The following is a 115,361-nucleotide window of genomic DNA, read 5'->3' as shown; positions in this document are numbered from 1 at the left end:
TTTAAGCGTGAAGCTGAACTGCACTGCACTGCAATAACCTAAAAAAAAGGTAAGACAAAGTAGTTAAAATAAACTAAAGAGAGCTAAGTTGAACGGAAAATCTAGTCAAATAAAAAAATGATTTAAAAATAAATTGAACGAAATAAAGCCTAAGCCAATTTGACCACCAAGCCACCCTCTTAGTGACCAGTTTAAGCCGGGCTCTGGCCGAGTGTGAAGGTTGGTACCTATATTCCTCGCCTCATGAGTTTCGAATGGTCTTAATAATTTTATACCGTGTCCGTTGGCCGCCTGGACACCAAAAATTGAACAAGAAAGTGCTCTGTAAACGAGGAGATTACTTGCAGTTGTACATCCATCTACGTCTCTCTAGTAAACCAGTTTGTTTATAAAATTGAATAACAAATTTCATATTTAAACTGCTCCAATTACAAAAGCAAACAAGAAAAGCAGAAATTATGGGCAAATAGCACAAAGAGAGAGAACTCCAAACAATAAAGTTTAGTGAAAATGTAAAAGAGATAAACACTCAACTTCAAATGTAACTCCAATAATAGTAGTAATAGTAAGTATGGTTTATGCAACACTATCCTGAAAATTATAACCAAAACTATTACCACTAGAATAAAACCGCTCATGCCTAAGTTAATTAATCCCCTTCAGTCGAGCTTTATCATGGATAGGACTATAGATGAGAATATCATTATCATAAAAGAGGTAGCTCATATGTTTAATAAGGCTAAAAGGAATAAAAATATCATGGCCCTGAAAATTGACTTGTCTAAGGCTTTTGATAGCTTAGAGTGGTCTTTCATTAGAGAAACCCTCATGGGTTTCAAATTCCCTATGAAGCTAATTAATATTATAATGAACATTATTTCTACCCCCACCATGTCTGTGCTTTGGAACAGTGAGATTACCACGAATTTTATTCCCTCAAGGGGTATTCGTCAAGGAGATCCATTGTCGCCCTATATTTTTGTTTTGTGCATGGAACGATTATCCCTTCTCATTGAACAAAAAATTGGTTTAAAAATTTGGAAACCCCTAATGATCACAAAGGATATAGGTCTTTCTCATCTCTTTTATGCTGATGACGTCTTCCTTTTTGGGAAGGCGTCATGGGCTAACATTGAACTTATCCTTGAGGTTCTTAATGAGTTTGGTTTGAGGTCTGGCCTATTTCTTAACAAGGAAAAGTCAACTATAATAGTCCCTAAGAAGATGGATCATAATGTTAGAAATTCTATTGCATCTCTTTCAGGTTTGCGGGTGTCCTCAGATTTTGGGAAATACTTGGGTACACACATAACTCCAAACAAGCTTAAAAAAGGGGACTATTTGGACCTATTAGATAAAAGGGAAAATTGTTAGAAACTACCTATTAAAGACACTTTTTTTTAAAAAAACTACCTTATATCATGTTTATTTTACAAAACTACCTTATAAGTGAAAAAACTTTAAAAAGCACTACCAAATTTAGAATTTACTAACCATGGTTAACTATTTCATCCAATTATCACTCTAATATAAGATTAATAAAATACCCCTTAAATTACCCAACCCCTCTTTGTTAATTTCCCTCACAACAGCGTTTAACTATTGAATACCCCCTTAAATCGTTTGTGTAATTTCTTCTCCCAACCTTTTACTTCACCAATTAATTCTTCATTATTATGAGTAGCAAAAGCAGATAGAAATTGGGTTTTATTTGGGTCATGAATTGATGTCGTTGATGATGATGAAGAATATGGTTTGATGATGGTGCAAAGCTTACTCTATTAGACACTTTTACTACTGGTTTGTTTTTGGGAATGACTTTTGAGGAAGCAAAGGTTTGCTTGTGCTTGCCACATGTTTATTTGAGAGATAGAGTATCAAATGATCAAGAAAGTGATGATATCATAATTGTAACATACTGAATTTAGGGGGTATTTACATAATCTTAAATTAGAGGGATAATTGGAGGGAGTAGTTAACCATAGTTAGTAAATTCTGAATTTGGTAGTGCTTTTTAAAGTTTTTCCACTTATAAGGTAGTTTTGTAAAATAAACATGATATAAGGTAGTTTTTTTAAAAAAAGTGTTTTTAATAGGTAGTTTCTAACAATTTTTCCTAGATAACATTAGAGGGTGGCAGGCTAAACTCCTTAATATGGCGGGTAGATGCACTTTGATTAAGTCTGTTCTTAATACTTACCCCCTGTATGTCATGCAAACTAATCTTATTCCTAAAGGTGTTTTACATGATCTTGGAAAAAAATTTAAGCGTTTCCTTTGGAATAAAGTAGGGCAAAGACACTATATTTCTCGCACTTCATGGGATCATGTTTGTAAAAATCTTTTTAAAGGAGGTTTAGGTATCAGGATTTTACATCATTGGAACCTTTGTTTTATGGCAAAATTAGGATGGAAATTTCTAACTCAACCTTCTAAACTTTGGGTCCAAATTCTTAGAAGTAAGTATTGCAAAGGAACAAACTTAATGGATGTTATCCCGAACTCTTCCAATTCTGCCATTTGGCGAGACCTTCTCAAAGGGAGAGATTTGCTTCAAAAAGGCATGATTTTTAATGTGGGGAATGGGGAGGATATTTCTCTTTGGTATCATCATTGGGTGGGATTAGAACCTCTTTATAAAATTCAATGCATTCAGGTTCCGGATGCAATTGCTCACTGGAGGGTTTCTCACATCATTCATGATAGAAAATGGCACCTGGATCACGTTGCCTCCATCCTTCCAAACGAGATTATTGCCATGATCCGATCTATTCCTTTACCCCAATTGGCTGCTGTTAATGACAATTTCAGCTGGACCTTTTCTAATGATGGTGTATTCAATATTAAGTCTGCTTACCGGATTCAAAGTCAGGATCTTGATTACTCTCCTTCTAAACCTATTTCATGGAAAAAACTTTGGAAAATTGATGCCCCCTTTAAATATAAAATGTTGCTCTGGAATGTTATAAATGAGATTCTCCCTACAGCTACCATCTTGCAAAAAAAGATAAAGAACTTTGATCCCCAATGTCAGTGTTGCCTTTTGAATAATGAGTCCCATCTTCATCTTTTTCGAAACTGCTTTCATACAAGCATTCTTTGGAAAAGAATCTTTCAGTCTAACTATATTGCTCAGTCTGTAAATGTTCATTCTTTTTTTACTGCAAATTGGGAAAACTGGATCGAGTTTAATATGTCCCAATCATTAAAATGGCTAGAAGTCTTTGTGATAGCGTTATGGCATATCTGGAAGAATAATAGAAATAAAGCAGTGTTTGAAGGGGCCATGGCAAGATCCTCCTCTCAATTTAATCATTTTCTGTCAGACTACTTTCATAATAATAATGCTTTTCAGAATCAAGCGAAGAATGCTATTAAGCCGCATCAGAATATTGTTTGGAAGCCACCGGTTCATGGATACTTAAAGTTAAATACTGATGGATCATGGATGGCAAATGACAAAGCAAGTGGCAGAGGTGTGATTAGGTGAACAGATGGATCCTGGTTCATGGGTTTTTCGATCAAGTTTGCTGCGGCTAATCCGGCGGCTGCAGAGCTTATCACCATCAGAGAGGGTCTGTCGATTGCTAAAGATCATAATATCTCAAGGCTAGAAGTTGAAACAGATGCCCAGACGCTCAAAATCATGCTAGATAGGGCTGAGCAGCGTCCTCACCATCAACTCAATGCAGTAATTTGTGACATTGTAAAGCTTATCAAGACCAACTGGGTGGTTATCTTTCTCCACGCAAAACGGGATGCAAATGTAGTAGCGCATAAACTGGCAAAATTAGGAATGGACATGGAAGAAGATAAAATCACTCACACAGGTCCTCCACAATGTGTTATGCAAGAGTATATGCAGGAGTTGGTAAATCCGATGGCATAGATTGGCTTAGTACAGGCCCATGGGAGTTTGCCTTTTATTTCTATAATGTTTTGTATAATTTTGGTGAACTATATGTTAGGGCTGTAATCAGTATTATCTAATCTAATCCCTATTTTGTGTTTAAAAAAATAGTAAGTTAGTAAGTAGTGCAGTGCAGTAGAGAACAACACATGGTCCACGCAAGACGATTTCCAAGACTCTTCACCTCTTTCACGTGTCACTCCCTACTTTTGCATGGCGTTTATCCCTCTTCTTCCTCTATTTCTATCTCTATCTCTATCTCTATCTCTATCTCTATCTCTATCTCTATCTCTATCTCTATATCTATATTTTTCCTTCAAAATTTCAGTTAATCTCATAAAAACTTCACCTTCTTTCATTATTTTCTAGCTTAGCTAGCTTTCTTCTCTTCCCTGGCGACTTTAAAACTCTATTTGCTGTTAGTATTTGTATTTATACAGGTAGTATGGAGTTGTGAAGCATCGAGGTGGGACTCAAATATCCGCATGACTACTGAAAAAGAAGCAGATGCTGGTTTGGATGATGGTGGTACTAGGTGGGCACTTCTTGTTGCTGGTTCTCAAGGTTTTGGTAATTACAGGCACCAGGTATATTATGGGTGCGTTCTATTCAACTTATTGGACCTGAACTTATTGGAACTTATCTGAACTGAACTTATTGAACCTGAACTGAACTTATTGGAACTTATTAAACCTGATTGGACCTGATTCAACTTATTGGACCTGATTGAACCTGATTGGAACTTATTGGACCTATTGAACCTGATTGACCTTATTGGACCTTATTGGAACTTATTGACCCTGATTGAAACTTATTAGACCTTATTGGACCTGATTGAAACTTATTAGACCTTATTGAACCTGATTGAAACTTATTTGACCTTATTAGACAAAAATATTGACCATGAAAACATAAATATTACCACTAACGTAAATACTACCCCTCAAAATTTTTTATGGAATAATTATTATTATAATACGTCCTTTAAAAAATAATGATTATTAATTATCTCTTATGATAATTAATTTAACAAAAAAATTACTATTTATATATTTGCCTATACATAACTATAATTATAAAATTATTATTATTATTGTTAACCTTAATTATTTGACCATGATTATAATATTATTCAATAGCAATATGAATAATCAAATAATAGACAATAATACAAGTATAATACTATACATTGTGGACTTTAATAAAAAAATTCTAATAATAACATAATCAGCTAATAGTAATATGAATAATAAAATAATAGACATAATACAAATAAATAATAAAATAATAGACATAATACAAATAAATAATAAAATATAGACACTAATACAAGTATAATACTATATAATCATTGTGGTACTTTAATTAAAATTCTAATAATAACATAATCCGCTAATAGTGATATGAAATTATGAATAACAAAATAGTGGACAATAATACAAATGTTTATTAAACATTGACTATTTGGACCTTATTGGACCTTATTAGACCTGATTAGAACTTATTGGACCTTATTAGACCTGATTGGAACTTATTGCACCTGATTGGAACTTATTGGACCTTATTAGACCTTATTGAAACTTATTGCACTTATTAGACCTTATTGCAACTTATCTGAACTTATCTGAACTTATCTGAACTTATTGGACCTGAAACTTAATTTTTTAAGTTGAACAGAACGCACCCTATATGCGTACAAGTTAATTATAGTACTCCCTACGTTCTGAAATATTTTATTGTTTAGAAATAGTTGCACCATTTCAGGTTTTCACGTTTGACGATATATAATTTTCAAACGTTAAAATCTTTCATTATCAATTAATAAAAATTATAAAAAATTAATATTAAAAAATATATATATTGAGATGAGTATGCTTTTTTAAAAATAAATCATTTAAGATAATCAGAATGTAAAATGTGAATAATAAACACTATGTAAATGGTTTAATCTATATTAATATATTAAAAGGCGTGCATAAGCAAGGAATTGTGTTACGTGGCGTTTTTCTTGGGGAGTTTTAGTTCATGTAATCCATGTACATAAAAAATTTAGAAATTGTTTAGTATAGAGTTTAATTTCGAGATCTTAAGTACATATACTAAAGTCTTAACTACTAGACTAAATTATATTTAGTGATATTATCATAAAGTGTGATATTAATAAATGAAATTTTTTCTTACTCGGAATTTAGCGCGGGTCTAAAAACTAGTTATATCTCTACACGAAGTAAATGGATAAAACGTTAAGGTGTTTCATTTATTTTGCTAAAGTGTTCCGTTTATTTTAAAATGGAGGAAGTTTTTTTTTTTTTTTTTTGTCACACCATCAAGCAAGTTGTATTTAATTTGGGATTTATAATTGTGTACTACTGCAGGCAGATGTTTGCCATGCGTATCAGATATTAAAGAAAGGAGGATTGAAAGATGAGAATATAGTTGTGTTTATGTATGATGATATTGCTGATAATCCGCTTAATCCTAGGAAAGGTGTGATTATTAATCACCCTAAAGGCGAAGACGTATATGCTGGTGTTCCTAAGGTAAACTTCTCTTTTTTCTTTCAACATTTTCTATACAACATTTGCACCAACAGTGTCATATCTATGTTACTTGGACTCTTCATTTCAACTCAAGTATTTTTTCGGATTCTTGAATTCCAAGTTCCAACATGGTTAGAACATTTGGACACTCCATTTTGGACCAAAATCATGAAAAAGTTTCTCAAAATAGCGAGAGTCTGACACTTGGATAGGTACCCAAGTTTGAGCAATATAGCTTGTCTTAACCCCAGAATAGTAAGGGGTTATGGGAAATTGAAATTACACGAGAAAGGATTCTAAAAATATTTAGATTAGCTGATAGTAATTCGTTATGCAACAGTTGTATAAAAATTTTCTTTCCTAAAGTTATATCTTGCTAAATTTTGTGTTTTTTCCATCAATTTTTTTTATTTTATAAATTCATGTTTATATAAATTAAGAGGTACACATGCAAACTCTTGTAAATTCATTTCACACTTTTTTTTTTTTGCAATTTTGTCTTAATTAGCCTAATATATTTGAGTCTCTCCAGATTGAGGAAAGTCCCACATTAAGGAAAGTCCCACATTGGATAATCAAAACAAGTTTGCTCAATTAATATATCCCATTGAAAGTATTCCTTTCGCTGAGCTAAGTAACGTGAGCTTGTAACCCATGTGGGGGCAACAAGGTGATGGAACATGATCGTGGCCTTCTGGGTCGGGTCTATGGTTGGCTGAATGCTGTCTCGCCCTATCCAAGTTGGGAGTTGGCTCATGTGGCTTGGGCGAAGGCCTTAAGCTTCATGGGCCCTAAAGTGGAGGGTACTGCGTGAGGCTGGTTTCACAGAGCAACGAAAACCTCCCACTCTTGTCAGTGGAAGGATAACGGGCTAGTGCCTCCTTGGCCCATTAGTACCTAGTTGGCTGATATCTTAAATGGACCATCGCTTTTTCTTTTTTTGGCTCACATGATTATGTATGTGTCAAATTATACTTGCATTTTATGACCATCACTTTTTTCCCCTATACTAGATAACATATGCATGTCTAGGTTTAGGAAGCATTCAGGCAGTTAAGATGCTGATCTCATTTGTTATATTTCGTAGTCATAGATGTGTATAGCATTAGAAACAATTAAAGATCTTGTTCGCAAGGTGAAATGATTATGTATGTGTCGAATTATACTTGCATTTTATGACCGTCACTTTTTTTTTCCCTATACTAGATAACACATGCATGTCTAGGTTTAGGAAGCATTTAGGCAGTTAGGATGCTGATCTCATTTGTTATATTTCGTAGTCATAGATGTGTAGAGAATTAAAAACAAAGATCTTGTCTGCCCTGTTAAATGATTATCTGTCTGTCGAATTATACTTGCACTTTATGACCGAGTTGTTTGATGCTTAAGGCATTTCTGTTATATATTACAGGACTATACCGGGGAGCATGTCACAGCCGAGAACATGTATGCAGTGCTTCTTGGGAACAAGAGTGCTGTAAATGGTGGTAGTGGAAAGGTCATTGATAGCAAACCAAATGACAGGATCTTTTTATACTACTCTGATCATGGTGGTCCTGGTGTGCTGGGTTAGTACCTACATTATTCCTTTTCATAACCATTGTACAAGGCCTGAAAATTACTTCCCCTACTCGGTAAATGTGGACTGCCTAAGCAGACCGATTACCGAAACACATAATATTCTACAAAGTCCATTGGGGCCAGGCCACACCATAAAATGATGACCTGACTAATTGAGATGGGCCACAATCTAAGCCGGAATTCTGCTGCCAAACCCAGTATTTGTCATCTCTAGCTGCAATTTTTATTGAATAAATTTTGCAATAATGCCCCAGATTTTCAGTTAAGGTTTTTAATCAAACTAAAGGATTTGAAGTTGGTTGTAGGTATGCCAAATATGCCATTCCTTTATGGTAAGGACTTCATTGAGGTATTAAAGAAGAAACATGCATCCAAAAGCTACAAGGAAATGGTAAATGATCAAAGTATCTGATTATAAGTTGGAATCTTAGCTAGACTTTTGTTAGTTTGACTAACAGAAGTCTAATTTATACATGTATTCCAGGTAATATATATTGAAGCTTGTGAAAGTGGTAGTGTTTTCGAGGGCTTGATGCCCGAGGATCTTAACATTTATGTTACAACGGCATCAAATGCTGAGGAGAGTAGCTGGGGAACATACTGTCCTGGTATGAACCCTGCACCACCACCGGAATTCATGACATGCTTAGGCGATTTGTATAGTATTGCCTGGATGGAAGACAGGTTGTTTCCCTATCAACTCTGTACATCTTTCCTCTTACAGGGTATAGTAGTTTGATCACATTTTTTGAGAAATCGATATAATATGAAAAATTATTTTTATGTTACATCTTTTTAGCATTCATCTTAATCTATTATTTCAAGATATTGAATTTGATTAATATTACGGAACATAGTTACTAATTTCTTTGAAGGCCATGAAACGCTCCAACTAATGAAAAATCAAGAAGCTTGGCATCCTCTAAATTCGGTGTTAATCATGAATAAACTCGGATATAGTTGCTTCTCTGTCTATGAATTGATCATTCTAATGATTAGTACATGCTGCTCTATATACCGCCGTACTGGCCTTTTGTTTTCCTTAAGAAAGCAGCGTAAACTAAAAGTATTATAACTTTTGTCTGCAGTGAGACACACAATTTGAAGAAAGAAACAATCAATCAACAGTATGAGAAGGTGAACTCAGTTGAACTCAGTTGAACTCAGTTTAGTGGAATAGCATAGTTCATTCTCTGGCATACGAGTAAAATTGGTGGTGGTTGATAATGTATGCATGTACTTTGATCTGGCAGGTGAAGGAGAGAACTTCAAATTATAACACCTATACTGCTGGATCCCACGTGATGGAATACGGAAATAAAAGCCTTAAACCCGAAAAACTTTATCTGTACCAAGGCTTTGATCCAGCGACTGTGAACCTTCCTCCTAACAGATTGCCTCTTGATTTTAAGTTGGGTGTTGTTAATCAGCGAGATGCAGACATTCTATTTCTTTGGAAAAAGGTAAGCCTCCAATTCGGTCCTTTCAAACTGAATAGTTCGGTGGGTATTCGTCCCTGATGTTAGACTTGAATTGTTCATTTTATTCTGAAGTGCAGTTGTTGCAAAGAGTTAGGATGCGTTCTTTTGACCTTATTTTTTTTTATAAAAAAATTTATAGAGCTGATCTAGTCTAATAAGTACGTGATAAGTTCAAGCGAAGAGAAATTTTGATTGAAATGGCCAAATCTGTCTGTTGTACAGTCTGCCTGTTGTATACTTGTATGTGTATCGATGTCTGTCAGTACTTGCGAGTTCGTAGAAGTTACTGAGCTGAAATACTTTTGCCTGTCTCTTGTAGTATGAAAGATCAAGAGATAAACCAGAGGAGAAGCATAAAATCCTTCAAGAGATAACTGAGACCATGAAACACAGAATTCATCTAGACAGCAGCATTGAACTTATTGGAAAACTTCTATTTGGACCAAACAATGGCCAATCTGTCCTGAGCACAAAACCAAGACCGGGAATGCCGCTTGTGGATGATTGGGATTGCTTGAAATCAATGGTAAAAAAGAATCTATACTCTTTGCAAAGAGGGTTTCACCTACTTATCGCTCTCTTGATTTAGCTAAGTGCCTTTGTTAGATGATGGACGTTCTATTTTTTGTCTCCTCAGGTCCGCGTGTTTGAGAAGCAATGCGGGTCCTTAACTCAATACGGCATGAAACACATGCGAGTGTTTGCTAATATCTGCAACGAGGGGATCCTGCTTCAAGCGATGGAGGAAGTTTGTGTAGCAGCTTGCAGTGGGCACAACTCGGGCCTCTGGCATCCTTTGTTGCAAGGCTATAGTGCTTAAATGACCAGCCCCATTGCTGTTTACTGCCGTTGTATGTGCCTCAGTGCCATCATATGTCCTATCATACATAAATGATTGTATTATAGCCTTTATAGGTGGTGTTCGGGTAGTTTACGTATTTGTCGTATGTTGAATACTTGAGTGGCCACCTCTCTTCCCCTCCGGCCAAATAAACCATCCTTTAACATCTTTTAACCTCCCAACAATCTCCCATCCAAAACCATCTCATTCTCAATCTCCCTCTCTCACAAATTCACCACTTCACCATGAGAGAACAACTCCAACTGTGCGCCACAATGCGAGTCCACACTAACACGGTGAATCGCAACCCCAATTGAAAACTTTGACATGATCATAACCGCCTCACATGACAATTTCATCATCCTCAAGAAGTTCCTCAAGGAGGACACAACTTGCGGGGTGCCACAAACCGCCTCATGGGCCACTCCCATTTTGCCGAGGACATGGTGCTCTCCTCCGCCGTGGGGGGAGGGAAAGGTAAAAATATGTTGTATATTTTATTATACAATTAAAATTAATAGAAACGAATGAGACAGTGACACGTGGACATTTAATGTGTTAAAGAGGTTGATAATAGGTCAAGAGTTGTTAAAAATAGATAGGTATTAAATGTTAACTTATTCCAGGATAATAAATGGTTGACTTATTTTTAGAAGACCGTACAATGGTTGATTATTCTTGACAATTTTTCCAAATAAAAAGGCAAAAGTTACTTTAATTCTTTTGGCTTCTTTTGTATTTTACAATTTTTATTTTATAAGATTATAAAAATGTACGTAATTGACTTTGTGGAATGGATACACTGAGTCTAATTTTTCAGATTTAAATGATTCAATCATGAGAAAACATTGTGAATCTAAATAAGAAAAAAAAAATTATATAATAATCAAATTGGATTAGATTCAGACTCAAGAAAAAAAGTTCCGGACTAGACTGGTTTCAGAAAAAGTTTGGATCGGATTTGGACTCAATTTCTCGATTCCAAAAAACACTTTTGAAAAAAAACCATCCAGCAAGTGGGGGTTTCCAGGTAATGTGTTTTTTGACTTATGATTTAGCTTGATTAGTACCATCATCATACAAGCTATGTAGTGTCTCGTTAAATATTACTTGGAGGAAGGCCCCAATATCAACTGGTTTTTCATAGTTGTATTAAAAAACAAAGCAGTTTCTCTATCTCTAAATCCACCAAAGAGCTATCCCAAAATAAGTTGTTTTCAGTAACATGGATATTAGAAGTTAATTATCCAGTACTACTTCAAGAGAAGTTAATTTAACTGAGGATGAAGAGCTTGATTATCCAAAGTACTCCAAATCACTCTGGCCGGAGGACAATCACGACGTATGTGGAGCGATCTTTCCTCATTATCCCCACATATGTAACATTTGGGGAAATCGGTCATATGTAGTTTGATATGGTTAAAATGATATAAGATGCGGTCATGGCAGGCAAGCCAAAGGCTCGAATTATTTGTTGAACCGGTGCCTCCCAAATAGCAACTCAACAATGGTCCTCGATTAAGTCTTCTTCATGTAGCATAATTCGATCTCCAGACTTAATACTACCTCTGTTTTTATTTGTTGCAACAGTCACCTTTTTGCACAAACTTTAAGAAATGAGAAAAAAGAGTATAATTGACTCACTTGCCCTTGCTACTAGTACTGTAATTAAATGGGGAGAGTAGGTGAAGTAAGGGTAATATAGTCAAATTATCCCAAAAGCTTTTCTAAAAAGGGAAATGTTGCAACTAATAAAAAACACCTAAAAGTAGAAATTGTTGCAACTAAATAAAAACAGAGGTAGTATAAAACTTACCTTTAGCATTACCTTGCCAGGCCAGTAAAAAGGATCACTTGTATCCTGATTTTGCTTCACTTTGTAAGCTTGAATAAGGTTAAGCGTGTCTAACAGTACGAATGTCGTAAAGGTAAAATTATACTTCCTCCGTTTCAAAATAAGTGCAACATTTGCATAGTGTTTACTATTCACAGTTTAAACTTTAATTAGCTTTTGTGATTTACATTTTAGGAAAAACATAGTCATGTGGGATCTTGTTAGATTCGTCTGAATGTGAATTTTTTTAATATCAACTTTTTATAATTTATACTTATGGATAATTGAAGATATTAACGGTTAAAATAATGCATTGGCAAACGTGAAAACAAGAAGTGTTGCACTTATTTAGAAACAGAGGAAGTATAACATTATTCTTAACGTAATTCATATTTTCTTTTCCGGTTATACTCTTCCCGTTATTAAATTTAGTTTTTTCAAATTTAATATTTAAACTTAAGTAATATCTTTACATATATGCATATGATGAATGGTTTTTATTTTAACGTATAAATCGAGCTCTCTTGAGTTAATATAAATTATTTTGTGAATTATGTTGTGATAGCCCATGTTTTTAAGCATGTTTTAAATAAAGTAATTATGTTTATTAGTTTAAGTAAGCTTTAATATGAGTGAGAAATTACTTGAGAAATCGAATTTAACTACAATTATGCTATTGTGCGTTTTATTGAAATGAGGTATTTGAGTTAATTTTTTGAGTTTTTAATAAAAAAATAAAGAAGGAGAAAGCTTATTGTCTTGCATGTGGCTTAGGCTTTATTCTTTTGGACTGAATTAGTATGAAATGAACTGAAATGAATTTGTCTGAACTGAACTGAACTGATCCGAACTTAAATAAATGGAAATTGTGAGAGGAAACTAACTGAACTGAATTTATCTGAATTGAACTGAATTTTTATTAATTCAGTCCAAAAGAACAAAGCCTTAGTGTGAGAAAGCCACCATTTTGTTGTGATGTCAAAACTAAAAAGCCTAGCCATCTTCTAACTTTATTTGAAGGAAGAAAACCCAAAACTAGACCTGCGCATGGGCCGGGCCTGTTCACGGGCTCGGCCCGCGACGGGTTTTGGGATATGGCGGGCCGGGCTTGAAATTTCAAACTTTTGTCCACGACTCGGCCCAGGCCCACGGCCCGTGGGCTGGGCTCGTGCCTCCTGCGGGCCTAGCCCGTGTTTTATGTTGTTTTTTTGTATTTTTGATAGTTTTAGGCTAAAAAACAAAGAAAAGGAGCGTTCGGCCCGTGGGCTCGTGCCGGTGAGGGCGTAAAATTTTTTGATCGTGACAGGCCCGCGGCCCACGTAGCGGACAACGGGCTAGGCCGCGCCTCGAGCTGGCTCGTGTCGGGCTGGCCCGGCCCATGCCCATCTCTACCCAAAACCCTCATTCCACCTTCTCCATCTCTCGTACCACCCTCATTACCCTACTTTCTGATGCTGGTGTCGTGTTCTCGCTAGAGTCATATCTATCGCCGGCGTTCGAATGGTGCTGCTTGCAATTTCGTCTCTTCCCATTAGGGATGGGTAAGGGTCGGGTCCAACCGGACCCTAGACTCGGACCCTATAATTTTTTTGCAGACCCGGACCCTAAGGGTCTGAAAAAATTGGACCCTGACCCAGAGATCTGGTCTACTTGAATGGTGAGGTGGTTGCTGATATGGCTTTTGGTGATATGAAGCTTAATTCTTGGATGATATTCTCCTCCAAAGAACATTTTCTTGATGTGCTTAAGGACTATTGCATAGAAGAAGGTTTTTCAGTGAGGGTAGAGAAGGTTGATAACAGTAGGTTCACTGCATGTTGCATTGTTGAGGGTTGTGACTAGAGGATCCATGTATCCAAGTTGTTAGACAACCAACTGGTCAATCAAGACCCTCAAAGGAGAACACAAGTTATGTGCGAGGTTGGAGAATAATCCTATGATTTCCACTATATGGTTTACAAGACATTTGAGGGGTGATATTAAAGCTACACCAGACATCCCTATTAAATCATTACAAAAGCTATGCCAAGAAAAGTTCATGTTGAAGCTGAAGAAGAGGATTTTGTATAAGGGGAAGGAGATGACAAAGGAAGTATTGTATGGTGGTTTTGCTGAATCCTATGGGTTGTTGCTTGCCTATGTGGAGATGATTAAAGCAACAGACCCTGGAAGCTATGCTTTGGTGACCTGGGTCAAGTAGCATTGACAGTGAATTTCCTCACTTCAAGGCATGCTTCATCTCCTTTGCAACTCAAGTGAGGGGATTTCTTGGTTGTTGTAGACCTCTTATAAGGATTTATGGCACTCATTTGAGTGGGTACTACAAGGGGGTTCTCCTCACAACTGTTACAATTTATTGAAATAATGAAATATTTTCATTTGCATATGGGATAGTGAGTAAGGAAATCATTGAGAGTTGGGGGCACTTCTTCAGGTGCTTGAAACACCTATTCAGTAGTGAAGGAGTCTGGAGATCAAATTGGACCTTTATTAGTGATAAAATGAGGGTTATATATATAATTGTCTTTATTTGATCTTATTAGGTTTACAACACACCAAGGGATGAGTCATTTACTACTGTTGAGGAAATCAATGAAGTTCGAGACAAGTTTGCTTCCTTCGTTACCGATTGTTGTCTATGAATTTAATTTCTAAATACGTTGTAAACGCGTACTTTAAATCTACGGTAATGTTTTGTAACTCAATTCTACACTTTATACAATAATAGTACGTACTTTAATTTTGAATGTTTATTTGTTGGATTATGAAATTTCATAATGTGCACTTTTTTGTAACATTGTACATATTATGTTGGTGATATATGAGGGGCAAGAGGAGGTTAAGTATGGTGGTGAAAATGAGGCTGCAGACTACGTAAATGTGTTTTGTAAATGTTGCAGCTAGCGCTCTATTGCAATATATACTCTAGGAAGCTAATAATATAACTAGGGCGGTTTTTTTTTTTAATAAAAAAAAATACAAGTGCTTCGGTTGATATTAAACAATCGGAGCACATGATGCACAAGTGCTTCGGTTGTCTACTATCAACCGGAGCACTTGAAATACTCTTAAGCATATAAAAATCATCAAGTGCTCCGGTTGTTAATGCAACCGGAGCACTTGTAAAATTAAGTGCTCCGATTTTTAACCGCAACACTTGAAAAATGCTCAAGTGCTCGTATGGGGTCACTACTACATAATTAACCTTAAGTAACACCCAAAAAATGTTACTTAAAGTGCTTAAAGTGTTACTATAGTTAATAGGTAACACTTATTTGGGTGTTACATCTGCCCGTGTTACCTATGCTATTAGGTAACACTTTTAAATGCGTCTAGTAACACTTAAACAAGTGTTACTTTAAATTTTCTTATGTAACACTTTTAATGCATATTGTTACACTTTTAAAGTGTTACCCACAATTTCTTATGTAACACTTTTTATATCATTAGTAACATCTTATAGTGTTACAATTAGCCTATAGTAACACTTTATTCAACATTATGTATCACTTTTTGCCATCTCATGTAACATATTTTGCGTTATTAGATAACACTTTTTACCATCTCTTGTAGCACTATATAGGTAATTAGGTAACACTTTTCTTTAATATATATATTTATTTAAAATTACAATAAAAATACTAATCAGGCTATAAGAAATTAATATACATTATATTACAATAATGATTTAGTTTCATACACCGATTAGTGCTATATTTCCAAAAACAAACTAATGAAAAAAAAATTATGTACTATATAAAATCAAAACCTTCCAACAAGCAACATATTCATATGATAATCTGACATTAGACCTAATAGTCATATATCTAGTCTCCATCTTCTGTCATCTCGCCATTTGCGTGCACCTTCCTAATCCATATATGCCAATTTGTCAAGACTTCCAACCCAGAGTTTTGTTGTGAAGACTGATCATCTCTTGTTCGATCCATCTTTGGTCCATCCGCCATATGCATATATTTTTCTAACTACCTCGATGTCATGAGTTGATACTTCAATTCTTCATTTTGCTTATCTTGATCCTGTAATAAAACACATCAAAGATGAAATTTTCAACAACAATATTATTTATTCATAAGCAAAGAAAGTAAATATATTTGGAATTCAAAATAATATCATGAAATATGAATTTGGAGAAATGGCTACACTTAGATGATAGTATGTTGCTTGAAATTCTTCTATGCCACATGAAAGCCAGCCAGATTAACAAGAGAGGGGAGGGAAAAGAGATAGAAAAAATACATGTAGATGCTCATTAATAATGAACTTCTATACCACTTTTGAATAATGGCCGGAGTCTTAAATTTAGATCCTATTTTTCTAGATAAACTTTGAAAAAGTTGGTGGTATTAATCCTCTTCCTCATCCTAGCACTCCATTTAGGAACAAGTATACAAGCAATACTAATTGTAGCTACTTCTATCTTAAAATGAAACAACTTATTTTCTACATGCAATAAATAAAAAAATACATGTAATTATTATTTCCAAAGGATATGTACATACAAAAGTCCAGCAATGGATTAAGCTTCAAGCATGCAAGTCCAATCAATCAACTGCACATGTTTTATATATGGTTATAAAGCCTTCAACAACAGTAGATGGCTTACCGCTTGGATCCTTACATTATTGACTCCAGCCCAACTCTAATAATGGCATCTAAGTCAAGAAAATAAGTGGGGAAAGTTGTCATAAAACTTACTTTCGCCAGTCATAATCCAATCAGTTGCCCCAAGCCTATTGAAAATAATGTTCGCACATAGCAGACAAGCTGAAAAGATAGAAAATTTATAGAACGATATCAGATACACGTATCCATTAGGAGGAGCAAGAGAGTGGATAACAAGTTGGAAACTCGCATCAGTTGTTGTTTTTAATTAAAAGAATAGAACATGTGCCAATATAACTGCTACACAGGCAGCACGCAAGAGAGTTGATTTCCCTCCCATGCTTGGTCCAGGGATGATGGTCATTTTTATCCTCTCCCAAAATTGTGTCACTTGGCACAGAAACTCCATTTTCTCTTAGAGCGAATGGATGCCACAATCCTTTGAGCTTAAGAACAGGATCATTGTTGTTTGACTCTAGAATGACATAAATAGACACTAGTGGATTGATCACTCTCTATATAAATTAAGAAACTCTCAACACATATACCATCAAAATCTAGCTACAACATAATAAAGGCCAAGAGGGAATATTTATAGTTGAAAATTTCTTTCTGATTAGATAGTAGCATCTCTTTACAGTTCAATTAAGTAATAATAATGAAAATTAGTAATAATAGTATTACATTAGTAGCAACCTACAGAATTAGTTGCAGAATATAAAAAAAGAAGGGGAAAGTAGTAGATTAGTAATATTATGGGTTTGGATTCATGTGGCTTTCTATTTTTTTTCTACACATTCATACAATGCACATCTCTCAGCTATAGCCTACAACTTGAGATTGAGAGGAAACAAACAAATCTAAATGTCTAGCTAAAGCTAAATCATAAAGCAAGGTTGAATGAATAACTATCGAGTTCTTACTCTTCTGACATCGATACTCAAACCAAAGCATAAATATAACTCTATTCTAAAAAGGGCAGCGAGAAATTCAAAATTGCCCTAAAGTGGTATCAAGTTGAGTAAATTTTATGACAGCTACAGCTTCATTCCTAATCAACTTAAAAATTCAATCTTGACAGATCCATCGCATAAACCCATCAATATATCCAACAATTAAGAGCTTACCTGAATGTTTCCTAAGAATATAATTACTCAAGTTTAGAGATTCATTGATCCAATGATTTCCTAACAACCGAAGTCAGGCAACTAGTTGTAAAGCATATACTCTACTTATTATAGGACAATAAAAGATTGGATTCAAGTTGAGAAAGCATAATAGTTTTCTAAAAGGAAAAGGATCAAACAAATATAAAAAGTCAAGGGATAAAGGAATTAGAAAGGCTCATACCATCATCATGTACAAGCATTATGATGCTAAGGATTCAAGAAAGAACTCAACTTCAAATGAGAAAGAAACCTGAAAATTAGTTATATGGCATTACTATAGGAACTACAGATACAGTATTTCTCATAGTATATACTTATAGGAAAATTGGTGCTGATTACGGGTACATTCTTTAGAATATATGTCGCAGGGGGTTAGTCCTTTAGAATTTCTCGTTATGTTTGATTAGAAAATATGCTTCCTTTGAATCAATTAACAATGCATAAAAAACATGAAGACAAAAAATATTGTGGCAAATTTTGTCAATATCCATATCTTCCCAAAATTTTCATGGAAAACATTTTTTAAAATCGTAAACCTAAATGAAACCAGCTGTTTTGGTTTGCAAATAGATAAGGAAAAAGGATAGATAGAAAGAGCGCCTTCATAAGCCACCATTATGACTAATTAATTTCTTCTAGCTTTCTCTCATTTCTTCTAAAGTGAATTAATCCCAAAGAACAGATATATAAGTGCGAAACACTATATTATAATCTCGCATTCAAATTTAGAACGAAAAAAAATAAATTGGCAAAGCATATGACACAAAACCTGTAAGAGACGACAAGAAGTGTGAAGATTCCCCGGAAAACTCAACAACCTCGGGAAGATTAGTCGGTGGTTTACGAGTCAAAATGCAGACATATTCGTGTCGGAGATCTCAAAACCCTAGTTTCTCCGCTTCTGTGGGCCAATCTCAATCATAGATACCTAGATTAGTCGGGTGTAGCAGAGAGAAGAGTCGAGGTGGGTGAAATTGGAATGGATACATGGAGGGTGGTCAATATTTTCTAGCTTCTAAGGCGTTAATGGGAATTGAAGAAAAATGAAATTAGAAAGAGGAGGGAATCGAGGCACTTCTTTGCAATTTTAGTATTTATTTTTTCACGGAGGCAAAGAATTGTGCCAATAGTTAATGATATTTGAAATTAATATAGTATTGTTAACCTATTTCAAAGTGTAACACGAAAGTGTAACCTATTTCAAAGTTCCTAGTTTTACTCTTTTAGAAGTGTTACTTACTCTAAAGTTTCTAGTGTTACTATTTCACAAGTGTTACCTATTATAAAGTTCATAGTGTTACAATTTTAAAAGTTCTACTATACAGTGTTAAATTTTGTGAAAGTGTTACCTTAAATGTTACAAAAGGTAAAACTGTTACAAAAGTGTTACATATATATTTAGAAAATCAACAACTTAAAAAGTGTTACCTAAATGTGTTACTTAAGGTCAATTATGTTGTAGTGGGTCTGTTGCGGGTGAAATACGGAGCACTTGTAGAGTTTTTAACCGGAGCACTTGATGTTTTTCCACTAGTGTTAGTCATCTAATTTCTAATCTTTTTGTTTTTCTTACATTACTATTATTGGTGTTTGCTAATGTGTGGTACATAAATGTAGGGAGTTGAAACTGCCTTGCATGAAGTCTTCCCTGATGCTACAAGGAGGATATGCTGCCAGCATCTTTATGCAAACTGCAAAAATGTTAGGTTTAGTGGAAGTGCTTTCCACAAACTGTTTTGGGTTGCTGCTGATACACCTGACAAAGTTGGTCCTGATCCGAAAGTCCTGTCCGAAATATCCGATCTGGGTTCGAAACTTGGTCCGAATCTGAAACGATCCGATCCGGTTTGAATCCGGTCCGAAACAATCTTGATCCAGAACTCATCCGAAATTTGAATAATCCGATATAATCTTGACCGATCCGAAATTAATATGATCCAAAGGTAACCCGATCTCAATGCAATTGGAAATTATTGGCTTCCATTAGGCTTTGATCCGAACTACCCGCAATTGATCCGTTTAAAAAAAACGATTATCACAAGTGCACTTTGGCACAAGTTTTGACTATGCAAATTCGTTATGTATACCTTTAGAAATTAAAGCACGAAAAATGACAGTTTCATTTATATACATAACAAAAGCTCATAGTCAAAGAAACTATCAGACCAAAGGAGTAACAACTCCATACATAATAAAGATGAGACAATCCACCATCCGATCCACAACCGTCCGATCCTAAAGCATCGCAATCCGATGATGATCTGAAACATAATTTGAAATTCGGTTCGATCCGAAATGGTATGGTCCGAATATAACTTGATCTGAAACGGTCCGATCTGAATTGATCCGGTCCGAATCCGATCTGAGTGGTCCGATTAACAGGTCTAGTTGCTGATGCATACAACATGTATGTTTACAACAAGGCCATGAAGATAACCAAGCATGATGTGAACGCATCGGAGTATTTGAACAAGGTAGAGGAGCAATGGTCTAGACATGCATTTAAATTTGAAGTTGTTTGTGATCACAATACAACCAACTTTGTGAAGTCCTTTAATGCATGCACAAAATCATTTAGAGACCTCCTTGTCATGTCTTTATTGGAAGGTAATGTTCCCCACCCCATTGTGCCTAATTAATTCGCAAATATGATTAGTAGTTTTAGTCATTTAATTTCTATGATATTTCATTGCAGCTATAAGGTATTGGTGCATGGAAAGAATTGGGTCCAGGTTTTACAAAGCAATTGGCATGGACCCTGATGCCTTGACTGATTATGCCACATGGTACAAGCATGTAGGGGTGAGTTTGAGGTTAGGGATGACCATGTGCATTTCCCCATTAACATAGAGCATAGGAAATGTGGATGTGAGAAGTGGCAGGGGACTGGTATTCCTTGTAAACATGGGCTTAGGGTTATTTTTATCAAAGACTAGATCCTAAGAACTTTGTCTCTACCTACTACAAAGGGGTTGCCTACAAAAGAACCTACTCAAACCACATGCACCTAATGTCTGATTCAACCCAGTGGCCCTTGTTTGAACTTCCTAAAATTTTACCCTTCCATTTCCAAAGAAGTGCTGGGAGGCCAGCTAAGCAGAGGAAGAAAGGGAGATGTGTGAGAAGAAAAAAGGAAAAAGGAGCAACACTGTCAAGTGTGGTCACTGCAAAGAGGTTGGCCATAATTCTAGATCCATGCAAAGGAGCAGCCACTGCCAAACAAAAGAAAGAAGTTGTTGTTGCTGCTGCTAGTGGTCCTTCAACATCAGAACAACCCACAGATGTGCCTGGCAGCAGCTCACAAAAGGGAAAGAAAAGAGCTGCAGCAACATTTAACAGTGCAGCAACATTTAACAGTGCATCCAAGGCTAAGAAGACGAAAAATAACCCTTAAGTCTTGTACTCTCATTTCAGTCGATTTTTTTTATTTTAATTTCATATTTTGTAACTCTCTAAATGCAGTTGTTATGGGTTAATTAATAGTTGAAACAAAAGCTCAATTTTTCGAAAATGTTGTGAAGATCAATTTTTTTGGTGATAAGAAGCTACTGTTTTTTGGACAATGTACACCTACTGTTTTTGGTGAATCATACAATTCACATTTTATTTAATAAAATTCAGATGCATTTGATTACATTACTTCCCATTTCAGTTCTTCATTACAAACACTAGTAAAAGAAACATGATAATTCCTATTTTGATGGTCGCTTGCAAGCACTTGTGTTGTTGCTTGATTTTTTTTTCTTCAATTGCTTCATTTCCTCCACCAACTTTGCATTATTTCCACTTCTTCAAATATATCATCTTATTGCCTATCCCCATCATGTTGCTCAACATAACCACTACACCACCTAAATTTGTTACACACATCACACTTATAGTACAATCGTTGTGGATTCAATGATGATTCCGAGCTCCTAATTGCAAATATTCTCCTACATTTGCAAGTCTTATTTGGCACTCTAATGTAGGAGGATTGAAAATTTGAAGAGCACGAGTGGGAATGTGAGTTCATTATAGTGTAAGAGGCAAAGTAGGCATAAGAGTTTGAAGAGTGCATCAAACAACATCTGATGTTCTTTAAACAACTCCCAACGGCTAGTTTTGAATATTTTTTTAAAAAAAATTTCATACATTTATCTTATACTTCAAGGGTATATGGTGCATAAGAAACATGCACTAACGACACACTAACGCAGTTCATCATTAATGACATTTGGTGCAATTTAGTCAAACCTCGGGGGCATTTGGTGCATTTTTCAAACAACGAGGATATTTAGTGCATTTCGTTAAACCTTAGGGGTACCTCATGAAAAAACCGTTAAAGTAATCAAGAGGCGCTTCCAAATTAACTATTTTTGTTGGGGAGACACCCTCCTCCTCTAATTTTATAAGTATAACAAATACAATAATTTTTAAATAAATTCTCTATGCATATAAAGAAATACTTATAGTAAGTGTTACTACCATTTTTACATTCGGTGTGCATTGACTTGTTTGCAAAGTCATCCAACTGAATTTGCATCAACAGTAAGTGAAGAATGAAATCACCAATATTTTCTTCTTTAAAAAAACATAGTCATGATATTGTTATTAAGATTACCCATGATTATAGGCAAATAGCACATACCTCAATTGCTCGATTATTATTCTATGCAATATCTCAAGTATTGTAGCCAGATGACACATGATAAATTGAAAGACCGCGTAATATCAAATATGAAGATTGAAGAGTTGTACTCCAATATACCAATAAGCAAAAGTGATGGTTGATAGAAAGTGAAAACTCGAATATGGTAACATATTTGATCGGAAAATTCTAAAGTGATCATAGTGAAACTATGACCACCAAAAAAAACAGGTTTAGATACTCGAATAAAATTTTGTGCATATAAAGCCACAAAAACACTTCATCAAACTATACAAACTAATTTTTCTTTTAACTAAAGTTCAAGCCACCTGATAATTGAGATTTCTCCCCAAAAAAAAAAAAAATCAAACAAGCAGGTGGAGCAAATTAAAGTACAATAATCAAGCACCACTGAAATGGCACACCAATAAATATCCTAAGACACTAATTTATTGTCAGCCATAACCAAATTAGAACTACCAGTTCAAGTCTCAAAACTTCATTAACAACTAGATTTTTCTAATGGAATGTTTTAAAGAAATTGGAAGAAAGATTTAAGCTTTATATCAAAAAATGTTTTTCTGCATTCTCATTTCTTGCATAAGTTTTTCTCACTATTTTGTGAGTGTTTCTCTCTTGTCTATTACAATATATCAGCATCTATATAAAGCAAAAAACTTCCCTAGCTTTCTCTCCTAAAACCTAGGAAAGGAAAATATCAGGAAGGTGCTGCAGAATGCCAGCATCACAAAGAGACAAAAGCCTAAACAGCTGTAATCTGTCACATGACAGCAGCTGTAGTTTCTAGAAATATCTAGAAGAATCTTAGCAAATGATTAGCTGTGATCATCTCAATGATTGCCAATGATCACTTAATAGCACGTGAAACATTTGCAGCAATATAATAAACCCATCATATTTTCTTCACACCCCCTTCAAGTTGGAGCTTGGGGTATGTGACAAGACCCAACTTGAATGATAAAAAATGATGCTGCTGCTTAGGAAGACTTTTGGTCATCAAATCTGCAAGCTGCGACTGAGAAGAGACATGCTCAGTGCATAAGAAACCTGATTCAATGTTTTCTCTAACATAATGACAATCAATGTTCAAGTGTTTTGTTCTTTCGTGAAACACTGGATTGGCAGCAATGTGTTGAGCAGCTCGATTGTCACAGTATAAAGTGATAGGCTTAGGAATGGAGAATCCTAAATCTTGAAGAAGACCTTCAATCCAAACTACTTCACTTGTAGTCTTGGACATGCTTCTGTATTCAGATTCTGCAGAAGATTTAGAGACAGTTTGTTGTTTTTTTGTTTTCCAAGACACCAAACAATCGCCTAAGAAGATGCAAAAGCATGTGAGGGATCTTCTAGAGAAGATACAAGATCCCCAATCAGCATCACAATAGGTTTGTAGAGTCATGGAACTATCTGCTGGGTAGAAAAGACCCCAGTCAATGGTTCTTTTAAGATATCTCACTATGTGAAAGGCTGCATCAAGGTGAGGTTGTCTTGGACAATTCATGAATTGGCTCAATTATTGCACACTAAAAGAAATATCAGCTCTTGTGAGATTGAGATAGAGGAGTTTTCCAATCAACCTTCTATATATCTCAGGGTCAGCTAACACTTTTCCTTCTTCAGAAGACAGCTTGAGACCTTGAGGCAGAGGTGTCATAGCTTCTTTGCAATTCATCAACCCAGTGTTGTTGAGAATATCAAAGATGTATTTTCTTTGATTTAAGAGTGTCCCTGCTGTGTGTTTTGAAACTTCAATGCCTAGAAAATATCTAAGCTCCCCCAAATCCTTTATAGTGAAGGCTTGATCTAGGCTTTGCTTAATAGAGGCAATAGCAACATGGTCATCACCTGTGAGCAATAAATCATCAACATAGACAAGGATGAAAGATTTCTTGCCATTATTTGATTTAGAGAATAAAGAATAGTCCCTCTTGGATTGAATGTAACCATGTTGTAGTAGAAAAGCTTTGAGTTCAACATTCCAAGCCCTGGAAGCTTGTTTCAAGCCATACAAGCTTCTTTTGAGCTTGCATACCTTCCCTTCAGGAACAAAGTATCCTTGTGGGGGCTTCAAATAGACTTCCTCTTCAAGGTAACCGTGCAAAAAAAGCATTATTAATATCAACATGATGTAAATTCCAGTTTTGAAGAGTAGCAAGGGCTATTAACACTCTAACTGTTGTGAATTTTGCAACAGGAGAGAATGTATGTTTATAGTCCTTGCCTTTAATCTGTTTGTCTCCTCTTGCAACTAACCGTGCCTTTAGCCTTTCAATGCTTCCATCAGGCCTATGTTTCACTTTATATACCCATTTTGAGGCAAGTGGTTTATGTCCTGGTGGCCAATCTGTGATCTCCCAAGTGTCATTACTTTCAAGAGCCTCTAATTCCAGTTGCATTGCATCTTTCCATCCTTGATGCTGAGAAGCTTGATTATAAGTGTCTGGTTCTATTATCTGCATGACATTGTTCATGCTACTGATGTAATCATCAGAATAGTGCTGCACTTCTTTCACTCCATGCACACTAAAAGAGCTAGACAAGTCATGTCCTTCATCATTCTGGTTCACAACAGGAAGTTGATGAACAAAGTCATCAAACTTATGAGGAACAACTCTTGTTCTAGTCGTTCTTCTCAAAATAGGAGCACTGGTAGGAATAACAGCTTGTGAAGAGGGATCTTGAGTATGATCTGAAGTTTCACAAGGTCTAGGTGAACCACTCTGGTGAGGATGAGCTGTGTGAGAGAGAGGAAATTCATTGTTGGGACTGTGAGGTACTTCTGGAGAATCTTCAACTGTAGGATCATCAAAATCCATCATGTGCTCATTATCCAGTTCAGAGAAAGGATGAAAAGAAATCTGATGTTGAACTTGTTGAGTCAAATCATTTTCAGTTTTAAGGAAAGGGAAGATCTCCTCCTTAAACATACACTACATCTCTACTGAGATATATTTTTCTTTTTTGAAGATCAAAAGGCTTGTAACCCTTCTGATTACAAGGATATCCAAGCAAGACAGATCTTATTCCTTTCTCACCAAATTTATCTGTTTTCTTGGCAGATGGACTTCCATAACAAAGGCATCCAATGATCCTCAAATGATCATAGGTAGGTTTTGTTTTCATTAGTCTTTCATAAGGGGTTTGCCACCCTAAGACTGATGAAGGAAGAAGATTGATAATATGGGTGGCTGAAAGGATACATTCTCCCCATAAATAGCTTGGAAATCCAGCATGAATTTTCAAAGCTCTGGCTGTCTCCAATAAGAATCTATGTTTTCTTTCAACTCTTCCATTTTGTTGAGGAACCCCAGCTATACTCCTCCGATGAACTATTCCCTTTTCACTCAAAATTTTCCCACATTCTTCCTGGAAGATTTCAGTTCCATTATCACTCCATAATACCTTAACCTTTTTATGAAACTGATTTTCAGTATAAGCAAGAAAATTAACTAAAGTTCCTTTCACTTGCTCTTTGTTAGAAAGAAGGAAAGTCCATGTTGTTCTACTGTAATCATCAACAACAGTTAGAAAATAGCTAGCTCCTGTTTTTGTTTTTGTGTTATAAGGCCCCCAGAGATCAACATGGATCATATCAAAAATGGAATTTGCAATAGATTTGCTAAGATTGAAAGGAAGCCTATGATGTTTGGAGACACAAGTATCACAGAAATATTCTTTGATTCCTTTGCAATTACAGAAACTCAAATGTCTCATTTTAGAAAGAGATACATGACCTAGTCTGGCATGAATCAATCCTAAATTTTCTACAGCATTACAAGTATGCTTTGATTCTCCTAAAACAAAAGAAACTTCATTCTTCTTTTTGTATCTTTCACTCTTTTCTTCAAGGTTCAAAACATAGACTCCTTCTTCTTCCTTTCCTTTTCCCAAGATTTCTTCAGAGCAGTGGCCCTGTATCACACATCCATTTTGATCAAAAACTACCCTCATATTACTCCCTTGTATCAACTTACTTACTGATAACAAATTATGTTTAAAATCATGTACCAACAATGCACTGTTTAACATAATTTCATCAGTGAGATCAATATTTCCAGCTTCTTTTACCCATTTGATAGAACCATCAGGAAGACCAACTTTAATGGGCCTTTTTAGGGAATATGAAGATGAAAACAAGTTTCTATCATCTATCATGTGATCAGATGCTCCTGTATCTACAATCCATCTTTGATTACCCAAATTTTCACTATGGCAAGCAATTTTAGATGAATTTTCTTTACCTGCAAAGTTGCTGCTGTGTTGTTTGTCATTCAGAGCCTTCATCATCTCTTGAACCAGGTTATTGATGAGATTTGAATCAGGCTTGCTTCCACTTGAGTCTCCCACTTCATAAACTCTGTCAAGAGGAGTCTCATTGTTTCCTTCCTGTTGAACTTTGTTCACATTCATTGCATTCTTTACCTTAGGCTTCTTAAACCATTTCGGGTAGCCCACAATCTTGAAGCATTCTTCTTTCACATGTCCCTTCATGAAGCAATGCTCACATTTTTTCTTCATTTTTGCCTCCTTCATATCCTTCCTTTGTTGTCAGTTTGTTTGTTGTTGCATTCTTACATTTAATGCACTAGCCTCAGCAGCATTTGGCATCTGCCCTGAGATTTGCTTCTGCTTTTCTTGTTGTTGAACAAGATGAAAAGCTCTACTCACAGTAGGCAGAGGATCCATTGCCAAAATGTTACTCTTCATGTTTTCATACCCCTCATTGAGAGGCATGAGAAACTGAATTAGCTTATTCAAAGCATCAGCTTGATTCAGTTTCTTAAGGATATCACATTCGCATTTCAGCATAACACCACAAGTGCATTCAGGCACACCTTCAATGGATGATATCTCATCCCACAATTGCTTGAGTTTACAGTAAAACTCATCCACACTCCTATTGTCTTGATTAAGACCACTCAGATCTTTTTTCAGTTGGAAGAGAAGAGGAGCATTAGTTTGCTCATATCTCACTTTCAACTCATCCCACAGATCTTTAGCACTCTTAACATACATCATACTTGCTCCTATATCAGCATTCATAGAAGCAAACAGCCAACACCTTACCATAGCATCATTTCTCTCCCATTTATTGAAATTTGCATCGTCTTCTTTTGGTTTCACAATATCTCCATTAATGAAACCAAGTTTGTTCTTAGCCCCTAAGGCCATCCTTACACTTCTTGTCCAGTTTAAGTAGTTATCACCTGAAAAAGTGATACTACCCAGTTGGTTTGTAGAAAGATCAGAAGAGGCCAGGAAGAAAGGATCTGCATACCCAAGGTAGGCTAAAGATTTTTCTCTTTCCTTTTCTTTTTCTCCTCCTGACATTTTCTTTTAGGATTCTGAAGGGTTTTTTTTTAAAAAAAACGTTTTAGCAGATAATAACAACCTGCTCTGATACCATAAAGAAATTGGAAGAAAGATTTAAGCTTTATATCAAAAAATGTTTTTCTGCATTCTCATTTCTTGCATAAGTTTTTCTCACTATTTTGTGAGTGTTTCTCTCTTGTCTATTACAATATATCAGCATCTATATAAAGCAAAAAACTTCCCTAGCTTTCTCTCCTAAAACCTAGGAAAGGAAAATACCAGAAAGGTGTTGCAGAATGCCAGCATCACAAAGAGACAAAAGCCTAAACAGCTGTAATCTGTCACATGACAGCAGCTGTAGTTTCTAGAAATATCTAGAAGAATCTTAGCAAATGATTAGCTGTGATCATCTCAATGATTGCCAATATCACTTAATAGCACGTGAAACATTTGCAGCAATATAATAAACCCATCATATTTTCTTCATGTTTCAACCACATAAGAATTGAAAAGTATTAAAAACCAATTCAAACAAGCATATAGACGATTCTTATCAATCATGTCATCAAAACAATGATCGATTGACAGTTAAATGACATGCCATTCAAGATTAAGAATCTAGGGAAAGTGACCATTTACATCCAATCAGCTCAATTCAACACCAACTATCAGTTAGCCATGCTTACAAACCTACTTAGTTAATATTGCAAAACTTCTTTCAAGCCAAAACAGTCATTTTGATTAGCAAATAGAGTTTCTTCTTTGCTTTAAAAGCACAGCTCCCAGCTTTCCCTTGCATAGAGCGCGAGAACATTCCAGGTTTCAACACCACACTAACATTTAGGATCGACTTGGGCCTAGGAGGTTTGCCGCGTTTGGGAGGTTCATAGGAATGAATATTCGAAGGAGGTACCAAGCCCTTAAGATAGTCAATCTTTTGAGCCAAGAACCTTATGACTCCATCTCGAATGTCATGCTGAACTACCTCATACAGGCAGCATTCACAGTTTGTCCTCAGGGCTCCAATGTACCCACGCTGACCCTCGTCGAAGGGAGAGTCCATTTTACTAGTATCCACAGCAAACATGATACTCCTATCCTCTATCTCATTTATGCAGTACATTTTCCAATCAACCATCGGGACATCCAAGCGCACATAGATGACAGGCTGAGTGTTTGCCGCCACCACCACTAACGATTTTGTGCTCATATGCCCCCGCTTAGCAAAGATGGGTTGATATGAGTCTAGCCTTCCTCCTCTCAGTTTTATCCCTATGTAACATTCATTTCAAGGCTTTCAATAACATCGTGTAAAAAATGCACACAAGAACAAGCATCCCTACATAACACATTCATTTCAAGGCTTTCAATAGCATGATGTATATAAATGCACAAAAGAATAGGCATTATTTACAGCAATATAACCAGGAAATACAAGAAGCAAACATGGTTGGTGAATGATGTAATATCACCACATCCACATACAATAATTCAAAGGATCATCAAGTTGATTAGGATAGTCATTGTATATTATATTATGCTTGTCAACAAGTTAATTAGGAAAAAAGTTCATGAAATTTCTTTATAACTCAACGTAAAGCCAAGGAACTAACTGTTAAAATTACTCACACAAACTTCTTTAACTTCTTTCACACTTACTTTCTAAGAAACTCATCAATTTCATACAAAATAAAAATATAGTTTAAAATAAAGCACCAAATTAAAATGTATGATGTGCTGTGGAGTACTACCTCTGTTTCTTAAAGATCTTTCTTGTTACTGTTCCTACATATACCAAGGAGGATCCATTTGTGTGGGGTGGGTAAAGTAGGAGAGAGAAAAAGATTAAGATAAATAAACAAATAAAAAAGGCTTAAAATAGGAGAGAAAAAGGGAGTAAAATTGAATTAGTAATGTAATTGTGGAGCATATGATAGGGAGATAAGAAGGTAAAAAGAGAAAAAAAAATAAGAAATAAAGTAAAAGAGGGAAGATCTTTTAGAAACGCACTTATTAGGAAACGGAGAGAGTATTATATAGGGGGTGTTTGGCAATTAGAGTTTTGGAGCAAAAAGAGAGGTTTGAACCACTTTTAGAGTTTTGACTAGTCAAAAACTCTAAAAGGGGTGTTTGGTAAAAGAGAGTTTTAGAGAGAGTTTTGGAATGAAAACTCTCAAAATGAAAAAGCTCCTATTAGGAGCTTTTTATTTAGAGGATTAGGTAGAAATTATATTTAATGACTTTTTTACCCCTAATAATAAAAACTACACATATGTATTAAAATGTCTATAAATGTCATTTTACACAAATAAATGACAATAAGCTTTTAATAATCAGTTAATTTTTACCAAACACATTTATAAAAAAAGTTGTCAAATTAGCAGTCAAATCTGCAGAACAAAAAAGTTAAAACTCTAACAACAAACTCTAAACTCCAACCACTAAACTCTAAACTCTATTTGACAAACAGGGGCATAAACTTAAAAAATAAAGATACCATAACAAAAGAAGTTTTAGCACCCATTAAAAACAAAAAAGAAAGTAAGGAACTTACCAGAAGGTTCATCAGAATTCAGAAGCATGTTCAATGAAAGTATTGTGACACTCCCCTAATTTTCCACAATATCAACTACAAAAACCAAAAAAAAAAATCAAGTTCATTTTTTGTTTCTTTTTCTAGCATCAAACCAAAGAAAAACCAACTTTCTTGTAACAAGAAATAGATAAAACAGTAAAAATAACTCTACCCTTTACTCCAAATTCAACATTTAAAAAAATTCACCTTTATCTTCATCTTGATTATGTTGAGAGGTGAGTTCACTTGAATTATCAGTTTTATTATTAGTAGAGAGAAAATGGAGAGAGCCATCACAAAAAGTGAAGAACATACGAAGACAACCATTAATAACAAAATATTGCATATCAACTTCATTAGGGTCACTATCAAGAACAACATAACCAGCATAAATTCTTTTAGAGGTGTCTACGTTAGTCCACAGCACGGGGGCTCTACCCGTGAAGGTGACCGTGCGAGTGTCCGAGTATTTTGCTATCTTTACACCACCTTCTGGGACCCCTGGCATGTCTACTCGAACGTATAGTGCATTTATGGTTGCATCATTCACAATTTGGTAGACTTGTTTTGTCTCGTATGCTCCTTTTGGACCGTACCTTTGATATGGGTGCAGCTTTTTTTCTCCCTCTAAATAAATTGATGAAAATGAAAGGTTAGAATTTTAGTTCAAAGAAATGGAAGCAGTTGAAGCCATGGAGTTGTATTGTATAATTGTAGTGTGGTGGAAAGAGGTGAAATGTGGGGTGATAAATTGAGAAGAGTTTGGGTTTTGCGTGTTGAAAGAGAGAGAGGGTAAAAAAGAGGGAGGGTGAATTGGAACAATTTGTTGAAACAAACATTTGCTTATTGAAAATAGAATAATTTTACAATAACAACTCTAGAGTCAAAAGTTTTTCTCTCTCATCCGAAATTCTCTCAAAGAAATGAGAGTTATCTCACTTAAAGTGAGCCCACTTGTCACCTGAGTTATACTTCACTGAGGAGGTTCTTGCTTTCACACCTGGCAGGTTATGGACTTCACAACACAACAATTACATCCAGCTGTCCAGACGCATGGTAATTGCATCGCCAGTTCAATCGGTAAAATCATATCCCACCGGTAAATTCATCCTTACCACCTTTGTTGTTCTTGTTTAAATACTCTCTCACTGTAATTCTTGCGGACAAACTACCACCAAAAATCCTTCACCTTTCCTTTCACTTTCACTGTTAGTTTAATTGCTCTTTAATTTTGCCACTGTTTGTTACTGAATACCAACACGAAAAAAAAAAAAAAAATAAATAAATTTTTTCGCTTAGTTCCAACACCTTCACCGCCTGAAATTCTACGTTACTTTTAAACTTTCCACAACCTATATATTTGCGAAGAATGAGTTTCTCAGAACCTCAAACTAGTAATAGTGAAGGACTTCCTGTTCGTTCTATACACAAGCGCATGGGTATCCTTGTTAGCCACCCGCCATCGACTCTTCCTCCTCTGCCTAATATCGAGTGGAGTCATTCTGTAGTTGGCTGTTTTTTTGATCTTGTGCCTCCAAATACGAGCTTGGTTACTAATGTGGTCAATACTCAGTGGCTTACTCGAGGCTCCATTCGAGTTCTTCGCACTGGGATTTATTTTATCTTTGAGTGTCAAGACCCGCGTGATTGCGCGGCTCTTCTTCGCCAACACACTACGGTCATCGATGGTAAGATTATTACCTTTCGCGCTAGTTCAGCCAATCAAGTTCCTTCCACTATAGACTTTAGTTTGGCTACGCTATGGGTACGTATCCATAATTTACTTGGCGTTTTTGGAAAATGCATGGACTGCTCGTATATTATCTCACGTTGGGTTGGTTGATTTAGTGGAAGAAACTGGGCCGGGTCTCCCCAGGAGGCTTTTCTTCGTGCTCGTTTATCGTCGATTTAACACAACCACTAATCCCAGGTTGCTTCTTGCCCTTGGGAGATGGTCAAGTGGTGTGGGTTTATTTTCGATATGAAGGGGTTTTTAAGTTTTGCAAACAGTGCGGTTGTGTAGGCCATCACACTGGACGATGTCCAATGTCTGCATATGATGCACACCATCTTATTCATCGTCGATTCCAGCAGTTTGAACATGATGGTATGAATATCATGTTTGGTGCTATGGGTGTTCCTCTTTATACAAATATTATTCGTGGGTTACCAGATCGTTTTATTTACCGTAATGTTCGTGTGGATTTAACTCATGTGATTCCTGGCCATGACCCCTATATATTTGAGGAACGTCATGTTGATGTTCATATGGTGGATTCAAGCTCGGACGAGGAACCAATGGAGGTAGCAAGCTCGGAACCTTCGCTTGAGCCACCAAACTTGCCATCCCAAGCAAATAATCCTTCTCTTCATGAATCTGACTTTCATACTAATCCCCCTATGTCTTTTTCCCGGGGGTCACCTGCAAGCGTCACTCAGAATCTTTCTCCTGCTATCAGTGGCCACGAAGTGTTATCTCCACCTGGGCGCCGCTTTTCTACTGATGTTAACACTTCCGGCCACATCGAGGATTTTGTATCCCCAAGACCTCAACATGTGCCACCCGTATCTACTGCAATTTCTCATCCTTCATTAATCGTACCTACAGCCGCAGCACAAATACATCGAAGCAGGCCTTTTTATCGTCATCTGGGGATTACTACGCGACCTCCGAAATTATTTCGCGTGGCAGTCGAACATGAGGAGTGTTATGTGCCTCCAACTGATGATGCATCGGGGTTTATTCATCAGTCTCCTGGTTGGGATTCTCTTAGCAATGTGGGAACTCTTGAGGCACTAGTGGAACAAGGAAGGACTACGAGTGGTCCTCCGCATCCTGACGAACCTGGGCCTAGTACTTGGTTTTTCGACGGTCATAAGCGCAGGGCCGAGGATGGGTTGCATAGTCAATCTGCCAATGACATTGCTGGCTTGCCTTTGGAGGTGAGTTACAGATCTCATGCTGGAAAGCGACAACGTTTGGAACAATGGGAAGCTAAAGGAGGATTTAATTTAGGCTTCCTACGTGGTGATGTTCGTACTAAAGCTATTACTGATGTGTCTATGGCTCGAAATTTGGAAGTGGAACCTGGGGAAGAGATTATGTCTTCTTTGGCAAAGAAACGTCATGCAGCTACTTCACCACCTATGCCGGCTAAGAAATGGATTTTCAAACGTCAGCGTGGTAATGATGTCGGCTCCACTGCTACTGACATGGAGGGACATTTTTCTTTGTTGGTTAAGGTTGCAGATGACTCAACTAGGGTAGTGACTGACCCAGACCAGTCACCTCTAGTTCCATGAATATCCTTTCGTTAAATTGTCGGGGGTTGAATACCAGTGATGCCCCGATAATTCCGTACATACGCTGGTTGGTTGCGACGGTTAAGCCCATGTTTCTGTTTTTGCAAGAAACAAAATGTTCAGTTGCACATGTACAGTCTGTGTTACGAACTACTAATCCACACACTGTAGTTGGTGTAGATGCTCTAGGGTATAGTGGTGGGTTAGTTGTGGTTTCTTGGGCACCTTTTGCTGTTAACGTACTTAGGTCCACGTGTAATTTTATGTTTTGTAAAATATCAGCAAATAATGGAATGATCTGGTACGTTTTGTTTTTGTACGGAGAATCGCGCCAAGAATTTCGTAATTCCTTATGGGATCAATTGTTACACTTGTTAGAGGCGTATCCTGACTTTGTTATTATTGGTGACATAAATCAACTTGATCATTATGGGGATAAGTTGGGTGGGTCTACTATGATTAGGGGATGGGAAGAATTTACCACTTGGAAGCATGCTCTACAACTACAAGATATTCCCTTTGTTGGTCCTCGATTCACTTGGACAAATAACAGGGATGGTGTGGATTTAATTATGGAACGTCTTGATAGAGTGTATGCTTCCCCAAATTGGAATGACAGATATCCACTTGGCTTTATTAAAAACTTCCCTATTCTACATTCTGATCATGCAGCTATCTTTTACCAGACAGAACCACCAACCCAGATTCATCGTCGGCCATATCAGTTTGAAAATTGGTGCCTCCTACACCCTGATTTAACTAACATTATTTCGTCTGTATGGCGCATTCCCATAGTTGGGTCAACAATGTACCGGTTCACGAAACATCTATCCATCTTTCGCACTCAGATAAGGCGATGGTGTTTGGATCATAAAGTTGTATGGGGGATTGATTGGCAAGAACTTTCTACAAAGTTAATGGCCAATGCGACTGATATCTCTTCTCTTCCTCAGGGTAACGCTTTCATGTTCCAACGTCAGCAAGAGTTGAATAAGTCTGCTTTGGCACACTCTTATTGGTCGCAACGATCTAAAGATAAATTCGTTCAAATCGGGGACCTCCCAACCAAGTTCTTCTATAATAAGATGAGACAAAAACAACGCGCAGCATATATATATCTACTACGGATAGCAGACGACCAATGGACGGAGGATGGGCCTACCATAGTAAAAACTATTTTACATCATTTCAAGGTTGCATATGGGCCGTCTCAGGTGTCTACTGCCTCTGACCAGGTCCAGGATGAGGCCATTGATTTAGTACTTCGCGACTTAAATTTACCTCATCTTTCTCCTTCTCAACAACAACAGCTCATTCGACCTTCTCTAAGGATGAAGTGCATGAGGCCATGTTGGTATTGGTCAGGGCAAATCTCCTGGGATGGATGGATCAACGGCGGAGTTTTTCAAACTTCACTGGGTTGCCCTGGAAACGAGGTATTTCAAGCTGTTAATCATTTTTCACAACAGGTTCATACTTCATGAATGGAACCAGACGTTGATTGTTTTGTTGCCTAAAGGCCGAATCCTGAGGATGTGACACAATTTCGGCCAATTAGTTTATGTAATACCATTTACAAATGTGCTTCGAAATGCCTTGTCAATCGATTACGGCCGTTGCTCTCTGATCTTATCACAGAATATCAGAGTGCCTTCATTCCAGGAAGGCATATGGATGACAACATTTTGATCAGTCATGAGTTAACCCATGTTCTTAATAAACATCGAAGCGGTAATGTTCATCTAGCGGCTCTTAAATTGAATGAATAAGGCATATGACCGGGTTAACTGGAGGTTTCTCTTAAAGGTTCTTCAGGCCTATGGATTTCCTGCACAGTGGTACAGTTGATTAGTCAATGTATATCTACAGTACATATCGCATCCTGGTTAATGGACAGGTACAGAGTCCTTTCCTTCCCATTGTGGGCTCCGTCAGGGTGACCCACTTTCCCCTATCTATTCTTGTTCTGTATGGATATCTTCTCTCGCATGATAATACTGGCTACGGATATTCGACTATTTGATGGAATTCGAGCTCACAGGTACGCTCCTGCTATATCTCATCTGTTTTTTGCTGATGATGCTCTTCTTTTCTTTAAAGCGTCGACTACTTCTTGACGAACTGTCCAATCTACTTGTCGATTCTGCCATATTTCTGGTCAAATGCTCAGTTTACGAAAGTCTTTGTTAAATTAGTCCAAATGTTTCGAGCACTGGGTCAGGAATACAAACGTATCTTGCAATTAAATCCAACGTTTCCTGGGCACATATCTGGGTACTCCTGTGGATATCCAAGGGAAGAAAACTCAGCATTCACCTTCTTACTTGATAAAATTTCACAACGTATAACTGCGTGGAATCATATACCAATTTCGCAAGCTGGGAAATTGATTCTCATTAATTCAGTCCTCATTGCTTCCATAGCTCACATCCTATCAGTTTTCTTAGTTCCCACAACAATCACTAATAAGTTGGATGCAATGCTAGCACGATTCTTCTGGTCCAATTGCTCAGGTAAAGGAATTGCTTGGAAAAGAAGGAGCTCTTGCATTTGCAAAAAGGTGCTGGGGACTCGGATTACGTAGTATTGCGATGCACAATCGTCGCTTCTGATTAAGAAAGTATGGCGTATTCATAGGGATTCCATGGCCTTATCAGTAAAGTATTTGCTGATCAAACTTTGCGGCCGAGTTCATCAATACTACACTGCGTCCTATGCGGAATCAATGTTCTTGGGGTGCGCGCGGTTAATTCAAGCTGAGAAGGTGCTCTTGACAAATTATTTTGGAAAATTGGATCCAATCCAGATTACGAGCTGGCAACGAGCGCTGGGTTCATGGAAGGATTCCCCATTTCGGGATAATGTCTCTCTTCACACTGCCGCTATGCTTCCATTGCTTCCCTCTGTTGCCACACCAACAAGGATGGAATGTATCCCGGCTTCATTCACTTTTCATTCCAGCACAGTTCGTGATATACTTCTCTTGAAGTGCCACAACTCACAAACCAAAAGGATCTGTCTATTTGGCCTTTTACTACGTCGGGCCAATATACTACCAAATCTGGGTACTACTTCCTCTCTCGAAATACCGATATCTATCGCATGAACCCCCCTCTCAATTCGGAGTTCTTTCGAATTTTATGGGGATTGCGCATCATGCCAAAATGGAAACTTTTCCTCTGGAAACTGTTCCATAACGGGTTAGCAACAACATCTAACCTTTCGTACCGTGGTTTGACTGGTTCAGATGTTTGTCCAAATTGTAATTTGGAACCAGAGACATGCCAACACCTTTTTCGATTTTGTCATCTTTCCACGTTAGCATGGCAAACTAGCCAATTGAACTTAATTCCAATCTGAACTCCCCTTGTGAGCTTCAAAGACTGGCTCATTGCTGGATACACTATTTCTACCAGCAGGATGGATACAATGGCTCTCGTCTTCCTTTATTTGTGGCTATTTTATGGGCTATTTGGCAGGGACGGAATCAAAAGGTCTTCAACAGCACAACTCCTGATTGCCTCTCATCCGTTCACTTCAGGACAAAGGTATCCAACAACACTTCACCTTTATGGCTACTCCTCTTCCTCCCTCGGTTTTTGCATGAGGCACCAGGTCCGCCAGGGTTTCTTTTCGCACATTTTGGGTTCTCCTTCTCCGGGGTACCACAGTTACAGATACAAGTGGATGGGTCCTGGAAAAAGTCTTCTCCTTTGGCCGGTATTGCTTGGGTTGTTGATAACGTTAGTACTAACGCAAGGGAGGGACAAGGTAGCTGCATTTATGCTGAGTCAGCCCTGGTGGCTGAAGCACGGGCTTGTCTGGGGGCTTTGCTTTGGGCTCAAGCTCAGGGTTATTATCACCTTCTGATCTACACAGATTCCGAATTCTGGTCCGGAGTTTGCTTCATCAAGCCACACAACCTATTTCAATTGCCTGGACTCTCAACGACATTCGAAGCCTGGGACAACAACTTCAATGGTGTCGTATTCTAAAAGTCAATAGGCAACAGGTACAGCGGGCACATGACCTGGCCAATCATGTTCGCCTAGGACAGATTCCAATGGCCAACCTGTAGTTTGTTTATTTTATGATTCTGTATGTTTTACCGATGTCCAAAAAAAAAAAAAAAAAAAAAAAAAAAAAAAATAGAATAATTTTTAAAAATAGCATATATTTTTTTTTGTTGAAAAATATGCTTAAAATGAATATTTTTTGAAATAGAACATTTATTCATCGAAAATGGAACAAATTTACTGGGTACATGGTGTGCACCATACTCCTGGGAACACAATAGAATTTTCATACCAAATTACTGTACCAAAAGAGGTATTAGTAATACCAAAGTTAACTAAAGTAAGTATAATTGGTTCCAAAACTCAAAGTTGATACCAAAGTTTACTTACACTAGGTACCAAATTAAGAATTATTTTTGGTATTGGTAGCAATTTTACTGAACTTTAGTATAAGTTGGTCTCAAAATTCAGGTCTATTTTTCTGTCTTTTTACGCGAAATATCAAGCGTGTCCTTGTAAGAGGTCATTTTGACCTCTCACAATAAGATGCCAAGACAAGCTCGTCTCTACTCTCTAATGATGTGCTAGTCTTTGATTCCCGTTTGTAATTACAAAAAATGGACTAAAGATGATCGAACAAGTATATGAGATTATGAGTAGCACAAATTATATGTTCTATAATACTATACATAAAAAAGTAGCAAAGTTAGTTGATTAATATGCAAATGTTGTGGGTAATAAAATAGGAAGCATTTGAAATTTAGACATTGAATTAACCCAAAATAGACGCAACCCAAGATTAATTTGGTCTGGCTTGAATGTGAGATTCGAAGTTGACCCAAGACCCAAAGTGATATGTCATACGATAATCCGACTGGAATCCAATTTGAAATCAGACTGACTTGAACTGACCCGACTCAAACTCAATCCGAACAATTCATTTGTCACCTCTATTATAAGGAGTTATGTCAAAATATCGTGTCACTTCCTTTATTAGTTGATTTAATTAATTTCACTTTTTTTTATTATTCATTTATTTGTTTTGGTTATTCTCTCTCTGTTGTTATGAGTGAATAAAATCTTTGTTGATTATCGAGAATATATAACCATCATAGTGTTCTATTATAAGGCTAAGGAAAGAATTGGCGCACAACACAAAGCAATCCACATCAGGCCTGATTCCTGAGGCTACCGGACATTTTAACTGCATACTGAATATTGATACAATCAACAAAATCGTAGACACTAAAAGAAATTACTCATGAGATGTGAAATGTAAATTGAAAAGTAAGCCTTACAATCAGCATCCTTTATCAGCATTTGTTGAACCAATAATGGCAAATAGATGCTACTATTATACACCAGTCTGAGATCACTGCATGCTACCCGCTGGATTTCTTCATTAAATAAAACTCAAATTACAGAATTACAATATTCATGGAAATTCAGTGTTCTCAACCACACGCAAATAGATGAAATCGTTGGCTAATTCTACAGCTGCCGCCTGCCAGGAAGGGTCATGAGCCTCATAGTCTGACATCTCCGCCATTTTGAGGCAATTTTAGCTTTGATCTTCTGTCTTCCTTTTAACCGACATGCCCTTGTGTGACTTCCTTTAGATGGTCCAATTGACTGCTAGTTGGAGATAAGGAACACCGCATGCTAGAAAGGGTAGTTCTTCAGCCAGTTGCCGCTCGTACTTAAAAAAGACATAGGCCAACAGCAACAAGGGACTACAAGTAGCTGTTGAAACAAACCCCTGCTAGTGGCAGCAATTTCTCCTTGCAGGGGAATAACTCCTCCCAATTTTCCTTTATTACTTTCCACAACTAACACTAAATAGGTTTCTATACTCTTCTAGTAACATGAATATCCAAATACCAACTCAGGGTCTGCACAGAAAGAACGTGGTAAATTGACAGGCGCAGAGTAAATTAGCAGGAGCAGTTTCTTTAAATCACGTAAAATGTAAATCAATACCAAACATGCATGCAGATTTTGGGATCAAGTCTACAGCCCTTGCCATGCAGTGATGGTCTTCATCACACCCTCGACTGCATGCTACTTCACAACATTGAATAGAAGTAGGATATATTAGAGTACTATTACATTTGCTTCAAATCACATAGTCAACCACGGCTGATAAAAAAAAACTTGTTAAATCATTGAATCTTCAAAAGATCATATGCATCTAGAAAGGCTTCCATATCTCACCCATTTTAACTTAAAGAATCTGACCGTATGATTAGTAGTTATCTAGTATCTACACCAGAGTGTCGACTGTCAAGCGGCAATCTCTTCCTTCTTTCTCCTTGAAGAACTCAAAGAACCTTCAACTAATGAGCAGCAAGGAAAAATATAAGGAGTATTATTTAAGATTTCAAAGATGAACAGCAAAGACAGAACATTGTCACAATGGGAATCCAATGAACAATTAAATGCTGAAAAATCACTCTATAAACCATTGTCACTCATTTATGGTGAGCAGGGTAACATTTCTTCTAATTTCTAACTAATCAACACGTAGGCAAAGACATGCGAATGAATAGAGCAAGTACAACACTCTCCACTATTTAGAAAAAAATCGTAGCACGCATCTCCCTCACCCCAACACCATACATGGAAGACAATTCTGTGTGGCACATCTACAACTATGATGATGATTATCAATATCTAAAAGAAGGAAAGGAACTAAGAATAACATAATATTTCAAAAGAAAACAGGTAACCCAGCAAAATAAGCAATCGAGTCATATGATAATTGGTAGAAGTGGTTGGTCTGGAATTATTAGCAGTTTTTGTAAGTTAATAAGACCAACTTTCTTCACTATGTATAAGCCTACGAGTTTACCACACATTTTTCACTGTCAATCTGCTCCATTTCTTCAGATTAACTACATGTGATAAAGATTATTGCCTAATACAATCATCCAACTCTTTAAAGGCCCTTCCCCAAACCCTTCAAGCAATCAAAGTGGATATCTTTCATTCCAGTATTAATTTTACCAAAGCTCGAAAACAGATAAAAACACCCAAAAAAGAAACAGACAAATGTCAAAGCAAAAAGTGTCTGTCAACAAGAACATAGCTACAAAGGCAACTAAACAACACGCGTCGAATTGGCATACAGGACTAGACTCGCATTAAACTGCAAATGCTCAGCAAAATCCATAAGAGCAAGATGTTTTTGAAATACAATTCTCTTAAAGTTAAATCCCCACTATTTACTGACAGGTCCATATTCACAAATTACTAGGATGTCGAACAAGTTACAGTCTCTCCATTCCCCTTTAGTTAGACAAATAATCATACTAACATTGCCAATGGAGGCTCTAAAGCAGCTAAATGGGATTCTTAATTATCATACTAACATTGCCAATTGATGTGTCTGTTACACATCTCCTTACCTTGCCATTCCCACACCACCTTCGATTCACCCTTCACAAGCTTTGGATAGCGATCTAAACGAGAATCTGACTCCACCAAATCTTCAACCTAATTAGAAGGGCCATATAAAAAAAAGGATATTAATAGAAGATCGAAAGGAGTATAAAATCCAAAGGAAGGGAACAAAAGGTCGTGCAATATCTCATGTTAAAAATGAACGAAATACAATAACAGAATGTTTAACCAATAACCATTGTACTAATATTCGAATTGCCAACTAGACTACACAGCTAGCCACCTTAGTTCATAGCTCTAATTAGAGAATTCCCCTTTGATGTCAGATGATTTCAGAAACACTGAGTAAAGGAGGATGGTATATCTTAAGTACTAATGACCATCAGATATTAACCACCATAATGTTGCTTAATTGCCTCGCAGCACCAGGCCAAAAATTCAAAATAGCCATGAGCAAGTGCATAGGTTCCTGTAAATAATAGCTTCTCACATTAGAGCAAAACATGAAGTTTTCAGAAGATGTCCAATTTTCAGTAGCAGTAGCCATTCCTTGCTTAATACTTCCTCCTTTCAAAAATAAGTGCAACACTTTCTTTTTTGTTATAAATGCAACTACTTTTGGTTAAAATATGTCGTCATCTACCTGATGATAGCAAGTAAGCAAGACATTCAGAAACAAGACACATAAGTCATCTAGAATTCTTAAAAGGCCAAATTCGTTACGTGATTTGAGGGGGATAACATTATGAAAAGGTATTCAAAACAACAAGCTTGTTCAAATGCTAAATTATAAGATACTTGATAGACATAAATTGGCGAGGCGTGGATACTAATCTTATGCACACGTGTGCATACATAATCCTTTGTGATCTCTCGCTTTGAAACGACTATCACTAACATTATATGTTGGTAATCAACTTTTGTGCTCCACAAAAAGAAATATGCTCCTTATAATTACTTATTTCAGATCATGGCCTGAAGGTAAAACTGTAGCAATTTGAATAATGTTCTAGATAGTAATGTGTATAACTGTAGATTTGACTAAGGTGTGACTCACAGTATGTAGTCCGGATGACTGAAATAGGAGAGCAACGAGGATATTGTCACCGTAAAAAAACCTCCAAAGTTAAAGGGAGAATTCTATAAGACGACCATTAGACCAGCGCTACTGGTCAGTGTCAGGAATAATGATACGACATAAGAGGAAGATGGAATAGCAGAGATGCGTATGTTGTGATGGATGTGTAGGAATGCCTTAAGGGATAGAACTCAGAATGAAGATAATCGAGAGAGGCCAAATATGACTTAGATGGAGGGAATTTAGAATGATATAAAGAAATCAGTTTAAAAAGGATCTATGTGGACAACCACTGGATATAAAATTTTGGCTCATGCACCCAACCTCATCTTCTTAAGATAATGGTTTTGGCATTATTGTTGTTGGATAGTAATGAGAAACTACAAACTACACCACTTACCATGCGATTTATCATTTTTCTATTAACCTCTACCACTAATTCCAAACAACTTGATGTAAAAAATATCAAAATTTAAGCATTAAACTTAGCCCTGTCTGTAATACCCCGAATTTTAGTTCCGTTTCAATATTTCGTAATCAGGTTTATTAATTAAGGATATGAAATTTTCGGGGCGTTACACTTTCTATACTACTCCTATATGCTAAAACACAAGCCATTAAAATTGGCTTCCCTCTAAGTTCCCTCTAAAATGAGTTGGTTTCCCTCTTAAAGTAACTCCTAAATGTATCAAACCTCAAGTCACTCCTAAATGCACCTTTAATAAAGTACTATATTTGAAATATACGTAGGGGTCTTGTCAGTTATCAGTCATTAATTAACAGATACTTGCAATGAAAATTTGCTTTTGTTTATTGAGAGGTCTTTTTTAAAAATAAGATCACTAGAAGTTAGAGCATTTCTCATCAATTAACTAAAAGACTGAGCATTGGTATTACCTAGTTACTTTATAAGCTGTCAAATGTTTTGCAAGGGGGGAAAGGGGGGGTACAGAGAGACACTAAGGGGAGGATTCAGAGGGTAGAGTCTGGGGAAAAAACAAGATATCTGTTTAAAAAAAAGAAACAAGCATCAAAACTCAAGAGCTCCAAGTAATTCCTAAATGTACCAAACCTCAAGTCACTCCTAAATGCACCTTTAATAAATTACTACATTCGAAATATAGGTAGGGGTCTTATTAGTTATTAGTCATTAATTAACAGACACTTGCATTGAAATTCTGCTTTTGTTTATTTAGAAGTCTTTTTTAAGAAATAAGTTCACTAGAAGCCAGAGTATTTCGCATCAATTGATTAAAAGACCAAGCATTGGTATTATCTAATTACTTTATAAGCCGTCAACTGTTTTGCAAGGGGGGAGGGGGGGGGGGTTTCAAAGGGTATAGTCAGGGGAAAGAAACAAGAAATCTGTTTAAAAAAGAAACAAGCATCAAAACTCAAGAGCTCCAATGAAAGCATGGGGGGAAAATGGACTACCATCTTCCACAGCAGAGGATCTCTTCTTTCCTTAGGAGTAAGCAGATGATCTCGGAGCCTCGAAGCAATTAACCAGGGTTCTTTGTCACCCATGCTTCTATACATCAAAGCATTGTCCTCAAGTGTGTCACAAACCTGTCCTTGTTAGAAGAATAGTTAGACATGTGGGCTAATATATGCCAATAATAAGACGTATTAGCTAAATTGTGTTATAAGAATGTACAGATATTTAGATAGAACAATACAAAGGTCATGTACATCAGTACATTAGCTTCCGGTCTCACTTCACATATAAAGGTATAATCAATACTGAATGTGCACATTTTTTGCATATTTTGTGAACTAAATGTGCATTTTCTCATGGTGTGTATTTTTTTTTCACAGGTTGTACATCTTCTTTTTCAAGAATAGAAACTTTCTTCTCGGAAACTAAATTATGCATAAACATTTCAAAAAATATGCACATTCGGTTCAAAAAGTAACACATGTATTGTATCCTTCTCATTTCAAAAAAAAAAAAATAGTAGACAAGAAGATAAAACTTAATTGTTGATTATTAGGAAAGAATAAAAGATCCTTAAACATTATGACGCATCACGGAAAGGCAAGAAGTAACATTTGGCCCCCTACCCCTCTGCATATCCCAGAGCCACATCCATTCCATGCCTAAAGATTGATCAAGATAGAGATTCATATGAAGAAAATATTAACACGAGTTCGAGCCAGTTTAATTAGCTTGTACTAAAAAGAGACCATTAATATGAAGCATGTTGTCATATCCCATGATTCCGTATATATTATTGGACCTACACCTACCTTATTTTTGGGAATCAAGGCTTTGGCATTATGGTTCATGTACATAAATGTGCAATAACACATGCATATGAAGTAGAATTTTGGACGGTGTACATGCAAAAGCATATAGATTAGAACTCTCAACTATTGCTCATACCAGGTGGCCATAGACCAACGCTGGTGACTTGCTGACATCACAAAATTGACTTACTATGTGAAAGCTTGCCTTTCAATTCAAACTTGGATTACCATGCATCTTTATGTCATTTCAATTCCAAACTTGCATGTCAATTCCATGACCACCAACTACATGTAATAACTAGTCAATAAAAGTACCGTGAATCTTCATGAATGAGCCAATTTGTTATCTAATACTCGACTCTTTAAGGTTTTATGACATTTGAAAACTTTAATTAGTTTATGTTTTGCCAAGTGTGAACCTGATGGTAGAGATGTTCTGCTTTCTTTGCCAAATACCAACTTCTACGAATTCTCAACAGCAACAATGTACATCCTGCGAGCTGTAAATATCAATATCATAATTCATGATAATGATCATGAGATTCTTATTAAATGTTTAAGAGTTGAGATCTAGCCTCAGAAAATGGAATACCAGTGCAAATACTGCCATGAGAAGTAAAAGGTTCTTAGCTATCCATTGCTGAGCACGACAAATTATTGGTTTGTAATTTCCTGCTAAAACATCAGGACACTTATATTCTTTGACCCTGCAAGGAAGGATACATAAAATGTTACAAAGTGCTTCAAAATACGGGACACTTTTACATAGTATGCAATCAAATCGATACGAGTTACGGCATCATAGAGCGCTGCCTACTCAACGTGAACTTGTTCTTTAAAATATGCAGAACAGGACATTAAGAGGAAAGGTGAGTTTGCTGAGTCAACTTGAGTTATACTGTATATATGAGAAGCACACCGCAGAGGAGAGAGAGAGAGTGGTAAACTATAGAAGCATTTACTTTGCTGGGGTACCTATACAAAGTTATGAACAAGAAAATATATTTTGTGCCACAATAACACTAATAAGGTATACAAATGACAAGCAGTTATCCAATATGGACAGTTCTAATTACAGCATAAAAAGCATACCCATTGCCAACAATTCTTGTTTCCAAGAGTCCACTAATGTCCTCCATTGCCTTTTCTTTTGTGTACGCAGATTTCATATCATCCGTTGTAGAAACCTCAAACAGCCCATCTTTGTCCAGCATGTTCTTTAGGTTGTCCTCAGAGACCTAATCACAATTACAGTAGAAAGACCTCAGAGTTAACATCAATTTCTGCATCTCAGTTTGAGATATAAATGAAGGTCTGATGAAAATTATCAAGGTATGACAGTAGTGAGGGAACAAACCCAAATTGCTCCAGTGCCATCACACATATACTGTGCATGTGCTTCACAAAGACGATCTTTTGTCCAGCCTGACTGAAACCATTTATGCAACAACGTTTAGTGCAGAAATTTAAACCATACCAAAGTAAGAACATGCATTAGTTCAATCAACACAAAGAATACATGACTGCACAGCAAACACATTGCAACAGCTTACAAGTTTCTTTGCTGCTTCATATATATCTCCGTCTTCAATGCACAACTTGCCATACTTCCTATATCCTTGCGTGCATTCCAACTTCCCCTTGGAACACCTTCCGTTACTTGGACAAGGCTCACATGAATCTGCAAGATCAGAAAAACTAAGATTAAATCAATCAAATTTTGAGCATAGACTGCAAAATACCCCCCTCCCCCCGCCCGGTTGCGGATTGTATATGAGACATTCATCTTGTACAACTCTAGCAAACTCATACATATACTAATTAAAATTTGATAGGATAAATAACAGAAAGTTTCTTAATTACTATTCTATTTCAGTAGATGACAAGGAAAGCTCTTTGTGATGAAAGCCAAAAAAATCAAGTCAGCTTCATTGTCTTGAATCTTGATTGTTGTTATAAGCTTCTTAAATATATTTGTATTTCCTTGTTTATTCCTTTATTAGTCATTTCCTTATTTGTGTACATTGTGGCTTTGCTTTTTAATGACTCAGGTTCTTATCAGTTCTATTATGTGCGGTAGGGATCAAATGCCATGTTTACAGATCAAACAGCTCCTTGGAGAATGATTTATGAACAACGAAGTGCAGAGCATGAAAGAACAAAGAGATAGGATCTACACTAGGCAAACAGGCAACACTGAGATTCAACATATAAGAGATTTTCCAGCACTCACACTAATACTAAGCCAGATTAACAGATATAAATTCATTAAGTGATCATCCGGGGAAGGGGGATAGCTTGCCAATAAACAAGCCACTACGGTCTAGTATGCATGGTTAATTGGATTGTCAACACGCGTTCCCATACCCCAAAACATGCATAAGTATAACTATAGGATGCAAGATAATTATGCTTAACCAATTTATTATCAGGCAATTAGTTCTTTAAGCAAGGAAAATGAAAAATGCTGAACTCGATTGTGAAGCTGGAATGTAGAACTGTGATTCCCCTTAGTATGGCCTAGACCTGGTCATTGAGCGGTCCGGGTTGGGCCGCTGCAGATCACTGGCGGGACATGGCATTTTAGGGCATCTTATTGCGGATCAATAAGGGGACGGGTCGATACGGGTTGCGGGCCATTAGCATGTCGGTGGTTGCGGGTCAATAAATAAGCAAAAAAAGATAGAGAAAGGAGCCACGCTTGAATGTTAGACCTTGTGCGATTAAATTTTTCCGTATTCGTTTTGTTTTACAAACATATTAGGTTATTATTGTTGACCCTATAATGACCCAACCCACTAAAGACCCTGTCCATCAAAAAACACTTTTTATTTGACCCTAACCTTATACCTATTGGGCTACCCAGTCCAATAACCAAGTCTAGTATGGCCAGGCAGTTTCTCAAAATAATTGTCCCGATTTTACTAATTTTTTTAAATTCAAAAACAGCTCATAAACAACATTGACCTGCACAGGAGTTCCAAGTAAATACAAGAATAGACCCCTCCCTTTCTTCCTCTCCCTCCACTTCCTCAAAGAAAGGGGCCAGGGGTGGAGGATAAAAGTAAGTTGCAAGCCATAAAGCATGCCCACTCATTCCCCAAAAAACATGTCATCCCTCTCTCTGATCAACTTTCTCTCTCATCTTACAAAAGTTTGTCATGGATTATGATCCATTTTAACAAATACACCCCACTCATGACCCAAAAAGAAAGAACATCATCCTTCTCTATCCCACTTCTTACTATACTCTATCCCATTTTGCTCTCCTACATCAATACATATTTATACCTTTTGATATTTATAATATCATACAAGATTATAAATAAATTATTTTATATATTAACGATCCTAAATAAATTCATTTGGTAGTAATTAATTTTGATTATAAAACTTCTTCAATAATAAAAACTTCCAAAAATAAGTATTCCTGTGCATACAATGTAGAGAGAAAATAAATAATTTTGAAAGTGTGTCAAAATATAACAAAATGGATGTCTATTTATAGATCTCAAAAAGATTGGACTATTGGTGAAATTTTTATTATTTTTAATTTGTATTTTTTAAGTTATTCATATTACAAAACTTGAATTACAAAAAATAACATTTATGACGCAGTGCCACATGTCCACAAATGGTTGGCTTAGGTAATAAGATGATCAACCATGGTATGACCAACCATAGATTGAGTCATAGCATGACCCAAATACAAACATCAAAAAACCATGGATGCAATCCCATGTTTTTTTTTAGCAAGGTTCATGACTCAAATTGATGCCCAAAAAAATCATGAGTGGGCATGCTCTAATATATAGAAACTCATCTCAACCAAGAAGGAAGTCTGACTTAGGAAACACACTGCACTATATTAACGAATTTAAGAGCCTACAGAACAATAATAGCTCAACACATGACCTTTTGATTCATTCTGCTAACATATTTACTACCAATTAGTTCATTCAAGCAAAACATCTTATTTGTCATCGTGTGCCCGTAATCTTGTTGTAGGTTACATAGCTAACCAGTTTACTTTTTTCATACATGGCTAACATTATACTATGGACTCTATTATACCACACTACTACAGCAATCCCTCAATCCCTCCAGTAAGGCTGCCACCAATTGTGGGTATGCAATGGAAAGACGGAAATCATAACAGTATATGGAGTCTCATTCTCACACAGACAATGGCAAAGAGTTTATTTTAGCCTTCACCCTAGAAATGCAAGGAGGTTCTTTCTCTTCGACCCTCGATTCAAGAGACAACTAGCTCCCATACCACTTCACAGCAAAATAAGAAGCAAAAGGCAATTCAATGACATAATACATGATACTTCGTAGTAGTCCATTATCCAACATGTTTCTAAATTAGAGAGTTATTCAACTTCAGTAAAAAAAAGGATGACAGAACACCTCAAACAGAAGATGCATGAAACACAATATTACGTGCATTCGGACCGCCTAAACGCAGAAAAAGGCAACGTCCATAAATATTAGTTGCTTTCCTATACATAAGCATTCAAGAACAAAACAGGAACTGTGAAAAAGAAATGACACAGCATAAACATGATGGTTATGAAGCATACTTCAACCATAAACAATCTCTCTCATTACCGTTTTAGGATTTTAGCAATACAAATACAACACAAACCCACTACATGGAGTAAATACTCACTCTATTTACACACATAAAATAAAAAAAAATCATTTCGTGTTCTTAATTAATTACAAGAGAGATTGATGTGATGTAAAAAATTCTGAAGTCATTATCACCACTATAACATAGAAACATCAAAAAATACGATAATATAGACGAAGAAAACAAAATCCCAATGTCTTTTTGCAAATTGGAAGCAAAAGATTACCAGCAATTGAGGCATCGTATTCGACAACATCGGAATCACAAAACGATAGAGGAGGGCGATTAAAGAGGTTGAAGGAGAAATTGCAGAAAGCGCCAACTAAAGCGGCGATTGTGATGACAGCAAAAAGCTTAAGAAAATCGGATTTGGAAGGTAGTAAATTTGGAGGTGGCTCAACTTCTGCTAGTAATGATGTCAGCGTCGAAGAAGAACTAGGAGAGTGAGTGTGATTCGAAATGATGGAAGAATTAGGGTTTTGGGCGGAAGATTTTGGACGTTTTCTGGAGGTTGAAGAAGACATTGTTGTGTCGATTTTTCTTTGATCCACCGGCGAGAGAGGGAAAGAGATCGGGTGTGTAGCGTCACCGTGTCACGAAAGTTTAAAAACAAAGTACGAGTCTTCATGTGTTTTTTAAATTTGAGAGATAAAAAGTATGGGATCTTTTCAACCACTAGTTTAATCTTGATTATCGAGTGTTTATGTATTATGTTATCATATAAATTAATAAAAAAATAGGTATTTAAGGATGAAAATTATGTAATAGATTATAAATATTTTTGAAGTTGTGGTACGAAAAAAGGACAAAAGGGGATTCTAAGACCTCTTGAAATCAAAAGAGATGCTCTAACCAATGAGTTATTCCTAACTTCCACTACCAGGTTATTCTTTGTAAGTTGGTTTTTCCACCATGTACCCGTGAGGTTTCACAATATTCACCTGGTACCCTCGCGTTTTCAACAATTCACCTGGTGTCCTAAGGTTTTGAAAAATCATCAGAATACCCCTAATGGCTAACGGTCGTCAACTCCATTAGTCATTAAGGCTAAATCAACTAAATTAACCCCTAACTAACCTAACTAATACTAATTAATCTTAATTAACTATTAAACCTAATTAATAACTTTAAACCCATATTAACATATCTCTCTCTAACCCCTAACCCCATCCCGCCCTAATGTCCTAACCACTCAAACCCCACCACCTCCCATCACCCTACCCTAATGTCCTAACCATCCAAACCCCACGACCTCCCCTCACCCCGCCCTAATGTCCTAACACCCAAACCCCACCACCTCCCCTCACCCCACCCCTACATCCCCTACCCAGCAGCGGGATCACCGCCAACCGACCCCAACTGTTGTGAACCAGCACCGCCATCCAGCTCCGACCCCACCTCAAGTGAAGGGCTGGTGGAGGGGAATGTGGGGTTAGGATTCAAACATTTCAATGAGGTTGGGATCAACAACAAAAAAAATTGAAGAGAGAGAAATCAAGGGTGGTGGTGTTGGTGTTGTTGTGGCGGAGAGAGAAATGAAATACAAGTGAAATGTTGGCAATCGTCGAATCCTAAATTCTCACAAACCAGAGGGGTAAATGTTGAATAAAGTTCATAATGGAAACTTAACAACAGGGACAAGCCATGTATTTTTCAAAAGCTCATGGCACCCGGTGAATTGTTGTAAACGCGAGGGTAACACGTGAGTATTGTAAAACCTAGGGAACCTGGTGAAAAAACCATTTGTAAATTGGATAATTCGTATTGAATTTAATCTAGTTTATGAAATGCGGATTGGATTGGTTTAGACTCAAATCTAAATAGTCTGGATCAAGATTGGATTATTAAAATTCAAATTTTGTTCTGATCAAATTTTAATAGGTTTAAATTCAAATAGTACACCAAATTTTTACTCTTACCCAAATATGTATAAAATTGATCTGACATATGCACATTTAAGTATAGATTGTTACTCCATCCATTTCTTTTAGTTTACTCACTTAACTTTGGAGGAGAACCAACACCAAGAAGGCAAGAATAAAGTATAAAAGTATGCAGAGAAACGGAAAAGGTGAAGAGATAATTTAAAAAGTGGTTTTTAAAGGGGGCAACATAGGTGGAAAAAATGAGAAAGTAGATTAGACATGTTACCAAGAATAGAATAGACAACATTGTGTAAATTAAAAAGAAACAAACCAAAAAGGAAAGCGTGTAGATTCAAAAGAAACGCATGCAATAGGAAATATGTATCATAGTCCATGACAACTTACATACTCCCTCCCTCCCATAATAGTCTGAACACTTTCCTTTTAAGTTTTTCTCAAATTAGTTTGAACACTTTCATTTTTGACATGGTCCCACTATTAATATATTATTTCTTTTATACTCATTTGGCCCACGCTTTACCTTTTATCAATAAAAGGTTAGTTAACTTTCTATTTCCTCAAATAAAAAATATCCCACCAACTCTTACCATATCTACTTTTTAAGTAAAATAATATTTGATAACCACACTACAACTTATCACTTTAAAATATGTGTCCCAACAAGTGTTCAGATCTTTTTGCGACAGAGAGAGTAATAATATATTTCTTATATCTATATTGGTAAAAATTAATGATGAAAATAGATCATGTGGATAGTACATAAAGTCGCAATATAGGGTCGCAGTTAACATGTGGATAGTCCTTCTCAATTAATTTTAATATGTGGAAAAAACTTTGTTTATCCACTGGGCAATTCACCCACTAGACATAGATTTTAATAATTAGTGGAGTACAACTTAGTATACTAAATTATTTTTAATGTTTATTTTTAGTTGGTAGTCTACGAAATGGGCAAAAGCATTAAGACGTATTCTTTTCACTTTACAAAAATAAGTTTCAAGTCTAATAAATTTAAGGGTAATGTTATATGTAGCCCTAAGGGCTACTTATAAGCATTAAATACATGTCTTAAAATGGAAATAGTTTATAAATTCATGACAAAATTTCACATCATTTGAGGTAATAAATGCTTGATTCAAATTTTTATTTCTATTTTAAACTTCTTATACATAGCCCTAAGGGCTATGTATATCCTTATTCCTAAATTTAAATCAAATATGATCAGACAATATTCAAAAATAAGTTCCAATTATAAATTAATCAAATTTAATAAGTTTAATTCATATATATTAGAGGTAAATTAAGACAAACTACCATTCTAAATCGTGTTTGGATCCTCTAGAGTTGTAAAATAACTCTACTATGTAGAGTTTGAGCAATATCAACCATTGAATAAAAAATCAATGGCTCATATATTCTCTTTCCAAAATTCCCCCTATTTTATCTCATCAAAATCCATCCCTAAATCTTTCCATTCCAACAATATAAGCCTTTGATTTTAAAATACTAGCTTTTTATGCACGCGATGCGTGCGATGACATTTTTAGGCGTAATTATTACTAAGTAGTAAACAAAAAGCAAATGCAATTTAGTATTTAAGTTCACATCCATTTTGTGAATAAGATTATTTGAAATACAATCAAATAGTATTTAAAAACACTTTAATAAATAAGTATAAGTATTGAAATTGCATTTGTAACTACTTTTTTGTTGACATTAACTAATTTTCTTGAAAATCCACGCACACTCATCAGCCCAGTCAACTTCAAATATGTAATCAACGGTGTGGAACTGATTAATATCCATGGTGTTACTTGGTGGATGTAAAAACCATGAGTATTCTTTGAATCCGAAAACTTTCATAACTTTGTTGAAAACTGCTGCTCTTCCATTAGGCTGCAATTAATAGAGATATATTTGTAGTTGTAAAACGATACGTAAAAAAATTTGGAGTACTTGACAAACCTGTTGAAGTAGTGATTTGATTTCAGTCGGAGTACACCGCAACATGTGTTGAGTTAGGTCGTTCATCAATGTTACTCCCATTTTACCACTCTTGTCATAAATAATGAGTCGAAGCATTAATCTGTCAACGGAAACACACAATTAATAGAGATTTGTGAATATTTGTAATATATGTAGATTGATGTTATAAAGTTTATACCTTGGAATAGTTGCAGCATTTGTTAGATTGCACCGTACACATTTATAGGTCGTTTGGGTGATGACAATTTTTCTTAGACAACGATTACATGCTTCTTAAATAATCTCATCAGGTTGTGACTCAATACGCCTCACATGAGCGACTAATCGACAATAATGAACCTATCATAGAAAACAACAAATATTCGTTATTTTGTTTTGTATTGATAATTCCACTAATAAACAAATTGAAAAGGTTTATAGTTATTTACACTCGTTATAGTAGGTAATTTAGATATCCGAGTACGAATGTCATTATAAACTGCAATTGATGAATGCATTGCAAATGGACATGAGCGAAAGCCGCAACCCGTTTCTGTGCCAGTTTCTCGACGTCATACCTGAATTATAGTATGTGAAAATCAATTTGATATACATAATAAAGGTGCGTATACATTTAACGTGATTAGTTAATTGGTGTGAAACTGAATGTTGCATACCATGCAGATAATAAATTGGTAAATTTGTTCTCTGTAATTAAGTATATTCTGCTGTAATAGCCGGTCGTAAGATATACCCCTGTTGACATAAATGATTCCAAAAATTAATCTTGGTCAACCATATACATATACAAATTTAAAAGCAATATCTTTGTTGTATGAAAAGGGATGTTATTCATACCGTGGTAATTTTTCAGATGAAGCCCACATGCGACAACAATTGAATGTTGTTTCCCATAGTCAAATGGTCCATCTCCGAAGACATGAACATAATCATTCCAAACAGTTAATTTGATAATGATCCACCTTGAGAGAATAAAGTTAAAAAAAACAATGCACTATAATAATAAATTGTGATATTAAATAAAGAATGTGCACGTACGTGTTATCCATTATTGCAACATATCTTTTGAAAGAGTTGTTTCCAACCAGTTGAATCGGTGATACATCAAGGAGTATTCCAACGACTTCTGAGAAACGTTCACCATGCATTAAATATGTGTTTTCGTAGTGACAACATGTATATGGTTGGAAATAAATAGACTTTACCGAATAATTTGTCACTGCAATCAACATGACGCCATATATGAGATAACGGCACTCTCTTGCAAAAAAAAGTGGGCATTGCAAGGTCATCTTCATCTTCAAGAATGACATAAGATGCATCAGTCAATAACATCTGTCTGGAATCGTCAACAATGTCATTTTGTGTAGCAGGCACTATCTGTACAGATTGGAGCACATAGATGTAGCCTGCTTGAAATCTCCCAAGAAATCTCTCAATATGAGGGGACAATACAGTACAATGTATGCCATCACCCTATAAAAGCAATAATATTAATGTATTATTATGGGTGTAATAATGGAAAGAAAATTTCCCAATATAATAAGAGTTATTTATAATATTTACCTCACTATCCACAAAAAGCATTTTCCAAATTTGTTTGCAAGCTCCACGATGTGTGAAGGTGAAGATGTCAAAATTATGAACCAATCGTGCTCGCACATCATATTTTCGTACTCCGCAAGGAAATAAACGAGCAAAGGGTGTACAATGATATTCCATCCTAATAATGACCACAATTACATACAAATATATAACATCACTTTCAATTGATACTGTTAAATCTAAAACATCGCGTGCATTAAAACCATGTGTAAACTACAACATCAAAGAAGTATAATTAATAACATTTATTAAATTTCGTTCAAATATGGTACGTAATAAGTAATATATAAATGTAAGATACACTATGTAGGAAGTAACAAAACTTCCTTGTACACAATATTTTTTGTGAACACTCCTTCCTTTCCTCTAATCTTTCCATTGTCGACAGTAATCTTTGTCGTGTTCTCGGAAATTCCACGCGAAAGTGCAACATACAACTGCCCATGGCTAAATACATGATCATGAAGATATATCCCAACATGTGGGATGGTTTGCCCTTGAGACTTGTTTATAGTTAAACTAAAGCTCAACTTTACAGGGAATTGCTTTCTGACCATCTCAAAAGGTAACCTAATATCTTCAGCAGTTTTCAACGGAATTCTTGGCAAAAAGACCCTGTTTCCCCTTGCATGTCCAGTTAAAATCTCAGCATCGATGAAATGATCCTTTAGCGAATGGCAAAGTAGTCGTGTTCCATTACAAAGACCATTTTTAGGATCGATATTCCTGAGAAGCATTAGAGGAACGCCAGGTTTCAGTTTGAGCACATGTGGAGGCAGTCCTGACGCGACAATTGAATTTAGGAACTCTTGATATAGGTTTCTTGTATCATCAGGCACTGAATCAAATGAGTAGTATGTTCGTCCTTCTCCGAGAAATCGTTCGATAACCTTGTCATTGATTCTATCAGCATTTTCGTTCAATGGAGTGATGATTGCTCTTTCAACCATAAAATTTCCATCACCGATGTGTTCATTTAGATTGGGGAAAATTTGATCAATCAACCCATCAATCGAGGTCTCAGCAACAGTAGGGATAACCATGTTACTCGGCAATTTTATCATATCATCTGAAATGGTAGGTTCATCGCCATTTCCAATAGAGAGTAAGAAATTAGCGAATCCATTGTCATGTCTAGAATCATGTTTTCTCTCAATTGCAGAACCGAAATATGGTTCCATAGTGGAGACCTTATCAAGGATGCATCAATCATTTGAGCTCTTGTTCCATTTCTCACAACAGGTAGAACTTGCCTGAAATCCCCATCAAACACAATTATTTTTCCCCCAAATGGCAAGTCATTTCCCATTAAATCCTTAAGTGAACGATCAACTGCTTCAAACTGATACCTATGTGTCATTGGTGCCTCATCCCATATAATAACTGAAGAATGTTTTAAAAGAATGTCGGTTTTTGAACCCTTTGTAAAGGTGCATGACGATGAGCTATCTGGTTTTAATGGTAGTTGAAAAGTTGAGTGTGAAGTTCTCCCTTGGTGCAACAATGTGGCAGCAATTCCAGAAGTTGCTGTTGGGGTAGCTATCTCACCTCTACCTTTTATAGTAGCTAATATAGCTCGATACAGATATGTTTTTCCAGTACAACCGGGACCATCAACAAAGAAAGCACCACCATTTTTTAAAGTGATAGCATTCATCACTGTGTCATATGCATGTCGTTGATCAGCATTCAACTTACCCATGCACTCGGTATCCTCAGTAGGAACTGGCACTGAGAAATACTCCTCCATCACTTCAGATAACTCGTCAATATTTTCCACAGATTCTGGTAAAGTTGGCAATTCATTGTAGTCTGATATTGTTTTTCTGAGCGGTCGTAATAAGCGATCCCAGTCTTTAAGAAGCTTGTAAGTTAGAATTTCATTGTTGTTTGCCGTTGTCGAAGACGGATAATTCTCAACCAAGTGTGGGAAGAACTCATCCCACAGTGCACGTAATCCAGATGGTTGACAATATATTAAGATAGTTGCAAATAATCGTCTCAGTGCCGACGGCATTCTTACCTGACATGCTTCTCTAAGACATTGACGTATGCTTTCATCATTCTCAATAAGACCTAAGGACTCAGCTGCAGCTCTAAAGGTAGGGTGGGGTATCCCATTGACAGTCCTTAAATGATCATATGATTGGGGCCCTTTGACTTGGTTTAGTAACATTCTTAGGTAAAACCTTTCAACATCCAGAGGCGAAGCTACATACAATCGACCAATTACTCTCTGCATGGTTTTCCTTCGGCGCCACTTTCGCGTGGAATTAATCCATCTATATTTTTCTGGAAATTCTCTATATAAGTAATTTCTGGCTTCAGGATCTACTGAATTCATCTTGAAAAATTCAGTCAACATTGTTTTGGAGTTCCTTGGGTCAGCCAAAATGCTTTCGATAGGTTGGTTTCCTTCGAATCTAACTTGGTGCATGTTTGGCAAGTGAACTTGCAGACGGTCTACCGACGGGTTCATCCGAGTCATTGGAAATTTGTAAAATTTCCACATAGCTTCAGGTGCACAAATCCATCTTGCATCAACGAACTGTGCAATCTCATCCCCTTTATGAACTTCCATGGAAACTCTATCAGAACCCTTATGGATGTATTTGTATAAATATTTGACACACTTAATGCTGCTGCATATCTCTACATTAATGTGACAATCATACTTATTCAACAACCATGGGTTATATGGAACTACCCACCGATTATCTACAGTTACTCGTGAATTCTCACGTAATGGTACAGGTGGAGCATCTTGACGCCGACGGTAGATGGGATATGAGTCATTTCCTTGCTTTGTACAATTAGAGAATGACTTAGGAAATCCCTTCTTACAACTCCCTTGTTTCATGCATGGTGAACGTGGATTCTGGACACCACATGGGTTGTGAATCATGTGTTTAAGAATCCTTTTATGGAGCTCTGGTTCTTGTTGTTGGTCAGGAATTTCTGCTCTCACTATTTTATCGTAATCATCAGGAGTGGCAAGCTTGTCACTTTGGTCAAGAATTAGTAACATATGAACATGTGGAAGCCCTCGTTTTTGGAATTCAATCACATATACATAAGTAACTACCTTCCCGAGAACATTCCTTTCTAACACATCCTTTTTTAACTCCTCGAGTCTGGCATGAAGTACCCTTGTTAGCAAGTCTGGACTCACACCATACATCCATCTCTATCACCATTCACCGACTCCCAACTCAACAACAACAAAAAAAAAAAAAAAACTCTTCTTTCTTCTCCTTTCCTCACCCTCACCTTACCCACCCTCATCACTCTCACTTCTAGTAACTTTCCACCATTTTCATTCACCTCTCATTTTCTCTCTCCTCTTTCTTTTTAATTCATGGGAAGTCGTACCCAATCTCACAAGCTCAGCAATGGGCTCTACGTTACGGGCCGGCCCGATTCCCAACCCAAATAACGCCCACCAACAATGGCTGCTCGTGCCGTACCCTACACTGGTGGCGACATCAAGAAATCCGGCGAACTCGGCAAGATGTTCGACGTCACCACCACCACTACCCAGCTCATCAAATCAACTATTTCAAGTATTAAGCATGCAACAGTAGATTTTATCTGAAGGAAAGGTAATTCGCCAGAAAATGTAATGTTTGATTTAATCCGAAAATTATAAATCAATGTTTCCAAAATATAATCCGAATAGTATAAAATTTTCCCCCTTGCCTAACATATAAATTATGATTTCACAAACTTAAATTTGAAATTTTCTGTCAGAGTTTGAAATTGGATTTTTTTTGAAATTAAAATGAAAATGAATTAAAGTTAAATTGTATAAAAGACCTTTTTTTTTCTGAAAATGGTGCTTAATTTCACTATTTTTTTAAAAAATCTAGAATTTTATAATTTTATACTTAATTTCACTATTTTTTTTTTCTGAAAATGAAATTAAAATGAAAATGAATTAAAGTTAAATGGTATAAAATCTAGAATTTTATACTTTTATCATGTACTCAAAAATTACACTTTTATCATGAAAATTATACTTTTATCATGAACATTTTATTTTCTGAAATCTAGAAATTAAATCAAACTCATAAATATATTTTAAATCTAGAAAATTATACTTTTAACATGAAATAACAAAAATCGGTGTATTTTTTTTTTTTTTGAAATAACAAAAATCGTTGTTTTTTTTTTTTGAAATAATAAAAATCGTTAATTTTTTGGTTTTTGAAATAACAAAAATCTATACTTTTCTCTTGGTGCTTAAGTTCACTGTTAATGTAATTTTTTATCCAAAATTTGATTTTTGCAAAAGTTGTTGGCGAAATTTTTTTATTATCACCCTTTTATCTTGGTGCTTAATTTCACTGTTAGTAATAATTACGCCTAAAATTGCTCTTGTTTTTTCAACTAATTTGAAATAAATTGCAAGATTGAAAGAATTGTGTACCTTTTTGGAAGATTGAAAATCGTCGATGGTCAAATGTGTGATAATCCCGGTGAAATTTTATGTTTTTTTTGCATATTGTTGTGTATATCGTGTATAGGTATTGAATTTTGCGAGTTTTTGAGAACAATTGTAAGTGTTGATTGTGAATGTTTTTTTATGTATTGAGACTACTGTAAGTGATTTGTGAGTTTTTTAGAACAGTGATTTGTATGTTAAGTTTTATTTTTTTGTAAAGTTCAGTGATTTGTGAATTTCTTCTAACGTGATTTTCTCATTTATTTCCTGATATAAGTGATTTGTGAGTGATTTAAGTGATTTGCTTAATTTTTGTAAAGTTTGATTTGCTCTCTAATACCCGTGGCTTTGTTTGAGGTAATAGTGAATTGTAATATTGAAAGGGAAGGGGGGGCAAATTAGTCAGTTCAAAAAAGGACACCACACCTCCCCCCTTCCCTTATGTAATAGAGATATGGCTCAGATACAATTCTACCTTCTAGAGTTTCACTAAAACTCTAGAGAATCCGGACTCATTCTAAATCACGATGATATGCTACTATTCCAAATCACCATGAATTTAGGGTGCGTTCTCCTCAACTTAAAAAATTAAGTTTCAGGTCCAATAAGTTCAGATAAGTTCAGATAAGTTGCAATAAGGTCCAATAAGGCAATAAGTTCCAATCAGGTCTAATAAGGTCCAATAAGTTCCAATCAGGTGCAATAAGCTCAAATCAGGTGCAATAAGCTCCAATAAGGTCTAATAAGTTCCAATAAGGACTAATAAGGTCCAAATAGTCAATGTTCAATAAACATTTGTATTATTGTCCATTATGTTATTATTAGAATTTTAATTAAAGTACCACAATGATTATATAGTATTATACTTGTATTAGTGTCTATTATTTTGTTAAATATTTGTATTATGGTATATTATTTTATTATTCATATTACTATTAGCTGATTATGTTATCATTACAATTTTTATTAAAGTACCACAATATATATTATTATACTTGTATTATTGTCTATTATTTGATTATTCATATTACTATTAGGTGATTATATTATTATTAAATAATATTATAATCATGGTCAAGTAATTAAGGTTTACAATAACAATCATTATAATTACAATATTTTGCAATTCGTCTTTAAATAACTAAAGATAACATATTTTCGTTACTAATAACAATGAAAGATATAAATGTAGAGTGAGAGATAAGGAGTTAATGCATTCTACTACCTTCACATAAATGAAAGTGGGTGAAAGTTTTTCATATGTGTCAATTTTAACTTGTTAGCAATAAATGTTAATCAACTTTTGATTTTCCACTAGTGCTTTATAAAATCAAAACAAGAGTACTCCATCTGTTTCAAAATATAAGGCATTTACGCTTTATGAAAATTTGCTTTGACCACAAATATCTCTCAAATACGATGAATAAAAATTATAAAAATTATACCGTTGGATTCGTCTTGAAAAATACTATAATAATATTATTTTTTAAATTTTTTTATCATTGTAAATTGAGAGTAATTAACGGTCAAAGTTCGACCTCGAACCTTGTGCCTTATATTGTGAAACGGAGGGAGTATTAGATATATTAGTAGTCAAAGTTATGTATAGGCAAATATATAAATAGCAAATTTTGTTTGTTAAATTAATTATCATAAGAGATAATTAATAATAATTATTTTTTTAAAGGACGAATTTTAATAATTATTACTTCATAATAAATTTTGAGGGGGTAGTATTTACGTTAGGGGTAATATTTATGTTATAAATGGTCAATTTTTTTGTCTAATAAAGTCAAATAAGTTTCAATCAAGTCCAATAAGGTATAATAAGTTTCAATCAGGTCCAATAAGGTCTAATATGTTTCAATCAGGGCCAATAAGGTCTAATAAGTTTCAATAAGGTCAATAAGTTCCAATAAGGTCCAATAAGTTCCAATCAGGTCGAATAAGTTGAATCAGGTCCAATCAAATTTAATAAGTTCTAATAAATTCAGTTCAAATTCAATTCAGATAAGGTCCAATAAGTTCAGGCCAATAAGTTGAAGACAACGCACCCTTAGGACAAATTATCCTTTCCATCGGAATTTCCATAATCTGTCTCATATCCTAAGTCATACCCTTGTCTGAGCAGATTGGTGGGTGCCACAAAATTCATCCGGACGTTCCTTCAATTTCTCCCCTTCCATATTCGATTCAAGCTAACTATCTGCACCTTCAATTTCTTTACGCCCACCTGGTATGTTGATTTAATGATTTTATTGATTTATTGATTTCACCCCTCATAAAGTCATAATTGTTTAATTTCAAGCCCTTTTTTTCTCGACGATAATTTTATTGATACCGATAACGCTATTGTAATACTATACTTTAAATTGACGAATTTCATATTGATAAAGTTTTAATTTTGTTTGATTACTGATTGCCCAACTTTTTATTAAAGTTTATGGTTTTGTACTTTTGTTTGATTCGTTGAACATGTATAAATTCTTGGTTGCAAGTTTATGCCATGATTGTTTTTGTCACTACTGTTGGATCTGAGCTATAAAGTTTTACTATTTTTGTGAGGGGGGTAACTATATGTCGAATATATACAACATTAGTAGTAGTTTTTGATGTCTGAACTCTGAAGCATGTAAAAACTGCAGTTTGTTGAAGTGGGACAATACCCATCTTGGCAAACCATGCAAGTCAATCATTGCCAAGTAGAAATCAGGGTATCATGGATTTGAATGGATTGACATTTTAATTAGGGTTTCCGTTTTGTTCGAGTAATGGATGAAATTGATCTGGTACAAATTACAATATGCCGTATTCAAGATATGATGGTTTTGATGGGCAAGGCTACGTGATGAGGAGATAAACCCTAACCTGTATGGATGATAAGGTTTAAATGGAAATTGAAGTGTGTATAAGCATTAGTAGCCTTTAAGCATCACCACTTAGAAGTAGCCTCAATTGGAAGTCACAGGATGTTTCTTGGCAGTGGCACCAAGAGGATATAACTTGGGGTACTTTCTCAACTGTGAAGAAGGCAGCCATTAATTTTGGGCTAGGGTGAGGGAGGGGATGGGGTTATTTTTGGTGGTGGGGTGGGGGAGGAGGGAGAAAGAGGTTTAAAGGTTTATTATAATTGTTTTACAGGTTACAAGTCATTTTCAACTTAGAGGATGTTTCGTTGGAAATGGGAAAAGGGAAAGGAATCAAGAAAGGGTTAGGTAAAGAAAGGAACTCAAACTTGTTAATTTTAACATATGTTTGGCTAGACTAGAGAAACAAGTCTCTCGCATCCTCACCACCGGTCCACCATCACCATTTTAAGAAAACCCACCACCTCCACATCCACCTCCACCAAAGTTGCCCAAATGTTCACCATTGCAAAATCAGTGGTCACGACCAAAGTCCCACTTCCACCACTGCATCACAAGTTTTTATATGAAAACTCCACAACTGAAGTTTCGTTTTGACCATTAAGAGTCTCATTCATACTTATATTAAGCGGTATTGTGTGCATCACTCACTTTCTTTCTCTTTTTTTCTCTTTATTGCTATTTTTAGGTGGGGTGGCTTTCTGTTGGTTTTAAGTTGGTGGGTGATTTTCGAGATGGTTGGGGTGGTGGGGGTGATTTTTGGGTAGTTAGTTTAGGGTGGTGGAGGTTGTTTCTGGAGATTGTTTTCGAGTGGTAGGTTTGTATATGTTTTGGTTCGGTGGTGAGGTTGTTTCAGGTGGTTGTTTGGAGTGGTCAATGTGGGTTTCTGGTGTTTGGGTTGTGGTGGTGAGGTGAGTTTTGACTTGGTTGTGGTGGGGGTGGGTTTCGAGTGGCTGGGTCATGGTGATTGTTGTTGGGGACATGCGGTGGTGACGTTGAGTGGTTGTGCTGGTACGGTGGGTGAGGCTGGTGGTTGTGGCGGTGGAAGTGAGGCTGGTGGTTGTGGGGGTAAGGTGAGGTTGGTGGTCAAGGACTCAAGGTAGCCAATTTGTTGTTTACCTTTATCCTTTGTTGAAAGTGGAGGGGGCGGGGGAACATGTTAGAGGGATATGGGTAATGAAAACGGTAAAGGGAATGCTAAAAATAGTAAAAGAAACATCAATAAGGAAATTAGGCTTCTCTATTTCTTAACCATTTCTTGAGACCCCCGAACCAAACAACCCCTTACTCTAGGGAAAGTAGTATAAAGGTTGATATATTAAAAAATATTTAAAAAGTTTGTATTATCTTGGAAAAACCGGTTAATGTTTATATTATTCTAGTTAAATTCTTCCTTATTATTTTGGAAATTCTTAAAACGGCGTATGATATGCTACTATTCTAAACATGGTGATAATTTAGGACAAGTCCCCTTTGTATCGGAATCTCCATAGCCTCTGAGGTGGTGGGTGTATCTGTCGACGTGCAACATCCGATGTTTCTTAGATTTCTGCGCTTCCGCATCCGATTTAAGCAAACTTCTCGCACTTTTTGATTCCTTCACGCCCACCTGGTATGTTTATTTATTAATTTCAACCATCATTTTTTGGTCAAATTCCAATTCCTTTGTCAACGTTGGTATTATTGATACCATTAACACTAAATTGGTATATATTTGAATTCAAAATTTCACATTGATGAAGTTAGAATTTTGGATTACTGATTGTCCAACATCTGTGATGCTTTTCAATTGTACTTAGTTGTTTGAATTGGTGATCATCATCGCCTTATGAGAGTTAATATGTGTATCTTTTTGCTTGATTTTTTGTGAAATGTATGAATTCTTGGCTGCAAATGTATGCTATGATTGTTTTTTGTCACAGTTGGACCTGAACTATGAATTTTTGCTATTTTTAGTGAGGGTGGCAACTTTTATATCTTAAATACATTTAACTATATAGTATATCAAGTTTTATTTTTTTTTGGAGTGTGTCTCAACTATCAAGCGTGTAAAAACTGGAATTTGTTACATTGGAACAATCCCATGTTGGCACGGCATGCGAGTATTGGACTCCACAGTCATTGCCAAGCAGAAATCAGGGCATCATGGCTTTTGAAAAGATTGATATTCTTATTAGGGTTTCCATTTCGTTCGAGTCGTCGATTATATTTGATCTGATACAATGTGGATAAGAGTGAAAAAAGGATTGAGGCGGGAAGTGGAAAAAGGATTGAGGTGGGATTGCAGCCACTGGCCTATATAAGATATGGTTTTGATAGGATAGACCGAGTGATGAGGAGGCAAATATTAACTTGTTTGGATGATCAGGGAAATGGAAATTGAAGGGTCTATAAACATTAGTAGCTATCAGCATCATTCATTAGAAGTAGCCTCGATCAGGAGTGTTAGGGTGATTTTCTCTTTTGCGATGGTTTTTTCAGGGCTTTTTTCTTTTCACATGAGAAAGTACACCAAATTATAACCTCTAGGTGCCACTTTGTTTTGCTTGTAAGAGATATGGGTGCTTGCTCTTGATGGATAAACTTACTACGTTGTTATGGCTTTTATTGGGAGAGGGTCACACCTTGTTGTTATAAGTGGTGTTCAGGTATAGATTTCGCTTCAGTGGGTTCTGTCTTCCACTGGGACTGATATGTTCTTAATATAAAATTTTGTCCTTGAAGGAGCTCGTTTAGAGACTCTTAGGTGCCTTATCATTAATTGAATAATGAATTTGTCCTTCTTGCTATCCTTACATTCTATTTGGATATCAATAGAACTTTTACGGCCCGTTTGGTAAGAGGTTATAAATGGTGGGAATGGTAATGCATTATAGTGTAAATTTGTACTAGAAATCCAATGTCATTACCAATGGTAATGCTATTTAATCACAAGATATCCATTTTCTTTCTAAAATTTCATTACTATCCATTACCACTTGGGAAGGTGGTATTAGGTGGTAATGAAAATTTATAAAGGAAAACCCATGTTTTGTGATAAAGTTTCATTCCCATGGTTATGGACAAGTGAAAATCTTTACAAATTTACACTAAATTTCATTACCATTACCACTATTTATAACCACTAACCAAGCGTGCCGTTAGGGGTTTGGAGTTTAAATTTAGAAGGTGAAAGTTCTTCAAAGCTGCATAGACAATGAAGCTTCATTCTCAGTGCAGATGACAAAATTTCATGGTCTTTAAATGGAATGTGCTTATTGCCCTTGGCTAATGGCTATGTCCGCTTTTCAAGGTGTTATTAATATAGCCTGATTTTTCATTTACAGATTCATCTATAAGTGAGTGAGTAGCTCAAGAATAGTCAAGCAATGACAAATTCTGTAGTTTGATAGTTCTAGAATGATTAAATACAATTGTAGTGTTTATCCTTGAAAATGATTTAAGGGCTTCAGATAATCACATCGTTATGCGTCCTGAGACTCTAGAGGCCTTATCTGTGACAAAAAACGGCCTCGACACCATCACGAGCTTGAGAAAGTGCAAAACTGTGGAGGTCATTGCAAAAATTTGAGATCCAATCTGCCAGCTGTTAGTGTGTTTCCTGAGTTGCAATTCACAATTTTTTAAATAATAACTAGGTTTTCTTTTGTAAGTGTTAGTATACTCATGCTTCTCATCACTTGATATGTTTCTCGGCTTTCTCCTACTGTATGTGATTTATTTCCTTTTTGCTTCCAGTGGTTTTCAACCTATGTGGTGAGTGGTAAGAGTGAGACGATAAAATGGCAGACTTACCTGGATATATGGTGGCTTGTGTGCAAAGTGGAAGGCTTGCTTTCCTAGCAATTCTGGTGTCTGGAGGAATTGTATTGCAGATTTTGGTCAATATTAAACTTTATTTTCCTTTTGTCGTTGCTTTGATTTTGCAAGATTTCCCCTGCGATCAGTATGCTAATGTATAATTAATGTCTTACAAATGCTTTATGCTGCTCGCAGGCATGTGCTCTGTACAATAACTGGTGGCCAATGCTTTCAGGTACAGGTCTCGGGATATTTACAGTTACACATGCTACCTGTAATTAATACTACATAATAAAAAGTTTCATTGCATGTAATATTCAACGAATATGTGCTTATGTATGATAACATACATCGATACATTGTTTGGATAGAAATGTAGGAGAGAAATGAAGGGGAGGGACAGAGGAGGAAGGGGAGGGGAAAGATGAAGCTCCATTTTCCATCCCAATCTCTCCAACTTGGGAGGGATGATGTTTATTCCCTTCCCTCTCCCTCCCCTTCCTTCCCCAATCTTTTATCCAAACAAGGAAACTTGTTCGCTGCTCTTTCCTTTTTTCTTTGTTTCCTAACATCCAAACAAAGTGTGATTGACAAGGTGTTGAGTGTGAAGTATTGGGCTCTTTACAGTATATTCTTAAATCCCAATAAGCTCACAATGTTTCTTAAGTATAGGTTATCGTTATCCCCCCCAAACAGTCTTCTTTAGGTTGCCTATATTCTGTAACTTGTCCAGCCTCCCCCACCCCAACTCTCAGTTACTTTGTACTTTATAGTTTCTCGCCAGCAGTATGAAGTATTGGATTTCATTATATAAATTATGATAGGAAAATTTGATGCGTTAAAGACAGAGAAATTTTCTGTGTTGAACTTATTTGAAAGTCAGGCTATTTGGAATATGTTATTGATTGATAATGTGAGCCTGTGAGGATAGGACATTTTGGTTAATTTGCTTGGATGGGCCCCACACCAATTCCCGTTCTCTGTTGGTGAAAAACAAGTTCTCTCGTTGGCCTTTTCCCTTTTGCGCTGGACTCTGACATTACTATTGTTTCTTGTTTTGCAGTTATTATGTATGTCCTTCTCCCTATGCCTATGATGTTCTTTGCTGGATCTGACGCCTCTTCGCTTTTTACAGAATCCTCTGGTAACAGGTAGTTATTGGTGCTTATCTATGCTACTGTGAGATTTTCAACTGTTAGCCTTACAATACTAACTGTTTGTCTTTTTTCTTCTGCCCCCCTTTCAACTCATCTAATAGTTGGCTGAACGCCACCAAATTCTTAACCGGAGCTTCAGTGGTTGGCAGTATAGCAATACCAGCTATTTTAAAACATGCTGGTGTGATTGGTTGGGGAGCCCTAACTATGGAGCTTTCGTCGTTTTTCGTATTTGTTCTGGCCATTTTGTGCTTCATTAAAATGGATGACTATGATGCGTATACTATCCTTTGATAAATCATTGGTGGTATTTCCACTTTCCATACCAGGACAATTGATCTCTGTTCCTGAAAGCAAACATCTTCGGTGCGATCACAGTTTTCGCTTGTGTATGTGGTTTTTTGATGTGTAAATTAGTGCATAGCATTGTTTATTGCCATTATGTAAATCTTGTGAAGGTGGAGGGAAGAAATGAAAGACTAAAAGGAGGCTGTCATTGCAACTGTTAATCTTCGAGGGAAATGTGTGGTTGTTTTCATTTGCTTCGGCTACTGCGTGTACTGCCTTAATGGGAAAATATTGTTATCAGAAAAATAACTCATTGCAATGTGTAAATCAAATTCTTACAAGATGCAAATAATTCATGGCTGCAAGACACTATGACACCACTGATCACACACAAGGATGAGTGCTATTTTTCCTCGGGAGGAACCAAATTGCCTTTCCTATTGTTTTTTAACCTATTTGTCATATATATATATATATATATATAGGTTTAAGTTCATATGAGAACCACCCTTATGGTGAGAACCGTGAGAACCACTCATTTTTCCTCATTTTACGAAGATTTTGATCACTTCATAACATTTTTGCTCAATTTTTGTTTCACTTATTTTATGGTTTTGCTCATTTAACAACTTTGTACTCATTTATCAACGTTTTTGCTCATTTTACGTTTTGGTCATTTTACTTTTTTTTTCTCATTGAACTTTTTTATGCTCATTTTACGTTTTTCTTCTTTACATTTTTGTACATTTTACGTTTTTGATAACTTAATGTTTTCTACTCATTTTATATTTTTACTCATTTGTTACTTTTTTTGCTCATTTTAGGAAGTTTTTGCTTATTTTAAGGGGTTCTCACGGTTCTCACCATAAGAGGGTTCTCACTAGAACCCAACCCTATATAGGTTTAATATATATATATATATATATATAATATATATATATATATATATATGATCTTCTTAACTCTAAATTGAACTCATCTGAACTTGTTAGTTGTTAACATTCTTTTGAATTCATATCAAGATAAGGCTCTAAAATGTTGGATAGTGTATCGAAAGTATAAATAACCACTAAATAATCTAATTACAATTATTTTGAAGTCCTATTGCATTTTATTTTATGATTTATAAAAACACAATAGTCTGCTTGGTAAGAAGCCATAAATGGTGGGAATGGTAATGTATTATGGTGTAAATTTGTATTAGAAATCCAATGTCATTATCTATGGTAATGCTACTCAATCCCAATATATTCATATTTTTCATGAAATCTCATTACTATCCATTACCATTTGGAAATGTGGTATTGGGTGGCGATTGTATCGGAAGTAGGGTCAGCGCGAAAAGATAATCAAAATTTATAAAAAGAAACTCATGTGATGAAGTTTCATTTTCATGGTGAATAACATGAGAATTTCTTTACAAATTTACACTAAGAGCTCGTCTGGTTCACTAATTTTAGGGTTCAAATAACGAAATCAATTAACGATTCCCTTTCTTCATGTTTGGTTCAACCCCTTACCAATCAATTACCATTACTTGGTGGTAATGAACTCTCCCAATTTGTTACCTCCCCTCCCCCTCAAGTAACAAAATCCATTAGTTGGTGCATGGTGGTAATGATTACCATTCCATGGCTTGAACCAAACACCCAACAAATATAATTAATTTTATTATCATTTTCCTTTTTTATTTTTTTCCATTACATATTTTAAACCAAACGATCCCTAAATATCACTATCATTACCGATATTTATGACTAGTAACCAAGGACACTATATCTACATCCAATTTCTTTTTGATAAGGAGAGAAAATCTAAGAAGGCCCTTCAATCAGGGGTCAACCTAAAACATCATTTTTTTTTTTGAAAGAGAAATTTCATTAATTGAAGGCCAAACGGCATCTACAATAGGTATTAAAGTAAAACAAGATACAATTAAACAAGACTAAATCAAATTCGTCTTCGAAGAAACTACAATGAACCAGATCGAACAATACAGCACTGCCCTCTTGTATTTGCTGAATCAAGCAGCTATTGATGAGGAAGTCTATCATTCTGATATAGTTTGGGAAGAACATTCTTGATTGAATCAGGTTGACCGCATCTGAGATTCCAATACCTTCATGTTGAGTCTCGAACTTCAACGAATGAGAATAATTTCTCATACATAAAAACAAAAGATCCATACTCACAACTCCCATAGGGGAGAAGGAGATTTCCAAAACAGAAACTAAAAACCCCATAACAGGGTTTGAGAAAATCTCATAAAGAGATACTAATTTATTGAACAAAACAAGAAAATAAATTAAAAACTGGAAATAAAAGGGGAAAAGGGGCTTACCATGGATGAAAACATCCATGGCAGCCCCTAATTGATGAAGAAAGGGTAGAAGAGGCTAGGGTTTGAGAGAGAGAAAAAGAGAGAGGAGGCTAGGGTTTTTTTAACCTAAAACATCATTGTAGATGATGTAAATCTACATCCATGAAATATAAAAACACAAGAGTATAATGGAAAAAAACAAGGCGAAAAATAAAAAACCCTCCTTTGAGTTCTCCCTATCCTTTGTGAAAGATAAAGATAAACCCTTTCCGAAATTCCTACACCCAAACAGTAAACACACTCTTCTCTCTTTCCTCGCCCGTTACTATTACCAATTACCCAAATGGGTTTTCTATGGTGGAAGCGCAAGAATCCGACAGCCGATACAAAAGCACCCGAAAAATCAAAAGGCGGTGATTCTGTAGAAGGGATGAACGGAGCAATGGAGGTCCGACGCCCTGCTCCGACTGAAGTTACCGTATTTGAATTCGGGTCGATTGCAGCTTCTGCAGATAAGGTTACGCTTGCCGGGTACTGCCCCGTTTCTGAAGAACTGGAGCCTTGTCGTTGGGAAATTCTACCCACTGCTGATTCTAATGCCCCACAATTCCGGGTTGTTTTCTGATCATATTGTGCTTTCTTCCATGTAATTGGAATTCAACATTTGGTTTTTTTTTTTTTTTTTAATTTTATACTTGTAGTTTTAATGTCTGTTATGAACTCTGAAGATGATAATTTCATTATGATTTATGGGAGTGAAAAAGATTGATGGGATTGTTGGCTTTACTAATGGACTCACTTTTATTCTTATCTTGATTTTTGTTCTTGTTTTTATTTTTAAGCTCTATGTGAATATGTGATAGTTGAGTTGAGTCATACAACATGTGCAAAAGAAATTTGGGTCTAACAAATTGCAACAAATGAAGTTTCTTTTAACAAAACTATGATTGTTGAGTAGATATTGCACCGTTGGATATCTCTTTGAGTAGCTCTATGTGATTATTTAGTTTGTGTAATTTTGAGTTGAGAATTTAGGCTTCGTTTCTTTAAGGAAAGTAATTGTAGCTTAGTTTTTCGTTGTCTGGAATACTGGAATGTAATGGAATCGGGGAGGATAGGTGGGAGAGAGGGGAAGAATGGGGAGGATGATGTGTGTTTTTCCCTCTGACAAGGAAAATTGTTTTTTCGGAAAACTGTTTTCCATCCTCTACAAATCGAACATAAGAAATGGGAAAACGAATTTTCAAGGAAAAGATTTTACACCCAACCAAACACACTCTTGGTTTTAGTTGATTGAAAATTGTGGTTTATTTTCCTTAATATTGAACAATTTTGTTCATTAGTCTTCTTGTAAGCAAATTTTGGGAGGTAGATTGCAGGGACTGTGGATTAAGCATGTAATGGCTGGAAGTTTGTGAGTTTTTTTCCATCAGCATCCCTTTGAAGGATTTGAATATAACCCTTGGCTTTCATGTCTTTCGATTAATTTGTGTCTTGAAATATGGAGAAAAATAATGTAGGGGCAAAGGCAATGCGGATATGGGGAACCTGGTTTAGCTTGCACAGCAAGTAGACGCATGGAGGTGCGAGTGTTCATTAGGGGTGCATACACTTTGACTAGGAGCACCATCCTTGATACAATTGGGTGCAAGAAGTTATTTTGCCGTTGGAACTTGAGGATAGGTGGTTCTGTAATTATATATAGATGGTATTTAGATGGAAATTCATGCTTCAGCATGCTCTCTAGCAGAAATTTTATCTTCCTTACTGAACAAGTCAGTGAATTCCTCCCTTCTATGTGATTATTTCGTAAACTCGTACTCTGAATTTTGTCTACCATGAAGATAAGCATCCTTGCGTATAAATAGTTATTTTTGGCTATTATTCTTCTTTGGTATCACGTTTCCGCCTCACTTTGGAATTGAAGTTAGTTTGAGGCTATGACTACAAGCAATGCTATTGTCTATCAATCCATGAGATTTGGGATGAAAGGATGAATGGTTGATAAATTTGGTACTGGATGACGGAGTGAAAAGCCAGGTGATGTTTGATCCCCATGTTTAGGCTATGTTCAGTTCACCTTATTTTTGCTTATTTCAGATCTAATCAGATCAGATCAGAAAAAATTAGTTCAGATCAGATCAGATCAGTTCAGATCATGCTTATATTTAAAAATCACTATATCTTTCGTTACATATTAGTAAAAATTATAATAATTGAATATTAATAAAGTACTCATTGAGACGAATCAAACAAGACCCCACATGACTTTTTTTTTTCTTATATATTGAGAAAAATCTAAAAGATAAGATCTTGTTATCTGATCAGTTCAGATCAGATCAGAACAGAAAAAATAAGTTCAGATCAGATCAGATAAGTTCAGATTAGAAAATTTCAGGTGAACTAAACATAGCCTTAAATCACTGGCTGCACTCATTGATTCAAGTATTCAACTATAGTCCAGAATGATACCCGTTACGTAAATGTTGACAGCAGAAAAATTTCAAGGGGAATTGCCATATTTGCTGATGGATTTGAAACTTTTCTGTTTGTGTGCTTTGTTTTATTGTTTATGCAGAAAAGCTTAGTGTTTCACACTTGAACTGGTTGCATTTGCATATGGTAATTAGTGTGCCACTAAGTTAGTTTGTACAAAAGCTATAGTTTTTGTCTAGTTTTGTTCAATGACATAGAGCTGAAATGTGAAGTGCCATATGCATTGAAACACTTGTTTTTAGCTGTTCATGATTATCTAGTACTTGACCACAATTACGACGTTTACTGCGTTCATACTCCTTGATCATCTAGCTCTTGACCACAGAAGTATGGCATACTCTCGTTTACAAACAATTCCTCTTCTACATGAACCATTAGTATTTAACTATTTATATATGTACTTTAGGGGGAAAAAGGATGAACTTTGACGTTCACGTTTTTCCCCCCTCTTGTGGCATATGCGAGAAGCCGACTACAGATTTAGTTTGCAGGAAATGTATTATCAAGGCTACCTTTTCATGATGCCCAACTACGATACTCAATCAGTTCCATAACTAAAGTAACTAAAATACTCCAACACGCTCATGTTCAATCAAGGAAATGAATTAAACATATAACCAAATCAGTAAAACGTTTAACAAAAAAAAAAGGGTCTTCAACGAAGATTAAGGATTTCTAGAAAGGGATTAGCTGAGGTAAAAAGGATGTAACAATTGTTTCTGGAACGATAAAAGCGAGATGGCGAAGCAGCAACTTGTTCATTGAGAGCTACCAGATCCAAGGAACTGATCTACAATCTTTGCTACTGCATTAGCTAGACTATCGGCCTCTTCTTGGGAGGCAGCTTCTGCATACACCCGAATGACGTCCTCTGTACCCGAGGGTCGGATAAAACATCGGCCATGACAATACTTTGCTGCTCACAAGAAATTTACATGTCAATAATTATTTGAGAGAGAGATGGGGTTTCTTATGACTAACGATCAAATGAAAAAATGGGAACATCATTAAACAAGAACAAGAATCTTAATTATAGCAGGCAGCAGCTACACACAAAATGTATACATTTTACTTTTTCGTCAATAACCCAAATGAACATTCGAGCTCAAATAACTAGAGAGGAGTTTTTACCAGTTTCAGTGTCAATTGCTTCTTGGATGCCAGCAGGCTGCACAACTACAGTCTCAGCATTTGCAGTGACAACAGCTGTTCTGTCGACAACCTTGACCTGAAATTCCGATAAAGAAAAGGATGACCATGCGAGAACTTTACTAGAGTAGTAACCTACACTTAAAGAAAGAAGTAAGCAATTCACGAATACTTAATTGTTGTTTATCACAAGATACAAGTCATAAATTTGCTAGAGTACCAATTGGAAAGAGTTTGTCATAGCTCCTAATATCTAGGTACATGACAAAATACTCCCTCCATCTTCTGCTACTTGCTGCATTTTCCATAAATAGATGTCTCCTTTTACTCGCAATATTTTTTATCTGGTAATCATGATTCACCAAAAAGTACCAATATTCCCCTTTACATTTATCATCTTCCTACCTAGAACTCCCTAATATTTGTCATTTTCCTATAAAGTTATGGTCTCTACTACAACTTTTCTCCTTTCCTAAATACTTGTGCCTACAACAATGTAGCAACTAATTAAAGACGGAGGGAATACAAAATAAGACACAAATTCCCATCACTCGTGATTTATGGTCAATAGGTAGTAACTAGTAAAGGGTACTTTAATCCTTTTCCTTAGGATCATGTATACTACTGGTGCCTGGTGAAACTTGGCTTGTTCATTTGAAGGCAGTAAAAGCCTCCAAAACTGGTGGAACTTAGCTAAATTATGCATCCATGAATGAGACAGCAAGAAAAAAGAAATAATTTGCAACTGCAGAAAGTCGAAAAAATATTTCTCCAGTTTCCACAATATAACTATGGCCATTGTCTACTGTTAACAAGGTCGGAGCACAAATCACTATACATCAAATACGCAGGACATATCAAAATGTCACCAGCAGTCTGCTGATGAACCCAACAAATTAGAGTGTACTCAACAAGAAGAAAATAAAACAGATAGTGCCAAAGATTTCCAGATGCAGGAGTTGATATACAGAATAATCCTTCTACATCAAAAGAAGGCAGAAACCGCAGGATAATGAAGCTTATTCTGCATTAACATTAAGAGAAATTGCCGATTTCAAAGGTTGTTTAAGGATTAAATATGCCAGATCTATGGTAAAATCAGGATTGCCCAAGATTATGGATATTTGGATATATCTTGATAAATCAGATCATTTCAGCAGTATTAAATTTCAATAAATAAGCAACACGAAGCTTAACAGCCCACTGTTTATACAAGCACCCATCCCTTAGTTACAGGGAAAACTCCGATTACAACATTTTGCTAAGAACTGATATTCAGGGAGAGGGTACATTAGGCAATATCGTTATAAGTTAGTTGTGGATAGCTTCAAGAAGTTAGGAAAAAAGTTAGAGAAGAAATTGTAAAAATAGTGAAGATTAGGAAGAGGGAAATAATGCTGAAAACTGTAAGAGATATTAATTTGGTTAAGTTCTCTTGGGAGTGAATCAGGCAACTCGAATGCTTGGTATTCCATCTTATCTTCTGTAATTTCCCAATTATCAATGCAAAGTCCATTTTCAATCTTTAATTTTTTTCACTAAAGTGCTCCAGCTATGTCAGATAATAGCACTTTTCAGCCAGAGAAAATACTTCCACTCGGTTACTACACAACCAGCCAAAAGATGGGGATTTCTGGCATTAGAAATAACAGAAACGAGAGAAGCATTTGTCATAAATTAATGTATGATAGAACAAGTGCCAGAAAGATGCTAGACGATGTGAAGGACAAAAAGAAGCTAGGCTGGCCGTTATTGAAGGTTCTCTGCATCCAACAATGAGAATGTTATATATTACTTCTATATGAAGAATACAACGAAGTAGCAAACCTTAAGCTGTCTGCTAGGCAGATCTATATAGAGTTCATTCCATTTCTGAATTGACCATCCTGTATGTAGTAGGATAGCTTCCACCAATAGCAATCCACTCAATGCATCACCAACGGCCTGATTGATCAACTTACTGACAGCTAATAATCTCAACACCGCCTTTTGACTTTCTGAGCTTGATAAAGGCAAGAAAGTTAGTAGGAAGTTCGATTATTACAGACTAAAAGAAGTTATGATAATAGAATTATATATCAACCGACCTGTAGAAGAGGAAGAGAGCTCACTATTTCTAGCCTCCAACCAAGATAGAATTCTATCAGAAAACAATATGGTGCCATGGCCATTTGCTTCAAAGTATATACCAATATCATATTCAGAAGCCTTTTCATGTAAATACTTTACTCCAGTTGGAGTGATAAAAATATCTAACCCCAATTTCTTCAGATAAGAGGTTGATGCCCCATTGGCATAGGCAGTTTGCACTATGCCCAGACTTGGACGATAAGGATCACAAGGTGTTTCATTTTCGTTGTCTTTGAGAACATTTAATTGCTCTTTAATAAAAAGAGCAAACAATGATAACATCTTGTCACCATCAACAAGGTCAATCATCTTACTGTCTGGTTGCAGAAGAAAGTACACAAGCCTATCTGCATCACCATCTAAACTTGCACACCTGGAATGCTAGAACCATCTCAACAGTTAGCGTTGCTCCCTATTTAAACAATTTACTCAACATAATTGAAAATTTGTTAACCTAAACACTAACTAGTGAAATTTATTGATTGAAGATCTAGTCCAAAGATGTAGCAAAAAAGCTACAGTTGGGCTTCATATCAGCCATGAGAATCAGGAATATGAAATCTAGTGTAAGATATTACTTTCAAGGTGCAAGAGATTACTTTCAAGTGAAAAGAACCACTTAGATTTGTCTTAAAATCATTCATTTCAATGTCACAGAACAGCAACGTACAGTAGGCAGCTGAGAGCCATTTTCTCAACAAAGTTACATGAGGTATATACAGGCAGACATCATAAGAAAAATTCTATGTTGCCATTAACCATAAACATTAATTTTTTTTCCTACAAAAAATTTGTCAAATTCCAATTCTCCATGATACTATACTTTAAGCTTGGCATTCAATCCACTTTCTAAAGCTATGCCAGTCAAAAAGAATGCGCTTGATATGTGAATTTTTTTTTTCTACACCAGGTTGAGGTCTTGACATTACCAGTAGCATAGTATATAGAATAAAAGAATGTATCACTAGTAAAATAAACCAATCAATGCATGGGTATCTACTCCATTAACAGTTAACCCTATCCCCAAAAAAGCAAGACAAAATTCCATGGCGTGGGGGTGTTTTGAAGGTTGCAGTCAGATACATATGTAATATGTCTTCTGCATCAGAATTTAGCAGCTAACCAAGCTAGCACATCCTAGATTCTCAAGTAGTTCAATGAAGGCTTCAATTCCCCTAACAAACACCAGATATGGACTGCATGTTTGATGAAGTAAAAGCAACATTAAAGACCATAAAACAAAGTGAACGGGTATACGACTAACCTCAGGCCAATTTCACTAGGGCTGAACCCAGAAGGTACAACCTTCTCTTTCTGCACAAAATCAGCTCCGACTCCTTCATTCAGAGCACCTTCTCCTTTGCTGGAATTTCTCACTTCTATTATCAGACCACCACATAAATCTTTCAATACTTCAAGTTTATCACCTCCTACTCCATTAGCCCCATCAACCACCACTTTATCATTGGATTTGCTCGCATCTTTTCCATTTGGGATCAACTCCACTAAGCACCTAAATCAATTAAAGCAACGGTACTCATTAGGCGATCTAACTTCTAAGAAGGCACTTGTTTGGCATTGTTGATACGAATTGAGTAGAAGAAATGTAGTAAACACTTGCATGGTGCGTGCACTACTAACTTGTAAGAATGTGAGAGCTGCTGAAAGTAATCATGCTCAGTTGATTTTATACCCATGTTCCTGGCACGGACCATCCAATGTAATTGTGGTGTGGTTAAAACGCCCATATCATGGGAGATTGCACCGATTATAGAGCTGATACCCTAAAAGGAAGGCATAAATCATTTAGACCTTCGGCAACCATTTAACTAAGTACAGAATTAGCATCACTGGAACAAAAGATTGCACATGAAATGAAAAGTATTACTTGTCTTGCAGCATCAACGAGCGATTCTCCGCTGGGCCGAGTGTCTCTTCCCAGCAAGATCTCTGCTGGCCGGCCATTATCAAATGAGATGCCCTCTTTCCTCACGAAATCATCAATAAGCTGCAACAACCCACAACCAGCCCAATCTTCAGTCAAAAGCAGAATGTAGCTTAATAAAAAAGGATATTCATATTTCATGTTCATCACCATAACAAATTAGCATGAATTATTCCATCTAAAAAACCATAAAATGAGAAAAAAAATAAAGACCCAACATTCCAACTTCCACAACAATAAGGGTAATGACAACAGCATACCAAAATGATATATGAGGTAAGATTAAACAACTATGATCATGAGGATATCTCAGAATTACTCCTATCTCCAGCAAAATCTTAGATAACATAAAAATTTCTTCACATTTTTTTTCTTCTCATTGGAGAATTCAACTCCAGTATCCCACTCAACCTATTAAATATATGATTAACACAAATATAAATTTACACATTTTAATCACACCCACAAAAAAAAATTGTAACTTGAATACAATTGCAATAAGAAAAAACTCACATTGTGAGACTTGAGAAAACAAACAAAACTCAGAAAAAGAAGAAAGTTATGAGTAAAGAGAGAGAAAGAAACCTGAAGAAGTTGATTGGGATCAGAAGCATTAACAAGTGCATCAGCAAAGGGCTCCCATTGTTGAGACAACATTCCACCATTAGGGTCTGCTATTTTGACTCCATTATCAGAAACCTTGTTATGTGAAGCTGTGATCATCAATCCAATCACTGATTGAGTTTTCAGAGATCTTAAAGCAGCCAAGATTCCTACTCTGTACACCGTTGATCTTAGAAGTGTTGCATCTGCTCTGAATCCTGCTGTTCCATAGGATAATTTCACCCCTGCATTTTTATATTTAAAGACAGAAACTTTGGTTATTTGATCCAAAAGTTCTAATGAAATTGGAAGGGGATTTTGTAGAGAAAGATCATACCTTTAGGGGGTGGGAAGTGGGAGGAAGATTGTAGAAGAAGGGAACGCTGTTCTTCGTTCATACTGTAATTTGAAGAGAGAGATTATAATGGAAAACGTAAGGAAAAGTAGTGTTGAGATTTTAAGGGAGATGAGTAGATGACTGCCAAAAATATATTAAAAATGTGAAATAAATAAGGTTTGGTATCTCGGATCGGGGTAGTACGTGGGTTATCTAATCAATGGATAGATAAAGTTTTTTCCGTGTAGCAACAAAAATATTGTATTCGACTTTGAGTTGAATTTGACATAAAAATGTTAGATTATGTAAAATTAATTGTAGGCTTATACGACGGCGAGGTTATTATATTAGTTTGTCAAACAGGTCAGGTTTTTGATACAAAGTGGTGTTTGGAACACTAATAGTTTGGAAGAGTAGTTTTTATAGGGAATTAATGTCTTTAAGCTTGAGTTTTGTCATCAGATAAATGCAGTATGATGAGTTTTGCCCAACAGCAACTATAAACATGAAGATTTCGTCCTGCACACAGTATAAAAGGCAGAAAAGAAAAAGAAAAAAAAAGAGAGAAGATAATCTCAGATTTATTCTGTATATCAGGTGATAGCCATAAGACAAATTATCTTGAACTTTCAAAACAAATTATCAGAATTACAGATAACCATGACACTAGGACTACAAATATGTACAATAATGCTGCTAGTGCTATAGGTTCATAAGGCCAAAACTTTTGATCATCAGATATAGGTTGGCAAACCGTCTTCATGAAGATGTTCTTGGTTTTGTCATGATGGATCATGGCTTGCAGTACATGATCCTCTGAAACGACCACCCTCGATCCCATACTCTTTACGTGCGTGGCTCCAACCTATGAAGATGAAGAGAAGAACAACAGATCTCCTAAACGGTCCTTTGATGCCTGCATACAATACTTCTTTTCTTCTAAAGTCCCCGAAGTAATAAGATGATAAACAAACATATTTTTTTGTTGTCCTTGCCTATAAGCGCGACTTATGGCTTGCCTTTCCACGGAAGCAGTGGCGGATCTTGAAAGATTTGGTATAGGGGCCAGATTTTTCCACAATAACATATTAACAGATGTGAAAGTATAGAACTATAAAAACATTAAAAAAACTAATATGAATCCGGTGCACACTAATTAGTGTGCACCCGATCCATATCACGTGAGTTTATGATAGTGTATATTGATATGATATAGTGTATACTGATATGATATAGTGTATGTTAAAATGATATAGTGTATGTTGCAATGATATAGTGTATGTTATAATGATATAGTGTATGTTAAAATGATATAGTGTATGTTAAAGTGATATAATGTATGTTAAAGTGATATAGTGTGTATTAAAATAATATAGTGTATGTTAAAGTGATATAGTGTATGTTAAAGTGATTTAGTGTGTGTTAAAATGATATAGTAGTGTATATTAAAATGATATAGTGTATGTTACAGTGATATAGTGTATGTTAACGTAATATAGTGTATGTTAAAGTGATATAGTGTATGTTAGTACTGTTTAACGGGTCATGTGTCTGGGCCTGGTCCACACTATTTTTAGTGTGAACCGGGTCCACGCAAGTCGGATTGTAAAAACATATGAATATACTTCTATATTTGTCAATTTTTCGTATGAGTAATTAAATTGATATTAGTAAATCAACTAGTTATATATACTTATATTTTATTTATCTTTTTAAATGCAACAAAGGAGTATGTTTTGTGAGATACAAAATATTCCATTATTGCATTCAAAACAAAACGGAGGAAGTAATATAATTTAATAATTACATAATACAAAACTCAATAATATTGCTTGCATCTACAATAATTTATAAAGCAAATAAAACACACACATGAATAAATTTGAAAAAAAAAAAAAATGAAATTGAAATAATATGAATGTATGATGATTGATGAATGGCGTGTGATAAGAATTCATCAATCATCATAGATTCATACATGGCGTGTGAATGTGATAATGAACTGTTAATAATTAAAAAGTGCTGCAAGTTACTGCAGTAATTAATTAGTAGGCAGTAGCAGTTCAAAAATTATCAAGAGTCAAGATTTCTTTAATCAGTAGCAGTTCAAAAATTACCAAGAGTCAAAATTACCAGTAGGCAGTAGCAGTTCAAGTTACTGCAGTAATTAATCAGTAGGCAGTAGCAGAATTGCAGTTTGCTTTAATCAGAGCAGATTTCTTTTTTGGTTTTCTTTTCAGGTTTTATCTTTTAACTAGCAGTTTACTAGTTTAGCCGTGTGATTTTTTTAAGCTGGGCTTTTTGGGCTGCTCAACAAGCTTTACTTTTTTTTAAAAAACTTAAGGGGGGTCAGGCCCAGGCCTGCCCCCATTAACATCCGCCACTGCACGGAAGGGTTCCACACGACATCAAGCAACACGACTCTAGAGGCACCAACTAGGCTAATCCCTTCACAACATGCCTTGGTTGAGGCTAGAAGTACCCTAGCATTACTCTTAAGATCATTGAAAAGCTTTATCGATGATTGTCTCTCCTTCATGTCTTGATTTCCATCAATATAGAGCAATTCCCTTCCGTTGCTCCATCGGAAAAGATGTTTTAGCAACTCCCCCATGAATTTCAAGGGTGGAAGATATTGACCAAACACTAAAATTCACTCTCATGTGCACAGTTTAATTAAATCTACCAGAAATCGTGTTTTCACACCAGCATCAATGTTTGTCTTATGGGTTAACAAAGCTTTGTATTCTTCATAAGCCAAAAACTCTGGTTTTTCTTTTTAATCACAAAAAATTTAAGGGTGAACATAAGTTATAGAGATTAGGTTGTCAAATTTGATGAATTTGCTACTTAACACTGCCAAACGAGCAAAAAACCTCTTTTGCAGATCCGAAGGTCTCAAAACAATCAAATGGTGTAACAATCTGGGAAGAGTATCTCTTAAAATCTCCCCTTTATAATATAAACATGAACAAAAGGTTTTGATTTGTTTCTTCAGCTGCTCAATTCTTCTATTTTCATTCAAGTTGTAAGAACATGATGGAAAGGTTTTAAACTGTTCTCGAACCAATCCAATTGTAGTACGAAGTTCCTCAAAATTATTTTGAAATGGGTTTCAGTAAAACTTCCCTAACCTTCTCATCTACGCCCACCCCATTGCTTGCTAGCCATTGGAAAAGCTAGTAACTGATACCCAACACACCTTTCCCTAGTGCCCAAGTAGCAAGCTTAGTCATTCGAACTATTTTTCATCCCTAACTCGCCTGGTATAAAGTTTTACCAGCTGAGGGTTTTTTTTTCCTGACAATTCCTTCTCATTCAAGTTAAACAAAGGAATGTTGACGTTCCATCGAGCAAACTCCTCTTCCCATGTATGAAGCTGTAACGCCCCGAAAATTCATAATCTTTATTAAACACAATTGCTCATACTTGCAACGGAAATAGAACTTAAGCCTGTGGGATATGGCCCACTGATACAATGCAGCCTTAAATAGTCATTAATAATTGCACATAAATACTCGACCCAAATAACAATAATAATATCTCTAACACCAGATATCGCACACTTTCCTTTGAACATGTTCCTTATTAACAGCGCACTTGCAATGGTTATGCTCATACCTAAAACAGAAAACAAAACATCATGAGCCGAAGCTCAGTAACATACTACCCTAACAGTGTAAATTCATTTCAATTCATTTTATTTGCAAACAGGGAGAAGAGAATATAGTAAAACATATTTCAAATTCGTAATGAAATAATAGCAAAGTAAACAATTATAAATAGCATCGTGATACTTCATAAGTTCCCATTATCTTTTCATCTTTTAGCTTGGTAACTGGCGAGTATAGACATGTGATGACACTCAAGGAGCCCAGCTCCCTTTTTGGGTACACCACCATGTGATGATCCTCAAGGAGCCCAGCTCCCTTTTTGGATACACCACCATACGATGATCCTCAAGGAGCCCCGCTCCCTTTTTGGATACACCGCTCGCACCAAAATAGCATGCGGTACCCCTCAAGGAGCCCAGCTCCTTTTTCGGGTGTACGGCGGGTGCGAAGGTACGTGCACGACCATAAAGTAGATAAGCGTAACATTATACTGCCAGAACCTCTTTCACTTTTATTTATCATGTTTCGTTTGTTTAGCATTCATCGGCATAAGCCATAAATCTTTCATCAATCATACTTGAACATCAATAACTCATAAGATCATCATTTACGAAAATCATTCAAAAACAATTTAATCCCACAATCAATATAAGAATCACATAGCAAAATCCTTAACATAATTATAAACATAATTTCATAAACACATTTCGAAGGGGATCGTGGGTGTTAGCAATAGATGTTAATAAAAAGCCGGGGGAGGCTGTAATATCCTTTCCGTTTAATCTAATCAATTAAGGGATTAATAAAAAGATTTGTTAATATTTTATTCTAAATTTGAGTTTCTTGATCCGTTTCCATCATGTGTCCATTTTAGGAGGTGTATAGGAGTTTTATATATTAACTTCTTTGGTGGTTGATATAAAGTCGTCGGCTCCCTCTTTTTACTTAACAACTTATAAGCGTCTAAGTCGTAATTCATTATTTGTGAGCATGAACGTCTTGTTATAACCATTTCATATTTTATAAATTGAACATTAAGATCATGTTATACTCTTGTTAACCTTTAGTTCGAAACTTCGTTCCACTAGTCATAGGGTCCCTTTAAACATATTCGTCATTTTATAAATTAGAACAATGGTTGTTGGTGATGTTACAAAGATTCATTATTTCGACTTTTATAATTAACTTTACTTACGTTACTATAATTAAGAGAATTGTAATTTAACTTATCACATGTTATCCTATTAAGTACCTTGTTTAATCTAATACGTAAATTATCTTCAACAAGTTAATAAAACAATTTCAATTATCGTAACCCAAATAATCGTAAATTACTAACATTCCTTTATTATTTTCATATTACAAGAGTAAATTGATAATTACTAAGTGACGTTATTGCTAAGTTTTCTTGTTAACCCGTTTATCATAAATGGTTGTCATAAATTTATAATTTATATAAACTTAAGTAAGTCTAACAATTTCATATTACAAAAATAAGGTGAATCATTAGTGATAATTAACTCAATTAGTTTAGTTCTTTTTATTACTTGATTAGAAAAAATAAATAAACATGTAACCTAACTAATTAGTTCATTAAGCCTAATAAATTGATGAGTATTGTAGATTAGTTTTTAATTGAAATAAAATCAGTTTGTTGGCCCATTAAAGTGAGGGAGTACCATGATGTAATATATTTGGGCTTAATTCATTTAAACAAGAGAATAAAATGAAAACAAGTTGAAAGAGGTATTTTCATACCTCCTGCTCAACTGAGCAGTCACGAAAACAGGGGAGGAAGAGAGGTGGAGCGATGGACTGAAGCTCCGGCAGCAGCGGCACGGCAGCGTGGCTGGGGCGCGGGATTCCGGCGGTTCTGGCGTGGCTCCGCCGGCGCACGAGGAGAGAGAGCGAAACACGAGAGAGAGAGAGATGGGGCGCGAGAGAGAAGAAAGAGAAAGAAGGGGCGAGCGAGTGAGGGAGAATGCGGCGGTGATTAGGTGGTGCGTGTAGGGGCGCGGTGATGGTTGTGGCAGGTAATGCGGCGGTGCCGCGGTGGTACGAGGGTGTGGGCAGGTGGTTTGGTTCGAAACAGAGGAGAGAGAGAAGTGGTGTGGGGGGAAAATAACAGAGGTTTTTGGGGGAGTTTTTGGTGGCTTTTTCTGGCGAAGGTGAAAGTTTTCCGGCGAGGGTTAGTGGGGTTGTGAGTGAGTGATAATGGTGGAGAAATCATGGCTATTTATAGCCATGGTTGGGGTTTGAAATTTTTGAATTTTTGGTGGGTTGATTTGATGAGGAAACTGAAATTTGGGTGGGTTGATTTGATGAAGACATTAGATTTTTGGATGGGTTTGGTTTGAATTGGAATGTTTAATGGAAGTAGAATTTGTTTGTGCATAATAATCCATGAGTGGAGTTAAAACTCCATTGTTGGGTATTTGGGTTGGTTTGTGAAGAAAATGTGGGAATGGGTTGTAGATGAAACGTATTCTGTGCTTTGCTTGAGTTTTCTTTTTCTTTTTTTTTTTCTTTTTCTTTTCTTTTCTCTTTTCTTTTATTTTCTCTTTTTCTTTTCCTTTCCATTCCTAATACCACTAAGGGTGCGTTCTATTCAACTTATTGGACCTGAACTTATTGGAACTTATCTGAACTGAACTTATTGAACCTGAACTGAACTTATTGGAACTTATTAAACCTGATTGGACCTGATTGGACCTGATTCAACTTATTGGACCTGATTGAACCTGATTGGAACTTATTGGACCTGATTGAACCTGATTGACCTTATTGGACCTTATTGGAACTTATTGACCCTGATTGAAACTTATTAGACCTTATTGGACCTGATTGAAACTTATTAGACCTTATTGAACCTGATTGAAACTTATTTGACAAAAACATTGACCATGAATAACATTAATATTACCACTAACGTAAATACTACCCCTCAAAATTTTTTGGAATAATAATTATTATAATTCGTCCTTTAAAAAATAATAATTATTAATTATCTCTTATGATAATTAATTTAACAAAAAAATTACTATTTATATATTTGCCTATACATAACTTTCATCACTAATATATCTAATAGTGTTGTTTTAACGAAAACATGTTACTCCAGTGATGATAATGAAGCAATCAATTGATAACATTTATATCTTTCATAGTTATTAGTAACGAAAACATGTTATCTCTAGTTATTTAAAGACGAATTGCAAAATATTGTAATTATAATTATTATTATTATTATTATTGTTAACCTTAATTATTTGACCATGATTATAATATTATTCAATAGCAATATGAATAATCAAATAATAGACAATAATACAAGTATAATACTATACATTGTGGTACTTTAATAAAAAATTCTAATAATAACATAATCAGCTAATAGTAATATGAATAATAAAATAATAGACATAATACAAATAAATAATAAAATAATAGACATAATACAAATAAATAATAAAATAATAGACACTAATACAAGTATAATACTATATAATCATTGTGGTACTTTAATTAAAATTCTAATAATAACATAATCCGCTAATAGTGATATGAAATTATGAATAACAAAATAGTGGACAATAATACAAATGTTTATTAAACATTGACTATTTGGACCTTATTAGACCTGATTGGAACTTATTTGACCTTATTAGACCTGATTGGAACTTATTGCACCTGATTGGAACTTATTGCACCTGATTGGAACTTATTGGACCTTATTAGACCTTATTGGAACTTATTAGACCTTATTGGAACTTATTGCACTTATTAGACCTTATTGCAACTTATCTGAACTTATCTGAACTTATCTGAACTTATTGGACCTGAAACTTAATTTTTTAAGTTGAACAGAACGCACCCTAATTTGTTCTATCATTGGATTAGAAGTAGTTCTAATATCTAATTTGTTTATTATTTTGTTTTCTTACTTTAATTAATGAAATCATTTAACATAACTTGTTATTAATTGCAACTCTATAATAAATATATATCTTCTAACAAACTAATTATCCATTACTTGGACATAAAATAACGAAATTTCGATTATAACTTATTATTAAATGAAAAAATTTAGCCACTAATTATTATTATATAATTTAAGGAAGTTTAAATTTTCGGGATATTAGAGAAGCATACTGTAAGGAGCAATGATAACAGGTTTTGGTATCGGATATTGCTTCATGAAGGACAGTAAAAGAACAATTGCAAGGTGGGTTCTTGTTCTTGGAGCATGGCATATGATGCACCCACCTAAACCAAATTTTGTACTTGGCTTACCGAGTTCATGCATTCTTATTCCTCCGGCAATATTTCTCCAAATGAACTCAAACCCATCTCATTGATGAGGGTATAAAGTCCTTTTGGTCCCTGGGATAAGATCTCATACTGTACCCGGAGTATCAACTCAAAGATTAGGTTCACTTTGCAGCCATAGCGTAAATCAGGAAACTGAAACTTGTCAGAATCGACATTGATATGATCCTCAAGGGTTATCGGCCATAATATATGTTCTCTTCCCGAATTCTAAACGAATCCTCATTCTTCAGTACATAGGGATGGGCAAGGGTCGGGTCCAGTCGGACCCTAGACCCGGGCCCTAAATTTTGTTGCAGACCCGGACCCGGACCCTAAGGGTTTGAAAAAATTGGACCATGACACAGACCCTTAGGGTCTGGAGGGTCAAGGCCTAAATTCTTTATTTTGCCAATTTTTCAGCATTATTAATATCAATAATCATCTGAAATTCACATGAAACAAACACAAAAAAATCGCATGAAACAAACACAAACATATAAATTGAAAAAAACGAAACAAACACAAACTTATAAACTGAAAAAAAATGAAACAGACATAATTCACAAACATATAACCTGAAAAAAGAAAACGAAACAAACACAAACAGACAAACTGAAAAAAATCGAAACAAACACAACTTACATAAGAGTTCAGAATGGGTGTTTTGGTGTTTTTGCTTAGGTTTTAGTCTTTAAGAAAATCAGTTTGCTTTTTTTTTAAAAGTAAAAATGTATATAGTAAATAAGTTTAGGGTCTAAGGTCAGGTCTAGGTCCAAAATTTTAAGATCCGGACCCGAAAAAATTCACTTGGACCCAAACCCGGACCCTTAGGATCTGAAAAAGTTGGACCTAGACCGTTAAATTAGGATCGGGTTCAACAGAGTTTGGATAGGATCTTAGACCCATGTCCATCCCTATACATGAACAAGAAATTTTTTAAAATATTTAGTTTCCTTAAAAGTAAAAGAACAAAGGTAACAAAATGGTTGAGTGGTAATGTTAGATTAGTACATGCATAATGTAATATATGGTTAGCTAACTAAAAACAAGTTAAATATAAGGATTTAACTACCAGAAGCTGGATCGAGAGGTTCTCTCTCTATTATCCTCACTTTCTCTTAGTAGACTTATTATTCGGCTCCCTTCCCTCCCATGCTAAACTCTATCATATCTTACTATAATTTTTCTAAACCCAATCAGAAAGGATTCAAAACAACAATCTGCTAACCAATCTTCTTTGTTCTACTTCTTTGAAATTCATGTTTGGTTCAAGTGGAATACTTAAGTCTTAATGGAACAATCCCAATCTACCTCTAACTTCGTGGTTTGGCATCGAAAACAAGGACATGTTCTCAAAACCCCTATTGAACATTTAAGTAATCATCCTTTTGATGTCTCATTAGTGTTAGTGGGCAAATTCCTTGATCAAAGGGAATTCCCGGTGCGACATGTACAAGTTTGGGTGGATTCATGGTTCACAAGAGGTCGAATCACTGTTAATAAGGAAGGTAATCTTTATTTCTTCCACTGCCGTGAGATCCAAGATAGAGCAGACATACTAGGATTATATGACACTATGAATTTCAGAGGGGCGCTTCTAATAATCAAAGCTTGGAAACCGCTGGACTATTTCAAGTCCTTTAATTTTTCGGTATCGACCTTGTGGATTAAAATAGAGGGGATTCCGCTAGTTATCTTCTCAAAGTCTTTAGCTAATCTAATTTTTTCGCGAGTTGGAAAAGTCCTATATTTCGATGAAGCATCAGGGCAACCTGGGCTCAAAAAATACTTTCGAGCCTTGGTCTGGATCAAGATAAAGACTCCATTAATACCAGGTATGTATCTAGAGATGCAGGAAGTTAGAACAATTTGGATCGACCTGAGATATGAAGGAGTTTATGTTTTCTGTAAGAGGTGCGGAAGAATTGGTCACAAAAGCTCATCGTGCTCTCTACCATGGGACAAAGCTAAGACAGCAATCGAGAAAGCTATTTCCAATGCGTGCATCCCTGAAACCCTGGTGATGTTTGGTAGTCCAAATGCATCTCTGTATTCGAACAAAATAATAGGTCTCCTGCACTCCCCTGAGTTCATGACAACAATAGTCAAATTAGATGAACCTCGACTCCCACCATTTTTCAATTCTTCAAGTAGTAGCTCCGACAGTGATAATGGTGGAGATGGCACAAGTAATTCAAATGACGAAGAAATGCAAAATACGTCCTCGGATCAAGAGCCACGATCTAATGGAAGCGAAAACGATGGCGGCGCAAATTCTGGCCCATCTGCTAGGCCCGCAACACATGGGCCAGGGTATAATCACATGGATGAAGGAGGGCCCAGCGCATGGGCTGGGCTGAGAATAGAGCCAAGCGCTACTAAGTCGACTCCCAAAAATCTGACTAAGACTAAGGGTAAAAACGTCCTTTCAATAAAACCATCATCCTTCAAGAAATCAAAGAGAAAATCTCGCGGGCTTATTGTGGATGCAAAAAAGATCCTGCAGGACACTGCAACTTTTGCTCAGCAGCCGCCGGATGGGAAAGGCATACCTGGCCATAATCATCATCAATTTCTCTCTCATGATATTAATTCACTCCATACCCATTTTAAGCCAAAGGACTCGTTTAAAGTTATTCAACCCATCAAATAGGGTCCTTTCTCCCTTTAAACTACAATCCCATAAATAGATTTAGCTCCCCTCTCTCCTCATTTAAATCACTTTCATCTCTCTCACCTTCACGTGGAATAGCATCTGGCACAATGGATTCAAATACCTCATCTCCTCACTCCTCTAACTCTATTCCACAACCCCCTCTTTTACCTTTAACCCCACATAACCCACAAAATATTGAAGAAAATACCCCTCAAACTAATATTCCTATCCCTTTTGAAGAATGCAACGACCTGTTTCAACAAGATGCTTTCGTAAGCCACGTCAACACAAATGATTTAAACAACTCTTGGGAAAATTCCATAGCACCTAACAGCTTTTCCTCCTTCTTTAACTCTGAAGATGCTTTTTTTTGGAGGGGACCCACTCTTTGAGTCTTTCTCTATAAGTGATCCTCTAGATTGGGGTGAAATTCAGAATTTTCTATAAGGCCAAAGTTCTAACCTCTCCCCTCAAACCCCTCTACATTTACCAGGTTCTCACTCCTCTTTGCAGACGGGATCGTCGAGCTCGTTTCATTCCGTGGTAGCAGGATTACCGGCTTCGGAATTTGCGGACCTCCGTATTTTTCCAGTTTGGCAGAACCATCAAGGTCTGACGATGGACGTGAATGAGGGTGGAGAGAAAGCTCTGGGAAAGCGTAAATTTGATGAACTGAGTGAAGTATTGGATGCTGCAGTGAAATCTAAGGAAACCTTAGTGGACATACCAGTCAAAGCCAACTTTGACGTTATTCAAGAAAATGACGGGGCCAGGCCCACTGAAAAGAGTACCGAAAAGCCTAAGGTTGAAGTTGAAACAGAGATGAAAACTATTCAAGCTAAGGAAGCGTTCACACCAAATGAAGAGGCGAAGGTTAGCGTTGTCCAGTCCATGGTAGAAGTCGGCCCAAAAGCAGGTAAGGTTTCCAAGATCAAGGCTTCTAACTATTCTGAAACTAAAAAAGCAGCCCATCCTGTGCACTTTGGACCCCCACGAAGAGCAGCGGGTCGCCCACCGAGGCCCAAGAGAGTGATAGTACAGGCCCTTATTTGTGAAAAAAAAACGAAAGTTCGAGGATTTTGAGCCTTTAATTGAGGGGTTCATAAGTGAAGTTACTTTGGACCTTCACAAATGGATTGCAGACAAGAGGCAGGAAATATTACACAAATTTAAAAACTTTAAATACATGGCGTTTTTTGGTGAAAGTGGCTTGGAGACTGGGCCCAACAAGTCTCCAGAAGCCCCATGAAAATTATGGCTTGGAATTGTAGGGGTCTTAAGACAGCAGACTCTCCTACGATTCCGTTTCTGGGTTGGATAGTCCGCTAGTTCTCTCCTCAGATCCTGTTCCTATCCGAAACTAAAACTAATGCAGCTTCTATTAACAACTTAGCTATGTATTTAGGGTTCCCTAGTGTTGCCACCATTGATCCCATAAATAATGCAGGTGGCCTGGCTTTATTTTGGTGTAATGATGTAAATATAGAAGTTGGAACCACTTCTGCTAATCATTTTGCTTGTATTATCAACGGCGAAGTTGATAAACTTATATATAAATGGAACCTTATTTTGCTGTATGGATCGCCTTACTTAGAATACCGGGGAGAAGTTTGGGATCGTATAAGCCAATGTGTAAGTCAAAACTCATTAGATAGCGTAATAATGGGCGATTTCAATCAAGTCGAATATCTCAACCAAAAACTGGGGAGCTCTGATCATATACCTGACAAGGAGCAATTTTCCATATGGAGAAGTAATTTAGGTTTATCAGGATTAAGCTTCCATGGGCAACATTACACATGGTGCAATAATAGATCAGGAAATGACAGAATCTATGAAAGGCTAGATAGAGTATATGCTACGGAGTATTGGTTACACAAGAAATTGGAAGCCACAGTTTTAAATCTTCCTATTCTAGTCTCTGATCATAGCCCCATCCTACTTCTCACTTCACCGACAAAACCAAGGAAAAGGACGCCTATCAAAATGGGAGCATGGTGTTTAGACTTCACGGGAATCTCAAATATCATTTCAGACCAGTGGCATCTCCCGGTTAAGGGATCCCCAATGTTTAGCCTAGCTCAGAAATGTCGTCAACTACGATATCGCCTGTTCAAATGGTGCAAAGATTATAAACAACGTCATAACATTAGCTGGGAAGAATGTCTAGACAAGTGTCGTGAAATACAAGCCTGCCTACCTTTTGACAATGGAGGGGTACTTGATGAAAAAAATTAAGGAAGAGGCAAAAGAAAAGGTAGAAGTCCAATTACAGTATTGGTAGCAGAGAGCAAAAAGTAAATGGAGAGCCTGGGAGGATACAAATACTAAATGGTTCTTTTGAAAAGCAAAACGTCGTCGGAAACGACGAAACGAAATACTGATGCTCAAAACTGCAGAAGGGAATTGGATCTCAGGCAAGGATGGCATTCATCAGGAATTACTAAATCACTTTTCTCATATCTACCAAGGAGCTCAACACGACAGTGGATATTGGGAGGAACTAGCTACGATCCAAAATCTAATTCCACACATAACCATTAAGCAACAAACCAACCTGGTCAAGCCAGTTACATTTGAAGAAGTAAGGATAGTGGTGTTCCAAATGGGAAGTCTCAAAGCCCCAGGCCCGGACAGAATTCCAGCTATGTTCTATCAGGATTATTGGCCAATAGTGGGTAAGGATATTTGGCAAGCAGTTTCTCATTTCTTCTCTTCGGGGTATCTCCCCAAAGAGTGGAATCATACGAATATCTGCCTAGTAACCAAGAAGGATAGGCCCAAGGAAGCAAGCCAATACCGACCAATAACTTTATGCAATGTGATCTACAAAATTATCTCGAAAATCATCTCCAACAAACTTAAACCAATATTGAAGAACATCGTCTCCCCCTTTCAGAATGCCTTCGTCCCAAGGAGACTCATGGCAGATAATTGTCTCGTTGCCCACAAACTGGTAGGAGGAATCAAACAACGCACGAAAGGAAAGAATTACTTTGCTGCACTAAAAATTGACATGTTCAAAGCCTACGACAAGGTCGATTGGGATTTCCTCCACTGGTTACTCACTCAAATGAAGATTCCCGCTGTTTGTCGACATTGGATCATGCAATGTGTCACAACCGTCTCGTACTCAATTCTCATAAATGGGGAGCCAACACAAAGATTCAATCCCACATGCGGCCTCAGACAGGAAGATCCTTTATCTTCATACCTTTTTATTCTTGTCATGGAAACTCTATCTTGATTGCTAACGAAAGGATCTGATGATAACATTTTCCAAGGTATCAAACTATCTCGAACAGGCCCATCTGTGTCTCACTTATTCTTTGCAGATGACTCCCTGGTATTCTTCAAGGCTACACCCGAAGCTTGTGAAGGAGTAAATAACATATTGGCGAAATTCAGTAGGTTATCGGGCGAAGTAATCAACTTCCAGAAATCACTCATCATGTTCAGCCCAAATACTTCACTAGGGTGTCGACAACAAATGAGGAACATATATAGTTAACACTCCTTCTGCAGAATCAATCGGAAAGTATATATTTAGGCTGTAATGTCGAAGTAAATGGAAGAACTTCCAGATAGTTTCTTTCCCTAATAGAGAAAGTTGAACATCGTCTATCGAGCTGGCATCATCTTTCTCTCTCCATAGCAGGACGAGTCATTCTCGTAAATAGCGTGCTTTCCATGCTCAGCCTAAATATTCTTAGTGTTTTCCTCATCCCAAAGGCGACGGCGGATAAGTTAAACTCAATTTTTGCACGGTTTTTATGGGCGGGCTCCCGCGAGACAAAACCAATTTACTGGAAGAGTAAGGCAACTTTGGAACTTCCCAAGGGAGGAGGAGGCCTGGGAATCAGGAACGTTCACCTTTTCAACAAAGCTCTTCTGGCAAAGCAAGCAGTCAGGATCCATAACTCAACCCAATCCTTGATTTCCCAAGTCTACTGTGCCAAATACAAAAACTCTCTAGTGAACATGGTCTTACAAAAAATCAAGTTAGGCAGAGTTTCTTGGGGATTTCGAGGACTATGCAGATTAATCCAAGACTGTTCTGAAGGTTTCGTCAAGTTAATCGGGGATGGCTCGAACACAAGCATTCTCGAAGACAAATGGTTGAAGGGCGATATTATTAGACTAAAATTGGGCATCAACCTAGAAGCCATTGGACTACGACAAGTTAAGGACTTGATGAATTCAACTCAAAAAACATGGAATAATCCACTCATATGAAGAGTTTTTTCGCCGGAAACCTCTATTAGGATTTTATCCACGTATCTTCCGCAGGAGAATTTCCAAGACCAATTCACATGGAGTGAGTCCAAATCCGGCTCCTTAAGAGTGAAAGATGTCTATGCCCACTTTCTGATTCGAAGGGGCAATTTAGATGCGACTCAAAGTCATAGACCTTTTTGGAGTAAGCTATGGGCCTCAGAACTCAGACCCAAATGGAAAGTTTTCATATGGAGACTTCTACATAAGGCCCTAGCCACCAACGCCAATTTGATCAAACGAAATATCCCTGTTCAAATTGGCAGTTATTTTTTCCATCGGCAAAAGGAGGATGAAAACCATTTGTTTAGAGATTGCAAAATTTCAGTTCGTGTCCGGTCGAGCTCAAATCTAGGCATCAAAACGGGCTCGAGCCAAATTATTCCCTTAGGAGAATGGGTTAGAGATTTCCTTCAGTTGTTTTGGAAGGAGGAAGGAGTCAAATCAGAAAGAGCCAAAGAATTCTTAGCCACACTCTGGTCTATCTGGATCCATAGGAATAATATAGTTTTCAGAGAGCTATATGAAGATCCTACAAACATTATACAACGAAAAGACGCCCTTCTCATAGAGTGTATTGAGAGCAATAAAATAAGGGAAACTTATCGTAATAATATCCCTTCCTCATCTGGAATCCAACAGGAGATCCCGAGCTCCCAAACTTCTAATTGCCAGCAAGATATCTGTGTCATTGTAGTCGATGGTGCCTGGAAAAGACATAAGGATAAGCATCCACGAGCAGGAATTGGTTGGTCAGCTTATGTGAATAGGACTAGAGCCTTTGAAGGCAATTCAATAATTGTCGCCTCGTCGTCTCTGCAAACCGAAGCTTATGCTGTCTATAGAGGCATGTACGAAGCAAAGTTGAGAGGAATCCGACACCTTCAAGTTCACTCAGATTCAATGGAAGTTGTTCGAGCTATCGATAGCCCGCAACAAGCCTTTGAGATATCCACATTAATGCACGATATTAGAGCCATACGCAGGGAATTTAATTCTTGTGAAATAAAGAAAGTAGGTAGAGTGGATGTCTCCCCAGCTCATAATTTAGCCGTTGCAGCTAGACAAGGTAAATTAGTGTCCTAGTTGTTCTGTTTGTACTTGTCGCCAAAAAAAAAAAAACTACCAGAAGCTATTAACATATTATCAAATTTCCTCTTTTTCATAATACATAGTGTAAGTCTTGATGATTAGCTAGATTATTAGTTACAGATCTGACCATATTATGTCAACTTTCCAATTGTGAAAAAAGTACTTTCTCCGTCTTCATTAGTTGCAACACTTTGAATTTTATGTTTGTTAATATGTACACAATTTTGAACATTAAAATTTTAATTAAGTAATACGATATTATTAAAAGTTTCAAAAGTTTATATATTAAAAATATGAATTGAGATAAAATTCGAACAAGGTTTCAAAAAGTTGATGTTTTAGATATATGGATTGAGTTAAAATCCAACAATGTCTTACATACTATAATTTGTTTTTATATATTTGTCAAAACTCAAAAATTTCAGGTTAAGGATAGTATGAATAATGCAAACTCAAAGTATTGCAACTAAAAGGGATGAACTAGAGGATCAGCCTTCAAGTTTTTCCTATAAATGCACCAAAGCAAGGCAAGGCAAAAATGAAATCCGTGCTATTCAGAATAGAGAAGGGGTTTGGACTACAAATCCCATGGCCATAAAGGAAGAATTTGTAGTCTATTTCATAGACCTTTTCTCTAGTAGTATGCAACCAGAACGCCTGATGAGTTTAAGGAATGGGTTGGGCCTATGAATCGTCTCACAGATTCGCAAGTTAATAGTCTGATGGAACCCTTTACTCAGAAAGAAATCAAGGAAGCTATGTTTAGCATGAAACCTATCAAATGCCCGGTACCTGATGGCATCCTTCCGGTCTTTCTACATAAACATTAGGGTGTAGTAGGAGAGGAGATAGGTCAAGCTATTAAGAATTTTGATGGAGGTTTCATGCTCAAAGAAACAAACCAAATATTCGTTGCTTTAATCCCAAAAGTCGTCAGACCTGAGCAGGTAAACCAATCTAGACCTATTAGCCTGTGTAACTCAACGTACAAAGTCATTTCCAAATGCTTGGTTAGGAGATTACACCCGTTTATGCAAGACTTAATATGGGAAAATCAAAATGCCTTTGTACCTGGTCGTTCCATAAATGACAATTGTATCATTGCCCATGAAATGCTCAACTTTGTTAAAAAAAAGTAAAAAGGGTGCAAAGTACTCTATGATCCTAAACCTTGATCTCAACAAGGCTTATGATAGAGTTAGCTGGAAGTTTGTGGAGGAAGTGCTTAAAGTTGTTGGGTTGCCTGACCTATGGATTCACTTAATTATGGAATGTATCACCTCTGTTACATATTCTGTAATTGTTAATGGTGAACTAGTAGGACAAATAAAACCAAAGGCTGGACTGCGGCAAGGGGACTCCTTTTCACCTTACCTTTTTATTCTCTGAATGGAAGTGCTATCTAGAAAACTGGTACAACAATAGGATCATGGGCTTAGTAAAGGGCTGAAGCTAAATCGTAGAGCACCAGAAATCTCCCACCTATTTTTTTTGCGGATGATGCGCTTTTCTTTAAAAAGGGCACTATGGATAATGTTGGGAATCTAAGGAAATCCCTTGAAAGGTTTTGTGAGCTGTCAGGTGAAATGATTAACACTCAGAATACATATACGGTCTTCCATTTAAATACGCCTAGAAAGTTTTTCAGGCTCCTGAACAAGGGTTTCAAAGTTGATAACAAGGACAAATTGGGAAAATACCTAGGTTGTCCTATGGATGTTACGGGTCACTCATTAAGTACATTCCAAAATTTGCTAGAGAAGATAGTGAAAACAATCTCTACATGGCAATTCTCGGCCCTCGGCTAAGTAGGTAAATTATTACTTATCAATAGTGTCCTTATTGCTTATGTCTCATATGTTATGGCCATATATATGATCCCTAAAAAGATACTTGCGAAAGCCACCTCTGCAATTTTGAAATTCTAGCGGGGAACAAAGTTAGATAAAAGACCTATATATTGGAGAAAGTGAAGCCTATTGGAGGAACAAAGGAGGCTTAGGGCTAAGGAATTTGCTGGCAATCAACACAACTACTCTTTTCAAGCAAGCATGGAGAATTCACACTCCTTGTTAGCAAAATATTCAGAGCTAAATACGCTGACTCTTGGTTTGGAAACAATATAAGAGGGAAGATCCCCCAAAACAATACATTGGGGGGGGGGGGGAGTATTATGAAGAGTGTAGGGTACATGGCGAGTGGGTTAGGGAAAAGGATAGGCAATGGGAAAACCACTAAGATTTTAGACATAATGTGAGCTGGTGGGAGAAGAATACATTTCAAAGAGAGCACAAATAACTCAATTGAGACACAACCTATATGGGTCAGTGATCTAATCTTGGAAGATAACTTGTGGAATATAAGCCTTTTACAAAAGTGGTTTGAAGTGGAAGATGTCAAGATCATTAAACAGGTAGGTGATATTTTGTCAATAGATAAGGAAGATGAGTAATACTGGGGAAAAAAGCCATGGTAACTACCAAACTAAATTTGGTTAGTGGTGTTTTACTAGAGGCTTTAGATCAAATGATGCAATCTCAAAATTCTGGAAGAAATTCTGAAAAATTCTGGCCAAAATAGAAGATTTTCTACTGGAAGCTAGCTAATGGTGCTCTTGCCACCGGAGTAAACCTTAGAAATAGGGAAATTCTAAGTGAGATTCCGTGGCCACTCTGTAGGAATGCAGAGGAACCGAATACTCATCTTTCAAAAACTGTGAAGTTACAGTGAGGATTTGGAAGAGCTCAATCCAAGGAACAAATTCGAAGATTCTAGGTAATAGCACAATTACAACATGGTCAAGAAACTGGTTATGGTATTTGAAGCAGGATGAACACTGCACAAATGTAAAAGTCTTAGATCTTATAAGGGTCTTATGGAATATATGGCTTTTAAGAAACATAATTACTTTTACAAATAATTATCGCATGAACCCATTAGATACCTTCAAAATCTTCAACCCTTGGAAAAGGAGATGGGGGTGCACTGACGCTCCTGAAATTGTTGTAAGTCCAAAGGGAAGCAGCGAAGGAGGAATGCACGGAAATAATTCTTGGGAAAAAAACTGGAATGGTAACAAAAATCACAATAATATCTTAATTGACGGAGTTTGGAAGAGCAACGAAAACAAAAAGAATGATCCGGGGACTGCTGCTTATGGGTGGGTGATGTATGAAGACAACTCATAAAAATCAAAAGAGAGCAAACTAATTGATGCAGGCTCAACAATTCAAATTGAGACTTATGCCCTTCTATTTGGACTCAAGGAATGTCGCGAACGCAAAATACGAAGTGTAGAGGTTTGGACTGACTCACAACAAGTGGTGGAAGAATTACGAGACTGTATGAGAGTTGCATCCTCAACACGCAACATCTTACTAGAGATTCTTATTATGTTAGAAGAATTCGAGATCCAAAAAGCGTATTTTCTGACTACGCAAGCTAAAAAAATGGCCAGTAGTATGTAGTTTGTTTTGTTTTACACTTATTATTTATGAAACTGTAATAAAAAAAAAAAAGGTATCCTCAGAGATTTTCCGAACTTTTAATCTAATGGCAATAAGAACTACTTCAGGTCGTACTAAGAAACCTTTTGAATAACCCAAGATAATATGGAAGTAATATAAAACAATCAACTGACGGACATCCACGAATCCAATTTTACAACACAATAACAAATCACTGAATTTATTAGCTGCTATGTAGTAAATGAAATCCAATATAATAGTGTACTTTTGTTCCAATCACAATTCATCAAACAAATCTAAGGTCGAGTATACAAATGGCAACATGTGGGTAAGGTGAGAAGAAACCAGGACATGAACAAGAATTGAATATTTTGAAAAATAAAATAAAATTTTCAAACCTATGTTTATAATTTTACTAATGGGATGACCCAAATAAGTGCTTAACGTACCCAACAATGTCTATGTTCCCCAACGGGAAAATAAGAAGAACACACAATAATGCTACCCCTAACCCCCATAGCCATTGTGGAATCCTTTTTTTACCCCGATTGCGAAGAGGCGCAGGGGGAGCAGGAATCGATTTAGTCGTCTTTACCTCCTTCGTATACAATGAAGGAAGCTTATGGGACCTCTTCGCCACTGTTACAGGCTTTTCCGTAACTACAGGCTCCTTAATTGTCTCAGTTGAGGATTCTGGCAGCTCAGCAGGCTCAATTTCAGCAGTCTGTGATGGAAGAACCTTCTTCTTTCCTTTCTTCTTTGCCCTCTTCTCTCTCTCCTACATTGCATCAATTCAGAATCAACAATAGTTTCAAAGAGTAAACTGTAAAACCTCATTGATTTAGGAAAGAGTAATCAAAGGCATACTGAATAACATCCTAATACTATTAAGATAAAAGAAGCATTGAATAAAACTAACCTTTTCTTTTTCTTCAGCTTCCTTTCGTGCTCTAAACTCAGCCCTCGCTTGAGCTTTCTCTGCCATTCTTCTTTTTCTCTCCAGTGCTTCCTGTGCTTTAGCTTTCTCTTCTAATCTCCGCTGCTCCCTCAACCGGGCAGCCTCCTCTTCTCTCAATTTTTGCTCCGCTTTTCTAGCCAACTCTTCTTCCTCTTTTGTCAGCTTGTTCTCCTCTTCCTTATCTTTGGTCTCAATCCTGCCAGAAGGTTCTGCTAAGCTACTTTTAGATGTAATTTCACTCTGGTTTTGGTTTTGGACAAGGGCAGTCTTATTCTTCAGCTCTATAACTTTCTTTGATGATTCTTCTGCCTTTTTTGCTATTAAAGGAAAATCACTTTCCAAGGCTGAAGTTGTATCAACTGAATTGACCTTGGCTGAAGCATTTACTCTATTATCAGAAAAATTTCCTACGTATGGTGGCTCTTCATCAGGGCCAAGGGCTCGCCCATCTAGTGTTCTGAATCTCCTCAACGTACTCTTCATGTTGCACCTAAGGTATTCCTTTCTGAACTCATCGTTTTTATTCCATAGTTCCATAAATTTCTCCACCTATACATATAGAGCAATAGACATTTTAGAGGAAAACATGACAGGTACAGAAAAAATAGCTATAGCTTCTTTTGATCACATTTCAGTACTATCTAGCTTTGCTCACCTGGTTTACACAATGTCGTTCAAGATTCTCCTTTTCACCAGCCCCCGCATAATCATTTGCTGCTTTGGCATCATCCTTGTAATTGTAGAAAAGCTTGTTCTGCCATTTCATATACCAACTTAAAGCCTCAATAACACTTCATGAACAAAATCAAAGAAATATATACATATGAATATCTCTAGAATTTCATTTCAGCAGAACTATCCATAAAATGGAGCAAATGAAACACATAAAGCATTAACTTAATGCACAATAAATCCAGTGAGCCCTCAGTTCACAAGACCTACAATAATTTGACAGCAAAAGGAATAAAAATTCCTCTCTCAAAACTATTCTGGAAACCATGGGTTCCAATTTTGGACACCTTAACCTTAAACGGGTAGGGAAGTGAAGCAAGTACTAAGTAACCAGAGGCTTTGACTTGGCACAATATGATTACTTAAGGCTTTAGCCGCACTTTCCTCCCTTTGGTTTAATCACCTTGGGGAAGTGATCATTGGTCCTGGAAGGACACTTCTAAACAGATTCCAGTAAAAAAATCAATAACCTACTATGACAAGCCAGCCACCAGTGTGACAGAGATCCCCTTCCCAGAGTGGGCCAAACAGGCACAACAAATTTGCTACACTAATAGTCAGATTGGCAAAGCTAGTCCTTAGCTGGAGCAAATGAATTTGACTAATGAACTTTACAGAACTCTATAGAGTACAAATTCAGATCATAGATGAAATTTACGCAGGGAAACCTAATGCTCTTTGTCAAACTAATATGTCACTTGATAATTCGCTGTTCAATGTATAGTGACCTTAATGCTAATGCCTCTCAAGTCTCAACTAGTCTCCGAACAGTTGGTTTCAGGATTGTTCAGGGTCGCAGGGCTCTAAGCACTTGACCTCCATGCAGTGGAGGCAGGAGAACTCTTTTTGTAGAAGACTAATTGCAAATTTTATTTCTTTTATTCCTGGTGGGGAGGGGATCAATACAAACTTGTGATTTGTTAGGGTGGACCAACTAAGAGTTCACATTTTCTACGTTCTTTTGGAAAGAATACTCATTTTTTCTTAAGATTTTTTGTTTTATAAAAGGCACTTTCTGTCTGTCACTCTGTCCCATCAGTTCCAGACTTCTCCGCTGCGCCTCCACCCGATCAATGGCAATATGAACACTGGCTTGAGATGGTGCCAATATTTTTTGTTCTTTACACTACTACACTATCAAAACTATGATCCCAAAAACTCATATCAGAAAATTGAATCAGATAGGAAATAAAGACCTTTTCAAACGCTTGTTTCTTTAAAGTCTGTAATTGTGCATATGCCTCTTGTCGAATGGTATCAACAGATCTGAATTTATCTCTTAAATCATTCAGCAAGGCACTTTCTTCATCATATGTCTTCTTAGCAGCTTTAAAAATTTCTTCTGCTTTGCTGTAGTTGTCTCTAAGAGCATCCAATTCTTTTCTCAAGACCTGTACTCCAGAAATAATAAATCAGGCAAATGCATAAATTGATTTTGTAGAAGGATAAATAACTACTGGGAAACTGTATTACCTTCAACTGCTCCTCCGTTTCAACTCTCCGGTCCAAAGCTTGCTGTAATTCTTGCTGCCTGCGTGTGTTGGCAGCCAGCTGTTCACGTTGTTGGTTCAATTGCTTTATTTCACGTACCAACCTCTTTTCTTCAGCCAATTGCAGGGTTTCATGTTGTATCGTGCGTTCCATATTCAGTATCTGTTTCCAACAAAAAGGCATGAAAACTTGTCACTTATGATTTAATGATACAGAACAAACTATTACATTTTAAAAAGTGACTGGAAGCAGTTCCCACCCGACTATCGACATCTTCAACTGTAACTGCATTTCTTGCAAGGTTCACCAAAGAATGGGCCGAGTCTATTTCCCGCTTTTTGGCAATCATCAACTTATGTGCAGCTCTCTCTTCAGATCTGGCGGCTTCAAAATTTGATTTTATTTCCCAATAGAGGGCCTGTTTAAAGAAGCAAATTGTAAGTATGTAAGAAGCCCAGATGGGAGAAAATATCCATATAACCAAACTATATTGCAGTATGTTTCACCTTTCTCTTCTGAAATTCAATCCGAGCAGCATCTCTATTACGGGTCTCCTTTTCAACTCGCATCTCACTTTCTTTAATCTTCTCAGTGAGCTTTACATCATCAAATCTCGGGATCCTGATCAGGTAGTAGAATGGCTTTCTTACCAAATCAGGATTGACATTTAGTCCATCAACAGAATCAGCTCCAGCCGAAACCTCCTCTGTATTAATCTGCTCCGAACTCACAACATCAAGACATGCTTCATCATGATTCAACTGCAACCCATTGGCCTCATGATTCAATAAGGTGACACCATTTGCTGTGGCAGCGGTGGACTCAGAGTCCTCATCGGCAATATCTGACTGACTGGTATTATGTACAGTTGAACTATTCAGTACGCCAGTGTGGACATTATTGATATCATTATGTGACAAAGATGTTGAGCACTCAAATGAGCCAAAACTGATCTTGGGTTTCAGGGTGTCCTCGGAATCACAATTTGTCTTGCTTGCCACATCAGCCCAACCATCCACTGGTTTAATTTCTGTTATGGCACCATCAACAGGATATACAGGAGCATCATTGCTGTTTTCCAATTTGGACTGCTCATCTACAGAGCAGCCAATGCAGTTATCACCAGCATAAGATCCATCATTCACAGCACCTTGTTCTTCCATTATATTTGAGTCACAAGGAACTAAGTCCGACTCACAACTAACATGTGCAATTGAATCACCATCTTCAGATCTCAAATGACTTCCAGAATCCTGAGAAGACTCGGGAACATTAACTTCATTCTCCGACTCACGCTCTCCAAGCTTAGCATCCAGATCTTTTCCTTCTTCATCAGCAACTGCTTCATTAGCTGACTTCAGTTTTGACATGTTGGCTGCTTCTTCAGCCATTACGGTTTTTTCGAGGCTCAAATCCTCTAAAGAAACTTCTTTCTCAATTATATCAACCGATAAGATCTCTTCTGCCACCTGATCTTCACAAGAAACCTCCTCAACTGAAGAATCTAGGTTTCCTTCCACTTGAGCAATCAACTCTTCTTTTCCTTCACCCTGAACCGTATCAAGCTCATGATCAGCTACAGGCTTATCAGAAGGCATATCTTCTGTAGAATTTTCAAGAGTCTCTTTGACTTCTGGCGTTAACTCTATCGTGGTTTCATCAGATTGAACGTTAAGTACTGAACCATCCACCTCGGAGGCAGTCAACTCCAAATTATTCTGATTCCCTGCTCCATGACACTGATCTGACACAGTTTGAGACACTTGACATTCTTGCAATCCTGTGGTCAAGTGTGATGCATCTTGATCCTTATGCTCATTCAGATCAGTCTGCTGCTGCCCAGAAACAGCAGGCTCTGAATCCACAAAGTTAAGGTCCTGGCTTCCACTTATCTCTGCAGAATCTAAATCACATTTTCCCCCTACCTCAGCCTCTGCGACAGCTGGACCTAGTTCCTCACTGCCATCAGGTTGAATATCTTGCTTCTGACAGGCTACTGACGCCTTCTCAGTGATTGCTTCATCCAGCAACAATTCCTTGGGCTCACTATCTGGGACCTTAACATCAACATCTGGTGGCTGTGTTTCTACAACGCTGTCCTCTTGAGGCTGATGTCCAACATCTGCCTCAAGAGGCTCTGATACCTTTATAATACCATCCACTGGATCAGATTCAATGATCTGATTTATATGAGGATTACTATTATCCTCAACCACCTCCAGTCTCCTTGGCTCATCCTCCAGTTTCTCAGGTTCCTTGGCATGATTCTCATTATATTCCAGTTGCCCAAGGCGTAATTGCTCCTCATTTACAACCTCAGGCTTGGGCTCCACAGCTGTAGTCCCATTTTGCACCCTATCAGAAAGACTATCTATATCTGGCAAAATCCCTACTTTATCATCATCATCTAATGAAGGACAATCAATGCCATCATCGCCTAATGCATTGCTGTCATCTCCTTTCAGAACACTCGATTCACCATCCTTAACCCCATCTACAATAGACTTTACATCACTCTCCATCATAACTTCCAAATCCCTCACCTTAACATCAACCTCGCCCTCGACATCATTACTAACACCATTTTCAGCTAGCACTTCCGTATCCTCAATTGCAACCTCACTCTCGGACTTGATCTCACCATTTGCCTTCACCACCTCTGCACCCTCAACTTTATCATCACTCGCCTCTATCACAATGATCCCATCCTCAGGTTTCGATTTCTCGACACCTACCTCAACCACATTATCTATATTACTACTGTGACCATTACAAATTTCCAATTGATCACCTCCCTTAGCATTCAAAGCACCGCTTTCCGTTTTCCCCTCGCAATCAGCATTCGATTCGGACACATTCAACTCCGCATTACCGTCGACTTCTACATGATCATCAGACGCGGTATCACTTCCATTGACAAAGACATAATCATCCTTGCCGTCCCCATTACACTCATAACCACCACCACCGACACTTGTCGGAGGCAGATCCTCACACGAGCTCATCATATCCAATCCACACTTCTCTTCTTCAATATTAACCGCAGTATCAACCGTCATTCTCAAGAAAACAAAACTAACTCACAAAATTCAGAAATCACAAATTCAAATTCGAGTAAGATTACGATCAGATCACAAACAGATCACTCGAAAAAAATTCAATCACAAATAACTCAAAATTCAAGTATAGATCTCACGCAAATCAATAGCAAGATAAGCAGTGTGAAATCAACAAAAATGTTTCAATTAAATCAAAAACTGTAATGTGAATTGTGAAAGTGAAGTCAGAAAATTAAACTCACAGATGGCGCCGAAACTCTAAAAATGTTATTTCAGATTATTTTTGCTGAAGATCAGCGAAGTAATTGCGGCATTGTTAAGTAATTTTAGAGAATAGTTGAATTAGGGTTTGGATCAAAGAAAGAGAAATTCAGGACAGAGGAGAGAGAATGGGGCGCGGTGGGGGAGAGAGAGAGAGATTGAGGGGATGAAATAAGAAGAAGAAGTGGGAAAGAAGACGTCGGTTTGGCATTTGACTATTAACTCTGTCAATATGAACATTGAGCTTCAAATTTTACTCTCTTTTTTTTTTGTATTAAAATGGGACTAGGCGTTGTTAGGTAGACGAAACTCGATTTCAAGTCGTAGATTACATTAAATAATACTAATGTTCGTTTCTTTTTAATGGTTATATTTTTATTTTTTATATTATTCAAAAAAAATTGTTTCACTATTATTTGTGATTTATTGGTAAGAACAAATATAGTTATGTAAGGTATTATTTGATTCGTCTCGATCTTTTATCTATTTATATTAATTACAAATACAAAATTAGAAATATAAAGGCTTAAAAAAATGCATTGACTTGCGTGAAAACTACAAATGTAACCATTAAAGTTGAATAATTAAAAAAAGAAATGAATTTTGTAAAAGAGGATAAAAAACGAGGCTGCTTTTTCTTTTTCCTCAATTTCAGTTTGGATAAAATTTTTGGTTAGAAAACTTATTTATTTTGAGTTTGGTTTTTTAGGAGTTAGAGAGGGTGAGTCACCTTTTTAATGGGGCCATGAAATAAATGTGAAAAAACAGTGGGGGGAAGGGGGTTAGGAGGGATTATTAGCCCTCGATTAGGGGCTTTTTTGCAACAAAACAATTTTGGTGATGTCATTTTCTATCCTATTGTTGAGCTGAAAAGAGGCCTTCATCTAGATATTTCTAAATATCTAATCTAGCTCCTATTATCTACTGGTTAGACATTAGAGCATTATGTATAACTCATATTTGGCACTAGCATTTTAGACAGCGAGTATTGATTGAATAAGATAAAAACAATACTTAAGAAAATTATGATTGTTTGGTCAAGTAGTACTTATAGTATTGGATAGCTATTGGAGTAGATTATGGGTAGCAGTTGAAGTAGATTATGGGTAGCGATTGGAGTAGATTATGGTAGCGGTTCTACAACATTACTACAAGTAACGTTTGAGATGTACAGGTAGCGGTCTAACGAATAAATACTATATAATAGTATAAGGTAGATTACCAAGTTAAGTTTGGCCTAGTGGTTGGAATTATGTCGTTCAACATTGAGGTTGGGAGTTCAATTTCCACTAGGGACACTTTGAGGGTAAGGGACTTCAACTAGAGGTGATCATGCGATGGGCCGCGCCTAAAAATTGTCCATTGATCGGGCCGGATCGGGCAAAACTCGGACCAATTTTTTGTGCCCAAAGCCTGCTATTTCGGGTCAAAATCGGATCATGCCAAAAAATAGACTGAAAAACCATTTTTTGTTTGCCTAAAGCAAAAAAATCGGGCCGAGTTGGGCCAAATAAATATGCCCGAATTCGCCCAAAAATCGGGTTGGGTCAGACCGAACTGAGTTGATCAGGTCTAACTCCAATATAAGGTAGAATTTCAACCTTAACATGCGCGAGGTGTCTATCAGTCTTAACAATCATATATTCAACTCCTTACTAATTTTTGTACAAAGTAAGGAAGAGATAGTTTATGAGTTACTAATGATCAAAGTATTGTATATCTTTTGCCAAATAGAAATAAAGTGAAAATAGGTAGAATTTTAAGTAAAAAATTTAAATAGATTCGATATACATTAAGTTAGTGTGCACTCAGTTGATAAGTGATATTAACTTTATATAGTGAGTTTTATAGAAATATAGTGAACTTAAATACAATATTGTAGATTTTATTAACGCAAAACATATAGTAAAATTATGTGCAATATAATGGAGTAATTAATTAAAATGTTTTAACATACAGGAAGATCTAAGTTGCGTAGTATGTATCGTAACACGTGTTCTAACTTATAGAATGATTTAGTTTCTGCATGATATAGTGAGTGTCTGAATGATATAATGAGTTTCTACATGATATAGTGTGTGTCTGAATGATTAATGAATTTCTACATGATGTAGTGTGTCTGAATGATATAGTGAGTTTCTGCATAATAGAGAGAGTTTCCGCATAATATAGTGGATTGTTCAATAATGATACGTGCTTTTGACCTGGTGCACACTAATATTAACGTGAACCGGATCCACGCAACAAATCAGATTGGAACTTTAAAGAACAGATAAAAAAAAAGAAAGTTTTTAGATTAATAAAAAAAGTAATGTTGAGTACTATTCAACTCCTTTAAGAAGATCAAAACCTCCTTTGAAAAAAAAATTGATCAAGGAAAAAGAGAGAGAAGGGGGAGACATATTCAAGGTTGGTAGGAGTAGGATTGCCGATTATTGCACTACCACTCATAAGCCACTAAGCTCCTACAACTCTAGAAGCTAACATGGAATATTAGGCCCCGCCAATCTTGTAGTTGTAGATATTGCTTTATTTATATACTTTTTATTTTTCTTTTCTTTCAATCAAGCCAAACCAATTTTGTAGATTTGTATTGACAATTTGACACCCTTTATGCTTTGGAAAAGTCAAACAACTCATCAAATCTAACTTCCTTTTAAACAAGTACGGCATTAAGTTCCAACATACTCTACTCCTCCAACTACAAGTCTACGAGTTAAAAGAATTAATTGCAAAAAAGAGTATTTCGTGAGTTACAAAGAAAAGGAGTATTTCGTGACTTTAAATTACATGGGATTAATTAGTCGGGAGGTATTGACGCAATTCATTAAACTCCTCTAACGGTGATTTGGTATACAACAAAATACTCCCTCCGTTTTTTTAGATGTAACATTGGATTTTTCACATTTGCCGAGGTACAACTTTGACCGATAATATCTCCAATTGTATAAAAGTAAAAATTATAAAAAATATATATTTGGAAAGTGTATACCGTGACGAATCAAACAAGATCCCACATGACTATATTTTTTCTTATGTATAAATAACAATTAGTGGTCAAAGTGTAATGGATGAATAGTGCCCAAAGTCAATATGTTACATCTAAAAAAAACGGAGGGAGTACATGTTATGTATCTTATCTTTAGTTAACAATATTTATAAAGCGATTTCGATGATCCTAGTTGACCGTCTCCGCCTTATTCAGCAACGAGAAATAAATTCCCTTGGAAATGGTTTTACTCAAGATCGCTCTATTCACGGCAATTTTTTAATTGCACAAAAGTCAACAGACACTCAATACCTTTCAAAAATGTGCTCTAAAACTAGACGTGGAAAAAGCTTATGATCGAACTGAATGGGATGGTTTTCCATCAACTTGGATCCTATGGATCAAAGAATGTGTTACGAATGTTTCTTATTCCATCAAAGTTAATGATCAACCGTCTCCTTCGCCCCTCCAGGGGACTTAAACAAGGTGACACCTTGTCACCTTATCTTTTTATTATTTGCATGAAAATCGTTATTCGTAAATTAATTAACTCTTCAAAGTCAATCTCAGGACTCATGTATGGGATTTAAGTTGCACCCTATAACTGCTAGTATACATTTTCTATTGTTCGATGACAACAACCTTCTCTTTTGCAGAGCCACTAGCACAGCTTGTAGAAACCTAAAAAATATCCTCGGTGACTTTTGTAGTCTCTTTGGTCAACTAGTGAATTTTTATAAATCATCTATTATTTTCTCCAAAAAGGTCTCCCACAACCGTAAAACAAATTTAGCTAGTCATTTCAATATGTTACCCAGTTTCTCTCTAGGGAGGTACCTGGGAATTTTCTTTATTACCCTTCTATGTTCTAAGGCTGACTTCGCTCATATGGTTCACAAGACTGATCAAAGAATTAATCTTTGGGAATATAGTTTTCTTTCCCAAGCTGGCAAGTTCACCCTTATTCAGAGTAATCTTGAAGCACTACCTTCTTATACTTGTGTCTTAACCATGCTCTCACTAAATATAGCTAAATCCATTAACACTCTTCACAGGAAAATTTTCTTGCGACAAAATAATGATAAAAATGCAACTCCCAAATCGCAGGGTGGCCTTGGCCTAAGAAAAACATTACCAATGAATATAGCTTTTATAGCAGATATAGGTTGAAAAATACTTAATGAACCTACTAATTTTTGGGTGAAACTAGTCTCAAAAAAATATCTCAAAGGTCAATCCTACTTTAATTATATGAAGATTCAAAGTTCAAATCGACGGAACCTTTGGAGTTGGTTAACTCAGATGTGTTTAGTCCAGTAAAGAAACATTTAGTGAGTGGCTTACGTTATATTATAAGTTTCATTGATGACTTTTCAAGATTTATGTGGGTCGATTTCATGAAAGAGAAATCTGAAGCATTTGGCAAGTTTAAGTTTTTTAAGAAAACAATAAAAAAAGAAGTTGACGGGCAAAATTCGGTGCCTTCGTACCGACAACAGAGGAGAGTATACATCCAGAGAATTAATTCTCCCAATACTTGCAAGATTGCAAGGTTCAACGCCAGCTCACTTGTCCAAATACTCAACAACAAAATGGAGTAGCTGAAAGAAAAAATCGACTTGCAAAGAATGCGCAAGAACGTGCCACCACGTTTTTGGGTTGAGTGTATGAGGACAGCAACACATGTGAAAAATCGATTACCTCAGGCGAGACTAGAATTTGTCTCACCATTTGAGAAGCTAAGAAAGATGAAGCCAACAGTGAGCCATTTCCGAGTTTTCGGATGTGTATGCTACGTCTTTGTTCCTGAGCATATGCATACCAAGTTTAAAAAGAAGGCTATTTGTTGTATCTTTGTGGGATACGATGATCACAAGAAATGTTGGAGGTGTTGTGATCCAACACAGATAAATGTCACGTGTACGAAATGTGGTGTTTGATGAAGCATCATCTTGGTGGTCACCAAAGCTGTATTATTGCCAGACTCGAAGGAGATCGAGGAAAAGCTTAAGAAAAGATGGACGAGAAAGACGAAGGTCAGACTTGTCAAGATGGTGGTAGTCTTGAGATTGAGATATCTCAACCTACACCAACAGAAAGAGAGAAAAGTCCATGGCAAACAGGAGCACATCATAGAAATAATCAAGAAGAAAGGCCAAGTCAAATTGAAGATTTTGAAGAATAAGAACTCACCCAGCACTAAGCAGGTCCACAAGGCAGAGAAAGCCAAATCCAAGATATGCAAATGCTGCAATGGCGAGGATGTAAAAGAGCCAATTAGCTATGATGAGGCAACTCGAAGCAAAGATTGGAGAAAAGCCATGGAAGAAGAAATTCAAGCTCTGCACCAGAATGAGACTTGGGAGTTAGTGCCAAAGCCTAAAGAAGTTCAACCTATTTCTTGCAAATGGGTATACAAAGTGAAGACTAGACCCGATGGTACCATTGAAAGGTACAAGGCACGCCTGGTAGCTCGATGTTTTTCTGAGAATATGGGATAGACTACGAGAAACATTTAGCCCAGTTGCCAAGATTACTGCAGTTCGTGTTTTACTAGCACTTGCAGCTAGTAATTCTTGGAAGCTCCGGCAGATGGATGTCAAAAATGCATTTCGACATGGTGAGTTAGATAGAGAAATCTATATGGATCAACCTAAGGGGTTCGAGAATCAATCTTATCCACACTATGTATGCAAGTGTAAGAAGGTGCTCTATGGTTTGAAGCAAGCACCACGCGCCTGGTATGGAAAGATAACGGAGTTTCTGTTCAGAGTGGTTATTCTGTAGCACCAGCTGATTCGAGCTTATTTGTGAAAGCTCAAGATGGAAAGTTGGCAATAGTTCTTGTATATGTGGATGATCTTATCATCACAGGAGATTTTGAAGAGGAGATTCAACAAACAAGAGCTAATCTTTCAGTAACGTTTCAAATGAAGGAGCTCGGAGAATAAAACATTTTTTGGTCTTGAAGTGAGCGGACTAAGGATGGGATATTTCTATGCCAACAGAAATATGCCTGATCTTCTAGAAAAATATGGAATGGTCGATTGCAAGCCTATGTCAACTCCAATGGAGGTTAATGCAAGGTTATGTCCAGTCGAAGGCAAAGATCTAGAAGATGTGACCATGTACAAACAATTAGTGGGAAGTCTTATCTATCTCATGTTAACAGACCAGATATTGCATATGCAATGAGTGTGATTAGTCGGTTTACGCAAAAATTGATGAAACGTCACCTGGACCAAAAATGGAAGATGAAGAGGGAGAAAAGAGAATGGAGCTTATGAAGAAATGAGGGTATATTGGGTATTCAGGGCGGTTGTATTAAGGTTGCATTCAGCAATCGTATTCTCGTTTTATTCTCCATTTTCATATGTGTAAATCAAAATAAAATTAAAAGAGTAATTTTTTTTGGAAGATGTTGATTGATGCACTGATGCACATGCATTTTGTACATCGTGCATAACCTTCGCATGACATACACGCACAAACGGCACAATGAAAACTTATTACCAGGTTTCAAATTAATGTCAAATTAATAATTTGTACTTCCACTTCGAATATAAGTCTTTTAAACCATTGTTGTTAAAATTCCGATCCAAATCTTACGATCCTACGATTCTATTATTCGGAAGAATCTCACTGATCCCGATCCTATGTAGGATCTTAATTTTATAGGATATTTCGATCTTACCCAACCATAAAAAAATCACATGGTAGGATGTTAATACGATTCTACGATCATACAACTCTACAATCCGATCATATCGTAAAAGAATCATAAAGCAATTTTACATATTATATTTCTCTAATTAGATTTTGGTTGTATGTTACTTAAATCTTATAGTACTGAAAAACTATCACCATTTTCAATGAAATAAGCCATTATTAATTTGCATAAATTTTTTAACACAAGTTTCTCACCATATTCTAGCATAATTATCTCTATTTTATGGAATTGTAGGATCTTACGATCCGATCCTACCAACCCCTACGATCTAAAGTCGGATCCCGATCCTGATAACATTGTTTTAAACTATGTTGTTTGATAATTTTTAGAGTATATAATTTTTTTTAAAAATGTTGCTATTTATTTTCTTAAATTTTGCAATTAAAGATTCTTTTTTCAAATTTAAATATAAAAGGTATATGTTCTTTTACCTTAAGCGTAAATGTTCATTTATTGTATGTTATCTCTATTATATAAGTCAGGGGAGCTATGGTGTCCCCCTTTGAAAAGACTTTTTAACCTTTCATTCAATAAAAATACTTACATATTAAGATTTTGAAAATTTTCCCAATAATAGCCTTCCTAATTTAAAATAGTGAAAGTATTGGGTCAGACCGTCTGACCCAATACTTTCCGTCGGACGGGCTGAGCAAGCGCAAGGAGGAAGACAAAGAAGATGCAAGGACTTTACCATCTTCACATGAAGCACGATATTGCATAAAATAATCTCTTTCCATCTTCATTTTCTCTTTTGTTGTCGTCTCTTATTCTTCTTAAGATTTACATCTACTAGATTGCATTTACATGAAATTTCTTCAATACTATAGTCTCTAAATTCCAGTTTTTTTTGTCCCTTTTTAAATTTTCTTTTAAAAATTTCATCTTCTTTCTTCTTGTGGGTTCTAATAAGGTTTTTGTTGTAAAATTTGCAATCTTGGGTTTTATCTCTGAATATTTACTTCCTGAAACTAATACCCAGTTGTAGAATTTCGCCATTGTACTTTCCTTCCTGTGATATGATTTTTCTTTCATTTGGTCTTCTGTGTTCTTTTAGTTGGTGTTTAAATTCTTTCAGCTTGTCTTGTTTTTCTTTCATTTGGTCTTCTGTGTTCTTTCAATTGGTGTGTAAATTCTTTCAGCTTGTGTTGTTTTACTTTCATTTGGTCTTCTGTGTTCTTCCAGTTGGTGTTTAAATTCTTTCAGCTTGTGTTGTTTTTCTTTCATTTGGTTTTCAGTGTTCTTTCAGTTGGTGTGTAAATTCTTTCAGCTTGTGTTGTTTTTCTTTCATTTGGTCTTCTGAACAAAAATTGAAACCAACTGAAAAAAATTTGAGACCAACTGAAAAAAAATTGAAACCAACTGAAAGTCATCCGACCAAATATTATGGTCGGACGCGTCTGACCCAATACCTTCTCTTTAAAATATGTATATCAAAAGAACTTTAAAGTAGCTAAAATAAGCTTTCATAAAAATATGTGTAGTGAAAAAAAAGTTTATGATTGAAGAACAAATTAACATAACTAAAGCAGTTTCTAAATCAATTACAAAACCAAAGACATAAAATTTTAATTTTAGTTTGCATGAACTTTGAAATGCAATAATAATAATAACATCCATTAACAAGTAATAGTACCAAGAAAATAACTTCTTCATCAAGTAATTTTTATATTTTGTATTTACATCATATGATATTTGATTAGAATTGATGATGATTGTAAATTATATTCTTCAAAGTTACATTTAGATGAAATTTAATAATAATCGCCAAAATAATCCACACACGCATCGCGTGCAAATAATGCTAGTTTTATATAAGGTAAGAAGAAAAGAATGTTAGGAGGCTCTCCGCATGAGGGGAGCTCCAACCCTATCGTTTACAAGAATAAAATGAAGAGCATAATTGATGCAATCATCTATATTAAACTGAGAATCAACTAAATGACCGACATTGGTGATCCAATCTGCTTCGTTTTTTGCTTCGCGGTAGATTTGACGAATATCCCACAAAGAGAAGGAACGAAGAAGGGTTTGGATGTCCTAGATGAGATGAGCAATCTGCCAAGGATTAGACCAGATACCTTATACCGAGTTTATGACCATAAGATTATCACCTTCACTTTGGAGCTGACAAATATTGTTTAGGATAACTAGGCGAATCCCTTGTTGAAGAGTTGTAGCCTCGACAATGAACACAGAAGAAGCTCAAAGATTGAAAGCTGCAGCTGTGAAAAAATGTATGGCCAGTAGCTTCTCTAATAACAATACCTGCTGCTGCATAGATGCCGCGACCGAAGCGTCGAAGTTGAGTTTGAAGAAGGAGGTGGATGGTAGCTCCCGCCTTGCAAGAGACGAGGATGGAGGAAGGATATATATTCTCTTTTCATTAAGGCCCACATATTTGCCTAGGATCCTAACATATATCTTTATTTTTTGGGATGTAGTGATGGATGTAGTAAGATGATTTATTATCCCTCAATCATTTTCAAATAGAATGTTAATTAGTGTAAGGTAATAATACAATCACATAGTCGACGACTCGACGTGAAAGCAACTCGTTGATCACATAGAGATTATAGATTCCGCAAGTGGTAGATTACTATATTTAGTTATTCCTTTGTCGTTTATGAGATAATTATCATAGGAAACTGCACAATTTACAGGGTATAAGAATATTCGCACTTGTAAAATTATCACAAATTGACTCTCTCTGATCTCAGTTTAACACCCATAGAATTTATTCGACCACGGCCAAACTGGAGAAGGTTAGTTTTGAAGAAATATATAAATTTTATTAAATTAAAAGTCATACGATATCTATGATTATATTAAAGGAAAAACGAAAATCTAACTTGATTAAATAAAATTTCTATTTGATATAATCATAATAATGATGAATTAGATCTGACAATACAACATAGTGCTTTTTGTTCAAAGCGTGGATTAAGCATTGGGGTACACAATGCTCATTGTGCACCCAAAAAGAACATGCCATTTATGTAAAAGAACACGAATTTTTTTCATCAACTTTTCTACTTTAAAAAATAACACACGTAAAATTAAAGAACGTGTAAATTAATATTTATAAAAGAACAAAGAACATATCGTAAATGAACATCTACACTTACAATCTTATCTTATGTAGGTATATATATATATGGACATGTTTTTTTTTTATCTAAAATTATTTCGGTAGTGATGTAAATTATTGAGGTTCTTTTGTAGATGTTATTATCTTTTTAAATTAAAGGTGAATGATTTTTAACTATTCAATACCGTCACTGAAAAATTTGGCCAATGATTTAATAATTTCTTTTCAGCGACTTTAATATAGTTCTTTAATAATTATAAATATTAATAAACCATATTGTTATGTTTTTTTTTTTTTTTGAGGGGATATTGTTTGAACTTTGTAAATATGAAATAGTATGTTATCAAGATATATTGCTAACTTTTTTTGGTTGAAGATTCTAATTGATAATTGATTTCGTGAATTGATTGTGTCAATCTAGTTTGTCAACTTATTAATGGTATTGCATATTCTATTTTGACTACTCATATGGCAAGTTTCATTGATTCTCACTTTTTAATTTTTTATATAAAAAAAACATTGTTTTAAATTATTAGAGGGTATTCTATTCACTTCAAAAATGGACACCAGACCTCCTCCTTTGGCTTATATAATAGAGATATACCTTTTAAATTTAAATTTGAAAAGAAACTTTTAGTTGTAAAATTTAAGAAAGCAAATAACAATAATTTTTTATTAAAATTATACTCTAAAAAAGATAAAATGGCGTAGTTTAGAAAAAGGTGCACCATGCTCTACATGCACTTGGGTGCATGTACTTATTTGCGCCTTTTGTTCGCTGAATCATGCATCCTTTTTGAGAGTTTCTATTATTTTGACATTGTTATGAGAAGAAATATCTTTATTGACCCGGGTAAATAACATATGAAAGTCCAACACTGACTGCAAAATTATACAATAATCATTAATAAACTTTAAAGTTGCCAAAATCCATAAAAGCTGAACTTTAAACTGCCACAAGAGAATACTAATAAATCATATTCTAAACTCCCGCTATTTGAGGCAAATAACCCAATAATTGAGTAAAAAAACTCTCAACAGATAGAAAAAATAGGATTATTATTGACGAAAACTTGAAAAATAAGTGGATAGAAGCAAGTAGAAATTGGGGTTTACTACAGTCGAAAATGATGGTGGCAGCTCATAATTGTCTAAAGAAAGACTAGGATTCTTTAGGGAGAAAAAGAGAAAGGAGCCGAACATTAATTTGGATTCACGCATAAGCTAAGTGAATTTAAGCAAAAAAATTAACATGTTTTATAATTAATATATCGACGAATAGTCACATGGTAATATTTAAACTCGGGGGCAGTTAGTTTTGGGTCGACACTTAACCATCTAGAAAATGATCTAAACTAATATATTAACATTTTAGTTTTAGTATTTCTTTTTCTTTTATTTCGTTTCATTTA

At 36.1% G+C, this 115,361-nt stretch overlaps 10 protein-coding genes and 1 long non-coding RNA gene across 20 annotated transcripts; 4 read left to right on the top strand and 7 right to left on the bottom strand.

Moving 5' to 3' along the window:
• Positions 1–4,216: 4,216 nt before the first annotated feature.
• On the top strand, positions 4,217–10,355 carry LOC104907869 (vacuolar-processing enzyme). Its single transcript, XM_048644841.2, has 9 exons — positions 4,217–4,497; positions 6,286–6,450; positions 7,862–8,018; positions 8,337–8,422; positions 8,516–8,715; positions 9,120–9,168; positions 9,285–9,494; positions 9,832–10,038; positions 10,150–10,355. Exons 1-9 carry the CDS (start codon positions 4,396–4,398, stop codon positions 10,330–10,332), a joined length of 1,359 nt encoding a protein of 452 aa, XP_048500798.1. The 5' UTR covers positions 4,217–4,395; the 3' UTR covers positions 10,333–10,355.
• Positions 10,356–15,774: 5,419 nt separating this feature from the next.
• LOC125497566 (uncharacterized) lies at positions 15,775–19,191 on the bottom strand. 2 transcript variants are annotated; one of them, XR_007274533.2, is made up of 4 exons: positions 18,752–19,191; positions 18,164–18,232; positions 16,830–16,975; positions 15,775–16,227 (listed from the first exon to the last, which is right to left on the bottom strand). It is a non-coding gene; the product is annotated as an uncharacterized LOC125497566 (long non-coding RNA). The 2 variants fall into 2 exon arrangements; XR_007274532.2 differs by lacking the exon at positions 16,830–16,975 and having other exon boundaries at positions 18,752–19,175.
• Positions 19,192–27,184: 7,993 nt separating this feature from the next.
• On the bottom strand, positions 27,185–27,808 carry LOC125497884 (uncharacterized). The gene has a single exon (XM_048645593.1). The coding sequence runs from the start codon at positions 27,806–27,808 to the stop codon at positions 27,185–27,187; it is 624 nt and encodes a 207-aa protein (XP_048501550.1).
• Positions 27,809–28,530: 722 nt separating this feature from the next.
• On the bottom strand, positions 28,531–31,727 carry LOC104907868 (hypothetical protein). 3 transcript variants are annotated; one of them, XM_010696885.4, is made up of 3 exons: positions 30,732–31,727; positions 30,504–30,578; positions 28,531–29,221 (listed from the first exon to the last, which is right to left on the bottom strand). In XM_010696885.4, the coding sequence occupies exons 2-3, from the start codon at positions 30,529–30,531 to the stop codon at positions 28,668–28,670; spliced, it is 582 nt and encodes a 193-aa protein (XP_010695187.2). In that variant the 5' UTR covers positions 30,532–30,578; positions 30,732–31,727; the 3' UTR covers positions 28,531–28,667. The 3 variants fall into 3 exon arrangements, with proteins under 3 accessions (XP_010695187.2, XP_048500801.1, XP_048500800.1); XM_048644844.2 differs by having other exon boundaries at positions 30,963–31,727; XM_048644843.2 differs by lacking the exon at positions 30,504–30,578.
• Positions 31,728–33,823: 2,096 nt separating this feature from the next.
• LOC125497885 (uncharacterized) lies at positions 33,824–35,311 on the top strand. The gene has a single exon (XM_048645594.2). It carries the CDS (start codon positions 33,824–33,826, stop codon positions 35,309–35,311), a length of 1,488 nt encoding a protein of 495 aa, XP_048501551.2.
• A 3,771-nt stretch (positions 35,312–39,082) lies between these two features.
• LOC104907867 (hypothetical protein) lies at positions 39,083–49,833 on the bottom strand. Of its 5 annotated transcripts, none has more exons than XM_048644845.2 (11): positions 49,439–49,833; positions 46,127–46,254; positions 45,931–46,002; positions 45,666–45,811; positions 45,166–45,280; positions 44,993–45,073; positions 43,758–43,892; positions 41,251–41,338; positions 40,058–40,179; positions 39,824–39,907; positions 39,083–39,735 (listed from the first exon to the last, which is right to left on the bottom strand). In XM_048644845.2, exons 1-9 carry the CDS (start codon positions 49,734–49,736, stop codon positions 40,127–40,129), a joined length of 1,116 nt encoding a protein of 371 aa, XP_048500802.1. In that variant the 5' UTR covers positions 49,737–49,833; the 3' UTR covers positions 39,083–39,735; positions 39,824–39,907; positions 40,058–40,126. The 5 variants fall into 5 exon arrangements, with proteins under 5 accessions (XP_048500802.1, XP_048500803.1, XP_057251008.1 ...); XM_048644846.2 differs by having other exon boundaries at positions 39,824–39,904; XM_057395025.1 differs by having other exon boundaries at positions 39,083–39,982.
• A 5,916-nt stretch (positions 49,834–55,749) lies between these two features.
• LOC125497886 (uncharacterized) lies at positions 55,750–57,870 on the bottom strand. The gene has a single exon (XM_048645595.2). The coding sequence runs from the start codon at positions 57,868–57,870 to the stop codon at positions 55,750–55,752; it is 2,121 nt and encodes a 706-aa protein (XP_048501552.2).
• A 3,334-nt stretch (positions 57,871–61,204) lies between these two features.
• LOC104907866 (vacuolar protein sorting-associated protein 55 homolog) lies at positions 61,205–67,587 on the top strand. 2 transcript variants are annotated; one of them, XM_010696882.4, is made up of 6 exons: positions 61,205–61,369; positions 63,462–63,612; positions 65,739–65,881; positions 65,997–66,036; positions 66,865–66,952; positions 67,060–67,587. In XM_010696882.4, the coding sequence occupies exons 3-6, from the start codon at positions 65,783–65,785 to the stop codon at positions 67,250–67,252; spliced, it is 420 nt and encodes a 139-aa protein (XP_010695184.1). In that variant the 5' UTR covers positions 61,205–61,369; positions 63,462–63,612; positions 65,739–65,782; the 3' UTR covers positions 67,253–67,587. The 2 variants fall into 2 exon arrangements, with proteins under 2 accessions (XP_010695184.1, XP_010695183.1); XM_010696881.4 differs by lacking the exon at positions 63,462–63,612 and having other exon boundaries at positions 61,206–61,369.
• A 2,161-nt stretch (positions 67,588–69,748) lies between these two features.
• On the top strand, positions 69,749–70,352 carry LOC104907865 (hypothetical protein). Its single transcript, XM_010696880.4, has one exon. It carries the CDS (start codon positions 69,910–69,912, stop codon positions 70,189–70,191), a length of 282 nt encoding a protein of 93 aa, XP_010695182.1. The 5' UTR covers positions 69,749–69,909; the 3' UTR covers positions 70,192–70,352.
• Positions 70,353–72,649: 2,297 nt separating this feature from the next.
• On the bottom strand, positions 72,650–78,825 carry LOC104907863 (phosphoacetylglucosamine mutase). Its single transcript, XM_010696879.4, has 9 exons — positions 78,227–78,825; positions 77,872–78,134; positions 77,230–77,349; positions 76,983–77,125; positions 76,606–76,854; positions 75,299–75,714; positions 75,039–75,208; positions 73,194–73,290; positions 72,650–72,978 (listed from the first exon to the last, which is right to left on the bottom strand). Exons 1-9 carry the CDS (start codon positions 78,285–78,287, stop codon positions 72,821–72,823), a joined length of 1,677 nt encoding a protein of 558 aa, XP_010695181.3. The 5' UTR covers positions 78,288–78,825; the 3' UTR covers positions 72,650–72,820.
• Positions 78,826–97,876: 19,051 nt separating this feature from the next.
• Positions 97,877–104,338, bottom strand: LOC104908284 (uncharacterized). 2 transcript variants are annotated; one of them, XM_048644850.2, is made up of 8 exons: positions 104,124–104,338; positions 101,329–103,897; positions 101,082–101,240; positions 100,805–100,984; positions 100,528–100,722; positions 99,255–99,353; positions 98,561–99,148; positions 97,877–98,419 (listed from the first exon to the last, which is right to left on the bottom strand). In XM_048644850.2, the coding sequence occupies exons 2-8, from the start codon at positions 103,879–103,881 to the stop codon at positions 98,057–98,059; spliced, it is 4,137 nt and encodes a 1,378-aa protein (XP_048500807.1). In that variant the 5' UTR covers positions 103,882–103,897; positions 104,124–104,338; the 3' UTR covers positions 97,877–98,056. The 2 variants fall into 2 exon arrangements, with proteins under 2 accessions (XP_048500807.1, XP_010695679.2); XM_010697377.4 differs by having other exon boundaries at positions 101,329–104,338.
• Positions 104,339–115,361: the final 11,023 nt, after the last annotated feature.

This window comes from Beta vulgaris, chromosome 5, assembly GCF_026745355.1.
Source record: "Beta vulgaris subsp. vulgaris cultivar EL10 chromosome 5, EL10.2, whole genome shotgun sequence".
NCBI lineage: Eukaryota > Viridiplantae > Streptophyta > Magnoliopsida > Caryophyllales > Amaranthaceae > Beta > Beta vulgaris.
Note: the sequence above shows the minus strand (reverse complement) of the source record. Positions and strands in the feature narration are given on the sequence as shown.

Bases quoted from the DNA above. Each gene is read 5' to 3' on its own strand.
- LOC104907865 (XM_010696880.4), top strand. From the start codon at position 69,910: ATGGGTTTTCTATGGTGGAAGCGCAAGAATCCGACAGCCGATACAAAA.
- LOC125497886 (XM_048645595.2), bottom strand. From the start codon at position 57,870: ATGTATGGTGTGAGTCCAGACTTGCTAACAAGGGTACTTCATGCCAGA.
- LOC104907863 (XM_010696879.4), bottom strand. From the start codon at position 78,287: ATGAACGAAGAACAGCGTTCCCTTCTTCTACAATCTTCCTCCCACTTC. The intron at 76,855-76,982 runs GTTAGTAGTGCA...TAATTGATTTAG, and splicing joins CAGCTCTCACATTCTTACAA to GTGCTTAGTGGAGTTGATCC. The intron at 72,979-73,193 runs GTAAAAACTCCT...TCTTGTGAGCAG, and splicing joins AGCAATTGACACTGAAACTG to CAAAGTATTGTCATGGCCGA.
- LOC125497885 (XM_048645594.2), top strand. From the start codon at position 33,824: ATGAATATCCTTTCGTTAAATTGTCGGGGGTTGAATACCAGTGATGCC.
- LOC104907866 (XM_010696882.4), top strand. From the start codon at position 65,783: ATGGCAGACTTACCTGGATATATGGTGGCTTGTGTGCAAAGTGGAAGG. The intron at 65,882-65,996 runs GTCAATATTAAA...TGCTGCTCGCAG, and splicing joins GAATTGTATTGCAGATTTTG to GCATGTGCTCTGTACAATAA. The intron at 66,037-66,864 runs GTACAGGTCTCG...CTTGTTTTGCAG, and splicing joins CTGGTGGCCAATGCTTTCAG to TTATTATGTATGTCCTTCTC.
- LOC104907869 (XM_048644841.2), top strand. From the start codon at position 4,396: ATGACTACTGAAAAAGAAGCAGATGCTGGTTTGGATGATGGTGGTACT. The intron at 4,498-6,285 runs GTATATTATGGG...GTACTACTGCAG, and splicing joins TTGGTAATTACAGGCACCAG to GCAGATGTTTGCCATGCGTA. The intron at 8,423-8,515 runs GTAAATGATCAA...CATGTATTCCAG, and splicing joins CCAAAAGCTACAAGGAAATG to GTAATATATATTGAAGCTTG.
- LOC104907868 (XM_048644843.2), bottom strand. From the start codon at position 31,032: ATGCCAGGGGTCCCAGAAGGTGGTGTAAAGATAGCAAAATACTCGGAC. The intron at 29,222-30,731 runs GTGAATTTTTTT...AATGTTACATAG, and splicing joins TAATCAAGATGAAGATAAAG to GGATAAAACTGAGAGGAGGA.
- LOC125497884 (XM_048645593.1), bottom strand. From the start codon at position 27,808: ATGGCCTTAGGGGCTAAGAACAAACTTGGTTTCATTAATGGAGATATT.
- LOC104907867 (XM_057395025.1), bottom strand. From the start codon at position 49,736: ATGTCTTCTTCAACCTCCAGAAAACGTCCAAAATCTTCCGCCCAAAAC. The intron at 46,255-49,438 runs GTAATCTTTTGC...CTGATCTTGCAG, and splicing joins ATACGATGCCTCAATTGCTG to ATTCATGTGAGCCTTGTCCA. The intron at 45,074-45,165 runs GTATTCCATTTT...TGATATTTACAG, and splicing joins TCATGGCAGTATTTGCACTG to CTCGCAGGATGTACATTGTT.
- LOC104908284 (XM_010697377.4), bottom strand. From the start codon at position 103,881: ATGACGGTTGATACTGCGGTTAATATTGAAGAAGAGAAGTGTGGATTG. The intron at 100,723-100,804 runs GTAATACAGTTT...TCTGGAGTACAG, and splicing joins AAACGGAGGAGCAGTTGAAG to GTCTTGAGAAAAGAATTGGA. The intron at 99,354-100,527 runs GTCTTTATTTCC...ATGAAATGGCAG, and splicing joins AGAAACAAGCGTTTGAAAAG to AACAAGCTTTTCTACAATTA.